Source organism: Pan paniscus, chromosome 2 (genome assembly GCF_029289425.2).
Source record: "Pan paniscus chromosome 2, NHGRI_mPanPan1-v2.0_pri, whole genome shotgun sequence".
Lineage (NCBI taxonomy): Eukaryota > Metazoa > Chordata > Mammalia > Primates > Hominidae > Pan > Pan paniscus.
In genome coordinates, this window is record NC_085926.1 from 94557760 (window position 1) to 94701938 (window position 144179).

The 144179-nt window shown below is 36.7% G+C and overlaps 3 pseudogenes; 2 read left to right on the plus strand and 1 right to left on the minus strand.

Moving 5' to 3' along the window:
• Window positions 1–15382: 15382 nt before the first annotated feature.
• Window positions 15383–51901, minus strand: LOC129397514 (syncytin-1-like; annotated as a pseudogene).
• A 49187-nt stretch (window positions 51902–101088) lies between these two features.
• LOC100994651 (protein RCC2-like) lies at window positions 101089–102351 on the plus strand (annotated as a pseudogene).
• A 22408-nt stretch (window positions 102352–124759) lies between these two features.
• LOC100994978 (protein CDV3 homolog) lies at window positions 124760–125584 on the plus strand (annotated as a pseudogene).
• Window positions 125585–144179: the final 18595 nt, after the last annotated feature.

Below are 144179 nucleotides of genomic sequence, written 5' to 3' on the forward strand. Positions count from 1 at the left end.
CATTTTATTGGCTGCTTTAGGGTTTATTGCATTTATCTTTTACTTACTATGGTCTATATCAATGTACTATTACACTATTTTACATATAGTATGAAAACCTTATAAAATTTAATTTCCACTTTTCCCTATCAGTCTTTATGATGTTGATATCATGCATTATGCATGTTATAAGCCCCATAATACATTTTTATTGCTGTTGATTATCTTTTAAAATACTTAAGTAATTTGAAAAATTCTTATATATTCTCCCACGTAGTTACCATAGGCAGTGCACTTCAATTGTTTTTATACAGCCATATTTCCATCTGAGATTATTTTCCTTCTGCCTGAGGGATTTTCTCAACATTTATTATAGGGCAATCTATTGGTGATGAATTTTTTCAGTTTTTGTGGTCTTTATTTCACCTTTGTTTTTGAAAAATATTTTTGCTGTACAGAATATGTGGCTGTTAGTTTTTTTCTTTCAGCATTTTAAATAAGTATCTTCTGACTTGCATTTTTATGAGAAATCACTGCCATTTTTATTCTCTTTGTATAACATGCCTCTTTAGCTACTTTTAAGTTTTTGGGTTTTTTTAATCATGGGTTTTAAGCAATTTGATTAAGATGTGTCTTGTGTAGTTTGATTCCATTTTCTTGTGCTTGACTTCATTAGTTTCTTAGCTCAATGGATTTATGGTTCTCACCAATTTGGAAATATTTAAGTATTATTTATTTAAACATTTTTTCTATTCACTCCTATCACTCTCTTCTCTCCCAATTATGCAAATATTAGGTCAGTCAAAGCTCACTAAAGGTCTTCATTTTAAATAATTCTGCTTTTCTCTACGTATTTAATCTCGGATAGTTTCTGTTACTATGTCTTCAACTCTACTAATCTTTTATGGTATGGTATCATATCTGTCATTAATTCTATCCAGTGTATTTTTATCTCACGCATTGATTTTTCATCTCTAGAGGATGGAGTTTTGTTTCAGTCTTCCCTAGATCTACTTAACTTTGTGAATATATGGAATACAATTATGTTAAGTTTAAATGTCCTTGTCTGCTACTTCTAATATCTTCAGTTCTGCATTGGTTTCAACTGATTTAGGGCTGATTATGTGTTGTATTTTACTGCTGCTTTGTATTTCTGGTAATTTTCATTGGATACAATACAGAGAATCTTACCTTGTTGTCTATAGCATATTTTTGTATTCCTTTAAATATCCTTGAGATTTTTTCTGTATTGTAGATAAGTTATTTGAAATCATTTTTATCTATTTGAGTCTTGCTTTTAAGATTTGTTAATCAGGACCCAAACAGGATGTACGTGAGTGCTAGTTATTCTCCACTACTGAAGCCAGATTATTCTAAATGATATAGGAGTTAAAAGGAAATTCTTTAGGCAGTTAGTGAGGGTAAGAGAGTCCTCAATAAAGCTTCCCTTTTAGCAAAAAGCAGCCTCCAAATTATTTCTTTTCTAACAAAGACCAGCTTGTAAAATCGAGCTACAGACATAAATAAGCAAGCTGGAAGCTTGCATAGGTAAATGCTAGCAGCTGTGCCACTAGGAAAAGGCTAGCTGGGGGCCAGGTGTGTTCAACAAGGAGGGAATCCCTCTTCTCTTTTTATTGTTGCTATGTGTGCATTAAAAAAGCAGGCAACATGGCGCCAGCCAGATAGAGATGCCATCTGCATAATAAAAGATTAGGGTGGGATGGCCAGCCTCTTCCTGCACTATGTAAGTAACACACCTGGCCAAACCAATCTTCTGAGCCGTATGTAAATCACATACCACTTCCTCAAGCTTATCTGTAAAAACTCTTCCACTTCACCAGGGACCAGAAGACCCACTCAGGAGCCCCTCTCTCTCTGCGGGAAAGAGAATTTTCTCATTTCTCTCACCTGTTAAACCTTTGCTCTTAAACTCATTCCTTGTGTGTCTGCGTCCTTGATTTCCTTGGCCTGAAGCAACAATCCTCGAGTATTACCCCAGATAAATGATGCCGCTTCATAAACACTTGACTAAATTCCCTGTAACTTATGAGGTTTCAATATTGGTAGTATTTCTTGCTGAAATATTAGGGACAATTCATAGGCGAATCTATCTAGGCCTGTATTTTATTCTTGCATTAGTTTATTCATAGTTTTAATTATGGATTTAATCAAATGGATTTAATTATTAATTTATTTAAAACATACAGGACTATTCAGATTTTCTAGGTTTCTTACATATAAATTTTAGCCAGTTCTGATTTCACAATAAAAAATTCCATAACATACAAGGAAGCATAAGCCACTATAAGCGGAAGATACCAGAAAAAAATAAAAAGCAGAAATAGGTTTGTGTTAACATCAAAGACTGAATAGTCAAAGGAGACTACACTAATCATAGATTTTACCCAGTACCTAACTTTACAAAAAACTCAGTACAGGTAAGAACCAGGTACAGTCAGAACTCCTTTTTGAAGGAACATTAAACTGTTAGTTGCAGCTTCCAAAAGTGTACTCTTCCTCCTGCATTAGATTGTATTTTGATATTAGATTAACAGGCAGTTTTGAATAATGTATCTGAAAAATTATCTCAAATGAAGCCATTTTGGTTTGGAGGCTCCTTTGTTATACTCTTTGTCTGATGTACAATTAATAATTTGACTATTCATAACCCCCAAATCCATACATCTTTATTTTATTTATAATAAAAAATACAGATTGCATATATACTGCTAATATAATCTATTAGATAGGAACTCCCCGTATATTTCAGCTAATAAATATTATTAAATTGCTTTTAAAATTTTCTGGTCAAAATCATGGGCAATTTGTAAGATCGTTTGGTCAATGCCATTCATTCCCCTATGTACACCCAAGTAGGGAAGGACTAAATTTGGTCTGCTATGAATGCTTTCCTTCTAAAACAAATACAGATTTTAGATTTGGAATATAAAATATAACCACACAGGAAAAAACTTAACAACAATGTCTCAAATTAAATATATGTTGTACAATTTAATATATACTTCACAATCCTGACAATTTCACTCCATAAATGAAACTACCTTTGCAAAATTATAACTGAGACAATGAAAGAGATCTGACCTAACCAACTCCATCTTGCTTCTAACCTCCAAGCTGTCCTTGTTTATTCCTGGGCATAGATCAAATGAACTTTGGAAGGAATTTAGTTTATAGTCTAAAACAAAAATGATAACAGCCCTTTCCCAAAACAAACCCCCTTCTTCCCTGGGGACTAGACTTCCTTTGTAGAACTAACAAATTAGCCGAAAGATGAGAACATATGATTTAGGAGTCATGCAGCTCAAGGCTACAAGATTCTGACCCTCCCCAAATTGCTCTTGGGGAAAACATCATTATTGTAAAACCTAAGATGAGTGTTAGAGATATGTTGCAGACCCTGCACTTAATGGATCAGCTGGCACCACCCAGATCAATAAACTGGCTCATCTGATTTGATAAACTAACTCATCTCATCTGGATTGCCAGCCATTATTCCAGAAGTCGCAAGATGTGCAACTTCCCCAATTTCTCCTGCAAATAGGATCACCATTGTAGAACCTAAGATTGGCCTTTTGAGATGTCTTTTCAGGCTTTTGCCTTTCTGAAGACCAGATGGCCCCACCTAGACCAGTGACTCCCCTGTGGTCCCCACCCGGGAACTGACTCAGCGCAAGAGAACAGATTGATTTCCCTATGATTTCATCTCCAATCCAACCAATCAGCACTCTGACTCACTGGCACCACACCCACCAAATTATCTTTAGAAACTTTGTCCCCAAATTCTCAGGGAGACTGATTTGAGTAATAGTAAAACTCCAGTCTCCCACACAGCCAGCTTTGCATGAATTACTCTTTCTCTATTGCAATTCTGCTGTCTTGTAAATTGGCTCTGTCTAGGCAGCAGGCAAGATGAACTTGTTGAGTGGTTACATAAACAAGAGAACCCATAAATGCATACAAGAAGATATGTGCAAGAGTATTAGAGCAGCACTGTTCATAAATAGCAAAAGAATATATGAATACACAAATAAAAAAAATGAAAGGACAAAGAAGCTTAAAGTTACAGTTTATCAAGAGGAGTTAAACACATTTTAGCATATGTATGCTACTTAATACTATATAATAGTGAAAGCCAACGAACTAGAACTATACATAAAAACAAATAAACCTCACAAGTATAATATTGTGCTAACAGCAAATAGAAGAAAAATGCATCAGTATATTCTATTCATATAAAATATATTTAATTTTGCATAATGATTAAGAAATCCATACCTATATAGAAAACTATTGAAACCATCTTTGCAAAAATCCTAACAGTGAGAAGATTATGACAGTGTAAGGGAGATCCAACCAACTCCATCTTGCCTTTAACCTCCAAACTACTTTTCATCATTCCTGGATGCAGGTCAAGCTAATTTTAAGAGGAATTTATTGTAAAACTAATGAAAGACCACAAGTTTAGGAGGATGAGAGGAACCAGAATACATAGTTAAATGATTGCCAGCCATTATTCTAGAAGTCACAAGATTTGTAACTTCCCCAGTTACTCCTGTAGATAACATCACTATTGTAGAACTTAAGATTGGCCTTTTGAACGCCACTACACTCCAGCCTGGGGGACAGAGCGAGACTCCGTCTAAGAAAAATATATATATATATTGGCCTTTTGAGATGTCTTTTCTGACTTTTGCATGCATTTCTGAAAACCAGATGACCCCACCTAGACCAGTGACTCCTCAGTGGTCTCCACCCAGAAGCCGACTAAGCACAGGAGGACCATTTTGCACATCCCTATGACAGCATCCCCAACCAATCAGCAGCTCCCATACCTTAATCCCCTGCCCGCCAAACTGTCTTTGAAAAATCCTAGCCTCCACATTTTTCAGGAGGCTGATTTAAGTCATAAGAAAACTCCAGATCTCCCCTTTAGCCAGTTCTGTGTGTATTAAGCTCTTTCTCTATTATAATTTCCCTGTCTTAATAAATCAGTTCTATCTGTGCAGTGAGCAAGTATAACCTATTGGGCAGTTACACTACGAAGAAGTGAATATGAATTATAAACAGCAAATCTATGATCTTAGCTATCTCTGGGTGAGAGAGAAGCAAATGTGTTCAGGAATGGATACAGAAGCACTAAACTGTGATTGAAAATTGTATTATTAAGAAAAAAGATGGACATATTCTTCTATAATATAAACAATCCACACTTAAATTTAAAATGCAAATATTATAATATTGTATATAAACTGAAAAAGTAATAACTGCTCTATTGGAAGGCATAACCATCAAAAAGCAAACATTGTGATGCATCCCACTAAATTATTATGAGTTGTATGGAAAACAAAAGTCCTGTAATTATTTAATTAAAGAATAAAATAATTTATAATCCAGTCAGAACAGAGGAATTGTGTGGTAGTAGTTATTAAGAAATTATTTTAGAGGCTGGGCATGGTGGCTCAAGCCTGTAATCCCAACACTTTGGGAGACTGAGGCGGGCAGATCACGAGGTCAGGAGATCGAGACCATCCTGGCTAACACGGTGAAACCCCGTGTTTACTAAAAATACAAAAAATTGGCCAGGCATGGTGGCAGGCGTGCTGGCGGGCACCTGTAGTCCCAGTTATTCAGGAGGCTGAGGCAGGAGAATGGTGAGAACCCAGGAGGCGCAGCTTTCAGTGAGCTAAGATTGCGCCACTGCACTCCAGCCTGGGCGACAGAGTGAGACCCCTTCTCAAAAAAAAGAAAAAAAAAAGAAATTATTTTAGATAGAGAGGAAAAGAGGTCCTTGAAAGGTTTTTTTCGCAGCTCCAAAAATATTTCTTGTCTAGCATGAAAGCCCTGGCTCTTAGACCCAGACTGGCAACCTGTGATATGCAAATGCTGACCATTAGAAACTGGGTCCACCCAACATGGCGATTCCCACCCTTGTCCTCTTGGCCTTGCCCCAGCATGTGCCTGACAACATGGCCACGCCCACATATCCCCAAGTGTGTGTAGAACATTATGGCGCCCTGCATTTGCATATTAAAGGACTGTGGGAGGGCCAGTTTTTTCACGGCCAACGTGAATGACATGCCAGGTCAAACCAATCCCCTGAACCATGGAACTTGAAATCAGACACCGCCTCTTCCAGCCATCACGTAAAACTGGCTGGTATCCTCCAAATGCAGAGTCTCCTCTTTCCTCTTTGGAGCCCCCTCCCTCTGTGTCTGTACCGGGAGCTTCTTCCTTTTGTCTTTTTCCTTCTTTCTTGCCTGTTAAACTCTCCGCTCCTTAAAACCACTCCCCGCATGTCCGTGTTGTTTTATCTAATTCAACATGAGACAAGAGCTCTGGTGTTCCTCCACTCATCGGAGGCATATTATTTGTAAATTCACAAAAGTAAATAAAGAATATATGATAAATACTTTTATTAAGTACAGATTATTACAATTACAAAAATGAGGGATTTTTCATCTAACTTGATAGACTAAAGAAATCAAAAGGGAAGCAAATGCCTGTGTTAGACAATTGCTTGCACATTGCTGGTCAAATAGCCTAAAGACTAGAAAGAAAAACAAAAATAGACTGCATATAGCAAAAATAATTCACTTACTTGTAGCTATAGATTTCATTAATTTCTTACTAAGGCTTGTTTTTAATTTGATTGCAGCCTTAGTACCTTGGCACAGTATAATATTGACAAAACAAAAATTAGACATTGTTCTCCATCTACTTTGAATCACCAATCATTCTTAACTATTTTTTAATGTAGAAATTTCCAATTAAAACAATATATTCAAATAGTATGTTTATATTTCTGAACTCATTGATTAGAACTGACAACTGAAGTCAAAATACTGGTACCTAGAGTGGGCACACCAAATAATGAAGTAAGCTTTGATAGTTAAAGCAGCATTTCCCAGACTGTAATGGATGCCTCTCCAATTGCTAATTGCTATGCATATCTTTAAAAATGTTTTCTGGTCACATGCATTTTGGAATCTTGGTTTAAACAATTTAGATAGGCTTAAGGTCCATAGGAACTCTCAAAGCCTTTTACATACTCATGTGCCTTATTAAGCATTGGGTGGAGGGCACATTGACAAGATTATGTTTATTTCCCAAACTTATTTGATAATGGAGACTTTACTTTCATTAACATCTGAATTATGTCTCAACTATGTTTTCATTAACATCTGAATTATGTCTCAACAAAGCTTACTTCTAATTGGGTATGAACATGCATAAACATGCCTAATATTTTAAAAGTTTAAGAAATTATGAAGTAATTGACCTTCATAGCCATTAAGGCATTTCGGCTTTCATTCGATTTAACATTTCAGCTTTCATTCAATCTAATATTTTAAAAGAAAGGGAATACTTATATCATTCAACCAACCTAACATTACTATTTATCTGACTTTTGCTTAACTAAAACTTATAAAGAAATGTGAGAAGGTAAAGAACTTTCTAAAAACTAGAACAACCAAGAAAGGGAGCTCTCTGTTCCTGAGCATTTTTCTAACAGTATTCTTACATTAAGTAACCCCTAGGTACATCCAATGTCTTGTTTGCCATAGGTAACAAGGGATCATAGAGAATTTGATATCCACTTCCTTAATAGGTGTCTAAGTTAGGAAATGATTGGAAGCAATACAACTAGATGATCATCGAATCTTTTCTTAACATGAATGTTTCTGCCAAAATCTACCTCAGTATTTGCACTACATAGTAATGATATGAATCTGACGTGGCTACAGGCTTTGGGATGCTTTTGTATTAGAATTCTAGACATAGATGTTTTACTGTTAGATAAATAAATGTCAAATATGGCTAAATCATTCATTCTGAAATAGCTTAAGAAATGCTTAGACCTTCATACTGTATTCATATTATATTCAGTGTTTTATATGATCTTTGAGAAATACCCTTACATTTCTGGAAAGACAATGGAATTTAAGAAATATACTATACAGACTTTAGGAGCAAATATTTTAATCTATTCTACGTCTGGAAGTATTAATGACTTAAAGGATTAAGTGTGTTACCCTTAAAGATAGTCTCATGGAACTGAAAGCTGCACTTGCTTCCACCACTAAACCAAGGAAAGTTTTTACTGTGGTAATGGTACACTGCAGCTCAATCTTTGCTGAAGTGTTTGCCATAGCTCTTTATTCCCAAATCTACTTAGCTCACTAACCCCACTCTAAAAGAAACAGACATATAGAAATAATATAGGCTTCTTTTGAATCTTATTTAACCTTGTTAACCTTGTTAAACCTTATTTAATCTTGTTAACCACATCATACTCACCCCATTTTGCTTTATTATATTAAAGCTTCAGTAGTATTCCTATCAAAATTTCTATTACATTTCTATTAATTAAACTTTTTACAATTTTTCTTCCAATACAAATAGATTACTTCTGAAGAGTATTACTCTACACAGTGGACTATCCAGAGAGCCCGAGGCATGGTGTTTAAGCAGGGATTTTGAAAGCAAACAGCCTAACTTCTCTACTTACCCACCTCACTGAATTATTGTGAGACTTCAACCCAGTAAAATGCTTAAAATAATGGCATATTGTAAATACTCAATAAATGTTGTTGTTTCATTACTAACAAAGAGGATTAGTTAGGGCTAACTATATCAGACAGTTCACAGTTCTCCAATGATTCACCTTAATTTAATAATATTGTTACTTGATGCCAAAACTCCAGATGGTAACAAAATACTAATTTTACTTTCATGTTATTTTCTAGTAATTTCCATATGCATATATTTAATCCATTCAATGCATGTCTTCTTTCAATATAATGCACATTTTATAAGAGCAGAGACTTTTGATCATTGTTATATCTCCAATATTTCTGACCATTTCTGCATTTATTAAATTGTTGATAAACATTTTATTAAATAACAAATAATAATTTTCTTCAGGACATTTGCCTGTAAAATGGGTGGAAAGGCCAAGAAGAAATTAAGGGAATTCTTGAATATTTAAAAGGAAATGGGCATTCCTAATTTTTCCTTACAAAATTGTATTACAAAATAATAATATTCCAATCACAACCTGATGGCCAGACAGGTAGAGAGATCTAAATATTTTCTAAAATTTAACCAAGATTAATATTGGAAAGTAGAGGTATGTGTCACATTTTTTTGTCTTCTGGTGTAGTGATACTTTTATAGTTTCTACAAGGGGCAAATATTACCTTTACAATAAGAAAAAATGTGCTCTAATAAATTAAAAGACAAAAAAGCATGATTTAACTCTCTAATACAATCTAAAAATTTTTAAATGAAATAATGGATACCATAAAAATGTGTTACTATATTTTTTGTTTGTCAAACATCTGAAATTGAGATGAATTGAGATAATATCTGGTACCTAGGATACTAAGACATTCAATTAGTCCACAATTACAGGTGGAAAAGTCTATGCCCAAACGGCAATGTATCATAGTCTAGCAAAGGGTATTTTCTCCCCAAAGTCATTGATATTATTTCTAGAATATTTGTGGAACAACTTTTGCCAAGGCAGAACATGACTGATTATAACCTACACTTTCTACCCAGGTCCACATTCATTACTTCACAAATGACAAAGTTTTATGAGAGAAAGGAAAAGCAATGTGAGGGAAATGAAAGCAAATGTGCCACAAAGAATATTTCTCTAAAACTTAGTGCGTAAGTGGCCAAATGTGCACAATCACTTCTTTCTACATCAAGAGAATCCTGTGAACTGACACAAACCATGATTATCTAAACCCTTCTTGTATGCAAAGATAAAAGAATCCGAAAATGGGTTTAACTCAAAGAGAGGGATACCAAGGCACTGATCCTAAAATATGCTGCCATTAACCCACCTACATCATGTCTTCCCTTTCTTAAAAAAAGGGAAAATCGGAAATTAGAAGAGACCCAACTCTCCAATCCATTGTCTTTTCTATTTCCCTTAAAGCACTGTAATAATTCCATGTATTTTTGTTTGCTTGTGTATTAACTCTTCTCTCACTAAAATATAAGCACTATGAAGGCAGAATATGAATTAGAATACAGTTCTACTGGATAATTACGTATTGAATAAACTCCTCAAATTAATTAACAATATGAACGTGTGTTTGTAAGTATATGGAATTCCTTATATATACACTTTTACATGTGAGTGTGTGTGTATGTGTGTATAAAAGATGACCCCCATAATTATGATAATGGACTGCATGAGCATTCTGTTTGCATTCTCCTGTACTGATACTGAAGCTGTACTCCCACTAGAACTCTGTAAACTAAAGACTCTACTACTAAACTCAAAATGTCACAGCCATGTGCTGGTTTATATTACTTCATGTAATAGTCCTGGTCATATTATCGCAGGGTGAAGACGAATGTGTATCTTGTATGTGTTCAATGTAAACCTCTCTTTTCTTTCTCTCCATCTCCTCCTGCTTTTGACTTAATCAAAAACAGGAAGGTACCATAAATCTGTGAAGGTTTTTTTCTTCAATCAATCTAGACTCTTTTACTGTAGTGCCTATTATATTGTAATAAAGTAGACTTTTATGCCTTATTTTAAAATGTTGTTAAAATAGTAATTCCCTTATTTTAGATTTCATTCAAATGAATATAATAAACAAAATATTCCCTTTCTTACATTATGCTTACTGTTATAATCTTCTTAACCTTGATTTAAAAAACCATTTCAAGAACTATATATAAACAGTATTGCAATGAATATCATTGTTTATATTATATTTGTTCCACAATAATAAAGGAAAACCTGTTTTAAGAGAGCTTACATAAAAGCAGTAGGAAAACTTCAATGCATTATAAATCATAAGCATAAAAACATCAACTTACACAGTGTCATACATGATCTGCTGCATGACGAAATCTAGTCCAGGAAAGCACTGTGTGGACCAATATACCTCACACCAATAATTATCTCTGGGCATCTAAGTAACTTGGCTATATCAGCTATACAATGAAAATACATCAAGCTGAATGCTTTCTCAGATAAAACAATGATATATTTTAGTATTTAGAAATGTTAACTAATTATAGTTACTTGAATTTCAAAGCTTTAAAAAGTATAATTTCAAATGACTTACTAAGCACTTTAAATTCAATTTATGTCAGTTATTTTTCTACCATTTTGCCAAGACTACTTCTTCAAATGTCTTAAGTTAAAAACTCTAATACTAGACTATTTATAGGCATAGTAAGATTTTTCAGAGATAGCATGTAAAAATCTATACAATTGAATTAGTGATTTAATAATAAAAATAAGAAAAAATGAACTTTTTGAAGAGATGTTTGTTTAAATATTCTAATTGGATTAATAAGCATAGTATGATTATATACAGGCATTTATATAGTAATTTAATACAAATGAAAATTATTTATATTATTATTTAATAGTTCAATGTGTTGACTTTAAAATTCAGGTCAATCTATGTTTTTGATTATCCATTTTCATTCAAAATAGAAAAAATAAATGAGTTTGGCATTTTGGTATGTTTACTAATAGAAAACAATAACGGCAATACGATCAATGAATGATTCAGTTAAATGTAGGATTTGTTATAATTTTTTGAAGATATTAGACACATCAGATTTAAATTCAATCTAAAAGTGTATATAAATCTTAGATGACTTATTATATAGGCATTTTATAATTGCTTTTGAGCAACCTATAACCAAAGGTGTTTGCAGACTAGGCCTTAGATTTACACAGTCCCAGCTGCATTTTCATTCTTTAATAATATTAGTAGAACAAAATATTATTTAGAGTAATATTAAACAGTAATGCCAAACTAAATGCCTTAGCAGAATATAGACTTTTATTTTTTGCAAAAACAAGTAGCATTGAATTCTGGTTTTAGCTCCAACATGTAAAGATATTGGTAGTCATCATTCCCTTCTTACATCAAGTAAAAGGCTGAACAAACAAAATCAGCCACTTAAATTGGACTCATCAGGGAACTGAGGTCACAGTGTAAACCCCAACCCAACACCTTTAGAGATAGACAAATACAGTGAATTACAGCTTATAAGCAACGGCTTATAAGAACCAGAAGCCATCAGAACCATAAATTGGTAGAAACACTTAAACAGTAACTTTGACAAATTGCTAGAGGTATGTGGAAACTTACGTGAGAATGAGAATCCCCTGGGGTTCACATCCTTAGGGAGCCCTCACATTTTAATAATTTTAACATCCAGTAACCCCACTGCATTCTTATAATAAAGAGGCAAAAAAACCCTTTTTTGTTGGGGCAAGGATGAGAAAATGCCCAGAGTATATCAGTCATAACAAAGGCTTTCCCAGTAAGAAGAAAAATTCACCAGAGCCTTAGCTGACATGGAGGAAAGGAAATTAGCCAACTATAGCCACTCTAGAATGTCCTGTATTGCCTAAGGGGAGGGGAAATCAAACTGTGAAACAGTTGTAAGGTCACAGACCCACTAAAATAACGAGTCTTAATCAGAGAATTCTAGACTTCTTCTCCCCCTACACCTTATCACCACAACACGGACCCAGTATAATATCAGTAGATTACAGCTGAAAGAGCCAGAAGGCTCAGACTCCAAGAGAATCTCAAAAAAATTACAAGAGAAATTAAGAAAACAAAAAAGTCACTAGAGGAAACTGAGACCTCTGATACCTAAAACTACAGGAACCGTTAAAACAGCCCAACTTCTAGCATAAAACCTGACACTAAACACCTATTTGCCACAGTTCCTATTACCTGATACATCATAACTGGCTTGCAACAAAACTGCAGAGCACGCTAAAGGCAAGAAAAAAAAATGTGAAGGGGCAAAGCAAAAATCAAAAGTAGATTTATATATGGCAAAGATATTGGCTCTATCAAATCTGACATTTAAAATAAGTATGAGTGGCCGGGCGCAGTGGCTCACGCCTGTAATCCCAGCACTTTGGGAGGCCGAGGTGGGTGGATCACGAGGTCAGGAGATCCAGACCACCCTGGCTAACACAGTGAAACCTCGTCTCTATTTAAAATACAAAAAATTAGCCGGGCGTGGTGGCGGGCAGGTGTAGTCCCAGCTGCTCTGGAGGCTGAGGCAGGAGACTGGCGTGAACCCAGGAGGTGGAGCTTGCAGTGAGCCAAGATTGCGCCACTGCACTCCAGCCTGGGCGACAGAGCCAGACTGCGTCTCAAAAAAAAAAAAAAAAAAAAGTATGATTAAATGCTAAGGACTGTAATGGAAAAATCAGACAACTTGCAAGAACAGATGAGTTACAAAGGCTGAGAAAGGAAAATACTAAGAAAGAATCAAAAGTAAAACTAGAAATAAAAAACATAGTAACAAATGAAGAGTGCTTTTGATGGGTTCACCAGAAAAGTACCACTGAGCTTGAAGATAGATGAATAGAAACTTCCCAAACTGAAATATAAAGGAAAAATATACAAGAACTGTAGAACAATTCCAAAATGTGTAACTACCAAATTATTGGAGTACCAGAAGACAGAAACAATGAAAATGAAAAAATATATATATTTGAAGTAACAGCTTTTCCACCTGTGCTCATCTTGCTCTGCTCATATCCATGGCCCAGGCAGGAGCTGGTTTAATCGACAATGTGTTCTTCCTAAACGTGTACAGAGCCTGAAGTTGTTCTGTGCCTGACTCAGGTTCAGTTCCGCTCTAGACCAAGGCTCGCTACTGAACCGTTTTACAGCCTCTGCAACGGAGTCACCTCACTCTTTGCCCTGGAAGGCCTAAAGAACAGCTTGCAAGCATCTAAGTCTACTCCCTTCTCACACTTAACAATACTCCAGAGAAATTTGGTAACATTACACTCCTTTTTCCTCCCTGCCTACCCATGGTTCAAAGCCAAAAAATTTGGTGCAGACACTCCTTCAGTTGAATTGGGGTAAGAGGTATTGGCAGGGAGACTCAAAATACCGTGTCTTCCAAGAGTCTGAAATGTGAATAGGGTAAAGGTCATCTGCCACGTTCCCCTCAAATTACTTATTACATATGTCTGAAGGCTTCATTTCTTTTCGGTGACATCTTTCTTCTCCCCACAATGTATTAGAATAAAAGGGGTAAGTTTTTCTCCTTGACTTCAGCTTCATACATAAAGTTTAATGGCAGGAAAGCGTGGAAGAGAAAGAGCAGCACAAGCTTACCTATAAAGGTGCCCAAAGTCAGTGGGTTTTTTTTAGTATTATCAATTATCATTAATGCTAATATTATTAATATTGATTATTAATATAATTAAGATTCATTTGGTTCAGATATCTATGTTTATGATTTAAATCTGAGTCTAAGGCCTAATAAATGATCTCATGCCCCTTAGTTCATCTGCTGACCTCATTCTCCCCTATTCCAAGAGTTATTACCCAGGATTACTATTGGGTTGGTGCAAAAGTAATTGTGGTTTTCGCCACTGAATGTAATGGCAAAAACCGCAATTACTTTTGCACCAACCTAATATTCATAGTAAAACACACGCACACACATACCCCACTACAATGTTACATTCTTTCAGAAATAATTGTCAGTTTTTGAATGCATGGAGTAGAGGTGGTTTTCATGTACCTAAATGCCAAAAATAATTCTCACTGATGAATCAAAGCTGCCACAGTGTAAATAATAGCACATGTCATTGTTACCGGGGCAGTGGGATAGGGGGTTGGTCCTTGCACCCAGAGCTCCCAAGATGGTGGTGGGCCACTTCCAGGATGGTGATAAGCCTCATGTTCTCTGACCTGGGGTTCTTGACCTCATGGATTCCAAGGAAGGGAATCTTTGGCCATGTGGTGAGTGTTATAGCTCTATTAGAAGCCGTGGGTCATGGAAGAGAACCGTGGAACCCAGTGACTAGTGTTCAGCTTGATTAGGATGAACCCAGGCACTTAGCCATGCAGGAACAATGGCAAGCCTTTAGCCCAATTGGGAGTGGCAATGGGTGCCTCACTGGATCAGGAGCACAGCGGACACCCTGCCGGATCCAGAGGGATGGAAGTCAGCAGCGGGCCTGCGACGGCAGCAAACAGCAGTGGTGGACAGCGATCAAAAGCTCAGCTCAAACCATAACAAACACAGACCAGAAAAGAGTGCAGTTGCAAGAGTGAAAACAGAGCTCCTATACAAACGGAGGAGACCCAAAGAGGGTAGCCATTGCCGGCTCGAATGCCTGGGTTTATATCCTGATCATTGTCCCTCCCACTGTGCTCTCAGGCGATAGATGATTGGCTATTTCTTTACCTCCTGTTTTTGCCTAATGAGCATTTTTAGTGAGCTCTCTTTACTCCCTGATTGGTCAGGTGTGAGCTAAGGAAATTCAGCTAGTCCTGTCTCTCAGTCCCCCATCTCAACAGGAAACCCCAAGTGCTGTTGGGGAGATTGGCTGATGACCACTCTAACTGCTTCCTGCTGAATTGGGGCATAGTAGGGGTTGTGCAGTTGAGATTTCCTTGGGAGGGGTGCCTTCAATGTCATTAACGTTGGAGCATGGGCTAGCAGGCCAGTCCAGGGATCTGCAGTAGATTTTAGTCATGGGCTGCATCTGGGGCTCCATTTGAGGAACTATTTGTAGCTTTACAGCTTCAATTCTGGAAGAGACAAACTTAACAAGGAGGTTAAATATACAGGATCCAAAGAGTTGTAACAATATTATAGCTGCTAGAGGTCCTAAGAAGGGGAGAATCCAGGGCATCCATTGGCTGAGGAGGCCCCAGGGTCCAGTGTTTTGAAGCTCCTCTGCTCTATGTTGTATTCAATCTTGAATTTCTTTAACTTTCTGGGCGACAATTCCAGATTGATTAACATAATAACAGCATTCTTCCCCTAAAAATAAACAGGTTCCCTCTCTTTCAGCAGTTAGCAAGTCTAAAGCTCTTTGATTTTGAAGGACTATTGCTGCTAGGGAATTAAGTTGATCTTGCAAGGTGACGAGGGAGTTGGCAACCTGTTCCATGTCACCATTTAGTTCTTGAGATAGTTTGTAGTAGGACTGAGTAGAGGTTATGATACCACCAATGCCAGAACCTAGTCCGCCTAGCACTCTTGCTCCGATAACAAAAGGAAGAATGGGTACTCTTTTGTTGTGGGGCTTAGGTATGACATAATTGTATAAATCTTGTTCAGTGTAGATGGTCATAGGGGGCACTAAGAATGAGAGGAAGCACATAGATTCTGAAGAGCCATTCAAACGATAGGCTGAGGTACCACAGACAAAAAGTACTCCTGAGGGCAGGCAGACTATTCGTGTGGGAGGAGTTACCCACCTGATGCATTGGGAGTTGGTTGTGTCTATTGCTAAATTTTACACAGGTGAGGTTTTGAGGTATGGGTTATTTCCAGATTGGAAACAAGAGGTCCTACTAAAACGGAAGTGATGTTTATTTCTGTGCTGAAGTTGTTCCATTGTTCAGGTACAGGGATTGAAATGTATGGCCTGAATTGCAGGGGGAGGCACATCCAACATTAGTAGGGTTTTGGGCCGAGACCTCATGGAGCCCAGTGAGGGTGGTATTAAATAGGCTTACCAGGCGAGTATGGATACCGAGGGTTTCATGTAGTTTTGAGAGATCTAGTCCTTTGTAGGGTCTAGGGGTGCTATGTACCCGGGTCAGTTGGGAGATTACTTCCTTTACGTGTTTTTCTCTTGCCTGATCTTGAACTCCACCCCCATCAGACATACTGGTAGGAGTGAAGTAAGTCCAACAGACAGTGGCTCCAAGTCCTCCAGGACAACAAGGATTAATCATTTTCCATGAACAATATTTAGTATTTGCATGCATGCAAAGAGTGGCAGCGTTATAGCAGTTGTGGGGCATATGGGTGTGGGCAGTGAAGGTGTGATTTCCCTTAGATAAACTCCTATATGATGGGGAATCAATATTTCCAGGAAGCTGCATTCTCCAAGAAACTTGTGGTAAGGGGAGCTACTGGTCGTACAGCAGCATGGAGTGAGTGAAGTGAGAGTGAAAGTGGGTAAGAGAATGGTAAAGAGAAAAATATGATAAGGGAGGGCTATGGGGATTTACGATTTTAGTTACTTTCCTCACGGTTGTCTGACACAAGTCTCCTTTAGCAGTAAGTATGCCATTCACGTCGTGAGATGTCCACACAGTCAGATCTCTTCCCTGTAATATTTTAACTGCTTCAGATACTAAGACTGCTACTGCCACCACTACCCATAAACAATGAGGCCAACCCTTTGCCGCTACATCAATTTCCTTACTCAGGTATGCCATGGGTTGCAAGCTCGTCCCTTGGACCTGTGTAAGGACTCTTAGAGCTATTCCTGTTCTTTTCTGTGACATATAAAGAAAACTCTTGCCCTGTTGGCAAGTTTAACACTGGGGCTTAGGTTAGGGCCTTCTTTAGGGCCCGGAAATCTGCTTCTGCTTCAGATGTCCATCTTACTAAGTGGGTATTGGCTTTCTGAGTTTCCTTAATTAGTGTATATAATAGGCTGGCTATTTCACTGTACCTAGGAATCCATATTCATCAGAAACTTGTTATGCCAAGGAACCCTCTTAGTTGCTTTAGGGTTTAGGGTTGAGGATAAGCCAGTATAGGCTGGATACATTCCTCAATGAGGTCCCTAGTGCCTTTGGATAATTTTAGCCCTAAGTATTTAACCTGCTGTGAGCAGAGCTCAGCCTTTGGTTTAGAAACCTTGTAGCCATGGGTAGCGAGGAAATTCAAGAGTGCTTGGGTGGCTTGAGGCACAAGGTTTCTGAATGGGTGGCTAAAAGTAAATCATCCACATACTGAAGGACAAGAGTATCCAGGTATGAGAACTGGCTCAAGTCTTGGGCTAATGCCTGGCCAAATAGATGGGGGCTATCCCTGAACCCTTGGGGTAAAATAGTCCAGGTGATTTGAGATGTTTCAACTCACCTGGGTTCCAAGGATCTTCAAAGGCAAACAAGAATTGATAGTCAGGGTGTACAGGGATGCAGAAAAAGCATCCTTAAGGTCCAGGACTGTAAACCACTCTGCTTCCTCTGGTATTTGGAAAAGCAGGCTATAAGGGTTAGGTAGAGCTGGGTATAGAGGGACAATGGCCTCATTGATAATCCTGAGATCTTGCACCAATCTCCACTGTCTGTTGGGTTTCTGTACTCCTAATATTGGAGTATTGCAGGGGCTATTGCATGGTTTTACTAGGCCTTGGGCTTTTAGGTCCTTAACAATATTTTGGAGTCCTTGTTGGGCCTCAGGGCTAAGGGAGTACTGCCTTTGGTAGGGAAAGAAGGTGGAATCCTTTAGTTTAACTTGAACAGGGCAAGCATTCTTTGCTCATCCATATTGTCCTTCTGTTGCCCAGACTTCAGGATTAATTCCTTCCTCAAGCAGGGGACAACAAACGGGTGTTCCTTCTCCTGTGTTCACGTGTATAATGGCCCCTGCTTTTACTAGAATGTCTCTCCCTAACAAGGGAGTGGGGCTTTCAGGCATAATTAGAAAAGCATGTGAAAAGAGTAAAGTTCCCCAGTCACAACTTAGTGGCTGGGAGAAGTATCTAGTGACTGGCTGTCCTAGGACCCCTCAGATAGTGACAGATCTGGAGGACAGTTGTCCAGGACAGGAGAGTAAGACTGAGAAGGCTGCACCAGTGTCCCGGAGACAATTAACCTCCTGGCCCTCAATGGTCAAGCATACATGAGGATCTGTGAGGGTGTTGGCATGGGCTGGTGCTTGCCCCAGGCACCCTCAGTCCTGCTGCTGGATCATCTGATTAGTGGCTTCTGACTCAGAGGACCTTCATCCTCTAGGGAAGTGGGTCTTCCAGTGATTCCCTTGACATAAGGGGCATGGATGAGGGGGCAACTTATTTCTACTTGGACAATCTTTTTTAAAGTGTCCTTGTAGACCACACTGGAAGCAAGCCCTATTAGGCGTTCAACTTGCCCAGCTTTTCCCTTTTCCAGAGCCTCCGAAGTCTGCTTCCCTGAGGGCCATGATTAAAGTGGTGGCTTTTTTTTAAATCCTGTTTGTCTCATTCCACCTGCTCCTCTTGAGCTCTATTATAAAAAACCAAGGTTGCCAAATTCAATAGGGTTTCTAAGTTTTGCTCCAGGCCTAAGGCGGACTTTTGAAGTTTTTTTCTAATGTCTGCAGCTGACTGAGTGATAAACTTATCCTTTAAGATTAGTTGGCCTTCAGTAGAGTCAGGTGACAGGGAGGTATGTTTCCTCAATGCCTCCCTTAGTCTCTCCAGAAAGGCAGTAAGATTTTCTTCCTTTCCCTGTGTTATGCTGGACATCATTGAATAATTCATAGGCTTCTTCCTAGTTTTCCTTAGTCCTTCTAGCATGCAAGTTAGCAAATGTCTGCAGCACCTATCTCCATGTTCTGATTCTGTGTCCCAGTGAGGGTCTACACTGGGAACTGCCTGCTGGCCTTTGAGGAATCATTCTTTCCTCTGTTGTCATCCTATCGTTGACCTGACTGAGATACCAGAGATCACCAAACTCTTGGGCTGCGGTTATGGCGGCACTTCTTATTTGGTGTTAGTGTCTGATTTACCAGTAACATTATATCTCTCCATGTCAGATCAAAGGATTATCCTAACCCTTGTAAAATATCAATATAGCCATCAGGTTTATCTGAGAATTTACCTAGGTCTATTTTAATTTGCTTTAAGTCTGAGAGAGAAAAAGGTGCATGCACTCTGGCTGGGCCAAATTCTCCTCCTCCCACTGCTTGGAGGGGGCATAATCGGGGAAAATTGGCATTCTTTGTTTCACTGTTTATGCCTTTGTCTATCTCCTTTTGGACCGTTTGGGTTGAAAGGGGGGGTCCTTATTAGTGGGGGAAGGATTGGGGAGACACCAGGGTAGGGAGGTATACTCTGAGGGCTTCCTGTAGGGCACAAATCACACCTTTTACATAATTCAGAGTTGTCTCTTAATGAAAAGAAAGTTTGTACATATGGCACTTCACTCCATTTGCCTTCTTTTACAAAAGAGGTCTAGCTGTAAGATGGTGTTATAATTTATACTTCCCTCAGGAGTCCAGGTTTCTCCCCCTCGAAGAGAATATCATGGCCAGGCGGTACTGCAGAAGTATATGAGTCATTTTTTTCTTAGCGTCTGAGGGTCAAATTGGTCCCAATTCTCCAGAATACATCTTAGGGGCACTTTTGCCTTGGGGGGAATATTTCTCATCTGAAAAAAGAACATAGGGATGCCAGCACCCCCAGTCATTTTCCGATGAGCATTAGTCATACAGCGTCCTCTATGGCCCTAATGCTTATTCCTTTCCAGGGTGTGTAAACACCCATGGACCTCTGCTTATCAGATTAGTTATGCTCACCAATGTAGCAGTCCTGCACCTCTTTTCCCACCTTTCTTTACCACAAAGAAAGGGGTCTGGGCTGCTGGATTCTAGTGGTCCTTTACCAGCATGCCCAATATTGCCTTTGTGCTCAGGGGTGAGTCCTAGAGCTGGGCTGGGTTCCTGAGTATTTCATAACAACCCCAGCTGCCCCATCAAGATGCATTCCCATAAACAACAGTTCTTATGCAAATTCATTTCAGAGAGGCTGTAGGTAACCTTTTGAGTCAGGATTGAGATAGTCTTTTTTGATTCTGTAGGTATTTTAGGCTTGGCTGAGTGCAAACAGCTCGCTCCTTTGAGGAGACCAATTAGGCAATTTTTCTAACTTTGCTTCCGCAAGAGTCTCCCTATCAATTACTGAATACCCATTGTGGTTTTTTCCTCAATCACCTAGGAGGAACATCTATCTCCTGTCCTGAAGGGAGTTCCTCCTAGGTCTGGTTGGGGCTTTGTATGGTAATTAAGATTTAAGTTCCCTGTAAGGAAATCTGCTGGGTTAAGAGAATTATCAGTGGTTAGCGTTAAATTACCTTTTTCTAACAGAATAGTCCCATACTTTAAGATTTTTGAGTCTGTAAGCTACCTTTTTGCTTTTTTGACTTAGAATAATTCTGAACTGTTGAGGTGTGCTCACAATGAGGTTTCCTCTAAAAGTTACTTTTCTACTTTCTTCTTTTACCAAAGCAGTTGCTGCTACAGATTGAATGCATTTGGGACATCCGTGGGTTACTGGGTTAAGGATTTTTGATAGGAAGGCTACAGGTTGTCAGTGGTCTCGGTGTTTTCAGGCTACGCCCTTGTTTACACTGACAACAAGGTAGTATTGGAGTGTTATAGGGTCATGCAGAAGATCTTCTATTATCAATTATCAATTACAGGTTTTAAATTTACCCTGGCTTTTAAAGGAATAGGGCACACTCTTTTGTTTTGTTTTGTTTTTTTTCTATTTCTTTCTCTTTCTTTTTCTCCTTGACTCCCTCTTTGTCTCTCTCTCTCTCCTCCATCTCTCTCTCTCTCCCCTCCATCTCTCTCTCTCCCCTCCATCTCTCTCTCTCCCCTCCATCTCTCTCTCTCCTCCATCTCTCTCTCTCTCCTCCATCTCTCTGTCCTCCATCTCTCTGTCCTCCATCTCTCTCCTCCATCTCTCTCTCTCTCCTCCATTCTCTCTCTCCTCCATCTCTCTCTCTCTCCTCTGTCTCTCTCCTCCATCTCTCTCTCTCTCTGTCTCCTCCATCTCTCTCTCTCTTCTACCTCTCTCTGTCACCTCCATCTCTCTCTCTCTCCTCCATCTCTCTCTCTCTCCTCCATCTCTCTCTCTCTCCTCCATCTCTCTCTCTCCTCCATCTCTCTCTCTCCTCCATCTCTCTCTCCTCCATCTCTCTTCCGTCTCTCTCCCATCTCTCTCTCTCTCCTCCATCTCTCTCTCCTCCATCTCTCTATCTCTCTCTTCCATCTCTCTCTCTCCTCTGTCTCTCTGTCTCTGTCCTCCATCTCTCTCCTCCCTCTCTCTTTCTCTCCTCTGTCTCTCTCTCTCTCTCCTCTTTCTCTTAGCCATTACAAACTTGGGGCCCTGGCAAGGTGGTGGGGAATGGGTCCCACATAACTGCCCATGTCGAGAGCTGTATACCTAAATCAGGAGGGACACCAGGGATAAGACTCTCTGGGTTTATAGCCTAGATGCCTAAGGATTCAGCATAGAGCTTCCTTAGATCCCCTTGGAGATACAACTTGCTGGAGGAAATGAAAGTCTGAACCATTAGTACCTAGGAGGCAGGGATCACAGAAGTAGATTCAGAAGTAAGGAGAATTTTGGGGCTACACTTTCAAGAAAGTCGTGATCGGACCCAGGAGGTATGGGTCAGAAGGAAAGGTAGGGGTGCACGCATGGGCGACTGTTGAGTAGAGACTTCTGGCTGCTCCATGATCTCAACCGGCTAATGCCGGGAGTTCAGGACAACAGCTTTCTGCCTCTAGTCAGCCCTCAGCTTCCCCAAGAAAATTGAAAGTGGAAGCTGGCTTCAGGCAGACCAACATCCCCAACCCAGAAGGGTTGGGGGTTGTTAGAAAGCCCTTCCACAGATAGCCACACACCTGAGTCTTAAGTCTGGCAGCCATGCTAATTGTTTATAATGGGCCAACAGGTGCCCAGTATTTTCCTCCAATTCCAAGGAAGGTTAGGACAGAATAGCAAGCAAAAGTGGTCCAACATTACTCACTGCTTTGGAGGTCGCTTCATGGTTGCCAAAATGTTACCAGCAGCGGGGGGGCGGGGGGGGGCGTCCTTGCTCCCAGAGGTCCCAAGATGGTGGCGGGCTGCTTCCAAGATGGCTGCAAGCCTAGTGTTCTCTGACCTGGGGTTTTTGGCTTCATGGATTCCAAGGAATGGAATCTTGGCCATGCAGTGAGTGTTATAGCTCTATTAGAAGCTGTGGGTCACAGAAGAGAACCGAGGAACCCAGTGACTAGTGTTCAGCTCGATTAGGACAAACCTGGGCACTTAGCCATGCAGGAACAATGGCAAGCCTTTAGCCCTATAGGGAGTGGCAATGGGCGCCTCACTGGATCAGGAGCACAGCGGACACCCTGCCAGATCCGGAGGGATGGAAGTCAGCAGCGGGTCTGCAATGGTGGCAAACAGCAGTGGTAGACAGCAATTGAAAGCTCAGCTCAAACCATTACAAGCACAGACCAGAAGAGAGCGCAGTTGCAAGGTTTAATAGAGTGAAAACAGAGCTCCCACACAAAGGGAGGGGACCCAAAGAGGGTAGCCGTTGCTGGCTCGAATGTCTGGTTTTATATCCCGATCATTGTCCCACTGTGTTCTCAGGCAATAGATGATTGGCTATTTCTTTACCTCCTGTTTTTGCCTAATTAGCATTTTAGTGAGCTCTCTTTACTCCCTGATTGGTCAGGTGTGAGCTAAGTTGCAAGCCCCGTGTTTAAAGGTGGATGCGGTCACCTTCCCAGCTAGGCTTTGGGATTCTTAGTCGGCCTAGGAAATCCAGCTAGTCCCGTCTCTCATCATGGTTAAAGCAATCAGTAGAGGAAATATCAAAATTTGCAAAAACTATTTTTTCTCAAAAATTGCCAATTAGCTGGTAATGAACTCCACTCCTGGTTATATCATTAACAGAAATTAAAAGAACGTTATTTTCTTTACTTCATTCATTTCCTCCTACCATTGAGAGGCTCCAGAATATATTTCATGACTGAAATTATGGGAAATAACAGTTAAAGTAGCTTATGTTATCTATTTGTCCCAGTGAATTCCACAAACTTGCCATTTCATTCTCCTTCATAAGGAATGGCTTTAGTCAAGAGGAGTTTTCAAAATGTGGCCTTTCAGAAGTGATTCAGTGGGTGTCATAGGACATTTTGAGCCTCCTCAATCTGAAAACAGCCCTCTCTTTTCCTTTTCAACCCAAACCAGTATAATTTTACCTGTTTTTAAATGTGATCTTCTCCCTAGAAAGAGAAAAAAAGTTTGAAAGCTTCTGGTATAGAAGAGTAGGTCCTGGAAAAAGCCAGGAGTGCTGGCATTTAGTAACAGTTTTGTCATTACATTCAGAGGAATTTCTCAGCAAGTCCTACTGGGTGTTTCAGATCATGCTGGATAACATACTCTCAAAAGTCACTAGCAGACATCACTTTTAGTATTTTCAGTATTCTGCTGAAATCCATTTCTTATTAACCTCATTAGAATAATGTAGTTATAGCATCTACTTGTAACTGAATTAAAATTCTGCTTTGAATAAATCAGAAGACACTACAATGGAAAGGACAAGACATATCCCCAATTGATATTTATGTATTCTCAAGTGTCTAATAGTGTTTTTAATGGAGTTTAGTTAAAGATTTAATACATTTTCATCTAGTGAGGGAAACAATACACACATATAATCCTAATATGTAAATGTTTTAACATCAAACTGAAACTCAGAGAGAGTTGTAAATTAATGCAGCATAAACTAATAGCAGGTTATCTGTTTTTCCCTCTTTTTCCAATTAAAAAATAAACCTTTTCCTTTTTACCTTATATGAAAAAAAAATATGTCCTAGTCATTGTTCTTAAACAAATGCTCATAAGCTCTGTTGGTATTAACATCCAATTTTTAGTCTTGAGAGCTAACTTTGGTAGTTTTTTGCTCATTTAACACGTATTTTGCATCTTCAAATTGCCAGACCTGGGTGTAAGATTCTGAGGTCCAAAGGTAAATAAATTAAACCTTCCTACATTTGTAAGGTTAAAAGTTTGATAGAGGAAGCAGAAATCTACAAAACTAATTACTGTGAACACTAAGTGTACATAGTGTGGTTGTGAAGAGTAAGTAAGGGAACAAATGCAGTAGCACAGTGCCTTGCCACAGGAATCACTAGGCACCAGATCTTTTTAAAAGCACCTATTGCTTTATTCCTAACAATTCCCCATTCACCATTCATGCTGTGGTAAATATTGTCCTAGGGAAAACTTGGTGTAGTTGACCAAGCAAAGACATCACATTATTGGACTGCAAAGTAAACTAATAAAATCACAACCTGATATCAGACAGACAGGTTTGGAAGAATGCTTACTGTACCAGTGTATCTCACCTGAGAGAATGTTTCTTACATCAAGATTGAGGAGGCAAAGAATTTAGAGGGCAAGGAAAGTGTCAGTGGTCAATCAAAGTCTTTAGAAACCTGAGATTAAAGGGAATGAGTGCCTGCTTCACCTCTGGACGTTTGGGAAGCAGCAGTTTCACTGTGGTCCCAGTGTTATTATCACAGGAAGCAGTAAAGCAAAGTGCCTCCTGGAAAAGCTGTTTGAAAAGCTGAGGACAGGAGGAGGAGGGGTTGTCCCACTGAATACCCTGGGGGCACAGAGTAGTTTAAGAGAACAATCAAACTTCCCCAGTTTTTGGAGGAAAGTATAGGAAGTAAGTTAAAAGGAAGAAAGTGCTTATAGCATAGAGGCATCTCACAATTATGGCAAGGGAAACAACCAAGTCCATCTGGGCCGTATACCCAGAGGCTGGTAGTGAACAGAAGTATCTCAATGCATGCTAACTGGAGTTGTATGAATGGCTAATAATTAAACTTCTTGCCAGCATAATGCCATAAAGCTATCTTAGACCAACAGACCTTAAAAACCTATCTGGGTGTAGGAACTAAAGGAAAATACACTAAGGTGACAAAATATAAATCTGAAATGACCAGGTTTACCCAGAATTGACTAAAATTAGGTAGTTTCCCTAAAAACACTAAGTCACTATTTTACATGCCTGATATTTTTGGCCTGTGATTTTGAATCTAGGACACCAAGTTATAGTTATTATTCTTCTTATTAATTAATTGTCATGTCAGAAGTCCAATAAAGCTTGTTTTTAAAGCAGAAGCAGAAATTTTTACAAGGAAGCTATTTAGATACAACAACATGGCTATTAAGAAAGCAATCTAACATCATATTTAGCACTGTGATTAAGTAACAAAGCACTGATTGGTCCCTGCAATAATATACAGGCATAGGTTGTGTCAGGATTAAAAAATTATATTTTCAATCATGTTATAGCAAAGGTAAGATGACTTACACCAAACTATAGCAACAGCTTCTTATAACATAAAATTAATTAACTTGAAAAGATCTGTGATTAGAGTTGATACATTTAAATTATTTTGTTTCCCTTTATGTAAATCTTGCAACTGGAAAAATATTTTTAATTAAAAAAAACCTAAGAAAATACATAAACTGCTAAAATAAGTAAGCCCCATATTTAATTATCTCATTTGCCTTTGGCAATTATGCTAACTATAAGTACAGGTTGAGTATTTCTTATATAAAATATTTGAGATCAGATTCTAGATTTTGGATTTTTTTCAGATTTTGAAATATTTGCATATATAGTCCATAATGTGATATCTTGGGGATGAAATCCAAGTCCAAAAACAAAACCCTTTTATTTATCATATATACTTTAGATAAAATACATCACCTGAAGGTAATTTTATACAATATTTCAAATAATTTTGTTCCTGAAACAAACTTTTGACTGCATTTTGACTGTGACAGTCACATAAGGTCAGGTATGAATTTTTCCACTTGTGATGTCATATCAATGTTCAAAAAGTTTCAGACTTGAAGAGGCTGAATTTCAGATTTTCTGATTTAGAGATGCTCACCTGTACTACATTCAAATTCTATGTTAATGATTTGTGAGTTACACAAATTTATCATCAGTTAAAAATTTGGAAGCAGAAGTGTATGATAAGGAATGTATAATACCTGCAATACATTTCAAGGGTTGACTCTGCTCAGACTTGAACTCAATCTACTAAATATTAATGAAAAATAGTATGTTGCTTCAATGACTGAATAACTAGTAACACATCAAATTACATCACAAAAATTATGTACTAGTTGCCGCATAGCAATTAGACAATGGGAAAAACTAATTTATTTCCAATTATTAATTTTTTCTAATAATAAATTATACTTAACAATGTATGTCTGTAACCAGCTGACGGTTTGTTAACTTTCTCCAAAAATTTTTGTGGGTACATAGTGGGAGTATATATTTATGGGGTACCTGAGATGTTGTGATATAGGTATACAATGTGAAATAAGCACATCATGGAGAATGGGGTATCCATCCACTCAGGCATTTATATTTTGAGTTATAAACAATCCAATTTATCTTTAAGTTATTTTAAAATGTACAATTAAGTTATGATTGACTATAGTCACCCTATTGTGCTATCAAATAGCAGATCTTATTCATTCTTTCTAACTACCAATATGTTTGTGTACCCATTAGCCATCCCCACCACCACTGTAGGCCTCCCCACCTACTGTCCTTCCCAGGCTCTGGTAACCATAACTTCTACTCTCCATGTTCATGAGTACAGTTCTTTTGATTTTTAGATCTCACCAATAAGTGAGAACAGATGTTTGTCTTTCTGTGCCTGGCTTATTTCACTTAACATAATGATCTCCAGTTCCATCCATGTTGTTGCAAATAACAGAGTCTTACTCATTTTATTGCTAAATAGTAGTCCATTGTGTATATGTATCACATTTTCTTTATCCGTTCATCTGTTGATGGACACTGAGGTTGCTTCCAAATCTTAGTTGTTGAAAACAGTGCTGCAACAAACATGAGTGCAGATATCTCTTCAATATACTGATTTCCTTTCTTTAGGGTATATACCCAGCAGTGAGATTGCTAAATCACATAGTAGCTCGATTTTTAGTTTTCTGAGGAACCTCCAAACTCTTCTCCATATTGGTTTTACTAATTTATGTTCCCAAAAACAGTGAACACATCCACATCCTCACCAGCATTTTTATTGCCTGCCTTTTGGATACAAGCCATTTTCACTGGGATGAGATGATATTTCATTATAGTTTTGATTTGGATTTCTCTGGCGATCAATGATGTTGAACACCTTTTTATATGCCCGTTTGTAATTTGTATGTCTTCTCTTAAAAACTATTAAAATATTTTGCCTATTTTTTGATGGGATTATTAGATTTTTTTCCTAGGGAGTTATTTCAGTTCCTCATATACTCTGGTTACTAATCCCTTGTCAGATGGGTAGTTAGGAAATATTTTGTCCCATTCTATGGGTTGTCTCTTCAATTTGTTGATTGTATTATTTGCTGTGCAGAAGTATTATGACTTGATGTGATCCCGTTTGTCCATTTTGCTTTGGTTGCCTATGTTTTTGGTACATTTTTTAAGAAATTTTTGCCCAGACCAATATCCTGTAGATTTTCCCAAAAGTTTTTCTGTAGTAGTTTCATAGTTTGATGTCCTTAATCCATTTTGATTTGATTTTTGTATATGATGAGACATGGGGTCTAATTTCATGATTCTGCACATGGATATCCATTTTTTCCAGCACCACTTATTGAAGAGACCGTCCTTCACCCAGTGTATGTTATTGACATCATTGTAGAAAATGAGTTCACTATAGGTGTATGGATTTGCTTCTAGGTTCTCTAGCCTGTTCTATTGGTTTATGTGTTTGTTTAGATTCCAGTACCATACTGTTTTGGTTACTATAGCTCTGTAGTATAATTTGAAGTCACATAATGTGATTCCTCCAGTTTCTTGTTGTTGTTGTTGTTGTTGTTGTTGTTGTTGTTGTTGTTGTTGTTCCTTTTGCTTAGGATAGCTTTGGCTATTCTGAATCTTTTGTAATTCCACATAAATTTAAAGATTTTTTTCTATTTATAAAAAGAATATCATTGATATTTTAAAAAGGATTACATTGAATCTGTAAATTGCTTTGGGTAGTATGAGCATTTTCCTAATATTGATTCTTTCAATCCATGAACATGGAATATTTTTCCATTTTTTTACTATCCTCAATTTCTTTCATCAATGTTTTATAATTTTCATTATAGAGATCTTTCAATTTCTTTGATTAAGTTAATTCCTAGGTATTTAATTTTATGTATGGTTATTGTAAATGGGATTACCTTTTTATTTCTTGTTCAGATTGTTCATTGATGGCATATGGAAATGCTACTGATTTTTGTGTGTTGATTTTGTATCCTACAACTTTACTGAATTTATTTATTAGCTCTAATAATTTTCTTGTGGGGTCTTTCTTTCCAAACATAAGATCATATCTACAAACAAGGATAATTTGACTTCTTCCATTCCAATTTGGATATTCTGTATATCTTTCTTTTGTCTAATTGTTCTAGCTAGGACTTCCAGTACTATGTTGAATAACAGTGGTGAGAGGGGGCATCTTTGTTGTGTTCCAGATCTTAGAGGAAAGGCTTTCAGTTTTTCCCCATTCAGTATTATACTAGTTGTGGGTCTGTTGCATAAGGGTTTTATTATGTTGAGGTATATTCCTTCTATCTCCAATTTTTTTAGGGTTTTTATCATGAAGGAAAGTCAAATTACATCAAATGCTTTTTCAGCATCAATTGAAATTATCATATGATTTCTATTCTTCATTTTGTTGATATTATGTATCACATTTATTTACATATGTTGAGCCATCCTTGCATCCCAGGGATAAATACCATTTGGTCATGATGAATGATCTTCCTAATGTATTGTTGTATTTGGTTTGATAATATTTTGTTGAGGATTTTTGCATCAACATTCATCAGAGATATTGGCCTGTAGATTTTTGTTTTGCTATGTTTTGAGACAGAGTCTTGCTCTGTTGTCCAGGCTGAAGTGTAGCAGTGAGAGCTCTGCTCATTGCAACCCCAGCCTCCTGGGTTCAAGTGACTCTCCTGCCTCAGTCTCCCAAGTAGGTGGGATTACAGGCACCTACCACCAAACCTGGCTAATATTTTTTGTATTTTTAGTAGAGATGAGTTTTTGCTGTGTTGGCCAGGCTGCTCTCGAAAGCCTGGCTTCAAGTGATCCCCCCATCTCAACCTTCTAAAGTGCTGGGATTACAGGCATGAGCCACTGCACCCAACCTGGCCTGTAGTTTTCTTTCATTGATGTGTCTTTGTCTGGTTTTGGTGCCCAGCGTGGCCTGTAGTTTTCTTCTGTTGCTATGTCTTTGTCTGGTTTTGGTATCAGGGTAATACTATCCTTGTAGAATAGGTTGGAAGTATTCCTGCCTCGATTTTTCAGAATAGTTTGAGGAGGATTGGTGTTAATTCCTCTTTAAATATTTGGTAGAATTCATCAGTGAATACGTCAGGTATGACTTTGATCTTATTACTTGTTCATGGTCTGTTCAGGATTACATTTCTTTGTGGTTCAATCTTGGTAGGTTGTATGTATCCAGGAATTTGTCCATTTCTTCTAGATTTTCTAATTTATTGGATATAGTAGCTTATAATAGCCACAAATTATCCTTTTAATTTCTGCAGTATCAGTTGTCATGCCTTCTTTTTTCTGATTTCATTTTTTCTGATTTATTTTTATTTGGATCTTCTCTCTTTTTTGTTAGTGTGGCTAAAGTTTTGTCAATTTTGTTTAACTTTTCAAAAAACCAAATATTTGTTTCATTGATCTTTTGTATTTTTTCATTCAAATTTAATTTATTTCTGCTCTGATCTTTATTATTTCTTTGTTCTACTAATTTTGAGTTTGACTTGCTCTTGCTTTTCTAGTTCCCTAAGATGTGTCATTAGATTGTTCATTTAAAGGTTTTCCTCTTTTTTGATATAGACATTTATAGCTATAAACTTCCCTTAGTACTGCTTTGCCATATCCCATAGGTTTTAATGTTTTGTTTTCCATTATTATTTATTTCAATAAATTTTTCAATTTCCTTCTTAATTTCTTCATTGACCCACTGGTCATTCTGGAGCATATTGTTTTATTTCCATGTATTAGTATAGCTCCCAAAATTCCTCATGATATTAACTAGTTTTATTCCATTGTGGTTGGAGAAGATACTTGATATTATTTCAAGTTTTTAATAAATGTTTTAAAACTTGTTTTGTGAACTAACATATGGTCTATCCTTGAGAATTCTCCATGTGCTAAAGAAAAGAGTGTGTATTCTGTAGCTCTTGGATGAAAAGTTCTGTAAATAAATGTTAGACCCAGTCAGTCTATAGTGCAGATTAAGTCTGATGTTTTTTGTTGATTTTCTGTCTGGGATATCTGTCCAATACTGTATGTGGAATTTGAAATCTAGAGCTATTACTGTATTGGGTCTTATCTCTCTCTTTAGCTCTAATTATATTTGATTTATATATCTGGGTGTTCTAGTGTTGGGTGCATATATATTTAAAATTGTTAAATTATCTTGCTAAATCAACCCTTTTATCATTCTATAGTGACCTTCTTTGTCTCTTATAGCTTTTGCTTTGAAATCTATTTTGTCTGATGTAAGTATAGTGACTCCTGCTCTTTTTTGGTTTCCACCGGCTTGAAATACCTTTTTCCATCCCTTTATTTTCAGTCTATATATGTTTTTATAGGTGAAATGTTTCTTGTATGCAACAGGTCAGTGGTTTTCTTCATCTATTCATCAAGTCTGTGTCTTTTGACTGAAGAGTTAGTCCATTAACGTTTAATATTAGTATTGATAAGTAAGGATTTATTCCTGCCATTTTGTTACTTGTTTTCTGGTTGTTTTGTGGTCTTCTCTTCCTTTTGTCTTTCCTTCCTGTCTTCTTCTAGTGAAGGTGATTTTCTCTGGTGCTATGATCTAGTTTCTTGCTTTTTATTTTTTGTGTCTCCATGATTTTGGTTTGAGGCTACCATAAGGCTTGCAAATATTACCTTATAACTCATTAATTTAACCTGGTTACAGCTTAACACTGTTTGCATAAACAAACAAACCATAAACAAGCAAAAACAAAGCAAATAAAAATTTTATACCTTAACTTCATCCCCCTGCTTTTAATCTTTTTGTTCTTTTATTTAATTTTATTGTAGTTACTATGTCTTGAAAAGTTGTTGAAGTTATTATTTTTGAATGGTTTATTGTTTAGTCTTTCTATTTAGGATAAGAGTAGTTTACACACCACATTTAGAGTGTTCTAATATTCTGTGCTTTTCAGTGTACTTACTATTGACAGTGCATTTTGTACCTTCAGGTGATTACATATGGCTCATGAACATCCTTTGCTTTCTGATTGAAGCACTCCCTTTAGCATTTCTTGTAGGATACGTCTGGTGTTGAAAAAACCCCTCAGCTTTTGTTAGTCTGGGAGTGTCTTTATTTTTTCTTCACGTTTGAAGGATATTTTCACCAGATATATTATTTTAGGGTAAAAGATATTTTTCTTTCAGCACTTTAAATATGTCATGCCACTCTCTCCTGGCAGGTAAGGTTTCTGATGATACATCTGCTGCCAGATGTATTAGAGCTCCATTGAATATTATTTTTATCTTGTCTCATAGTACTTTTAGGACCCTTTCTTTATCCTTGACCCTTGGTAATTTAATTATTAAATTCCTTGAGGTTAGTCTTCTTTGTTTAAATCTTCTATAACCTTGTACTTGGATATCCATATCTTTCTTTCGGTTTGGGAAGTCCTCTAATATTATCCCTTTGAATAAACTTTCTAGCCCATGTCTTTCTCTACCCTCTTGAAGGCCAATAACTCTTAGATTTCCCCTTTTAAACTATTTTCTAGATCCTGTTGGCATGCTTACTTTTTTTAATTCTTTCTTTTGTTTTCTTTGACTGCGTATTTTTGAATAGCCTGTCTTCAAGCTCACTAATTCTTTCTTCTACTTCATCAACGCTGTTATTAAAAGACTCTGATGCATTGTTTGGTATGCCAATTGTATTTTTCAGCTCCAGAATTTCTTTTTGAGTTTTTAAAATTATTTCAATCTCTTTGATAAGTTTATCTGACAGAATTCTGAATTTCTTTTCTGTATTATCTTGAATTTCTTTGAGTTTCCTCAACACAGTTGTTTTAAATTATCCATCTGAAAGACGACAAATCTCTGATTTTCCCAAATTGGTCTCTAGTGTCTTATTTAGTTCACTGATGAGGTCATATTTTCCTGGATGGTGTTGATGCTAGTATATGTTCTTTGCTGTCTGGGCATTGAAGTTTTCGCCTTTCACAGTCTGAGCTTATTTGTACTCATTCTTGGGAATGCTTTTCCAGTATTTGAAAGGAATTGGGTGTTGTGATCTAATCTGTGTCTGTTCTAGAGGACACCCCAAGCCCAATCATGCTGTGGTTTTTGCACCTTTGTAGAGGTATTGCCTTTATGGTCTTGGACAAAGTCCAGGAGAATTCTCTGGATTACCATGCAGAGACTCTTATTCTCTTCCCTTACTTTCTCCCAAGCAAAGTCTCTCTCTCTCTCTCTCTTTGTTCTGAGCCACCTAAAGCTGGGATGGAGTGACACAAGTCCATTTGTGGGCACCACCAGTATAACTGAGCTGAGTCAGACCTAAAGGTAGCACAGCACTAGTTCTCACCCGAGGTCCGAAGTAACCATTACCTGGTTACTGCCTATGTTTTCTCAGGGCCCTGGGGCTCTACAATCAACCAGTGGCAAAGCCTGCCAGGGCTGTGTCATTGCCTTCAGGGCAGTGAGGTGCCCCAGGCTCCAGGTGGGTCCAGAAATTCTGTCTGGGAGTTAGTGACTAGGGCCAAAAATCTTAGGAGTCTATCTGGTGTTCTATCGTGCTGCATCTGAGCTGGCACTCAAACCACAAGAAACAGTCCTTCACACCCTTCCCTCCTTTTTCCAAAGGCAGAGGAGCCTTACTCCATAGCCACTGCCAGTACAGGTCATGAGGAGTACTACCAGACTACTGTCAATATTTCCTTGAGGCCTGAAGACCCAACGGCTCTTAAGTCAGCTTGTAGTGAATGCTGCCTGGCTTGGGACCCACTCTTCAGGGCAGTAAACTCCCCTCTGGCCCAGAGCAGCTCCAGAAATGCTAACCAAAAGTCAAGTCCTGGAATCAGGGACCCTAGGAGCCTGCTTGGTGTTCAATCCTTCTGTGGCCGTGCTGGTACCTAAGGTGCAAGACAAAGTCTCCTTTACCTTACCCTGGGCTTTTCTCAAGCAGAAGGAGTTTTGCCCCATGACCACCATAGCTGGTAATGTGCTGAGCCTCAGAGGCTCACCCAAGGCACTCAGCATAGTATTTGCATATAGCTGCTAGCTATTCATACCCACAAGACTCTTCAGTTAGTAGGTGATGAATGCTGCCAGGACTGAGTCCTTTTCTTTAAGGCAGTGGATTCCCTTCTGGCCCAGGGTGTGTCTAGGAATGTCATCTGGGGGCTAGGGCCTGGAATGGGGGCATCACAACTTTTGCCACTGCCCTATTCTGCTGTGGCTGAGCGGGGATCCAAGATGCAAGAAAGAGTCCACCCCACTCTTCCTTCTCCACTCTTCAAGTGGAAGGAAGGGGTCTTTTTTGGAGCTGTGAGCTGTACAGCCCTAGGTTAGGGGAGAGGTGATGCTAGCACTCTCTTAGCTGCCCTGGTTGGTGTCTCAGTATGTCACCTGCCCCTACAGTCCACTGTCTTTCAGCCTAGTTCAGCACTGGGACTCATTTAAGAGTTAGAGTCCTTATGACCTAGACTGCCTTTAAAGTTCCTTCAGGGACACAGAGCACTGTAGCCCACAGTGAGGAGATTTGCAGCAAGTTCAGATCACTGGGATTGGAAATTCCCCTCTGTCTGGGGCTGGTTTAAATTCTCCCTCCATGGACAGGCATCAGCTGAGTTTGATCCAGTGTTCCTTTCTGGTCTAACAGGATACATTGAATTCATTTCCTCACAATTGCTATGTTCTCAGTGTCCAGAGACACTTTCTGCACCATGTGGCCACTGCCAGGGGTGGAAAAGGGATGGTGTCAGTGATTCAAGCCTGTTTTTTATATCTCTTCAGAGCCGTTTTGAGCAATACAAAGATAAATCAGGTACTATTAGGCCTCACCTGGTTTTTGGTTCTTATAAAGGGATGTGTGTGTGTGTGTGTGTGTGTGTGTGTGTTCTGTGTAGATAGTTGTAAATTGGTGTTCTTGTGGCAGAGACGTGGGGGACTATTGGTGGAGTATTCTATTCTGTCATCTTGCTCTGCCTCTCCTCCCAGCTGCCAAGTGGCCCTGATTTATGACTCAGTAGAGAGTCTGCCTCATGTATAATGGAGATATAAGGTCTCTACAAACCTTCTCTGATATTTCCCCATGCCTCACAATTATTGGTCACCTGATGTGTGACTGAATTTGCTATTCACTTCTTCTTTCCATATCAACATCTCATCACAATTTACTAACATTGCTCAGAGGCTACATCTCTCAGGACACAAATAAATATATTATGTAGTCAGCTTTTCACTTGAGATTTTAGCCTATCCATGAATTTAAAACATAGTGTTGGACTTTCTTTCTGTATTTCATGTGATTACCCACTGCACATTATTTTTTCCTCCTCTTGGTATTGTTTCTACATTGCCTTGATGTACTGGACTACTTCACAAATAGAAACAGTTTTATTTTTATAACTCATAAAACATAAGTATTTATTTGTAATCATATTTGTGTGTGTACTGTTTTGAGTTGTTTTGAAATACAAATAAATTTTTAAAATACCTTAAACAATAAAAGGTATATACTGATTTTTCTAACTAAAAAGACTTGGTAAAGGTCAGGTTTCACACAAAGTTTGATCTGAGGTCCACCTTCAATTCTCTCTGATGATGTTGACTTTGTGTTCTTCCCATATTAACATTTTCTTCATCTGGGGTTCCTGAAACAATCTGGATTTAAATGTTTTCTCATCTGCTACCAGGAAAAGAATGTACCTCTACCCATAGCCTTTGAACAAGACTCCTAAATTTTTTTCTAATAGACCACATAGATTAAACAACTATTCTGAATTTAGCAATGAGATAAAGTGGGTTGCAATTAACTTAATTGATATAGACCAATAAGGATCCAATCCTGAAATTGACAGTGGTATTAACTCTACTCAGATCATAGAACTAATGTATTAGGATAGAATGGATGTCACTGAGAGAGCTATACTCAACTCTGTCTAGTCGACATCTTACAGACCTCATAAACATATGAAAGTTTGTGAAGTTACTAAGGTATGCAGAATCCACTGGAAGATATATTAGCCCTTAGAAGTACCTGAGCTATTATAAAACCAAGCTATTTCTCCCAAAAAGGAGACAATTCAAAATTTTAAACATCTATATCTATATTCTTATGTCTAAAGTGCTCAGAAATACTCAGTTTTCTTTGTCAAACTTCTTCCTGAGCCTCTTTATGGCCTAGTGGTATTTGGTTAAATGTACATTCATCTTCTTACAATTTTTACACTATTCCATGTTAATAATCATGTCAGTAATAGCTCACATTGGGGAAATAGGAAGGAATGAACAGAATACATAAAGCCCATTGACCACAGCACACATTAATGGACAGAAATGCAGAGACTCTTTGCCCTGGTGGCATAGTGAATTATTTGGACAGTCAATCTGGAAACTTCCACCTTTGCTGTCTGGAAGAATAGCCCTTGTTCACTGTCTTCCACGGCCATCCGTAGCTGGCATAGACATAGGCAAGATGTCTTTCTGGAACAGGATCAATTTTGTAATTCTATTGAGAGAGTTCTGGAGTCCAAGGGACTGAATTATCATCCAGTTTCTATCATTTTTACTTGAAGATATGTTAGCAATGTAGTCTTCTATGTTAGACAAAGTTATTTTTCCCATTTATTTACTGCATTCTTCCTCTAAGCCCTGTGTCATTGTATTTTGCATTTCCTCCTACAAGAGGTAACATATTTGGTATTGTTGTATGACTTGCTTGGCCAATGGCATGACAGTAGACAGGATTTGGCAGAGGATTGAAATGTGCACATGTATTTGAGCTTGTGTTCAGTGCATGTGCCACTATCATGAAAGGATCATGCCCCAGAAAGTCCATTGGTCACCGAAGAATGATTAAGTTGGAAACCCACGGCCTAGGGCCAACCAAGCTGAGCTTAACTTTCACATTTATATCCTAACCAAACCGCAGAGATGTAAGTGAGAAATAAAAGCCTCTTATTGCATGCTACTGAGCTTTGCAGTGTTTTTTTTACAACGCATTATTAGGAATACAGATGTCAGTGACAACATTAATATCCAGAAGTGGGATATTTTCACAGCAAAAATTTAAAATGTGTAGCATTGAGTGTAAGGTTAGTAGGGGACAAAGTAACTGTTATAAAAGACCAAAAATTTAGATTAAACCTTATTAAAGGATATTGAAAAAAGCAGAGACATGTCTTATGTAATGGTCAAACATTTGTTAAAAGTATCACCTATAATAAACTGGGAAATATGAAATACAGCTAATGATCTTGTTGAATGCATCAGCTGGCTCCTACTAGCTGCATTTGAGAAAGAATAATTTTTTAATAATTTTCTTAAAAAGAACAAACTCAGAGGAAAACAGAAAATTTTTTTTGAAAACAAAAATTGGAAGATAATATAGAAAGCTCAGAAAAATCTAGAACTTGGTTGGAAAATAAAAGTGCTCTCCAACTTCAATAAAAGATCAATTTAATACAAGTACTGGGGGCCAAACAAGTCAAGGTCATGTCCAATAAATGCAATTGGAAGCATAGATCAAATCAAAAGTGGTGTGGCCATCACCTCTAAAAGAATCAAGGTGATGCTTCTTGGATCTTGTTCTCCCAGAAGCAGATTATGAGTCAAGCATTTAGGTATAAGTGATTTATGAAGGAAGTACTTCTGGGAGGGAACAGCAAGGGAATGTAGGAAGTAGGATAAGAAAATAGACAAAATTGAGCACAGTGCAATTTTAAGCCTGAGAATCAGCCTGAAGCCATGGGGAACTTTTTGTGTATAAATCAGCATTTCAAAGTTTGTCTCTTCAGGCAAGAAATTGGGTGGATTTTTGTGTACCACATAAATTTGGAGCAGTCTGTGACACCACATTATTTTAGATAAAGCCGATTGACATATTTACTTCAAGATTTGGTAGCATTAGGTATCAATTCTGTATCATTATGCCCTAACCAAATTCAAAGCTCATATGATATATAGTTTCTAAATATCCTAGTAGCAAATTTCCGCATTTTGACAATCTCTCTTACACTCATTTTAACCTGTGTTGAAAATTTTAAGGAAAGTACAATCATTTGGATAGGTGTAGAAGATTGTACCCTACCCCAAGTTATAACTTTGGCCACTTCTATGCCTCCATGCTTTTACTTCAATTTATCTGTTTGGGGCAGAGACTTAAGCTGGTCCAACTCTATACTCAACTCCGGAGTTCCAGGCTTGCAGCCATTGGTGATTGCAGTCCTCAGAGAATACTCTCTTAGCGATGTTACAAAATACTGCTTTTTGTGTGAAGCTAAATATATCTCTTCATTTAGCACTTCACTGAAGTCTGAATACAGTTGCTTTGAACCCTAATATTCTGATTCTGAGAGTCCTGCTCAATATAGAATTATATGATTTATAAAACACACCGATCATGTTTTTCACATCCTACTAATAACCACTGTTATATATATGCATAACCCCATCAAAGGTAGTATTCAAAATAGCTTTTAAACATGTTTGGTCTTTTATTTGTGCAACATCAAGATTTTTTAAGCCACACGGAAATTTTTGAATAACAATTCAAACAATAAATGCCAGTGACAAGTAGTAGAATTGTAGGAGTGTTAGTGCTGAATGGTGTGATTGTGGATTTATTTTGAACAGAATGTAGACAGGGTATGCTACCTTTAGCATACCTTTATTAAACCATTAAACCATTAAACCATACCCTTTAATGGTTAGGTATGAAAGAAAAGGAGCCAAGGATGTATATAAGTGTTTTTCTCCCTTTGCCAACTGGAAGAAGGGAGTTTCCATATACTGAGATTAGAAAGATTAAAGGAGGAACAGGTTTGGTGGAGAAAATAAGTAGTTTGGTTCTGGACATGTTCTGTTTGAGAAATTTGGCACACTTAGTAAAATACAAGTAAAGATGATGAGCACATAGCTGGATCTGAAGAGAGAGGTCCTAGTGAAAACAAAACTTTTGAGATTATATGCTTTTAGATGATACTTAACATTATGGAGCTAAATATGATAATATTTGCAATTATTTTGGAGTTTAAGCCTTATCCTCCTGGGTGAATATTTATACTTGTAATCCTGAAGCATTCTGAGATTTCACCCCAGTTATGGGTCAAATGACCATAAAAGGTGGTTGTTTTTAAGAAAAATATGCATTCTGCTTTCTAAGATACTGCCTGAGTTGAAGTTACTATAAAGTCTTCAACAAGGGAGGGTTAATATCCTCAAAGCATTGCTATAAACAGTATCTGGTGAATTTATAAAGTATCTCTCAAATAAAATAAAATCAGTACCTGTGAAACAGCAGGTCTACCAAAATTGATAGCTGTGAGATCTCTTTAATACAAAATATCATTCATAAACTGAGCTTCAAGAAATCATTGATTTTACCTTAAAATGTTTTTATGTCCTGTTTATAAATTCTAAGCTCAGCAACTGTTTTTTTGAGTAGACAAAATATTAATAATTTATGTTGTTACATTATCACAACTTCTGTATTTTAATGATTTGACATTTTACATTCTGAAAAGTGTAATCCTATGATTTTTAAAACTTGATTCAAATACCTCACATTTTACTATATTTTCATATAGTGAAGAGTAAAAATCAACCTTAAAATTATATTATTAAAACTCAAAATCATGATTCTAACCAGATTAGGTACTTAGCATATCAATAATATTAAAGTCAATTTATGATAACAATATATCCCTGGTAACAAACATCTGAACCAGAATTCTCTGTGGATTCCATAGGCTATTGCTTGTGAAACTCTGAAATAGTATTCAGATGAAAAATGGTTGAAAATTAAGGGATAGGTGATTTCTTTTTTGCAGCAGTTCTCAATGTCTTCAACATGGTAATGTTCTTTTTGAACCTGACATTTTTTTGCTATTTATTTGCATGTGATTTTTAGCACACACTTCAGGGGAAAAAAACCTCTAGATATATACTGTTGCTTACATGTATTGTGTAAGCATATTACTAAAGGAAAATTGCAATAACCAATGAACAAGAGGAAGTTAATGTATCAAAATATTTACCTATAGACCATACTAATACTCAACTATAAATAATTACAAAATCAAAGTATAGAGAGATTAGATAGCTAGAGATATACAGATATAGATGATATTGATATAGACACATAGATATGCTGATTTTTAAAACAATTTTGAACAGATGATACATTGATAATACCATGGAGTTCATGTTAATGAAAGATAAACATATATTAATAAAACTTGTAATATAACATGTATTCTGTAAATTTATATTTTGAAAATAATGCATAACTTGATCTATAGTATGAATGAAACTCTATATAAATTGGGTTGTGAACATTAAAACATAATTTTGGGAAAATGTTTTGAAATACAGCAATGATCCTTATGATATCCCTAACATATGATTAAACATACTCTTTATCATAGAAATAAATTATATTAAGCATATATCAATATACTTAAGTGCATTTTTAATAAACAGATCTAAGCTTAAATTTCATATACATTATGGAACTATCAGTTTCCTTAGTCAAATATAAATAATAGTATCTAACTTATAGGTTTTTTTTTAGGAGTAAAGGGCTAATGACAGAAAGTTCAGAATTTTACACAAAGTTTTACATAAATTTAATATTATTAGGACTGGTATTTGCATTTCTAAAAAATGTTAGGGCTGTATATATATAGTTTTTGACAATCTGCCCAAATCTCTAAAATTAGATTCAAAAAACAGTTTATAATGAATACATAAAAACAGAAGTAGCTAACATCATTTATAGTTTTATGTCATATCCAAAGGGGTTTGTACATGTTAACCCATTTAATTATTATGTAATGTATGTATTATTGTCACCCTATTTATCCATGAGAAAACTAAGGCACAGAGATACTGTCAAATTTCAAGCAGCTAGTAAATGGCAGTCCTGGGAATTGAACCAGAAGAAATTAGGCTCCAAGATATCTGATCTTTATTTCCTTTTTTGTTTCAAGTTTTGTGGCTACATACTAGGTGTATATGTTTATTGGGTATAGGAGATATTTTGATACAGGCATGCAATGTGTAATAATCCCAACATGGAAAATTGAGTATCAATTCCTGCAAGCATTTATTCTTTGTGTTACAAGCAATACAATTATACTCTTTATTTTTAATGTACGATTAAACTATTATTGACTGTAGTCCCCCTATTATGCTATCAAATACCAGGTCTTATTCATTCTTTCTAACTATGTTTTTGTATCCATTAACCATTCCCACCTTCCCCCCATACTCCACACTACTCTTCTCAGCCTCTGGTAACCATACTTCTATTGTCTATCTCCATGAGTTCAATTGTTTTGATATTTAGATCTCACAAATAAGGAAGAACATGTAATATTTGTTTGTCTTTCTGTGCCTGGCTTATTCAATTTAACATAAAGATATGCAGTTCTATTTATGTTGTTGCAGATGACAGAATCGTATTTGTTTTAGGGCTGAATAGTACTCCATAGTGTATACGTACCACATTTTCTTTATCCATTTACCTGTTGATGGACACTTAGATTGCTTCCAAATCTTGGATATTGCAGTGCTGCAACAAAGACGGGAGTGCAGATATCTCCTAGATATACCGATTTCCATTCTTTTGGGTATGTACACAGCCATGTGATTGCTGGATCATATGATAGCTCTATTTTCAGTGTGCTGAGGAACCTTCAAACTGTTCTCCATAGTACTTGTACGAATTTACATTCCCATCAACAGTGTAGGAGTGTTCTCTTTTCTCCACTTCCTCGCCAGCATTTGTTATTGCCTAACTTTTGAATAAAAGCCATTTTAAATGGGATAAGATGACATCTCACTGTAGTTTTGATTTGCATTTCTCTGGTGATCGGTAATGTTAAGCACTTTTTTATATGTCTGTTTGCAATTTGTATATCTTCTTTTGAGAAATGTCTATTTAAATTTTTGCCCTCTTTAAATTGGATTATTATTATTTTTTTCCTATGGAGTTGTTTGTTTGAACTTCTTATATATTCTGGTTATTAATCTCTTGTCAGAGGGATAGTTTGCAAATATTTTCTCCCATCCTGTGGGTTGTCTCTTCACTTTGTTAACTGTTTTGTTTTCTGAGCAGAAGCTTTATAACTTAATTTGATCCCATTTGTCTATTTCTGCTCTGGTTACCTGTGCTTGTGGGGTATTATTCAAGAAATTTTTTGCCCAGACCAATGCCCTAGAGAATTTCCTACTTTTTTTGCAGTAATTTTATAGTTTGAGTTCTTAAATTTAAGTCTTAAATTAATTTTGATTTGATTTTTGTATATGATAAAGAGAGTGATCAAATTTCATTCTTCTGTATATGGAAATCCAGTTTTCTCAGCACCATTTATTGAAGGGACGGTCCTTTCCTCAATGTATTTTCTTGGCATCTTTGATGAGAATGAGTTCACTGTAGGTGTTCAGATTTGTTTCTGGGTTCTGTATTCCGTTCCAATGGTCTATGTGTCCTTTTTAATGCCAGTACAATGCTGTTTTGGTGATTATATCTCTATAGTACAATTTAAAGTCAGGTAATGTGATTCCTTTAGTTTTGTTCATTTCTTTCAGGATGTCTTTGGTTATTCTGGGTCTTTTGTAATTCCATAGAAATTTTAAAATTATTTCTTTTGTTTCTACAAAATATGTCATTAATATTTTGATAAGGATTGCATTGAATCTGTAGATTGCTTTCAATACTGTGGGCATTTTAACAATATTGATTCTTCCAATCAATCAACATGAAATATCTTTCCTTTTTTTTGGTGTCCTCTTCAACTTCTTTCATCAGTCTTTCATAGTTTTCATTGCAGAGGTCTTTTACTTCTTTGGTTAATTCCTAGGAAATTAATTTTATCTGTGGCTATTGTAAATGCGATTACTTTCTTGATTTCATTTTCAGATTGGTTGTTCTTGACATAGAGAAATGTTACTGATTTTTGTATATTGATTTTGTATCCTACAACTTTAGAGAATTTGTTTATTAGTTCTAATAGTTTTTTGGTGGAGTCTTTAGGTTTTTTCAAATAAAAGATCATATCACCTACAGGCAAGGATAATTTAACTTCTTCTTTTCCATTTTGGATGTCGTTTGTTTTCTTCTCTTGTATGATTGCTCTAGCTAAGGCTACTAGTACTATGTTGAATAACAGCAGTGAAAGGGAGGGATCCTAGTCATATTCCAGATCTTAGAGGAAAGGCCTTCAGTTTTTCCCCATTCAATGTTATATTATCTGTGGCTCTGTCATATGTGGCTTTTATTATGTTTAAATATATTCCTTCTATACCCAGTTTTTTGAGAGTTTCTATCATGAAGTGATATTGAACTTCACCATATGCTTTTTCTGAATCACTTGAAACGATCATATGGTTTTTGTCCATCATTATGTTGATATGATATATCATATTGTTTGATTTGCATATGTTGTACCATCCTTGCATCACTGGGTTAAATCCCATTTGGATATAATAAATAATCTTTTTAATGTATTGTTAAATTCAGTTGGCTACTGTTTTATTGAGGATCTTTGCATCAGTATTCATCAGAGATATGGGCCTGGAGTTCTCTCTCTTTTTTTTTTTTTTTTTTTTTTTTTGGTATGTCTTCATCTGGTTTTGGTGTTAGGGTAATACTGGCATTAATAGAATGAGTTTGGAGGTATTCCCTCATCTCTATTTTTTCAAAACGTGAGTAGGATTGGTATTGTTTTTCTTAAATGTTTAGTAGAATTCAGCAGTGAAGCCATTGGGTTCAGGGCTTTTCATTACCGGGAGACTTTTTATTACTGTTTCAATCTCATTACTTGTTATTGGTCTGTTCAGATTTTGGATTTCATCATTATTCAAACTTGATAGGTTGTTTGTGTCTAGGAATTTGCTCATTTCTTTTAGATTTTCCAATTTATTGGCATATATTTGTTCATAGCAGACACTAATGATCCTTTTAACTTCTGTGGTATTATTTGTCTCTTTTAATATCTGATTTTATTTATTTTGGTCTTCCATCTTTTTTTCTCTGTTAGTCTGGCTAAAAGGTTTGTCAATTTTGTTTATCATTTCAAAAAACAAAACGTTTTGTTTCATTGATCTTTTGTATTTTTTTATTTCAATTTTGTTTATTTCTTCTCTGATCTTTATTTCTTTTCTTCTACTAATTTTGGATACAGTTTGCTCTTGCTTTTCTAATTCTTTAAGATGCATTGTTAGGTTGTTTATGTGAAGTTTTTCTTCTTTTTCGAAGTAGGCAGTTACAGCTGTAAGTTTCCCTCTGAATACTTCTTTTGTTGTATCTCATAGGTTTTGGTATGTTGTGTTTCCATTGTCATTTTTTTCAAAACATTTTTCAGTATCCTTCTTAATTTCTTCATTGACTCACTGGTCATTTAGGAGCATATTGTTTAATTTCTATATATTTCTGTAGTTCTGAAAATCCCTCTTTTATTAATTTCTAGTTTTATTGTGGTGTATTCAGAGAAGACACTTCATATTATTTCAATTTTTTTCAATATTTTAGGACTTGTTTTGTGACCAAACATATGGTCTATGCTTGAGAATGATTCATGCACTGAGGAAGAAAATGTGTATTCTGCAGCCATTGGATGAAATGTTCTGTAAATAGTTAATTGGTCCATTTGTTCTATAGTGTAGATTAAGTCCAATGTTTCTTTGTTTATTTTCTGTCTGGGAGGTCTGTCCAATGCTGAAAGTGGGGTGTTGAAATCTGCAGCTATTATTTTATTGGGGTTCCCCTCTCTCTAGCTCTAATAATATTTGCTTATATATCTGATTGCTCCAGTGTTGAATGTATATAGATTTACAATTGTTATGTCCTTTATATGGTCTGGCTGTGTCCTCACCCAAATCTCACCTTAAATTGTAATCCAAATTGTAATCTCCACGTGTTGGGGGAGGGACCTCATGGGAGGTAATTAGATCATGGAGGCAGTTCCCCCAAGATGTGTCCCATGTTAGTGAGTTATCACAAGATATGATGGTTTTATAAGGGGCTTCCGCCTTTTGCTTGGCACTTTTCCTTCCTGCCACCATGTGAAGAAGGCCATGTTTGCTTTCCCTTCCACCATGATTGTAAGTTTCCTAAGGCCTCACCAGCCATGCTGAACTATGAGTCAATTAAACACCCCTTTCCTTTATAAATCACCCAGTCTTGGGTATGTCTTTATTAGCAGTGCAAGAGCAGACTAACACAATCCTCTTGCTAAATTGACCCTTTTATTATTAGATAATGACCTTATTTTTCTTTTATTAGAGTTTTTGCCTTGAAATCGATTTTGTCTAATATAAGTGTAGCAACTCTTGCTCTTTTTGGTTTCCATTGGCATGGAATATCTTTTTTCATGTCTTTATTTTCAGTCTATACATATATTACAGGTGATGTGTGATGTGTGCTTCTATTTTTTTTTTTTTGGAGGCAGATTCTCATTCTGTAGCCCAGGCTGGAGTACAGTGATGTGATCTCCGCTCACTGCAAGCTCTGCCTCCTGGGTTCACGCCATTCTCCTGCCTCAGCCTCCAGAGTAGCTGGTATTACAGGCGCCTGCCACCATGCCCAGCTATTTTTTTTGTATTTTTAGTAGAAATGGGGTTTCACCATGTTAGCCAGGATGGTCTCGATCTCCTGACCTCGTGATCCACCCACCTGGGCCTTCCAAAGTGCTGGGATTACAGATGTGAGCCACTGTGCCCAGATGTGTGTTTCTTGTACACAACAAATCGTTGGGTTTTGTTTTGATCCATTCAGACACTATGTCTTGGAGAGTTTTATGGATAAGTAGGGACTTACTCCGGTCACTTTCTTATTTGTTTTCTGGTTGTTTTTCAGTCTTTTTTCCCTTCTTTCCTTATTTCCTGTCTTTCTTTTAGTGATGGTGATTTTCATGGTGGTACGCTTTAATGTCTTGCATCTTATTTTTTGTGTATTCATTGTATCTTTCTTGATTTGAGGTTATCATGAGACTTTCCAATACCATCTTATAACCCATTATTTTAAACAGATGACAACTTAAAACTGATTGCATAACATCACAATTATAGTACTACAGTATTCTGTGTTTTTCTGTGTACTTACTATTATCAGTGAGTTTTGCACCTTCAGATGATTGCTTTTTGCTCATTAACATCCTTCTCATTCAAATTGAAGAACTCCTTTTAGCATTTCTTGTTGGACAGATCTGGTATGGATGAAATCTTTCAGCTTTCATTTGTCTGGGAAAGTCTTTATTTCTCCTTCATACTTAAAAGATGTTTTCAGTGGATATGCTACTCAAGGGTAATTTTATTCCAGCCCTTTACACATGTCATGCCACTCTCTTCTGGTGTGTAAAGTTCCCACTGAAAAATCTGATGCCAGACATATTGGAGCTCCATTATATGCTATTTGCTTTTTTTCTCTTGCTTCTTTTAGGATTCTTTCTTTATCCTTGACCTTTGGTAGTTTAGTTATTACATGTCTTGAGGTAGTCTTCTTTGGGTTAATAACTGCTTGGTGCTCTATCACCTCCTTGTACTTGAATGTGGATATCTTTCTCTACATTTGGGAAGTTCTCTGATTTTATCCATTCGAATAAAGTTTTTACCCCTCTCTCTTTCTCTACCTCCTCTGGAAGGCCAATAGCTCTTAGAATTTCCCCTTTGAGTCTATATTCTAGATCTTCTAGGTATGCTTCATTGTTTTTAATTCTTGTTTCTTTTGACTCCTCTGCTTGTGTGTTTTCAAGCTGTCTTCAAGCTCAATAATTCTTTCTTCTGCTTGATACGTTCTGCTATTAAGAGCCCCTTAAGCATTCTGCAGCATGTCAATTGCATCTCTCAATTCTACAATTTTTTAGTTATTTCATTCTCTTTGTTAAATTTATCTGGTAGATAAATTTATCTGAATTCTTTCTCTGTTATCTTGAATTTCTTTGAGTTAACACAACATAACTGTTTTGAATTATTTGTTTCTCCAGGATTAGTCCCTGGTGTTGTATATAGTTCATTTGGTTAGATTAGGTTTTCTTGGAGGATGTTGATGCTTATAGATGTTTGTCAGTATCTGAGCATTGAAGACTTAGGTATTTATTGTAGTCTTTACAGTTTGGGCTTGTTTGTGCCTGTCCTTCTTGGGAAGGCTTTCCAGGTGTTCAAAGGGACTTGGGCCCCAACCTTAATAATGCAGTGATTTTTGCAGACTCATTGGTGGTCTTGGATAAGATCCAGAAGAATTCTCTATATTACCAGGCAGAGACTTTTGTTCTTTTCCCTTTCTTTCTCCCAAATGTAGAGTGTCTCTCTCTATTCTGACATGCCTCAAAGTGGGAGGGTGTGGTGATGCAAGCACCCCTTGGGCCACCACCAATGAGATTGCACTGGGCCAGACTTGAAGCTTGCACAGCACTGAGACTTGGCCAAGGCCCTTTCTCTCATGGTAATGAGTTCCCTCAGGCCCTGGACATATCCAGAGATGCTGTCTAGGATCCACAGCTTGAAATAAAAAAATAAAATAAATAAAAAAATAGCAATTTACCTGATGTTCTGTTCTACTGAGGCTAACTAAGATGGCACTTGAGCCACAATACGAAGTCCCTACCAATCTTCCCTCCTCTTTCCATAGGCAGAGAAGCTTTTCCCTGTAGCCACTACCACCAATGGTCCATGGGGTATTCTGTCAAACTGATACAGGAGTAGGGCAGGGAAGTACTGGGTAGAGAAAGGTGTGGTCTCTTGCTAGGGCTCCACTCCTATAGATCTAGATGAGGACAGGCACTCCTGCCTTTGCACCCAAATGTTGCATTTTCCAAGACCACCTGGCCCACCAGAACATCATCTTGGGCCTACAAAAACCCAAGACCCTAGTGGGCAGACACACAGTTGGCCAGATGTTGAGAGGACCACATCAGCGGAAGAAGACACAAGCGGCTGAACAGCGAGAGGACATCAAGGGAGCACGCTGGTAGAAAAGCACACTGACAGACGTTGGCACACCAGCAGTTCATCAACCCGCAGGATGAGGCAGAATTTGGCCAGGGCACTCAGAGGAGAGCTGGGGCCACCGAGCTGCCCAACGCCAGCAGAAAACCCTATCCCTTCTGACTCCCCATCTGCTGAGAGCTACTGCCACTCAATAAAACTTTGCACTCATTCTCCAAGCCCACGTGTGATCTGATCCTTCTGGTACAACAAGGCAAGAACCTGAGATACAGAAAGCCCTTTGTCCTTGTGACAAGGTAGAGGGTCTAATTGAGCTGGTTAACACAAGCTGCCTATAGACAGCAAACTAAGAAAGCACCCTGTAACACATGTCCACTGGGGCTTCAGGAGCCCCATATATATATCATATATATGATATATATCATAAATATATGATATTTCATTCACCCCTAGACACTGCTGTGGAGTTGGAGCCCCACAGCCTGCCTGTCTTTATGCTCCCCTAGAGGTTTAAGCATCAGGGCACTGAAGATGCAAGTCACATCCCCATAGCATGCCCTGCGAGGGGGACAAGGGAACTTAACCCATTTCAACTGGGGGCTCATCAGGGATCCTGGAAGGTGAATGTGAACAAATGTGAAACTGTCGGGTCTGTCTTTCTTCTGAAACCCTGCCACCTCTTTCTCTTTCCTGCGGGTAAGAGGTTCTGTTTCCCTTCAAAAGCTCTGTCTTAACCTGCCAGTAAAAACCCCCAGACTGTCTCTTTTTTCTCTCACACACAGTTCAAAATGGCTCTTACCTCTTCCTTCACAATGTTAAGCGTTTTGCTACAGGCTGCGGCAATGTTACTAAGTAAAATGAGCATTAGGCTCAGCTGCCAAAGGTGCAAATCAGACCAACTGTTCCTAGAGATGCCCCTTCCAGCCCGGGCACCTGGGTGTGTCTGAGCAGGCAAAGGCCAAGCCCAACAGCCATAAGTGGGGGCAGCAGAAAGTTGCAGTTGTAGCTACGACTCCACAGGGCCAAAGGATGGGCACTTCTTGCCTGTGCACCAATGAACGTTTTCATTCCCAGGCTGAGGAATTCAGTCTGGTCTGAACTGGGGAAAAGATATAAGGATTAGAAAGGCCCAGTTGCACTAAGCAACGGATTCTTCCTCCAGAATCTTCCCCTTTTCCCCTTAAACTGTTTTTCTCTTTTTTCCTTTTCCAAGTGAGAGGGCTCCCCCTGCCCACTCTGTTTCTGATAAGGAAGTTAACAGAGGAGTGGCCCCTGCTGGCTGATAACTGCAAATTCCACAGGGCACATTTGAAACACTCTAAACAGATACAAACAGCCTCTAAAAGGCCTTTTGAGTCCCAAACTTGATTCCAAGCTTCAGACAGAGGCCTTAAAAGGAAAAACCAAGTATGAGGGATCCAAAGCCAGGCAACAGGCCCAATGTAAATAAGCAAGACCAATTCCTGCTGACTAAACCTCCCACCTCACGGAAAGAGGCCATGCTGCAAGGCATAAACTGGCCAAGAGAACTCAAAGTTTGCCAACAATAGGGAGAAATGGAGATGTAGCTGAGGGCGGTTAATTACTATTCTCCAGGTTTTCCTTGCTGCATGGGTACATACCGCACCAGTACCCATGGCCAGCACCTGCCAAGGTCACCAGGGCTCAGGGATAAGAGGTGGAGAGTGAAAGGAGGATGCCTGCTTTCTCTCTACATCACACCCTGAGTTTTCATTGAAAGAAGGAAGGGAATGAGGGACACCTCTACTCCCTGTCTTTCAGAATAGGCAAACAGTTATCTTTACCCCCTCAGCGTATACTCTTTTGGAGCACATCCTGAATCATTGGGACTACTTTGACCCTCAGAATCTGGAGGAAAAATGCCTCATAGCCCTCTGCGCAAAGGTTTGGCCAAATTATGATTTGCATGAGGGACTGAGTTAGCCCCAGGAAGGAAACATTCATTTTGATACCATCCGGCAGTTGGAACTTTTCTGTAGATGAGAGGACAGATGGTCTGAGGCCCCATATGTGCAGTCTTTCTATACCTTGCAAGGCAATCCAGACATTTGCCGACAATGTAGGATTGATCCAGCCCTTCTGTTTGCCATCTCAGGGAAGGCTACAAGGGGCAAGCCCAAGGAATTAAAGATATGAGTCCCAGAGACACCCTCAGCAGAGAAGATAGCTCCCTCCAGCCCTGATCCTCTGGGTCAACACTGACCTCTCTGTCCAGCTTCAGCCTCTTACTTCCCCCTCCTAGAAATCCTCACTCCAAATAAGCCCCAGTCTCGCTCTTCCCCCTCCAACAGATGCCTAGTGAATTTGGGCCCAGTAAGGTCCAGGTCCCCTTCTCCCTACAGGACTTAAAACAAATTAAGGGGGACCTTGGCAAGTTCTCAGATGAGCCTGATAGATATATAGACTTTCCAGAATTTCTCCCAAATATTTGAACTCTCCTTGAGAGACATTATGTTACTTTTGAATCAGACCCTGACAGACAATGAGAAACAGTCTGCTCTGCAAGCAGCACAGAGATTTGGGGTTGAGGATTGTATCACATATAGCATCAGGGATGGGGACAAATATTATCCAACCAGAAGAGAAGCAGTACCAATGGATGGCCCTAAATGGGATCCCAGTGATGAAGTGGAAGACTGGAAAAGGAGACACTTTTAGTTGTGCATAATGGAGGGCTTACATAGGACTAAGACCAAGCCAAGCCTCTCAATTATACTAAGTTGTTCATCATGGACCAGGGATTTGATGAAAATCCCACTGCCTTCCTTGAAAGGCTGAGAGGACTTGGTAAAGCACAACTCTCTATCTTCTGATTCAGTCGAGGGATCACTAATCCTAAAGGATGAATTTATTACTCAGTCTTCTGCTGATATCAGGAGGAAGTTGCAGAAATGGGCCCTGGGACAAGAAAGTACATTAGAGGACTTCTTGAAAGTGGCTACCTCGGACTTTTATAATAGAGACAGGGAGGACTGGGAAAGAGAGAGGAAATACAGGTATTCCCAGTAGGCTATTAACTGTTAAAGATATGGCAAGAACAGTTATCTCTCTTCTACAGTTTATCCGCTCCCATACAAAGTTTAATTTCTTTCACCAGGGTGAAACAGCTTGGGGTACAATGTTGTCATTAGTATATTTCACTTCTTATCTCTGTAATCTTTGGCACTAATTTTTTTTGTTGTTGTTGTTGTTTTGTTTCGATATGGAGTCTGGCTCTGTCACCGGGGCTGGAGTGCAGTGGCGCGATCTCGGCTCACTGCAAGCTCCGCCTCCTGGGTTCACACCATTCTCCTGCCTCAGACTCTGAGTAGCTGGGACTACAGACGCCCGCCACCATGCCTGGCTAATTTTTTGTATTTTTAGAGACGGAGTTTCGCCGTGTTAGCCGGGATGGTCTTGATCTCCTGACCTCATGATCCCCCTGCCTCGGCCTCCCAAAGTGCTGGGATTACAGGCGTGAGCCACCGCGCCCGGCCTTTTTTTTTTTTTTTTTTTTTTTTTTTTTGTATAATACACGTTTAACTCATGCAATCTTAACCTTATAAAACTTTTTTTCTCTCACGGCCTAGAAGCCACCAAACTCCAAATGGCCAGGCCACCAGAGCTTCAGAGATGGTACCCCTTTGCTAAGAACATTTAGACGGACCTCTGAGAGGAGTCTGACTGCTGTTTTCCCCAAAACAACGACCCTTCTCAGCAGGAAGCAGCTAAGACCAGTCATCGTTCATATTCTAATGGCAGTTAGATATACCTCTTCAGAGTGGGGAATGATAGGGGAGGGCTCAGGAAATTGCTGGGTAGAGAAAGGGATAGTCCCTTGCGAGGGCTTCACCTCCATGGACCTATAAAACCCCGAGATCCTAGTGGGCAAACACACAGGCGCCCAGACATGGAGAGGAGCACATCAGTGGAAGAAGACACAAGTGGCTAGAGGCGAGGACGTAGAGGGAGCACGCTGGTGGAAGAGCACACTTACCGCTGATGCACAGCGGCAGCCCAACAACCAGCGGTACAAGGCGGAGTTTGGCCAGGGTAGTCAGAGAAGAGCCAGAGCCACCGAGGGGCCCAACTCCAGGGGAAAACCATCTCCCTTCAGGCTCCCCCATTGTCGGGGAGCGACTTCCACTTCATAAAACTTCGCACTCATTCTCGAAGCCCATGTGTGATCCAATTCTTCCAGTACACCAAGGCAAGAACCTGGGATACATAAAGCCCTCTGTCCTTGTGACAAGATAGAGGGTCTAATTGACTTGGTTAACACAAGCTGCCTATAAACAGCAAACTAAGAGAGCACCCTGTGACACACCCCCACTGGGGCTTCAGGGGCTGTCAACATTCACCCCTAGACACTGCAGTGGGGTCACTGCCCCACAGCCTGCCCGTCTGTGTATGCTCAGCAACAGGGCACTGAAAAAGCGAGGCACACCCCCATCACATGCCCTGCGAGGCAGACAAGGGAAACTTTCCTGTTCCAAAACCACCTCTGATGTTTGCTTAAAGCCCAAGGCTCTTCCATCTGCTTTTGGTGAATCCTGCCAGGCCTTGTACAAACCCTTCAGTCCAGTGGGCTCCCCTCTGGCCCAGGGCAGCTTCCATAAATGCTGTTCAAGGGCCTAGACCTGGACTTGGGGATCCCAAGAGCCTACCTGTTGCTCTACCCACTGTGGCTGAGATTGTTCCTGATTTTTGGTTCTTGCAACAGTGTTTTTCTGTGTGCAGATAGATGTTAAAATTTGGTGCTCCAGCCATGGGGACGAATGGTATCAGCTTCTATTCTGCCATCTTGCCCCAACTGTGCTCTTTACTTCTATCACATGTTGCCCATCTAACTATAGCTCAATAACATATAGATTCAATAGATTATTTAAAAATAGATGAAAAAGAGAGTCAGCTGAAATAGATGACAGAAAGACAGACACAGAAAGAGGTGCTTGTTCAAAAATATGTGTGTGTGAAACTAGTCTAGTATAAAGCGATAATAACCTTAAACAAAGATTTTATCAACAGAAGGGGAAATTGGTAAATAAGGAAGGAGTAGAGGGTGAGGACATAGTCAGAGGAAAGATTTATAATTAGTTCTCAGAATTTCACAGTGGGGCAGATTTCATGGCTTTTAGACTCTACCTGCCACATGGCTCTTTAATGGAGCATAACACTGGGTTGTCACAAGATATTAATAAATATTTGAATGATGTAATTCCTTCTCTTAGCTCCACTTCCATTAATTCATTTATTCATTAATTTAATATTCAATGCCTATTAAGCCAGGTGCTGCTGTATGTGCTTGAAACATAGTGAAGACCTAGGCAGACAAATTGATTCTCCAAAATATTCTATTGTTCGTGGAATGATTGGAAAAACTCTGTCCGTCTGCACTTGAACTCATGGCAGACATCAAATAAAAAACTTAAACATATTCATCCAGATAAAAAAGACACACTTCTGATCACATTTCTGAATCTGAGTTAAGTAGTGAGTAAGAAACTGAGGGGTAGTACTAGAAATCATGGAAGTGTACTGAAAGCTCAAAAGAGACTGAGCTCTTACTCATACTCCCTTTGTAAATAAGGGATTATACCATAAAAGATTGTCATATTTCTCTGATGACTATTGACAAAGGGCCTATTCCCATAAAGTGGTATGAGACCAGCAAAGAGGAAATAAATGAAAGCCATCCTACAACAAACTCATTTATAATGCCCAGATATTTCTGGGGAAGGTTTTAGATACACACACACACACACACACACACACACACACACGCACACACACAAACACGACTCGTCCCATATTAAAGAGATAGTATACATCTTCTGTTAAAAGACTATTCAACTGCATATTATTCTCCAAAAGATTTGCTATATATTCTGAAGAAAATATTTTAAACCTGCAAAGAGTTTATAACAGAGCAAGAGTATAATCTTTATATGGATAAAGTTTGAACTGTTTCCCTGATTGATGCAGACACAAATCGAAAAGAGGTAAGAACAGTGGATCGGCATAAAACTCTTTGGGTTTTCACTTTAATGACAGAAAAAAAAAACTAGATGTGGTCACAATCCTGCACTGAGACTACTAACTGGGGAAAAAGAAATGAGTAGTTATAATGCCCATTTCACATCTGGCACAAGAGTAAAAACAACTTATACCCAGTGTAATTGACACTAAGCAGGCAGAAACTATACAGTGAAGCTTCTGATCTTGGAGTAGTGTGATATGAGTTTAGCCAAAATCAAAACACCAATGTTGATGGCAGCACCATGACAGATAGTGTCCAGACCACAACTATAATCATCTCTAATATAAATCTCTAAGGCTAGTGCTGTGGAATCATCTGCTAAGTATTTATTAAAATATTCTGGTAAGGGACACTTCAGTGACATTTTTATAGCACTCATGTAGCTAAAAAATAAAGCCGGTAATGTTTACCTAGTGCAATTTATAAATACATTTTTTATTATCCCAGAAGTTGAGAAGCCTGGCATCTAGTAAGCACAATTTGAGAAACACCATTTTTCTAAGGAATACTTTTAATCATTGAAAATGCATACAATTTCATAAATTTGGACTGCTTATCTAAATCATCTGAACATTTTGCAAGGGAGTATCAGTTTCCTTGAGCATAAAATATTCTTCACAATGCTTCTTCACCTTCTCTTACTATAGTAACTAGAGAAGTTTTATTTTATAAGAACACTCACTTTATCTGTACCATCTCCATAAAACTATCTTGAATTGATTCCTGTCTGAGTTTATAACATGTTTTGCATTCCATGTATTTTACAGAGATTTAACAATCATAACCGCCATTCATATTTTGCCCTCAATAGAACTTGCATAAACAGAATTAAAAGTTTTGCAATCTTGTTAGGTCTCAGAATCTAGATGACAGATGTTGATTTTAAAGTGAGCTTGGCTAATCTCAAAAGTAGAAATGCCTTAAACAAGATAAGTGGGTTTAGCTGCTATCACTATTGAAATATGACCAAATATCTAACAATGATTTTAAAAACAATTTTAAAATCTGGAATAAATGATTCATTCTTATTTACGCACAACATACTTATCATTCATCTATGCATTCAAGTTTTCATGCATACATTCAATTAAAACATTTATTGAGTAAAGTACTAGGTATTTCACTATGCCCTGGGTTTAAAAAAAAAAGAAAGAGGTGAATGATAGACAGCAATTGTTCTTCTGAACTTGATGTGGAAGACAAATAAACACAACACTTGGGTTAAAATCCTGTGGTGTATCATTTCATACTAACCTGGAATCACTGGAGCAAGAACAACTTGTGTTCAAATCCTGACCTAGCCATTTCTTAATTATGTAGTTAAGTTACTTGAACATCTAAACTCTAGCTCTCTCTTCCAATAAATGAGCATCCTCTTGGCCAGGCTTGGTGGCTGACACCTGTAATCCCAATGTTTCAGGAGGCTGAGGTGGGTGGATCATCTGAAGTCAGGAGTTCGAGACCAGGCTGACCAACATGGTGAAACTCCGCCTCTACTAAAAATACAAAATTAGCAGGATGTGGTGGCGCATGTCTGTAATCCCAGATACTCATGGGGCTGAGGCAGGAGAATTGCTTGGACCATTGCACTCCACCCTGGGCAACAGAGCAAAAACTCTTTCTCAAAAAAAAAAAAAAATTAGCATCCTTTGCTTTTAAATAGCTATGATATCATTTAACATATAGGGTTTGAGGATTAGATGAAATATGTATAGATTACAAAGACACTAGTCTAATACTTTTATGTTTTTAATAATTCGTACAAAATAAGAATACAGAAATACAGTGGCCAATTCCAATATAATGATTACTCTGATCCTCCATACTGCCATTAATTTGGAATAAAATATACAGATTTACTGCTACTTTATAGTTTTAAATTTCCATACTACATAAAGGTAAAAGATTGGTAAGCATTTAAACTAAAATTAAAGTAGGAGCTAACCAAAAAAGTAATATATTTGATATGTGAACCATTAGACAATATGAAATAGGAAGCCCTTTTCTTATCTGAGATAGCACAAAGTATTTTTGACTAATGTTGCTCATTACTGCATATGGCTTTGGAATCTTTTCACATCACATCCCTTTTAATTTATTCTAATCTTATAATAATGCTCAAACATAGCAGGTCCCATAATTGAAAGAAAAATTAAATATGAACCCACAAAATATTTTTCCATCCTTTTATTATAAGAATAATATTAAAAATAGTCCCACTTGTACGACAGATATTTCATTTCTTTTTTAAAAGATTGTCAACATAAGAGGATTATATTTGAGTTTATTTCTATTTCTTCACATGTTCATTTTACACATGCTAATTTATCACCTAAGATTTAAAATATGTTAAATCCGATGTCATGAAACTTATTCTGAAAGTTGAAAATATCTCTTATTTCAAACTATTTTTCAATGAAATTTCAACATCTACTTTTTAAAATCATGTAAGATATATAAAATAGAAGACTCCTATAAGGGAAGTGAGATAGGAACAAAGAGATCAAGTACAGCACAGTCATCTTTCTGAGAAGAAATATAGCAGAATGTAAAGGTACATGGATACTTGTCTAGAAAGCCCTTCTGTCTCAGGAGATGGTATCTGAGAGCACATTAGAGGAGCATCACCACTGTTAAAGGAAACACACATAGTGCAAAGAGGGCTAAGATTTCCTACACATCACAAAACATTGAATTTGGTCTTAATGTGTTCATTCTGATTTAGTTGTAAGTCACCAAAACCAAGTAATTAGTGGGAGATGACAATGGAAACTCACCAATCCAAGGAAATAATGCACAAACCCAGCTTCAACACCTTTCTTTTTTAGATACTCTGTTCAAAATTTCTAATTTCCAGGGAAGAATCTGCAGGAGGTTGTAGCAGGAGTTATCTACTGGGTCATTTTGTTATAAATCAGGGGCTGGGTCACATTAACACATGTATCTGCAAGAGGAACTATGAATGTTTATCAAGGGAAGAAAAAGCAAACCCCAATAAGTTATCCTAAATGGCAGTGAAAATTGTGGTGGCCAATTAACTGACCAATTTTTCCATATTCAGACCAAAAGCAAGAATTTAAAAAGATAGTGTTTACAGAAAAAGAATATCCTTTCTATTGACCTCAGATCTGATGAATTCCAAGAAGGTATGCCTATGAGGTTCTACCTAAGTGCTGAAGGAAAGTTATAGTCAAATATTTGGTACATATATTAGGATACTGGTTAAGCTGCTTTAAACAGAGGTGATACACTAATTGTTTAAACTAAATAGAAGTTTATTTCTTTCTTATGTTAAAGCCTAGCAATAAGTGGCCCAGGCATAGTAGAGTGGTACTGTCATGCTTGAACACATAATTTCCTTTTTGGGGTCCAAGCAAACTATGCCTTTTAATATCACCTGCCAGACAGGGAGAAGAAAGAAAGGAATTAAGAAGCACATGTTCATTCCTTTTAAAGAAAAGACCTAATGATGGCTCAAAGCACTTCTGTTGCTTTCTAGTGATAATAACTTAATCAAATATCCATATCCAGATGCATGGGAGATTGAGAAATGAAGTGTTTAGTTTAAGCAACCATGTGGCCAATTACAAGTGTTATTATGGAAAAAAAGAAGACTGAATATTGATGGACTACAAGCAATCTGTCACAAAGCTTTTCAGAAGGTGAGAAATGAGGTCAGCAAAATAAAGAATGGGAAATTTAACAGGGACATAGAAAAACCAGAAGTATGAATACCGCTAATTCTCAAATAATCAAAAAGGCATAAAATTTTTCAAAAACAGAGCAAGAAATCAAATGCTTGTTGTAGTCCAAAGTCCTAAAGTGAATTTAAAATGTTCTCAACTTTCTTTTGACTCTGAAAAATAGTAGAAGAAGTACAATTTTGACCTGGCTGTCATAATCATGGCAAAAGCAATTCAAAATTTGAATTCAAAAGTTGCAAATATAGATCCAGTTTTCTAAAATTACTTTTCTCAAATTTTGATTTTAAATGAGAATATTTCCTAAAGCTTATTTCATACTAAGCTTCAATCATAAAGCTTATGATTATAGGGTTTAATTTATTTTTAAAGTATGAGATAATTATGCATTTAAACTTTATTTGTTTTTTAAGTGAATGCCTCATTTATTTTCTTTTTTTATTTTATTATTATTATACGTTAAGTTTTAGGGTACATGTGCACAATGTGCAGGTTAGTTACATATGTATACATGTGCCATGCTGGTGTGCTGCACCCATTAACTCGTCATTTAGCATTAGGTATATCTCCTAAAGCTATCCCTCCCCCGTCCCCCCCACTCCACAACAGTCCCCTGAGTATGATGTTCCCCTTCCTGTGTCCATGTGTTCTCATTGTTCAATTCTCACCTATGAGTGAGAATATGCGGTGTTTGGTTTTTTTGTTCTTGCGATAGTTTACTGAGAATGATGATTTCCAATTTCATCCGTGTCCCTACAAAAGACACGAACTCATCATTTTTTATGGCTGCATAGTATCCCATGGTGTATATGTGCCACATTTTCTTAATTCAGTCTATCCTTGTTGGACATTGGGTTGGTTCCAAGTCTTTGCTATTGTGAGTAGTGCCACAATAAACATACGTGTGCATGTGTCTTTATAGCAGCATGATTTATAGTCCTTTGGGTATATACACAGTAATGGGATCACTGGGTCAAATGGTATTTCTAGTTCTAGAGCCCTGAGGAATCGCCACACTGACTTCCACAATGGTTGAACTAGTTTACAGTCCCACCAACAGTGTAGAAGTGTTCCTATTTCTCCACATCCTCTCCAGCACCTGTTGTTTCCTGACTTTTTAATGATTGCCATTCTAACTGGTGTGAGATGGTATCTCACTGTGGTTTTGATTTGCATTTCTCTGATGGCCAGTGATGGTGAACATTTTTTCATGTGTTTTTTGGCTGCATAAATGTCTTCTTTTGAGAAGTGTCTGTTCACGTCCTTCACCCACTTTTTGATGGGGTTGTTTGTTTTTTTCTTGTAAATTTGTTTGAGTTCATTGTAGATTCTGGATATTAGCCCTTTGTCAGATAAGTAGGTTGCGAAAATTTTCTCCCATTTTGTAAGTTGCCTGTTCACTCTGATGGTAGTTTCTTTTGTTGTGCAGAAGCTCTTTAGTTTGATTAGATCCCATTTGTCAATTTTGGCTTTTGTTGCCATCGCTTTTGGTGTTTTAGACATGAAGTCCTTGCCCATGCCTATGTCCTGAATGGTATTGCCTAGGTTTTCCTCTAGGGTTTTTATGGTTTTAGGTCTAACATTTAAGTCATTAATCCATCTTGAATTAATTTTTATATAAGGTGTAAGGAAGGGATCCAGTTTCAGCTTTCTACATATGGCTATCCAGTTTTCCCAACAGCATTTATTAAATAGGGAATCCTTTCCCTATTGCTTGTTTTTCTCAGGTTTGTCAAAGATCAGATATTTGTAGATATGCGGCGTTATTTCTGAGGGCTCTGTTCTGTTCCATTGATCTATATCTCTGTTTTGGTACCAGTGCCATGCTGTTTTGGTTACTGTAGGCTTGTAGCATTTATTTTCAATTCAGTAAACTTAATTTAAATTAATTAAAGTGAACTTAAAAATGAAAAGTTCAACTATTTTAAGTTTTTTTGGAAGTAACATGATGCATTTTTAGAAATAAATATTAAATACAATGTTCACTTGCTTACATTTTAAGACTATACTTTTAGTTTATATATAATATATATTTTGTAATATGCATTATATATGTATTATGTATATGTATATATATAGAGAGGGACCTTATACATTTATTGCATCTCAAGTTCACCATCCATTGTTTGATTGTGTTTTCAAATGAGCAAGTGAAAGAATTAGTATAAGTTGATTAGAGAATGTATTTCTGTTTTACTCAAATAATCTAGTAATCTAGGGCATGGTAAAAAGAAACCTGAAGCCTGTATACAAATATGTCCCAGATATTTAACAAAATATAATATGTCCCAGATATTTAACAAAATATACTTATATTGAAAATTTAAATTCAGTTTTCTTTTATAACTGTAAACCCATAAATACCTTAAAGTTTCACCATGGCTCCCGACAAAGATGTGTGGAAACTTCACTGAAGGGCTCCCATTACTGTTTACAAGCTGTGTAAGATGGGGCCCAAAGGCCAGAGACAATTACATAGCAAGAAACCAATTCCGCTTCTGCAGAGAGGTTGCTCTAGTTGACTACAGAATTATTACCAAATTCTAGGTTTTTGTGTTTTTCTATCTTAGGAATCAAGCTTAGAATTAGGGAGAATGAAAAGCATTGCCTAGTGCTGATAAACAGGAGGTTTCATTGCTGATCTCAGTCTCTTTCCTCTGTAGAAAAAGGGGGAACTCAGGATTTCAATGTGAATGAAGTTTGAGACTTAGTCCTTGCTTCATTGACTATCCAAACAAATCTAAAAAATACTAAACAGAATCCAAATGTGTGCTGTTGAAGAAGATTTGCTCTGCTTTTTTTTTTCTGTTTGGTGGTTGCTTCGGTATGCCTGTCAGAATCATATTTATAGAAAGAGAGAGAGAAAGAGCAACTAAAGAAATGGTCTAGAGAACAGTGGTATCAGTAAAAGTGGTAGAACAGGATGATTTTCAGAGGGCAGCAAAAATTGTTATCTTTTGTATTCATCCCTTAATTATATTTTGCCACTAAAGCTTGTGTTACAGAACACATGGAAAAATATTACCAATTGCATACATTTGTTGCCCTTGTTTATGAAAGCTCATCAGTGTTTTCAAACTGTGCATAAGTAAAAGCAAATTATTCAACCAAAATGTGTCGGGAAACAGCGAGGATAAAAAGAACATAATTATGTTTTGTTTAATGTATTCTACAAGGTAAAGCCTAGTAATTTGTTTCACTACTTGTAATACATAGGGGTATTAATAATAGGTTTTCTTCAAGATATTTATCTGCCAATCTCCAACTCATTAACATCAGCTATTAATATTTGATTTGAAAGCAAAAGCCTTAATTTGTAATATAATGTAAACTTGACATTAGCCAATATTTATAGATTTTAAAAGTACAGGCAGTCATCACTGTAAACAGTAATGCAGTATTGTAAAAATGACTGTGTAAGTAAACAGTGCCAAGTGATCTTACTAAAACGTGGTAAACATTATAAATGAGACATGGCCCATGAAAATATTTATCAAAATATTAAAAACTCTCTTACTCTTATCTACAGATATATAAAGAAATGGAAAAAAAGTAAATATTTATTTTATACTCTAATTTAAAACATTAGAAACTTTAAGAATAAAAGTAGGTTTTTTCATAAAACATGTAAAGAATAGTGTAAACAGGGTTTGCCTTCTCATGGTATAACTGACAATATGGAGTATTTCTCTATGTTTTGGAAAATTGTTATACTCCTAAGTTTTGATCAGCTTCCAACATTTTATCCTTTTCACTTTCAATGTCAGGAAATCTCTCCAAAGTTCCTTTAAAGTGAAGGTTTTTTGCCAGCCTCAATTCTTCTGAGATATTTTCATCCTTTCACCGCAACCACCGTATTAATTTAGGTCAATACATTTGCCTTGACTCAGCTCCTCCAGAGTCCCTTAAGCTATTTCTTCTAGAACTCAATTTACATAAGATTCTAATTCTATATCCAGCATGATCGCTTTTTGTTTCTTTGCTGCATTTTCATCTTTATTGGTCAATTCCCTCTTTTGACTATCTATCTTTGTAAAATAGCTCCTGAATTTATCAGGGGAGAGAAGGAGGCAATACAACGGCAGCATTGCTTTTTGAGTGTGAAGTGAATAACAAATGCATAGTGGCCAGTCACCAACAGATCTTGAAAGAAGTGACAAGATTCATCACTGATCATAATGTGTGTCTGTTTTTTACATAGTGATGTATGGACTGAAGAAGTAGCAAGTTTGTACATTATGCAATTTCTCAGTGTAAATATAAGGGGGTATTGAAATTTGAACTGTGGTTGTAGAGGGCTAGGGTAAGTTAAATAAATCATGGTAAATAAAATCTGTTCATATCAGAACCATGCAAAGAAAGGACTGTCTTGTATGTTGTAACAAGAATTAGGCTAAATGTTAAATTTAGTTGGCAGTAAATGTTTTCTTCATTGACCAATCAGGTACCTCAGCATGGTTAACAAGGAAGGGTAACCTACTGAAGATTTAGTTTCTGCCATAGGCTTCATAAGAACCCCCAAACACATACCAGCATCCAAGCAAATATAGATGATAAATAAAAGTAGCATGCTTCATGTAAACTGAGCTTCAAGACCAGTGTCCCACTTGTCCCAACCAGGTTGATACACATAAGCCTATTTTATACAAAAATTCTGAATTCCCCACTACTTTTTAAATCCTATATTATATTAGATTTTGCCATCAGCAAGAGAGCCCAACACAGAAAAAAATAACTTTATAGAGACCAGCATTCAATTGGAAATTTGAGTTCATTAAACTCTTAATAAATATTAGCTAAACAGTGCTTCTACCTTCCCCCTACAAAACAGTTAAACTATGACTCTACCACTTCATGTCCATTAATATTGCAATATCCATAATTACTAAGCATGACAAATGTCTATTCCATCATACCGTCTTGCACTTTTAGTCCTATAGAAATCACACTCATTCCTCCTACACAAAAGTCTTTCTTACCTAATACCTTTCCTCTCTGTCATATGGGTTCTCTATTTTAAAATTCTAATGATTTTCTCAAATTTTATGTGAGAATTATGTTCACATTATATGCAACCACACTTCATGTGCATTTCATTTCTCAATTCATTTTCCTTCCAAGGAGAAAAATATAAATGACTTGAGAGAACTTAAAATGTTCACATTAAAACAATACATTAAAAGAATCATTCACCATGATCAAGTGGGATTTGTCTCTGGGATGCAAGGATAGTTCAAAATATGCAAATCAGTAAGCATGATACACTACATTAACAAAATGAACATAATTCAACATTGCTTCCTGATGAGAATTCTCAACAGATTAAGTATAGAGGGAATGTTTCTCAACACAATAAAGGGTATATATGACAACCTGTAGCCAGCATCAGCTTCAAAGATGAAAAGTTGAAAGATTTTCCTCTAATATCAGGGACAAAACAAGAATGTCCACTCTTACAGCTTCTTTTTAACATAGTGCCAGAAGTCCTGGCCAGAGTAATTAGGCAAGAAAAAGAAATAAAATACATTTTAATAGGAAAGGAAGAAGTTAAATTGTCTCCATTTGGTGACAACATGAGCTTATATGCAGAAAACCTAAAGACTCTACCAAAAAAACTGTTGGAACTGATAAATGAATTCGGTGAAGTCCTAGGGTATAAAATCAATGCACAAAATAAGTGGTGTTTCTATATTCTAATAAATTATTCAAAAGGGAAATTAAGAAATCAATCCCACTTTCAATAGCAACAACAAAAAAATGACAATGCCAAAGTATAAATTTAACCAAGAAGCTAAAAGAGTCTGGGCGCAGTGGCTCATGCCTGTAATCCCAGCACTGTGTGAGGCCGAGGCGGGCGGATCATGAGGTCAGGAGATGGAGACCATCCTGGCTAACACAGTGAAACCCCGTCTCTACTAAAAAAAAAAAAAAAAAAAAAATTAGCCGGGCATGGTGGCAGGCACCTGTAGTCCCAGCTACTCGGGAGGCTGAGGTAGGAGAATGGCGTGAACCTGGGAGGTGGAGCTTGCAGTGAGCAGACATCACACCCCTGCACTCCAGCCTGGGTGACAGAGCGAGACTCCGTCTCAAAAAAAAAAAAAAAAAAAAAAAAGTGTAACAGAGTTGCATACTGAAAACTATGAAATTCTGATGAAAGAAAATGAAGCAACAAATAATTAATATAATAAAAAAGTCCATACTATCCAAAATGATCTACAAATTCAATGCAATCCCTATCAAAATTCCAATGTTTTTTTCATAAAAATAAAAAAAATCCTTAAATTAGTATGAAATTACAAAAGACTCCAAATAGTCAAAACATCTTGTGGAAAAAGAAAAAAAGTAGAGGCATCACACTACCTGATTTCAAAACATATTCAAAAGTGATTATAATAAAAACAGTATGTTATTGGCATAAACAGACACATTAGCCAATAGAACAGGACAGATAACCCAAAAACAAGCCCGCACATTTATAGTCAATTGAGTTTTGACAAGGGTAAGAGCACACAATGAGAAAAGGACAGTCTTTCAATAAATCCTGTTGGGAAAACTGGCTATCCACATGCAGAAGACATAAATTGGATCCTTATCTCACACCATATACAAAATAAAATCAAAATGGTTTAAAGACTTATACATAAAACCTGAAACCATAAAACCACTGAAACAAAATATACGGAAAAGTGCCAGAATATGGGTCTGAGAAAAAAATTTTGGATATGACCCCAAAAGCACAGGCAACAAAAGCAAAAACAGACTAATGGAATGACATTAAACTGAAACGCTTCTGCACAGCAAAAGAAGCAATTAACAAAGTGAAAAGACAACACACAGAATGGGAGAAAATGTTTGCATATCATATATTTGATAAGGGTTAATATCTAAGTTATATAAGACATTCAAACAACTCAATATCAAGGAAACAAGCTGATTTAAAAACAGGCAAAGAACTTGAGCAGACATTTCTCAAAAGAAAACATACAAATGACTAATAGGTATATAAAAAGAAAGCTCAGCATCAGTAATCATTAGAGAAATGCAAATTAAAACCATAATAAGGTATTATCTTACACCTGTTAGAATGGCTATTTTCGAAAAAAGATGAAAGACTCATGTTGGCAAGGATGCAGAGAAAATGGAACACTTGTACGTTGTTAATGAGAATGTAAATTGGTATAGTCATTATGGAAAACAATATTCAGATGCTCAAAAAACTATAAATAGAACAACCATATGATTCAGTAATCCCACTTCTGGGTATATATCCATAGGAATTGAAATCAATATATCCAAGTGATACCTACACTCCCATATTTATGACAGCGTTATTCACAATATTCAAGCTATGGAATCAACCTAAGTGTCCATCAAAGGATAAAGAGATAAAGAAAATTTAATAAAAATACACAATGGAATACTGTTCAGTCTTAAAAAAGAAAGATATCCTGTCATTTGTTACAAAATAGATGAACCTGGAGGACATGATGCAGGTGAAAGAATCCAAGCACAGAAAAAGAAATACCATATGATCTCACTTTTATGTGGAATCTAAAACATTTGAACTCATAAAAGTAGCAAGTAAAATGATGGCTTGCAGAAGAGAGAGGAAATGGGAAATTGTTGATCAAAGGGTACAAGTTTCAGATAGACAAGAGGAATAACTTTTGAGATATATTGTACTGAAGGGTGACTATATTCAAACAACAGTGTACTATGTACTTCAAAATAAGAGAATAAGAGAGTGAATTTTAAATGTCTCCCCATAAAATAATGATAGGTAAGCAAGGGGGTGGATATGTTAATTAGCTTGATTTAATCATTCTACATTGTATTCACATTTCGAAATATCACATTGTATCCCATTAATATATAAAATTGTTGTCAATTTAAAGTAATATTAATAAAAGTACTTGAATAAAGCAATTCTTCAAACAAAGAAAACACTATCCAAATGAATTCAGTGTTATATGTGTCTGATTGCACATTAAAAGCATGCGTAAAAGCCACCTAGAATATATATATATGTATAATTGAATGTATATGCTGAATTTACAAAGGATAAGAGAATGTTCTTAAGAAGAAATAAAACTTTTAATGGGAGAAAAACAAGATATCCCCAAAACCATGGATATCTTCAGTGTCTCTTTTTTCTTAAAAACAAGATACCAAAATTTTTTAATGATGCTCTATGAGAAAAGAAAGCCCTAAAATACTTAATCTCAGTAGTTGGAATCTAATGCTAAATTCTTTTATCTGACATTACCAGAGTTCAAAGATTTTTGTAAATGTCAGCAATCAAATCTACAAAAGATATCTCTGAGGATAGGATTATGAAGCAAACACATTCTGAAGTCAACAGTTAACATCAAATTTTATCTTTCTATACAGTGGGAAAACATCAAGGAGATTAGAACCGAGAAAAAAAAAACACTAAAAGTGTACCTAATTTTATTGCACTTCCCTTTATTGTCCTTTGCAGATATTGTGATTTTTACAAATGGAGGATTTGTGGCAACCCTGCATTGAGCAAGTATATCAGTGCCCTTTTTCCAACAGCATGTCCTCACTCATGTCTGTGTGTCACTTTGTGGTAATTCTCACAATATTTCAAAACATTTTCGTTATGATCACCATATATATTATGGTGATATGTGATATGTGATCACTGATGTTACTATTGTAATTGTTTTGGGGCACAATGTACTGTGCCTATATGAGACAGTAAACTTAATCTATAAATGTTGAATGTGTTCCGACTGCTGCAATAACAGGCCATTCCGCTGTTTCTCCCTCTCCTCAGGCCTTCTTATTCCCAGAGATACATTATTGAAATCAGGCCAATTACAACCTCACAGTGGCCAATAAGTGTTCAAGTAAATGGAAGAGTCACTCATCTCTCATTTAAAGCCCAAAGCTAGAAATGTTTAACCTTACTGAGGCAGGCATTTCAAAAGCCGAGACAGGTTGAAAGTTAAGTCTTTCATGCCAAATAGTTAGCCAAGATGTGCATGCGAAGGAAAAGCTATTGAAGAAAATTAAAAGTGATACTCCAGTGAACACACAGTGATAAAAATGCAAACCAGCCTTATTGCTTACGTGAACTGAATTGGAGTGGTCTGGATAGAAGGCCAAATCAGCCACAACATCCCCATAAGCCAAAGCCTAATCCTGGATGAGGACCTAAGATGAGAGAGGTGAGGAAGATGCAGAAGAAATGTCTGAAGCTAGCAGAGGCTGCTTCATGAGGTTTAAGGAGAGAGGTGGTCTCTATAACATAAAAGTGCAAGATGAAGCAGCAAGTGCTGATGAAAAAGCTGAAGCAAGTTGTACAGAGGATCAAGATAAGATCATTGATGATGGTGGCTACACTAAACAACAGTATACACAAAACACAGCCTTATATTGGAAGAAGCTGCCATGTGAGACTTTCACAGCTCGATATAAAAATCATTGCCTGGCTTCAAGGCATCAAACTACAGACTGACTCTCTTGTTAGGGTCAAATGCAGTTAGTGACATTAAGTTGAAACCAATGCTCATTTACCATTCCAAAAATTTTAGGGTTTTCAGGTATTGTGTTAAATCCACTGTGCCTATGCTCCAGTTGCAAAACAAAGCATGGATGACAGCACATGTTTTAGTATGGTTTATTGAATATTTTAAGCCCACTGTTGAGAACTTCTCCTCAGAATATCACTGCTCACTGACAATACATCTGGTCACCCAGGAGCTCTGATGAAGATATGCAAGGAGATTAATGTTTTCATGGCTGCTAATGCAGTATTCATTTTACAGCTCAGAGTTAAAGGAGTATTTTTAACTTTCAAGTCTTATTATTTAAGAAATACTTATGATAAGGCTATAGCTGCCATGGATAGAGATTCCTCCAATGGATCTGGGCAAAATAAATTGAAAATCTTCTGTAAAAGATTTACCATTCTAGATAACATTAAGAACATTTGTGATTTTTGAAAGGCGGTCAAAATATCAACATTAACAGGAGTTTGAAAGAAGTTGATTCCAACTCTCGACCTTTGAGACTTTGAGGTGTTCAAGACTTCAGTGGAGGAAGTTGTGGAAATATCAAAATTAGAATTAGAAGTGGAGCCTGAAGATATGACTGAAGACTGCTGCTATCTCAGGATAAACCTTTAATGGATGAGGAATTGCTTCTTATGGATGGGCAAAGAAAGTGGTTTCTTGAGATGGAAAATACCCATGGTGCAGATACAGTGAACATCATTGAAATCATAAATAGGATTTAGAATATAACATGAACTTAGTTCAAAAAGCAGTGGCAGAGTTTGAAAGGATTGACTTCAATTTTGAAAGGACTTCAACTCTGCATAAAATGCTATCCAATGCATCACATGCTACAGAGAAATATTTTGTGAAAGGACTAGTTAATCAATGTGGCAAACTGTACTGTTGTTACCAGGTGTTTCCTTTACTAAAGGAGTTTAAACTATTGTGTGAGCTTTGTTTTAAGGTTTATGAGAGTTTCATCTGTGCTGAGATGGTCTTGTCTCCAGGAAAACCCCAGACCAAGTTGCATCATACTGCTAAGTGACACATAGTGTCAGCCCTGCAAGATACTTGTGTGAGCCTTATGGCTATCATTAATCCTATAGCCATGTATGCCTCTTATAATATACTTACAGATATGAAGTTGGGAGAGAAGCAACTAGGTAATAAAAGACAGGAATCAGGAAGTGAATCAGAGCATCGCTTTCAAGGTAAGATCAGAGTGAGAGATTATATCTCAGTTCACAATCAGATGGAAACAGGCAAAGTTTAGAACAACGTGATTCAACTGGAGTGAATAACTTTCAGTTCAAGTGCTAAACCATACAATCCTAGGACAAGAAAGCAAAGCATCTTGACCAAAGCTTAGGTACTGAGCAATTAGACCAAGCTACAATGTTAGAAGTCCTAGAGTTTGTATATTTCCATGGCAAGACTCTTCTGAAGGCTTAGGCTTTATACCATTTGGCTTACTCTCTCTTAAGTTAAAAACATATTATAAAATATGGCATATAAAAATAAAAGTATGCTATGGTTACTAACTACTTTGATAACACTTTGACCTAGAGAGGCGCAATATTTGATGTTCAAGGACAATGTTTCTATAGTTTGGAGATTCTGAAGTGGACATTTGGATCTAAAAATTTTCTAAATTCTTGAGCATTAGGAATTTAACAAGGCCTAAATAGTTTATTCTATTGGCCATAGTGAGTTTACACTTCATATAAGTGATACAGATGTTTGTCTTACCTTCACTCCTCTATTAAAAGACAATTATTGATGACCTACAACGTGACAAGAGCTTTATCTTCTATTTATTAGGAATGCAAGTGTGAGTAAGAAAGAGTTCCTGGCTTTAAGAGGTTAGATTCTATGAAATCTTCAGAGATGGAGAAAGGTAGGAGCAGAAGATTCTGCCGTCAATTTTTTAGTGTACTGAGATACAGGGTTAAGCATTTAATTGTCTTTCTATCATTGGTCAATGTGCCTAACCTTGTACCAGCAGATGTGTTTTGCAAATTATGTCAATCAGCATGTAAGAATACTAGGGATGGGGCTAATAGAAGATAATGGTCAAAATATTATAGATCAGACAAAATGTAGGTAGATATCTATCTTCACCATGGCAGTAAATGGTAATGATATTGTGTAGTATCTGGGGTGATATATACCTTTGTATTTGTGTTTATTTTCTTTTTTATTTTGTACTTATTTATTATATATATTTGTGTACTTATATGTATAAATGTTTTTATATTTGTGTGTATTATCTTTATATTTTTATAATGTGTTTTATTCATCTAATTTATATTTCTTATAATCAATTTGTGTAGTGGGTATAAGTTTTTCAATGTCATATAGAGCACAGGAATGGTCTCTATTTTTTTTTTAATTATACTTTAAGTTCTAGGGTACATGTGCACAACGTGCAGGTTTGTTACATATGTATACATGTGCCATGTTGGTATGCTGCACCCATTAACTCGTCATTTACATTAGGTATATCTCCTAATGCTAGTTTTATCTTTTGCTGTCTATATTCCTATTGATAGAACAGTGCCTGCAACATAATAGGTGCGTAATAACTATTTGTTGACTCTTGTGTCATATGAAGGCAGAAGTAGGGCTCTGTTATCAGATTAGTCTTAACCTCCCTGACTACAATGGACTGAGTATTTATGTCCCTTCAAAATTCATATGTTGATATCTTAACCCCCAAGGCAATGGTATCCAGAGATGCAAACTTTGGAGGTATTCTTTTTCAAATTATGACAGAAATCTTTATTAAAATGTGTCTCTTGGTAATATGTTTAGCATTCAATATACACACATACATATGTACACTCTTTGTCACACGTCATGGATTGCCACCATCAGTTTAATCAATAAATTAAAACTAAAAAGAGGGAGGGGAGGGGAGGGGAGTGGGACTAACGGCAAACTTTTCATGTTTTATCTGGTAATAAATTGTGGATTTCTCAGAATTTCCCTGGGGAAAACTTGTGGCTAGAGAATCTTTGAAATAAAATACATAAATCCCTACCCCTTGCAAAAAAAAAAAAAAAGGATTCCAAAAGATGCAATTACAACAAGTGTGCTTCCCAGAACAGGAACATTCATTCCATTTCATACTCTGACTTCTGCACCTTCTGCACCTTCACCTAGCTGAGGGGAGAGAGACTCATATGGGCACTTGGGCTCAGTGCATCCTGGGATCTGCCGTATTAATGGGATTTGTGCCATTATAAAAGAGATCCCAGAGAACTTGTTTTCCCCTTCCATGTGAAGACACAGGGAGACAGTGCCATCTGTGAGGAAGCAGTCTCTCAACAAACTGAATCTACAAGCCTTTTGACCTTGGACTTCCCAGCTTCTAGAAGGTTGAGAAATAAATTTTCTGGTTTATAAGCTACCCACTTCAAGGTATTTTGTTATACTAGCCTGAATGTACTGAAACACTGGCAATGCTGTGTTCATTGAAATGGATCATTGAAGTATCAAATCAAAATTAATGTCTGTGATATAACACCACTTATTTTGTTAGCCCATGGAAAATTACGTCTCTAGCAGCCTGTGGGCTAAAAGCATGAAAGCAAATACACCATTTTAGGTTAAGGTTAAAATCTCACCATGTCATTATTGCCTGGTAATGAAGGTTACCTGTTAAAGTGTTTTCTGCAAGGAGGGGCATGGGCATACAATTGACATGCATGAAATAACATTAAAACACACAGTCAAAAATTAATCAAGCATATTCAAATCTTCTGATTAAATCAAAGATAATGTCAATGTTTTGTTATTATGCCTTTTACATGCCACTAATACCTGCTAATCTGATTTTGTGAAAGACAAAGCAGGCTTTGTTATTAGCACCTTTGTTAGAAAACAGTATTTAGCTCAAATTTTAAAACCTTACCTTGTTTTAATTTATGCACAGTTATTGTCTGTTTATTGTGATAGTGTTCTTTAATGCAAAATTTTCAAAATAATATATCTTAAAATTTTGATTTAATCAAAGCTGAACAGTCATAGGAAATGCCTGGACGTGTACAAAACTGTAAAAGTGGTATGAAAGAGAATAAAATTTGAGAAATTCCATTGAAAATCCAAGGAGACAAAGTTGTTCATTATTTGTCATGATACATAATGCAGATATCAAACCTAGAGCTTGGCAAGACTCCCTTAGGATCAAGGGCTTATTCATAATGGTATATGAAGACCACAAAAAGAGATTATCCTAGAAGAAATTTCTGTCCTCTTCCTCATCTTCACAGCTCCATACTGCTTATCCAAATAACAAATTCATTGTCTTCACCTTTTTTTTTTTAAGATTTTCTAATCCTGATTGGCAGTCCAGTTTCACCTACCTGTCACCTTTTTGCTTTCGGTTGTCACACTGGTTTTTAATCCTCTTTCAGTACTGACCCTGGGACCAGTAGACTCTAATTTGCTACTGAACTTTAGCTTTACTGTAATTTGTCTATGTCTTCGTTTTCCTTGGATTAATTTTCTCACAAGACTAATACAGGTCTGGTTTTTCCAGACATACCTCATTCTCCCCAGATGAGGCTCCTGACTCTACATCTGTGAAGTTGCAACCCAGAGGGACAATTCTAATTGTTGTATTCTAATATAATTCTACTCAAAAATGAATTTACCCTGACAGTAATAGAGTATTATTGAAAAAGGAATTGTTCAAAGCCATGTACCTAATTATATTCCATAATTTCATATTCCTTTTCTATAAGAGAGCTCACAAAATTATATAACTTTGGGCCCCATAGTATGAGGTCAAAGCCAGCTTCAACTATAACAGTAATCAAGTCATAGCAAGAAAATAACGAAATGTTTGTAAATAAATCGTAGGTACAATTATAGCTTGAGCACTGAGGATTTAAACCATCTGCTCTTTCAAATAGTTATTTTCTAAATAAAATAATTTTATTTCATTGCCTTCATTAACATAACTTTACTATTCTGAAAACCTCTTGCCCAAGCAAACAAACTTGTAATTTATTTTAAAAACTTCATGAAAGACGTAGATGCATCACCTCTTCAGTATAAAGCATCAACAGTTTACATCCTAAGAGTCTTTGATCCCCTAGCCCCAAAGCCTTGCTTTGTTGTTTCTAACAGTCCCCAAGTGCTCCATCATGATTATTACCCAATTCCAACTGATCTTCCTCACTTCCAACAATGAAATACCCACATTATATCAAACTGCCACTTCTCAGTAAAAACAAATCCTGCCCATCCCCTAGGAGACATTTCCAAAGTTCTGTTGTGGTGGTCTTCTCTCTTACTGTGATAAATAATAAACTCAAATCTGTCTTATGGACAGATTATGTTAGTGATATATTGGGAGCCAGAATTCAACACTTTACAAGACCTTTTATGTATTCATATAACTTCAAGGAATTATTTTAGCAGAAAAATAATCTATAGCCATGCCCAGTGGTTAAGAGGATATAACTTGCTAGTATATGAACAGATGAGACCAACCAGCTGATATCCATGGTTTACTTCATTAATTTTTTCACCTTCTTTTGAAAGATAAAAATCAGAATTTTAATGTTTCAACACTGAGTCTGAATCTTCCACAATTTTTCATTTCTTCTGAATATATGAAGACTTTTAAAAAGTAGTGCTTCGTTGTTTATTATGGGGAAAAAATAGAACAGAGCAAATTTTTGGAACTGATTAAATGTGATTTAATGTAAGAGTCTCTTTGCTTCCTTCAAATTTCAATAGTAGGAATATTAAACCACTAAGTTTTAATTTCAGAGATAAGAAAAACAGAGACTCAAGTAAAGAATGCCCTGGTCCCCATTTTCAATGTATTCAATCCAGTTCATAAATATTTGGAGCACTTCTCCTTGTTTCCCTATCAAATGCAATGCTGGAACAAGAAGCAAGAGGAACAGCGACTCAAGCCTGCATTAAAAGGAAAGAAGACAGTATGATGATACTAAAAAAATAATTATTGACTATTTTTAAATATGTACCCATCTTCATTGCCACAGAGGCAAAGCAGACTGCCTCTACACCTTTTCATCCCTGCAGCCACAATATCCTGCTTTTTCTTTCTCAAGTCTTGTTAGTTCTGATATTCATTCAAAATGATTACATTCATGAAACAAAGTGTGTGATAATAAACTGAGGAGATAAAAAAGAGGATGAATGAAAATCAAGAACTCACAGAACAGGGACCCTGCATTCCTCTGTAATAGCCAGTGATCGTAGTAAGTTTGTTAAGAACACATATCTGTGGAATTTGCTTTCAAGATTAGATGTAATGTATTGCCTGAGAGGTAGAAAGACAAAGATAATGGGTAAGGATTAATTTGTTGGGGGAAAAATGAGGGATATGAAGGTCTTCAGGTCAGGTCAAGAAACCTATCCTCAATCTTTTATCAGCAGCTGTTTTTGACGTAACCATTTAATTTTGACCCTTCCTAAAAAGAGAAATATAATCTTTGTTTAAAGAAACTGTTGCTATCAAAATTCCAAAATAAAACAAAACCAAAAATAAAACAGATTTATATTGCCAAATAAGGAAAAAGTATAGAGAAAAATGATTTTTCTAGATTATTTTCAAAGGAAGTGAGAAGGTATTCAATCTCATATTAGTATTCTGATATTAAACAGTTAAAAATAATTACCGTGAAACACCAACTGAAAGTGGCATAAATAGAAACCTTATAGTCTGCTAATACATTAATATTTTCATAATTCTAAAACCTAAACTCTTTATCTATTTATGCTATCTTAGTTGTCTGATTAAGATTGTAAATTCTAAGAAGTCAAGATCTTTGATTTTAAGTCCCTTAAATTTTCAGTCTGTTCAAAGCATATTATAATTTCGAAAACCTGTGACAGTTGTGTGAGTTAACAAATTCATTCTCAGTTAAAGATATCCATGCCCAAATTTGCACTTAGAGAAAGTTGTGTCCCACAAATACAGTGTCTTTACCTCCATATGTGCTTCATGTTGAGTTAGACATTTAAAGTTCCAAATTTACTTCTTTACCTCATTTTATTGCCAAAATTAAGAGACATTTATTAGTATGATTGCCAGTCCAACATAAGGAAAAAACGTTTTTTAGAGCAAGTGGATTTCTTGGAGTGATCTATAAGTCATATTCCAAATGCTTTAAACTCTTTCCCCACATACACAGAGCATCATTGCATGGCATTGTCATCCTGCTATTTACCCTACTAAGGAAAAAAACCCCTGGTTTACGGTGACAAAATAGACACCTGTTAGCTATCCCAACAAAAGGTGAAATCATGAAACAATTGTTTTCTAAGAGTGTTTTTCCTCATAGTGTTTATCTCCAAGAACTCTGTCTACTATCAACCTCTTCCTTCTTCTGGAAGATTGGCCAACAGATGATTTCATCACTGCTCCACTCTTGGCTTGTTAACAAGTAGAGGATAAAATATAACTCATTTGGAAAATCATCTGGGTGGTAGACTTTCTATTTGCAAAGAAATTGTTGGTGCTACCAGTGTCTGAGACTATAGATTTGGGTTTCAACTTACAATTAGAGAGTGATTTATCTCCTGATTCTACTATAGAGGCCAGATTTCAGACCACAGAAAGCCGTGCAACGGTGCTGAAAAAGGAAGAACTCCATAGGACTGGTCTGCAGAGGCCAAAAAAAAACCATGGTATATTTATTGACATGTAAAGTTATTTTTGCTGAAGCAAGATCTTTTCCATTAAAAAAATAACAATTCTCTCTTTTTTAAGTGACAAGTTTAGAATCCATATTTTGATTTTAGGAAATCCATGAAAGGGGAAAAAATGTCCCTATGTCCTGGAGCAGAGGCAAGGAGTCAAATAAAAAATAACACTCTAGGGAAAACATAAATGTTTTCATTTACATAAATCAATATCATTCTATCAGTGTCTCATTTGGAAAGGATCAACTGTAGGAGGACTCTTGCTAAATGTCAGTGGAGTCACTTAGGATGAAATTTTTAACCTGGATTTTCTGCCAAACCTCCACACTATGCATACAAGGAACAAATCCTGACACACCAATTTGTCCAGCCGCAACACAAATGGAACAGTGTGCACACTGGAAAGGGGCTAAAGTTATTAGTCTACCACTGATATATACAAGACCCTGGAATGACTTCAACACTGCCCCTCCGACCACCGCCTCTTGTTAAAAGTAGTTGAATGTTCCCCAGAGGGACATGGCTTGGTGAGCAGTGGGGATAGATGTCAGCCTTTGCTAGTTCCCTCAGCAAGGTTCCTTTGTGCTATGAACAAATTGCACAACCATATGTGATAGCCTTGGGCTCCACCAACAGCTTGTACACCACCTGTGCTGATGGAAGTATTGCCGTATGTGTTTGATCTCAGCCCACTGTATCACAGGATTGTGCAAAATTTATGCTTATTAATTAGCTGAAGAATAAATGGCTTATATTTCTATATAGACAAACTTTAAATATCATGGTAACTTGTTACTTTTGTAATTCTCTCTATAAACAATTTTATTAATGTAAATCTAGATGTAAATCATCACTGTAATACCTATCTCTTATTAAGAAATATATATAGGCTAATAATTTAATAGTGACTTATAAGATTTAAATATCCACAAGAGTATTATTAGTTATTAAGTCAAAACTAATAGTACTTATAAAAATAGAAAATATAATTAAGTGGTAAACCATTATGCTTACTTATAAAGGTATGCCTTATAAGTAAGCATATAATATAATTTTATAAGTGAGCATACCTGGTTATACCTTATAAAGGTATGCTTTATAAGTAACCATACCTTTATAAGTATAACCAGGTATGCTCACTTATAAAATTATATTATTATTATAAATTATCACTGCTTTTTGTTTCAATATCCAGATAAGTAATCAGACCTCATGAACATAACCAGCTGTTGTGTACCACAACACAAATGGTATTTAGTGTAAAGAAGACACTTCTAGACATACATAAAATGGTGGCATTCAGAACGCAACATAAATAATCTTGAATTATTTAGGTTGTACAATCCTCTTTTATATGTATCCTCAGATACACTGGAAATCAAGGGAACCTCTGTTATTTGCATGCCATCTCAGCCCAGGCTTTGAAAAGATTTGATGGTGCTAAAATTCTTCTAGCCAAGTATTCCATCTTCCCACTCTGTCACAGCCAAAGCATGATGAGGCCATTTCGATAAACCTCCCTGGAATTTTCATACTGGAGAAATAATGCAAAGGCAACAGATATGGCTAAAGAATGACTCAATGTGGTGGTCATGGCAGGAGTCTGGCTGTAGTGTAGTGGAGAGTTCAGCAGTATTGGCTGACCAGCTAAGCATCCTAAACACAGGTTTCCTTGGCTGGTTGTAAAGACTAGATTCTTAGATCCTGGTGGTTTTCAGAGCCTAATTCTTTTGCCTTTCCATTGATTACTTGAACTACTTGATATCCCTTCAATAAATTTATTTTTGTTTAATTGAGACAGAATTGGTTTCTATTGTTCTCAACTAAGAACTCTGAATGAAACAAGCACATTGAAGGAATGATCGTTATATTAGCAAGAGATTTTTATTTACTGGGACATATTTGCAATGTGGCTCTAATAACTATATAGCTTTATAACAATGTCTTGAATAGCCATAATAAAATTTTAGAGGGGGGAAATATGCTAATGGTCAATTTTTGCTGAAATGATGAAAGATTTCTCCAAGGGATGCTTCTGCCTCTTCAATCCTAAAAGCTTAATTGCATTTCTATTTTGAATTCACTATATGACAACTACACAGAAGTATGGCATGTTTAAGGTATACCATGCCCCCATGTATTATTTTGCATAATTTTATTCAAAAAGTTGTTATTCATTTTATGTCTGTAACTTAACCAGGTTCAATTGGTTAAGTTACATGGACAAATGACAAATGGTGCATTTTTTCCAACCATATAACAAATAACATTATTTACCAGTAATTTATAACATCTGGCTTAAGTAAAATAATAATGCACTATTTGTATAGGTTAAATGTGAATTCAAATCAATATAAATAATTATCATGAAGAGTGCTTTACCTTGAGTGATGTCCAAAATTCTACACTATATTAAAACGCTTACTAGATCAAAGGTCCACATTATCTATGTGAGTAATGTTAACGCTGAACGTTATGTGGAAGAAAGTAAAACATCAATCCAAACCTTGCAGAGCATGCAGATTGCCTGGCAACCTAACTCCTAGAAAAAAAATACCTGTGGGTCATTAGAAGGAGAGGAGAGCACAGACTGGCTAAAAAAATATGGTATTTTGTTGGAATTGCTTCATCCTAGAATACAGATATGTCTGTAAAATATGGCCACAATGACTTTTTAATGATTTTATATTGACCCATTAGGAGGGTAAAGATATTTAATTATAATCATGTAGATGTAGTCATGATATAGCTACTGTATTTTAAAGAAATATGATATGACACAACCCACAGTGAGAAGTAATTTACACATTTTTTAAAAAGCTGAACACTTTGAGTTAAATATCCCAAATCTACAACAACAACACTGGAATTTTATAAAACATACTACCATCCCCCTTTTAAAAATTATTTCAATATAATTTAATAAAGTAAAGGCACTATTGCTCAAAAATAGTAATAATGACAATAGATTCATACATGCATGGAGAGACAAAATATACAAACTGCTGCCATAGGGTGGGCACGGTGCTAAGTATTTTACAGGCATTTAATTCTGAAAATAATCACACGTGAATTAGAGCTATTTCCTTCCTTTCTTGAAAAAAGGAAACTGAGACGTAGAAATAATAAGTAACTTGCCCTGGCAAGATAGCACAGCTGTTAAGGGAGCAATACTCAATATCATTTACCCTGCTTCCTCCACTTCTCAAGTTCTGTATCTCAGGTGATGCCATTGTTACCATATCTTTTAGTTATTACTAGTACATAATTCTTATTATCATTATTATTAATAGCCACCATCAATGGTTCATTGCTCATATTTTGATCTAGAGCAACTAGCCTTCCACATAGATGTGAATAAAATTATGTTCTAGCCTACTTAATAGGCTGAGCCACATATTCTAAGCATTTATTGTAGAGCCTTGCTTCTTTTTTTTTCCTCCCCTAGGAACAAGGCAGAGCAGTAGTTTCAAATTCTAGCTATCAGGAACATAACACTATATAATGGCTGTTAATTCAAAGTATATACTACATGTTGAAAACTTGCACTCTAAATTCATAGGAAGCCAAGCCCAAACTGGCACCAGGGTGACACCTTTAAAAGTGCCATTTCAACTTTTTTATCAGGCTGGCAGTTTCTGGGTGATGATGTGGTACACTATAAGGCTACTGGAGCCCACTTTTATGTGCCTTTCATCATATAATGGGTTTCCTGTTTTGAAGTGATGTTGTACAAGATCCCATTACGTAAATAAGACATTCTGTGAACTCTCAGATAGTGGTCCAGGCTGAGGCAGTAGGCAGAAAAGGGAAACTCTTACCAGAAATATGTATCAATTACAGCAAGGGTGAAATGCTGTCCTTTAGGGTAAAGGGGATGTAAAGTATTCAACTTTGCCAATCTATGGTTTATTGGTCTTTCCAGGGTTTGTATCATATTCAGGAATCAGCTTCTGTCTTTGCTACTGTCAGTTTAAACATCTGTCATTGGCAATAGCTAAACCATGCTTGGTGAGAAGGATGTCACATAATTATATCCATCTATATCCTCTACATCTGCCACCATGATGTGGGTCATTTTGCAAGCATCAGGTGGCCAAGGACAGAGACTGGCTGATGTACACTGGACAAATTACCCTATTCATCAGACAGTTTGGTTTATTTCCTTCACTGAATGTGCTCTACAGGATGTTGACTGGAGACACAAATACTTAAACTCTTCCTGTTCTCTCCCATAGGTTCAATCATATGCTTCTTCTTAAGACCTTCTTTCTTTGATCTTCCCATCATAATCATTCCAGGCTCCTGACCAACCAATAAATCAATCACCACTGCCCAATAATCTGAAAATGCTTATCTACAAACAATTCTCTGTTCTTGCACAATTGATGGCCAAGTAAACTGCTCAAAGGTCTGTATACCTTGCACAATTGATGGCCAAGTATACTGCTCAAAATTCTTTTCTCTCACTACCATATCTCATAACTAATTCTGATTGAAGTGTAGTGCAGCAGAAATCCATGTTTATCTTTCAATAGCAGATAGCATTGACACACCTAGGAATCAACTTGATTTTGTTTGTTTTCACCTATATCATGTCATAGGGAAAGTCTTATAATGCCTGTGGTAGACACTGAGAAAAATGGATTCATGCAATAAATTTGTGTGATATTGGGTGCAGGCCATCGGTTACTGTATGTTCTTTTAAACCCTGTACTTACTGATGTCCCAACTTAATGTACCATTGCAGAAAATGTATTGCTGTTGTGCCACAAAACCATATGACTTGGTGGAGCTGACAATATTTCTGAATGCACATCTCTGATAACATGCCACTTCATATCCCACATTCAGGCATCCAATCTCTACTAGGCAATATAATGAAACAAAAGCTGATTTGTTAATTTGTTATTTGTGAATAATTCTCTGCTACAGATGGTACTGTCTTGCTCCACAACCCAAAGTATCTGCATTGCTATTCTCCTATTGGAGCTTGCTAGAGATTTCATGTGGCATCTTTACCTACATTATATTTGGCAGGTCTTCTGACTCAGGCGCTGCTTAAACCTACCACAGATTTCTTTCATGTTCTGGGCCCCACTGAAAAACTGCTAACTTTCTAAAATAATAAAAGAAGCAAAGTAGTATTTTCAATTATGGCATATGCTATGCCCCCATGCACACAGATATATAGAAGTAAAAGATACCTTTTTTTTCTTTCAGTAGAATACCAAAGATACCTTTTTTTTTAAGTAGTAGAAGGTATGTGATGCCATAATTTCTTTACTTTGGAGAATGTGGTATAAATTGTTTAGCAAATACTTATTTCCTCTCTTCAACTTCCAGTGGATGTGTAGACCCCAGCACCCCTTCCTCTACCCCAGTGATAATGGGCTTATCCATATGACTTGCTTTGGTCAATGGAATATAGGTGGAGATTACAGTGTGCCATTTCAAAGACTTAAATGGCATAGGTTATTTCTGCTCACCTCACTGGGAACCTCCAAACTCTGAAAAGAAAAGAAAATACCCAGATACTACTTTTTCCTTCAGCTTTGGACACACCAAGTAAGACAAAAAGAGTAAAATAAGGCCAGTAGTCAAACCCAGCCAAATAATAGCAAGAAGTAGAACTTCCCCAGCTAGGACAAATAGAATATTCTCTCATGTCCAGATAATTGAACTATAAAACTTTTCTAATATGTCAAGCCCTGGAATCTGCTTAGGGATTACACCTCTACTCTGGCCTGCCTGTAACATATCAGGACACCTGAAGTATTTGCCATTTCCTGCTCTATAGGTCCGATTAAAGTGCTGTCGCCAATATGGTATACCTGCATGATGCTCTCTGGAGAGTCAAGATAATCATATTTATCTTAATTAAGATGCTGTCCTTTTAGAGTGTAAGGGATATAAAGTATTCAACTTTACATAAAGTAAATAATCTATTCTACCTGTTTGCCTGTTATGCTGAGAAATAAGGGCAGAGCGTAGTCTTAGAGGGTATGTGTTGACTGTGCATTGCTATCTTTCTAAAGTAAATATAAATGCTTTGGGTCTTCCTTGACTGAAATCAAAAGGAACGCATTATGCAGATCAACAGAGCAAACCAAGTACCAGTGTTTGTGTTGGTCTGCTCTAATAAAGATACTACATTCACACAGAAGCTGTGACTGGGCTGCACGTGGTTCAGTTTCTGATAGTCCATTAGCAGCAGCCACAGTCTTTCTGGTTTTTACAAGAGTCATAACAATGAATTGGAATTTTTAAAGACTCTACATTTTTAAATAATAGAGGGAAGCATCTGAATTTTTCAAATATTTGAGTGTGTCATATATTTTTCTGCTTCTACTTGGGTTGGAGTGTTGTTTATTATTTACTAACCTGTCCAGTGGTGATAGTTTCATATGCTCCCTCTCAGACTTTTCTTCTATAATGGCTCAAACTCCATACGGCAGGCAGCCAAAATGAATATCTTTCCAGCCAATAATTATATTCATCCTGATTTTGTACTCATGAACTAGGAAAATGACCACAATATAAACCTATGGGCCTACTAAACCCACCATAAGATGAATGGAGGCCATGTTGCCATTTACTTTTGTATGAACTCACTTTTAACAAGGGGCTATGATGGCATTTTGTGTTCTCTGGTGTCAACATCAGCTAACAGCCAGTATCCAAAGGCTGTGAAATGATACTGGTATTTCTCTTTCCCCTATTGTGTAGTTTTTGGAAATATATTTGGTCCATTTAGCAAAACATTGGATGAATAGTTATTGAATGTGTTTGTATTGCATGTCAGGCTTCTCCCACAATGGTCACGGTTTCCCTTTCAATTAGTGGTTTTTGTGTCTGTCAATTGAATTAGGTCTGAAAACTGAGAAGGGCTTATTATCCACTGTGATATCTGACATCAGCTTTCTGCTTGCATGCTCTTGATTATTTTGGGTTATATAAGTCAAGCAATATAATTCTTGGCAGCTCATCTGTTTTGTCCTTAGGAACATTGTAGTCTATTAGTTATTGTCATAGGTCTATTAGCTACTGTCAAAGTCTTTCTGACCTTATGGTCTATTATACAGTTATGTTCACCTTGCCACTGAATTAAATGCTGCCATCTACCCTCTGCTATTTTGGAAACTTATAATCCACAATGACAATGGAGAGACTAATTTCATAACAGCATTCCCTATCATTGGAATTGGCCCACAGAAGAAATCACTGACCTACACAATGATGCAAGTGTTTCCCCTTTGATTAGCACATTCTTTATCATTTCAGCCAGAGGAGTGTTCTCTGGGTAGACTCAGGAAACAAACTGAATCAACTGGCTTATTCTTTGGTCATATATAATCAATCAATTCTAACAAATCTACCTTTCTGACTTTTTGAGCTCTTCTTTGATATTGTTCCAAAACAGTTCTGGCAAGTCTACCTCTTTTACCATAGGCCTTCATTTTTTCACTTCAAATTTTCAATTGCCTCACTTCAATAGCTTATAAACACTTTCTTTAACAGAGTTATAAGAGAGTACTCAAATTTGCAAAATATCTTTCTTATCCAGTCATATATTCACTCCTCCCTGGTCAAGCATCCATAAGCCATATTCCCAAACATGGTATGTTAGTTATTGCCGTTGTGTGTTAGCCAGAGGCAACAGCTCTTTCAATGAACAATCACTTTCTTTCTGCAGCAAGGATAGGCATTTCCTCTTTAGGCCTTACAAAGATTTAATCTGCTTATTGTACTGAAAGCAGTGAAGACAGTTTGAAGGAAATTATGAGGAGTGCAAGCATCATCACATAAGGCATCAATTTCTTGTGAAGATTTTGATTGATATTTAATCAATGAGCAGCATATTTTCTGTAACAAGCAAAGATTTGTGATCCCACACCTTAGGCAGCATTAAACTTCCATTCATTCCTCTCATACATATCCCAAGTTATATTGGTCTCAGAGGAATTAGACACACATGGAACAGACATGAGGCCAACTGACAGCTTGGAGCTGAGCTAGTCAAGCCTAGATAATAACAGTTGAAACCAACTCACAGAGTCCTGTGTGTAAAATTAAATGTTTATTATTCAAATCCTCTGAGTTTTTGAATAGCTAGTCATGCAGGAATATTGTTAGAAGAGCTGACTGCTACAGAATAGTATTCATTTTAGAAAATGAACCATAAAATTAGCATATATAATTTCATAATTTTTTCCCGAGAGTCTTGTGATATTCTTTTCTAATATTTGTCAAACTAATGCATCTGTACATCCTGAACACAATATGTGTATTCATTGTTTGCAAGTATTAGTAACATCAAAATTAATTTTAGCTCAACTACCATATATTTCAAAGGAATGAGAGTTCAGTAATTCTTTTTCCTAACTTTCTTTAGATTATGATCAAATAACAAAGCAAATAACCAAACAGTTAACAAGCATACAAATAGATGGCTAGCTAAACATATAAACTACCTTGAAAAGAACTTCGGTTTTCTACAGACTTGCTTTTAGATGTTTGATCTACAACTGTCCAGTTTTGTTCATTTTGGCAGGCAGTGTAACTCTCTAAGACATATCAACTTCCGAAGATCTCGTGTGAAGATATAATTAAATAATATATGTGAATTTGCCTATCATATTACATAGTGCAGGTTCTGAAAGACAGCAGATATTCAATCAATGTTACTATTCTGTTATTTTATCTCCCTTAGTCCCTAATCACTATGTTTAAAGACACATAACACTGGAAATTGATATTTGTATCATAATTACCTCTATAAACTGTGTTCTTATGAGAAGAGAGAACAAACCTAGTTGTTTTGATACCTGTAGCTTAATTTTTGTTACACTTGTCCAGATTTATTTTAGGCATGGTTATGCTGGATTGTTTTATATGTTTGAATAATTTGGGAAATAAAGATCCTTAAAATACAAGAACACCATCCTTGTATTTAAATGCCAACACGACAGCATTGTAGAAATTCATATATGGGTGTTTATTTTGAAGTTCTGCATTTTTTCTGGCACTTTAAATTGTGAAATATTCATTCATTTTTAATGTTTTAAAATACATTTTGAGTAAATGATGAATACAAAATTGAAGTGGAAATTCTAGCTAGGGGTCTAGAAGTGCACTAAAAAAGTGGTTATCCATTAATTTCACTTTTTTTTAGTGTTGAAAAATAAAATTTTAAATACAAGCAAGATACTGGGATGGACAATTGTTAGTTCTTCCCTGATATCAGCTTCTCTCCTGTCCCATCCTTGATATTCAAATTTCCTGTTGACAAATTCACTCTTCTTCAGTTCTCACCCAGAAAGTTTGAATGAGATCGTCTCCACCCTCAGCTCTAGAGACTGGTGGGAAGGAAGGGCTTAAGCCTATTAGCAGATCACAGTACAGCTGCAACAAAGGACATCCTTAGTGTTGCTTCCAGGAGAGAAAAATTTCCTTCCTCTTCTGAGAAAGCCATTGGAATAGACATTCATTTCATAGGAAACAGCATGGGGCCTGGAGTATCACTTTTTGATCCCAGGAAAAACCTGCCTGAAAATGGAACTGAGAGACAACAGAGTCAAGAACTGAACAGAGAACATCTGAGGCCCAGTCATACTTCTTCAGTTTGAATTTAAAAGCTTTACCTAAAGTCAGACGTCTTCCTAGATTTTTAAGTAACGTGAATCAATAAATCTGAGTCTTGTTTCCTATACCTTGACATATAAAGCATACTAACTGATTTTTAAAATACAGGTAAGAAGCTACTTAGATATTTCTCACATAATTAAGCTTTTAGTAGTTATCTTTAGAGACTTAACGTAGCACATAAGATCTTAGTCTCTGGAATCTGGGTGGAAATTCTGCTTTTGCTGTTTAGTGGTTGACCTTGGGTAAATAAAGTAATATGTGTGTGCCTCGGCTTTCCCATGTGTATGATCAGGGTAATGGTACCTACCTCACAGGGTATAGTTAAATGGGATAGTATGTGTAAAGTATTAATAGGGTCCAGCATATAGCATACTCAATAAATTTTACCCATTATGATTTTTATTGTTTTTGATTAATCAGAAATAAAATTTTGACATCAGGTTTATATTAGAAACTTTTATTTGTACCTCTATACTTCAGGAGCATAAGATATTTCTTTTATTCATTCAATTAAAAAATGCTAAAATAGGTGTAAATTCAAATATTCCGAAATTTCAACTACAATAAACAAAATTTAATAAACCACTAAAGAAATGTAATACAGTAAAGTTTTCCTTAGCTTGACTGCCATATCATCAATAATACAATGATATATTAATAAAAATTAGAAGAAGTGGTGTACTTCACATAACAGTCTCAATATAAGGAAAAAAATGAACTCTCAAAAAGTTATTAGTTATTCTGTACTTGCATTGACTTACATGTTAGGGCAGGATGGGGTATATTGTAGCTTGAAACAATCTCAAAATCTCATTAGTTAAAACAAGCAAAAATTAAATTCTTGAATTTTCAACAAGTTTTTACTAGTCCAGACAACTCTCTAGATCAGTTGCACTCTATGACTCCAAGACTTCGTTTGTTTTTATTTAATAGCTGCAGCATTCCAACATGAGACTGGCACACTAATTAGAGTGAGGAAAGAGAAAAATTGGAGAAGTGTCACTTCTGCTTTTATTCCTTTTCCCATAATTAGGCATATGATCCTGTCTAATAGCAAGGTACTGAGGAAATATAGGCTCCCAACGTGCCAGGGAAAGGAAGGCTAATGGGCTGGTTTCAAGCACTAGTAACACTGTGTTAGGCCATTCTTGTACTGTTATAAAGAAATACCTGAGGCTGGGTAATTTATAAAGAAAAGAGGTTTAAGCGGCTAGTGGTTCTGCAGGCTCTACCAGCATAGCTCCAGCATCTGCTTCTGGGGAGGGCTTCAGGAATCTTACAATCATGGGAGAAGGCAAGGGGATGTGCCATGTGCTTCATGTGGCAAGAGTGAGAGCAAAAGAGAGAGGGGCGGTGCCACACACGTTTAAACAATCAGATCTCATGAAAACTCACTTCCTATCACAAGAACAGCACTAAGGCATTCATGAGGGATCAGCCCTCATAACCCAAACACCTCCCACTAGGTCCCACCTCCTACATTGGGGATTACATTTCAACATGAGATTTGGAGGGGACAGGCATCCAAACTATATAAAGCAGCTATCATAATTTTAAAAATGCAAAGGCAATTGTTTGTAATTTCAAATGAAAATGCAACATTGTACATTAAAATAAAAAGCTTATAGTTTAAAAATTATATATCAAACGTGATTAAAATAAATATGAATAAATAATACTTTCTCTGAAAATATCATAATTTGCCATGAAGGAGGTCTGAGCTTAGTTATCTAGATTATAATCTCTATTATTTAGAAATTTGCTAATATTTCTTTTCCCTTCAAAGCTTTCTGATTACATTTTTAAAATTGCTTTATAGTCTCTCAATTCTCCTATTTCCTGCACAAACAGGTTTTCTTCATGAGTGAACTCCCATTCACAATTGCTTCAAAGAGAATAAAATGCTTAGGAATCCAACTTACAAGGGATGTGAAGGACCTCTTCAAGGAGAACTACAAACCACTGCTCGATGAAATAAAAGAGGATACAAACAAATGGAAGAAGATTCTATGCTCACGGGTAAGAAGAATCAATATCATGAAAATGGCCATACTGCCTAAGGTAATTTACAGATTCAATGCCAACCCCATCAAGCTACCAATGACTTTCTTCACAGAATTGGAAAAAACTACTTTTAAAGTTCATATGGAACCAAAAAAGAGCCCGCATCGCCAAGTCAATCCTAAGCCAAAAGAACAAAGCTGGAGGCATCACGCTACCTGACTTCAAACTATACTACAAGGCTACAGTAACCAAAACAGCATGGTACTGGTACAAAAACAGACATATAGACCAATGGAACAGAACAGAGCCCTCAGAAATAAGGCTGCATATCTACAGCTATCTGATCTTTGACAAATCTGACAAAAACAAGCAATGGAGAAAGGATTCCCTATTTAATAAATTGTGCTGGGAAAACTGGCTAGCCATATGTAGAAAGCTGAAACTGGATCCCTTCCTTACACCTTATACAAAAATTAATTCAAGATGGATTAAAGACTTAAATGTTAGACCTAAAACCATAAAAACCCTAGAAGAAAACCTAGGCAATACCATTCAGGACATAGGCATGGGCAAGGACTTCATGTCTAAAACACCAAAAGCAATGGCAACAAAAGCCAAAATTGACAAATGGGATCTAATTTAACTAGAGAGCTTCTGCACAGCAAAAGAAACTACCATCAGAGTGAACAGGCAACCTACGGAATGGGAGAAAATTTTTGCAACCTACTCATCTGACAGAGGGCTAATATCCAGAATCTACAATGAACTCAAACAAATTTACAAGAAAAAAACAAACAACCCCATCAACAAGTGGGCAAAGGATATGAACAGACACTTCTCAAAAGAAGACATTTATGCAGCCAAAAAACACATGAAAAAATGCTCATCATCACTGGCCATCAGAGAAATGCAAATCAAAACCACAATGAGATACCATCTCACACCAGTTAGAATGGCGATCATTAAAAAGTCAGGAAACGACAGGTGCTGGAGAGGATGTGGAGAAATAGCAACACTTTTACACTGTTGGTGGGACTGTCAACTAGTTCAACCATTGTGGAAGTCAGTGTGGTGATTCCTCAGGGATCTAGAACTAGAAATACCATTTGACCCAGCCATCCCATTACTGGGTATATACCCAAAGGATTATAAATCATGCTGCTACAAAGACACATGCACACGTATGTTTATTGCGGCACTATTCATAATAGCAAAGACTTGGAACCAACCTAAATGTCCAACAAGCATAGACTGGATTAAGAAAATGTGGCACATATACACCATGGAATACTATGCAGCCATAAAAAATGATGAGTTCATATCCTTTGTAGGGACATGGATGAAGCTGGAAACCATCATTCTCAGCAAAGTATCGCAAGGACAAAAAACCAAACACCACATGTTCTCACTCATAGGTGGGAATTGAACAATGAGAACACATGGACACAGGAAGGGGAACATCACACACCGGGGACTGTTGTGGGGTGGGGGGAAGGGGGAGGGGTAGCATTAGCAGATGTACCTAATGCTAAATGACGAGTTAATGGGTGCAGCACACCAACATGGCACATGTATACATATGTAACAAACCTGCACGTTGTGCACATGTACCCTAAAACTTAAAGTATAATAATAATAAAATTAAAAAAAACCTCTAAGCTTATAATATGTGATAAAATTTTATCTTTTATTAGAAAATCTCTGGGAAGTGATCAACACCACAAATTAAATCAGTTAAGTCCAAGATATGGTAAGGATGCTTGGTATATATTATAACTGAGATACAGGAATAAGCAGTACTTGAAAAGGCCAGGAGAAAAAGTCCTTGGCATCTCCTTGGCATCTAAGTCCTTAGGGGATAATTAGTAACTCTTCTATCTGTTGATCTCAAATGTGCACTTAGCAACAACCATGATTGAGGAAGTATTTCTTCTGAGCACAGTTCCAACTTTAATTGTTCTGCAGCAGTAGATAAGAAGGCCAAAGACTCAAGAATTTCCAAAACATTGAAATGGAATTTCAATGTTACATTCATTGTTTATTGCGAATATCTTTTAAAAGTTTTCCGAGTCCCAAAGTGATCTGGGGACAGAGTTACCAAAAAATTCCTTTAACCTCAGTTGTAGGCAACACATTTAACATTTACTTTTCCATTTACATGTTTAACAATAATGCTACGCATGTTATTTTATAATAGTTACATAATTAATGCCACTTTAAGAAATAAAAATTACACTAGAATAATATCATTGATTTTCAAGACCCAAAGAAAAAACTATTTTTGTATCACATGCTTCTGAAACAGACAATTATGACATAATTGTTTCTTTTTAATTTCTTATTTAGAAAACAGAATTAGTATATAGTCTAAATTTATTTCTAATCAAAGACAGGACAGGATCAATGTGTGACTGATGAAACAAGCCCACTTCATCAATTGACCATGTAACTCTGCAACTTGATTAATTACTTTGGGTTAAGAACTAAAATAAAAATAAGTACATAAACTCTATATATTTACTTTAACTTTGGAATGAGAGAAAAGTATTAGATACAGTGAATATGTGTGTGTGTGTGTGTATGTGTAGTTGAGTTAGTGTTTATATGTGTATATTTGATACACACATCTGTGTGTGTATATATACACATACACATATACTTGTGTATATTGTTTAAATATTATGTATATACATGTGTATATATATATATATATATGTATTCTCTATGCTTATATTGAAAAGAATAGAGTACTTCAATTTTCCCAAAAAGGTAGAGGTTTGAGTTTAACATAAATGAGCTATCTTCCCTCTCAATTTCCTCTGTAACATAAAATAACAGCCAGGGCCAAGAAAGCTAATAAAACAGGAAGGTTTTTAATAAAAAAAAAAATGATTACAAGTGACAGAAAACTGAACATTTTAAAAGTCTGTAATGAAAATACCAGTGTTGGCAAATATGTGGAAGAAATAGAACTCTCATGTATTGCTGATAAGAGTGGATTATTATAAATGTTATGGAAAATTGTCAGCATACTCTAAAGCTGAAAATATGCCTACCCTTTGACCTGGTAGTTACATGCTCAGGTATACACCAACAGCAATGCATGCATATGTTCACTAAAAAAAAGCTTATCAGCAGAAAAATGGATAAATTGTGTTATATTTACAAACAGAATCCATTATATCAATAAGAAAAAACAAGCTGTAACCACAGGACAACATTAATGGATTGCAAAAACAAGATGTTGAACTAAAGAATTCAGAACAAAAAGGTCATATATTCCATTCATATATAATGTAAAAATGGCAAAACTAATGTATACTGTTAGACAACAGGATAGTGGTTTCCCTTGAATGTCACCGATTGACTGGAAGGGAGCATGAAAGGAGCTTCTGAGGTGATGGTAATGTTCTCTTTCTTGATCTACAGTTGAGTTATGCAAGTTTATTCAGATTATAAAAATTCACTATTTGTGATATTTCAAAAATTACTTTTTAAACTTCTTAGCAAAGAGATACATTTATTTTTTCACATAATTGAAAAATTCAGATTACGTACAAGGCTGGAGACAACCTGCTTCTCAGGAACACAAACTCTGCCTGTGTTTCCGCTCTTTTCTCCTCTGTGCTGATTTACAAAGCTATGTGTAGTGCAAAGAGTACTTCCAGGCATTGTAGATCTTTCCTTTCAAATATAAATTCAAAAGAGACTAAATTTCTCCTTCTATAAATGTCTTCTTCCTCAACAGACTATATTCAGCTTGGTAATCATTATTTGAGTCCATCAATAGAGTCACCTAGAAGAGAATGTGCAGAGGACTATGGATTCAGTCAAACACCCTCACATGAAAGTTGGTGTGGGGGCATTTTCTTCCAGACCACATAAACTCAAAAGTGGAAAGAAGATTTTCTATTTTTTTTAAAAGAGAGAGACAGCAAACAAGCAAAAGAACATGGGTTCTTACGAGAAATAGGGTGAATGCTATCTATCACAGGTCAAGATATCTCTCAAGCAATCTAGAATAGGTTTGATTTGACCTTTAGGGCCTGCACTTTTCTTATATGATTAAACTAATGGAGAATTTTGAGTGTCACAAGGGAAAGTTTCCAACTGACTTGCTATCATGAGTGAGATGCTTAAAAATCCTGGAGAGACATTAATGTTATCTGCCATGCTGGGCTGAGTTACTCCCAGTTCCTGTAGTGTCTAATGTGTCCTAGCAGGAATTATTATTGCTTGTATATTATTGTGTTCGAAAGCAAGAGCAATCAAAGAAAACCAGAAGATGCAAAAAACAGAGAAGAAAACAAAGAAGAGCAATTTCACAAGAAGTAGAACTTATGGAAATGCCAGATGAGATAAATAAAGAAATATGATCTGTCAAGTATATCAGGTATAAAACAATTTGTGGAACAAAAACAAGAAAAAAACTTTTCAACTTAAGTGTTTCCATAAACTAAAAATAATAGTTATGATTAAAAGTTGACCAGGAAGATCGATTGAAAGAATTCCAAAACATGTAGAAACAGCATAAATGACGGCAATCGCTAGTGAAGAGATGAGCTATTGAAAGCTGAGACAGGAGAATTTTAATGTGTATAAAAGGAAATCCTGAAATAAAATTAAAAAGTGATAGAGAGAGGTAATATTTAGACAAATAAAGAAAATTTCTTTTGTTTGAAGAAAGATGTATGCCTGAAGATTGAAAAGGTTCCCTGAGTCCCAGAGAGGATTAATAAAAAAGGTCATTTATTTAGACATATCCTTGTGAACACTTTGAATTCCAACAGTAAATAGAAAGTCTTATAAGCTTCTATAAGGAAGTAATTTTCAAAGGAAAGTAAATCTGGCTCATATCTGTCTTCTTTATAATATTAAACTTAGCCAGTTAATGAAATATTATCTACTGAGACAAAAGGAGAGAGATCCAAGTTACTATTCACCCATCAGAGTAAAGGAATGACATTTTCAGAAATACATGGATTCAGAAACTCTATCAGCAATGTGTTCTGAGGAGAATAATCATGAAAATACAATAACCAAACAACAATTAAATCAGAACTGAGACATCGTAAAAGATTAAAATCATACTGGAGAAATGGTGGTAATGTCTCTGCAATTTATGTAATTGACTCTAAATGGATAATGCTATTATGATTGGGAAATTGTAACAGTGCTTTAAAATAAAGTTTCTTTAAAAATTAGACAAACTCAGGAAAAGCTTAAAAATAGGTTACAATGAAATCCAGGGCCTTGAAACTATGAGGAATGGAAAAGGAGTAAAAGCATTTAGCTTTCACATCTAGGATAAGTAATATTAAATTTTACAAAAGCTATTTTAATTTCATAGAAAAGTAATTACACATGACAAAACATTTCAACAACATATATAGCCCCAAAATGGTTCAATGTGTAAGACATCAATATTAAGTTAAATATTTCATTTGTCTTGATAACACCACGTATTTAGAAAATTACTATCCATAATATCCATGATATATTATTATGTGGGGAAAGTAGTTTACAGAATTATATTAGGGAAGTAACTAGTTTACTTCATTTTGTTTTTTAATATCAAATAGCAATACTATGCTTAATAATAGAAATATTGGGTTTTCATTACATTCATTACATTTAATTTCACTGTAATTTCATTAGATTGAATCCAAACCATGGACAAGAGATCTAGGGATAAAATACAGACATCAAAGAACAACACGTAAGATGCTACTGTATTAGTTTTCTATTGCTACAGTGACAAAGCACTATAAAGTTATTGTTTTAAAACAATAGAAATGTTTTCTTTTACATTACTGGAGATCAGAAGTCTAAAATCAAAGTTACATTCCTTCTGGAGTCTTCAGGCTATTTTCTGCTTCTAGAGGCCCCTTGCATCCTTTGGCTCATAGCCCCTTCCTCCATTTTGAAAGTGTATCACTCCAACCTCTGGTTCTGAGTAATACAACATCATACTTTAATCCTCCTGTCTCACTTTAATAACCCTTGTGATTACATTGGGACCACCCATATAATCCAGAATAATCTCCACATCTCAAGGTCCTTAACTAAATCACAACTGCAAAGTACTTTTTGCTACAGAAGTTAATATATTGAAAGGATCCAAACATAAGGATGCAAACATCTTTGGAGGGCTAGTGGCTATTTACTACGGTTATTAACCACCACATTGCATCAATACTATAATGTCCATTGGCTGAAAAATCTTAATAAATCTACTAACATTTTCCTACTAAACCGTAAATATGAATACTTTGTACTCAAGATACAGATGAGTCAAGATATAGAGTTAGGGCAATGTTTTCAGCTCTAAAACAACAACAAAAGAGCTATCTAGTAGCAATTTTAAAAAACTAATATATTTATACAATTTCAAAAAATGAAGAGGAAAAGAAACTAGTTCAGAATATTTTCTGATTATTGTATGTAATAAAAGAAAAAGATAATAAACTATGACACATGTAAATTAAGTATAAAATCTCCACTCTTAAATTATGAATAACACTGAAAGCCACCTTAATCATATGAATTACATGCCTAAGTATAATTTGATTGAATATATTATAAATCATACAACTTTAAATGTGCCTAAGACTTTTCATTTTGGGGAAATGAAAAGATTCATTTTTACTTAACACATCAATTAAAATTTGTAATTGCCATTATATGTTAGAATTCCATTAATGGCTAAGCAAATATTTTAATCATAAAATTTAAAATCATAATTAAACTGTGATAAAATATAAAGTTAACTATAGAAGGTTTGAATAAAACAAAAAAATTATCTCATCAAGCACTTTGCTTTTGATTATCCTGCTATTGATCTCTCCTATCAGTAAGTACAGTACCTAGAATTTCAGAGTTTTGTTATTGGAAAGAGATTGGCAGTTGTTCAAGTAAATGGGTTCCCTTTACAAATCAGCAGAATAAAGTAGAATAATTCAGTGATTTATAGAAGGTCATAACACTAATTAATGTTAAATAATATCTCTAAATATATAGTCTTATAAAGCAGACTTTTTCTGAACACATTGTGAAAACTCATTTTAACACATTAGTGCTATTTTGTGTCTAAGGGGTTTGAGTAGAGAATTATTTTACTCTGTTATTTTTTTCAAGAGGTTTTACTCTTACATAATAGTTGACTTATATCCTAAAAAATGCTAACATGGCAAGCTTAGTTCACTATCTTTCAGTTCAAAAAAAGTCTATTTACATGCTAAGAAATATTAAATTTTACAAGTTATTTTAATTTCATAGAAAATTAAGTATAGATGACAAAACATTTAAACAACATATATATCCCAAAATTGGTTCAATGTGTAATATCAATGTTAAGTAAAATATTGCATTTGTCTTGATAACATCATGTATTTAGAAAATGATTATTCATGAGTAAATGTATATTCCATATAAAATGTCTATAGCATTTATTAATTCTTTATGCTTAATGAAATGTCTTATTTCCTAGATTAAAATGTTGTTTCATTGACTTGTTTTAGATTTCACTATGGCAGAATAAAAATGTAAACATTTCAATAACAAATGCTTTTGAAGGAATGCTATAACCCATTGGAAGATAATTGCTGTAAGTAATTAAATATCCTCATAACGGGTACCTTCAGCATTATATTTATAATATTTTTGGAATGTCAAAATATATATATATTTAATAAATATAGCTGAAAGTTAAATTTGGTGGTCAATTTTAAATTAAATAATATAAAGTTGATTGTGAAACTTTTGTGCAAACCTTAAAGCATCTGGACCATTAAAAAATTTAATCTTTCAAAATGACATCTCCCAAAAGTGATGAATATTGGAGTTTGTTTTAACTTCATGTTATTTTATTGGCTACATTGGTATGGTCAGAAATGTCCAAATATTTGAATTGGTTTTACCTTTGTGTTATTTTATTGGCTACATTGTTTAGTATAGTCAGTATATCCTGAGACATCATTAAAGAGATTCTTTATTAGAAATAAATGTATATGCTAAAGCCTAAATAAGCATATCACTTTTTATAATACAGTATACTTTGAAAAATTTTAGAAATAAATTTAAACAATTAATTACATAATGCCTTACTACTGAGTATTACATTTGGAGTTAGATACATGCTGAGACTCCATCTATAGAATATAAGGACCAAACAACAAAACTGATCTGAGAGAAGAAGAGGAAGAATAAGGAAGAGGAAAGAGGAGTGTTATGGACTCAATGTTTGTGTTACCCAAAATTTGTGTGTTGAAGCCCTAATCTCTAATGTGATTGTATTTGGAGGTGGGGCCTCTGGGTGGGTAATTAGCCCTAAATGAAGTTATGAGGGTGGAGCCTCCATGATAAGACTAGTGTTGTTATGAGAAGAAGAAGAAACCAGTGCTCTCTCTCCCTCTATGCCATATGAAGACACAGAGATAAGGCAGCCGTCTACAAGCCAGGTAAGAGACTCCAGCAGACACTGAATCTGCCAATGTCTTGATCTTAGGATTCCTGACATCTAGAACTGTGAGAAATAAATATTTGTTATTTTAGCCACCCAGTCTACAGCATTTTGCTATAGCGGCCCAAGAAGACTAAAACACAAAGGGAAAGGGGAGGGGCAAAAGAGGAGGAAGAAGAGGAGGAAAAGAAAGAAAATCTTGGTAAAATTTACTGTTAGATTGCAGGTTGAGATAACCTGATTAACTGACATTTTTGCTTTTCAACTGATGATATCAGTATTGTGTCAAGAAAGCCAAAATAAGTTTCCATCAAATCATCTGTACATAAAATACTGCTGTTTAATGGATAATAATAATGTTTATATAATATAAAGTACACTATTTGTTCATTTATAATTCAGTACATTATGTACTTATATATCTTATTCTACGGATATAATGCACAATAAGATGAATGAACAATGATGTAGCCACATATCTCTGTCAATGACAGAATGCATACACTGAAATGTATTTGTCAAAAGTCTGCCCCTGAGGTAAATGCACATGTAACTGTAATTCTTATAAACATCCTTATGATCTGAGAAGTGACTCTATGCTGTCTTGCCTTAGGGAGCCCTCACAGATTCCTACTGTTAATCAATGATTCCTGATTACTGTGATCCCCAAAACTGCAACTTCCTTTACCTCTAAAAGAGGGTTAATAATAGTCACTGTTTCACAGGAGTTTTAAGGATTAAATACGTCTTGCATATAAGGCACTTAGCATGATGTCTAACACCAAGTAAACACTTTCTATATGACAGAAATTTATTATTTATCTATCTATTTCCATATTTAATGTCTAAAATGGATTTAGCTGTACATTTTCTAAGGTATTAGATATTTGAAATCTCATTAGCCAGTGTAATGAAGCGAAAAACATAACCAATGAAAACAATGGATAAGCATATTTTAAACCTATAGCTAGATGTTTGATGGATAGAGTTGTACTTTGTTTAATACACTGTTATGTTTCTTGTGAATCTTAGAGATGCTCTATCAAACATAGAAATAGTATCAGGAACTCAGCATTCATTGATGAATTATAACTCCTCTAAAAACTTATAGTCAAATGTTTATTTTGCTTTATTATCCTAATTCAGCCTTTTAAGTGAACAATTTTTAATTTCCCTAGAGTAAAATTTTATAATGAACTCTGTAAGACAGGAGAGTATATACAGAAAATTAATTTACACTTAGCTTGTTAACAGTTCAAGTATTAAAGAGGGATTCATATATTTGAATTTATTTTCTAAGGGAATCTCTTTAAATTCAAGTATATTTCCATAAATCTGTTATGTTAGTCCTCTCATAAGAATGTCTTCCAGAACTATAATGTCTGCATAATTTTAATCACTGGCATTGACTTTCTTCTAGTAAGGCAATGGTAAAATGATTCTCTACTAATTTTCTCAGATTCTGGACAATTCAATACAATGAAATTGTAACTTATCTTGTAGAACTCTAAATCCTAAAAGACTAAACCCAATTTCCAAAAGTTTTTAACTTAATATCACAGTAAATATTGGAGGAAAAATTGTATTATTGAAGTTTCAAAACTGGTCAATTCGTTTTTCATATTTTCAAATTTTAGAACAGTTTTAGATTAAAAAAAAATTGTAACAGCTTTCCCTATTATAAACAACTTATATTAGTGTAGTACATTTATTACAATTAAGAAACCAATATTGTTACATTATTATTAAAGTCTATGCATTATTCAGGTATTCTTAGTTTTTACCTATTGTCTTTTTTCTATCCCAGGATCCCATCCAGGATGCCTTCACTACATTTCGTTGTCTTTTCTCTTCAGGTTCCTTTTGGCTGTAACAGTTCATATTTAATATTTTTGACTGATTTTCCAGTAGTTTTATTTTTTTAAATTTATTCCTTAAATTAGTCTTTCCTTTGGAATATTAAAGTTTATAGTAGTAGACATACATTAGTATTCTTAGGAGGACTGGTGGACTCGGATCTATATTGATCTTGTCTTTGAAGATCAAACCTATTAAATCTCAAATTTGTTTTGTACTAGAGCATTCTTCACACAAACACTTGTGTCACTGAGAATTAATTGATCTTCTTACTATTAAATGCAAGTTAGCTCAGCTATTGTGCATGCAAATAATTTTTTCTTATAACTTTTGCTGTCTCTGGCAAAGAAATAAATAGAATTTATTTCTAAATTATCCATAAGTATAGATATAACATCTTCTTACAATGCACTGGTACTTGTATTCGAATCTTAATATGACTAAACATATAATAACATCCTATTGAATCTGTTGCAGTTCTTAGTGGTGAAAACTGAGGAATGAAAACATTTTTTTTAAAGGCCAGTCAAGAATATACCCTTTCATTGAATTTGTTCTGCAGAGCAGATATCAGAAAGAGGGCTTAAATTTAAGTGAGTGGCATAAAAATTCACTATGAAAACATTTTTGCAAACATGTGTATCAATAGAAAACCACAAATCTGTTAAAAATCATTTTATATGGAACTTTCTAATAAAATATGAGGGTATATAATAAAAAAACTCTCTAATGGCTGAAAGAATAGAGGAAGTACTCAAAACTGCCTAAATTATTCCCTTAATTAAGATAGTACACTGAAAATTTTAGCCTAAAGTTTGATAGAAAAATAAAATCAGAAATTACTGTGAAACAGCATCACACTCAAGAAGGTCCAGCATCCAGAGGAAAAAAAAATCTATTAGGATCATTCCAAATATAATGACAATAAAATAAAACTGTTGAAAAGATAGAGACACTTGAACAAAAATTTAACAGTAATTCTTAAGAAGATTCAAGTACAAAACACACACAGACAGAAATTCAAACTTCCTTTTGAAAAAGAAAGTTTGAATTGTTGATATCTCTCTAAACTTCTATAACAAATATCTCTATGTTATTTTAAATACTGATGGCAGTGATGGCTCCAGATGGCCTGCCGCTGCCATCACAGCAGCTGCAGCAGGGAGGCCAGGGCTGCACGCTCCATGGAACCAGTGGGAGCTGGGGACAAGCAGAAGCCCCACCTCTTCCAATCTGAGGTGGAAGCGGCTCCCCAGGTGATGGGTGCTGCTGCAGACCCAAACCCTGGCTACATACCCAGGCCTCGCACTCCACAGAGCAGGCAGGACCCCCATCCCTCTGGGCAGAGCTACAGCCACCCAAGTTGTGGCTGCAGATTCAAACCTCCCTGTGCTACTGGGGGACCAAGAGCAGGCAGAACCCTGCCCTCATTGGCCCAGCTGCAGCTGCCCAAACCATGGCTGCAGACTTGAGCCTCCTGCTCCACAGAGCAGACAGGAGCCAGGACTGCCTCCCTCACCCTGCCTTTGCAGGCTCAGAAGTGCTTGCTCAAGTGCATACTCTAATCTGGGAGCAAAGTCTGGTGAACCTTGGCACCATAAAGGCAGCAGGAAGCAGATTCCTGGGCAGAAGGGGGAGAGTCCCTGGTGAGGCCCCACTTTCAGGCCAAGGAGGGCCTGAAGGCTGGGGGCAGACTGCCAGTCCCACAACCAGAGTGGGAACTTGTGGTGCCTTTGCCACCAGCCCATTGCCTCCCATGGACCAATTGGCATGCACTTCCTCCCATCTGAGGCCCATAAAAGCCCCAGGCTCAGCCAGAGCTCAGCAGATGACAGGAGGACCAGCTGCAGAGAGGAGCTACCCTCCCTGCTGAGAGCTTCAGAGACCTGCAGAGATGTCAGGACTACCAGCTACAGAGAAAAGCAACCCACTCCAGGGCCTCCTCCCTGCTAGAAGCTGGGAAGACATTGGAATGATCAGCAGCAGAGAGGAGCCACCCTCTCCAGGCCTCCTCTCTGCTGAAAGCTGCAGACATCAGGATGACCTGCCTACAGAGAAGAGCTAACTACAGTGGGTCTCCTCCTAGCACTCCTAACACTCAATAAATCTCCTCTTCATTTTGCTCACCCTCCACTTGTCTGCATACCTCATTCTTCCTGGATGCAGGACAAGAACTTGGGCAGAGGTGCCACTGGCCACAGAGGTTTGTGGCCAGAAAAGCGACACCCCAAAGATTCTGTGATAATATCACTTTTTTTTTTTTTTTTTTTTAAAGACAGAGTCTCACTCTGTCATCCAGGAGGCTGGAGTGCAATGGCAGAATCTCGGCTCACTGCAACCTCTGCGTCCTAGGTTCAAGTGATTCTCCTGCCTCAGCTTCCCAAGTAGCTGAGATTACAGGTGCCCACCACCATGCCCAGCTAATTTTTGTATTTTTAATAGAGACGGGGTTTCACTATGTTGGCCAGGCTGGTCTCAAACTCCTGAGCTCAGTTGATCCGCCCACCTCAGCCTCCCAAAGTGCTGGGATTACATGCATGAGAACAATACTTTCACTTTAACAAGCCCATATTACTTTAATCCCAAACTAGTATGACTCCAATTCCAAAACTAGATTATAATGGTATAAAAATAAAACTACTAATCTCATCTGTTAGTCAAAAAATATCAAGTAAAATATCAGTAAACTGAATATAGTAATTTATGAAAATAATATCATTCTAAAACTCTCACAGACAATTGTCATAGCAGTAGCAGCCAACACCTTTGGCACACTTGTCTTCTATCCTGGTAACTTCGCACAGTCAATAGCTCAAATCTCCATTTGGAAAGCAGAGCTTACCTACCGGCCTCCCTGGCTTCCACCTATAGGAATCTTTGATTCATAAGAGAAGCCGTAAGCATACAAATTTCACTTTGTTGTGGGAGAAGGAGAAAGAGACTTCAAGTTATAAAACCTGAAGTGGCTAAACTCCTGAAAGAAAGTCCCTTTGTTCAGCGTCATCAGAATATTGTTTATTTTCTTCCATATCTGTGCCCAGCTTCATTGGACCCACACCTGAAAGCAGAATGTTGATGAAATTTGTGCATTTTTCAATCTGAAAGGCTCTGAACTCTACTGGAGACTTACTGAATTGCTAATACACTACAATAAATTTATTTTCTTTCTTCTTAAACTTTTCAGAAGTGGATCTGCTATTTGCAAGGAAGAATTGTGACTGAGATGAGCTGTTTAAAATAGTAATTCAAATCTCTTTAAATGGTAGGCAATTTATCAATAGATTTATTTCATCAACAAATTAAGAGAAAACACATATGATTACATTGACAATGCCAAAATGACAGTTGATTATGCTGAAAATATGTGTAGTAAACACCTAAACAAGATAGCAGTAGACTTTTTCACCAAAAGGTTAATGACAATCTTGTTCAAACTCTATATATATTATATAAATGTAAACCACTATTTAGCTATAAAACCAGCAGTACATCTGGATATATATGTAAAGACATAGAGAGTAGAAATTTTCATACTGACAGAAATTGCAAAGTGAATGTCCTTCAGTAAGAGAATGGTTAAATAAACAATGACATATCTCAAAAATGCAACATTATTAAGCCATTTAAAAGAATGATTATTCCAAATGATTTGAAGTAATTCCATCAGGTGTTATTGAGTGAAAATAGAAAGATACAGGTTAAAGTGTGAAATATTATCTTCATGTTTTAAAAAAATCAAAACACGACCAAAACATTCCACATATATATATACCGTATAAACACATACAAACATGTAGAGAGTTACATAACTCAAAAGAAGAAAAGGAAGGAACAAACCTCCATTCTTTAGCATGGATTAGAGCTTGGTCATGGGATGGGGAGAAGTTAAGGAGGGAAGGACAGGGGTTTTTATTGGAGTATGTGGAAGATGTTAGGGGTGGTAAAAAAAAATTTTAAGGGGAAAAAAAGAAATAGAGATACAGAAAATACAAAAATAAAAGAAAGATGACATCAAAACATAAAGCAGCATGTATATAATTCCCTTCATGTAATTTGCAAGCATTGAACATAAAAGATATAGTTTCTTCATAGCATAAGTATATGTAGGTAAATATTGTGAGAAGTTTCCTAAGTGATGACAATGTGCTTTTGGGATGGAACATGATAGAGCATGATCAGATCATTGCTGTTTGTTTTTACTCTTATTTTCATTGTTAGCCTTTAGTGTTATTTGACATTTTAAATTACATGTATTCTTTTGAGAAAATTAATACAAAATAGTTTAGATTTCTCCCTCCAGCCATGACCATATCCAGGAAGAAGGCAGGGGCTGCCATCTGTCAGGAGCCTCCCTAGGGCAACGGCTCTGCCTTGCTGGGCCCAGGAAATGAAGCAGGCACCTCCAGCAAGAGGCACAAGCGGCGGAAGCACTGCAACAGCAGCAGCGGCAAGGACAGCAGCAACGACCTTGAGGACGGTCTGGAGCTCCACTGGGCCCTCAGTGGGGACGGGATCAGGCATGCAGCAGCAGGCAAGGGCGGGCAGTGTGGCTGTGGTCATCACTCAGCCTAAGTACACCAAGGAACACATCAAACTTGAAGGGTCGAAGTACAATGGGCAACTTTTGATTTGAAGGGCAGTCAACTGGGACTTGACTGGTTGAAAGGAAGTACCTAAACAGCAAAAGCTGCTTACGGCAATCTCGGTCAGAATTTGTGAGGGGCCTCAGATATGTGGGTACCTGGTAGCGCCCAGGTGTGGGCAGTGGTTTCTGGTTAGTGTGCTGCTCACAGCCTCCTCATCACCATAGAAGAGAAGCTGTGGAGCTGCTGTGGACAAGAGAAGGGGCATCTGGGACATGACAACACCAAGAGAGTGGAAGCTCCCAGACTCATCAAAGGTCTTAGCCATGAAGTGATCCTGCCGGCAGCATGTGGGCAGAACCACACACTGACCTTGACAGAAACCAGCTCCTTGTTCACATTTGGGGAGAACAAGATGGCATAGCTGGGCCGTGGTAACCAGACAGATGCTGTCCACACCTTGGCACAGACAAGGTATAAAGGCCAGCCCATTACCAAAATGACCTGTGGAGTTGAATTCAGCGTGATAATGGACTGCAAAGGAAACCCCTTTTCCTTTGGGTGCCCTGAATATGGTCAGCTGGGACACAATTGGATGGGAAGTTCATCATCCCGATGCAGCCATTAGAATATTACTGAAAACTGGTGCTCCTGCAATTGGCTGTCTTCATCCAGAAAACAGAAGATGGACAGATTCTGCCTGTACCAAATGGTTGAATGAGACACAGCCTGTGGCACTAACTACACGCTGGTTTTGGATTCCCAGAAGCAAGTCTTCTCAGGGCTTCATTGGCTATGGCTGGCTGGGCCATGTGGAGCAGAAAGTTGAGACTGTTCCCCCTCGCCAGGTGAAGCTGTTTGACTTCCCTGGGCGTGGGGTGCCCCCAGATCTATGCTGGTTATGATGGTTACGCGTGCTCTTTGCTGACAGTGAAGTGGGTGGTCTGTTTATCTGAGGGGCCACCAACACCTCCTGTGAGTCTACCATGTACCCCAAAGCAGGGCAGAACCTCTGTGGCTGGAGAATCTGGAGTCTGGCTTGTGAGAAGAGCAACATCATTGCATAAGAGCATCACCAGCTGGGGCCCCGTTGCCAACATTCAGGCAACTGGCCTGCAGGGACCAGAAACCAAACTCTTTATAGTTCCCTGTCCAGCCAGAGCCTTGTCACAGCAGTTGCCAGTTAGAGATTTGCCAGCTGTCAAGTGCATTCTCTGGTCCTTACAAGAAGGATCAGCACTTTATGCATCAGTCTTTATTGCCTTTAGGCTTCAGTCTCTCTTTCCCGCAACCCAGACACTGACTAGTACTGGCCGTCCTGTTTCTGAGACTGGGAGTAGTGCTCTTCACTCAGCTCTCTTTGGTCTCCTTTGCTTGGCTCTGGTACCAAATAGTTGGGATTACTGAAGAGTCCCTTTCCTCGCTTGTCAGCACTGATGCTGTGACCACTACCTGTATCCCAGTCAAGTGCCCTGTGCTGGAGCTTGGCACAGTGTATGCTGTGCAGCATTAGTTACAAGGTGCCCTTCCCGGAACCCTCCACTCACTTGAGCTTAAGAGAGGAAACACCTCTGGCTGGAGGGTCCTTGTTTCCAGAGAATTTGGGTTGCTTTGGTTGCTTTAAGGTAATTAATTCAGTGGTGCTTTTGGGGGAGATGAGAATAGAACTTAAGTGTGAGACTTGGGTGGATGGGCAAGTTAAATATTGGTCTTTTCAAGTTATTTATTGCTTTTTTGTTACCACTTGTCATTGTCTTCATGTTAAAATACCAAAAATGACTTGGCTGTTGCTTTTTTCTCTATTTTCCACCCAGTCCCTCCTTATGGTGACTTCTTCCCTTGAAGGGGACTTAGCAGTATCTGTCTGGGCTAGTCCCAAGGCCTTGTGGCAGGAAACCAGCCTGCATCTCTCTAAGACTTAATCTGACTATGTACTCATCTCTACTGTCCTATGTTCAATCAGGAGTCATGGGAGAAGCTTCTGCAACTTCAGAGCTTTGCTAAACTAACCTAATTTGTCCAAATCACCACAAAACCACCATCTCCGACTCAAGCTTCCATGTGAAGGCCTAATTGACTTCCCCGAACATATCTCTTTCCCAGAACGTGGCTCAGGGATCTGTGTTTCTTGTGCCCTGGAGGTCTCCTTTGTTGTGTAGTCACCAAGAAGGTTGAGGAGGCAGCACCAAGCACCCTGCCTTTGCAGGAGATGCCCTGGGCGGGGCTGGGCTGAGAGCTTCCAGTGGACTCATGGAAAGCTGGCAGCTAGCCTTTTCTATAACCCTTGCCAAGGACTGGAGCAGGAAAAGGATCTTTCAAGTGAAGACTGGCTCGCCCCTGCCCCATTCCTTTTGGCTGATATTTCAAAATAACTTCCTGATGTCTTAAATCCTTTAGAACAAGGAGTTGGGGTAGGGGGAGGGGTGGCATGCACTCTTAAAGAAAGGTATACAGTGGCTCTGCTGGGAATATGGCATGGTGCTGACCCCACGAGCATTTGACTGATCTTCTAGTCAGGAAAGAGAATTTGAAAGAGGCTTAGAGTGAAGGGGAATTGAAGACAGGGTTGTGATTTGGTCTAAGGTGCCGGGTTTAATGCTGTAATTTGCATATATATTTTTTTTTCTTGGAGTAAACTTTTGAATAAACGTTGTTTAAAAAAACAAAAATAGTTTAAAAGGAAAATCAAATACTCTTCATGTGGGCCCTATGTCGTATTTTAATGTCCTTTCTCTTTTTGTGTGTCTGTGACTACACAAAAACACAAACTGAAAAAGAAATTAACAAAAAAATTAAGTTCATGATAGTAAGATTATTTGTTTTTCCCTTTTTAATTACATTGAAAAGTAAAATACTTACACACATATTTTCGTAGAAAACATGTAATAAGCCCAGCTCTTTTCTCACTCCAAAATATTTTCCCAACAACAAACAAAACTACACTTTTTACATCACTTCTGTTTATTCTGAACAATTTATACCTTACCACTCAGCTGTCTCACATGCCATGCCATTTCCTCCTTCAAGTTTTCTTAGCTCTTCCAAATACATAATAAATTGATTTTCTTAAAAATCTAAACTCTCATATAAAGTTACTTACACCTATGCTTAGAATTCAAAATATTGTTTTGTACAGCAGTTTGGTCTTTATTTCCTTGCCTAACACTTTCTCTTTGTCCCTGTGGTTTCATTGATCTCTGGACTGAAACTTTCCATCAGCGATCTCCCTCAGGGGGAGTGCTGGCAGATAAGGAAAGAAAAGAAAGCAAAGTAAGGTATTTATCCTCCTAGTTTCTGCCCTGTGAGGTCATCTCAGGCTGGCTGTCTTCTCTGACCTGAGGTCACCGCTGCTGTCCAGACAGTCCCCTCCATAAGCCTCTACCAAAACTTACTGTAGTTGCTTCCTTTATTCCTCATTGTAATCTTGAGCTACTCACTCTGAGATTCCCCTATGTTAGCCCACTACTTTCTAATAAGCAGCTTTGTGAATTAAACATTAGTTTATCCTAATTTGAGTGTGCCATCTCCTTCTTGTATCCCAAGTGATATGCTTATGTAGGAAATTGTAATTTTTATAATAACACAGACCATATCTTGTGCCTCTCCTCATCTTTGTATCTAGAGCAGAGTCCCTTCAATGTAGTAGATGCTTAATAAATATGTAAACAATTGCATTGGATAACAACTTGAGATCAAAGTATTACTGGGAATGCCATGCATTAAATGTAATTTTAAGAGAGCTACTGATTTAGTCTTCATTTAAGCAACTGTGCAAACATGTGAAGAGTTTATTTTGACAATGCAATGCCACAAAACTGACAAAATAAGGCAAAGCTACCTGACACTTTAAAGATTTCCTTTCGTAACAATACAAACACAAACTATTGAAATATTGTTTCTTAATACATTATCTTTTCCAGCTTTTTAGAGGTATAATTAACAAATAATTATATAAATTTAAGGTGTAAAATGTGATGTTTTGAAATGTATATACATTATGAAATGATTACCACCAGAAAGCCAATTAACACATCCTTCACCTCACATTGTTAACTCCATGTGTGTATGATGAGAATACTTGACATCTATTATCTTTGTAAATTCCAAGTACACATTATTAACTAAAGGCACCATGCTATATATTAGGTCTCCAGAACTTATTTTATGACCAAAAGTTTGTTCCCTTTGAATAACATCTTCCCATTCCACCACCCCCACCTCCAACCCAAAACCCCCAGCCCCTTATATTCACCCTTCTACTCTCTGTTTCTATTAAGATGACTTTTTTAGACTCCACATATAAGTGAGATCAGGCGGTATTTGTCTTTCTGTGTCTGGCTTTTTTCACTTAGCATAACATCTTCCAGCTTCATTCATATAATCCCAAATGGTAGGATTTTCTTCTTTTTGAAGGCTGCAGAATATTCCATTGTGTGTATATACCATTTTTTCTTTATCCACTTATCCACTGATGAACACTTAGATTGATTCCACACCTTGGCCACTGTGAATAATGCTGTAATGAACATGGGAGTGAAATCATCTCTTAACATACTGATTTCATATCCTTTTGATATGTACCCCATAGTGGGATTGCTTAGATCATATATATGGTGTTTCTATTTTTAGTTTTTTGAAGGACCTCCATGATACTTTCCATAATAGCTGTATTAATTTACATTCCCACCAACATGTATAAGCGTTCCCTTTTCTCCTCATCCTCACCAACACTTATTTTTCATTGCACTGATAATAGCCATCCTTACATATGTAAGCTGATATCTCATTGTGATTTTAATTTGTACTTCAATGATAATTAGTGATGTTGAGTAGCTTTTCATATGCCTACTGGTCCTCTGTATGTTTTCATTAGAAAAAATTCTTTTGGAGTCATTTGCACATTATTTAATTCGGTTTTTTAGGTATTTGCTGTTGAGTTGTATGCGTTTCCTACATATTTTGATGAACCTTTATGAGATAAATTATTTGAAAATATTTCATCCCATTCCATAGACTGCCTTTTCATTTTCTTAAGTTGTTTCTTTTATTGGGCAGAAAATTTTTAGTTTGATATAGTCTCATTGGTTTTAGTTTTGTTGCTTGTGCTTTTGGTGTCATGTCCAAAAAATCATTATTTTAAATGGCTTAAATTAAGTGAAAAATATTTTACTCAATAATACAGAAAATATTATTTATTCTGAAATAAAGTATTTAAAAGTGAAATGAATTAATGCAGAAAATAGTTTCATTTTTCATAACATGTTGAAATCTTAAATATAGAAATCACTATCTGGCATTTCCACTTTACTAAATTTTCCTCTACATTTTCAATTGATGCTTCTGAAAGGCACTTTTGATAATACAAGTCCCTCTAGTGGCATCTGATATGAACATTGTAATACATATAAAAAGTGTTTTTTTTAGTGTTTAGAAAACACGTTAAGACAGTTACAAATTTATTAAATTTAGAAATGATAGTACCATCAGTCATTAATTTGTTGTAATATTTATTCACTATGATATGTAACATATATTTATTGTCTTAAATTAATTTTAAAATTGATAAATAAGAATATTGCATTTTCTTACTTAAAAGGGATAGTTCGATAGAGGGAAATGTACTTATTGAGCACCTAGTCTGTGCTATGTGCTATATCTATTAACTCATTAAATTTGATCAACAACCAGGTTATAGAGCAGATTTTGTCACTTCCACTTTAAAGAAAATAAAACTCAGAAAACAATAAAACTCTATAAGTCATCTAATTAGTAACAGAGCAAAGAGCTCATGTGCAGATTTGTCTAAGCCATTTTTTACTCCACATTTCACTTAAAATATAACTGTTTAAAAATGAAAAGAAAGACTGGCATATAACCAGAAAAATTTGACAGCTAATTCTAAACCGACAAGTAGAAGGGCAATACTAAGCTGTAAGAAGGTGAATCGTTCAAAAAGAGGTTTTTAAATCTCAGGAATTTTGATGTACCTAAATTAGCTCTCTCTCACTCTCTCACACATTGTTCTTCTTAACCAAACTATATCTTACTGAAAGGTAAATGGATAAGTATTTTGTTTCATTTTAAATGAAATTTTGAATTTGATCAGCTAGTTTACTGTACTTATATTATTCACACTCTGATTTCAGTTGAAATGATATAAGTGATACCTCATGGTAAGCAATATCACTCCATGTCCAGATGCAAATACAATATACAAAATTTGTTTAATAGGACATTTCTTATCATAATCTTGATTTTTAGTTTAAGAAGCCAACAAAAAGAAGTATCGTCGCATGGGAGATGTGAAATACCAATTTTGAAAATTTTCCCCCAATTTTCCTAAAAAGAAGTACAAAATATCAAATTGTTTACAATTCTGCTTTATTTATATTTTATTTAAGGTGTAACCTCTGAATTATTATTTATTATTCACATTACTAGGTCTGAGCAATATTTTAGTATCATGTCCTTTTAAAAGTAGATTTATCCTGGCTAACGTGGTGAAACCCCGTCTCTACTAAAAATACAAAAAAATTAGCCGGGCATGGTGGCAGGCGCCTGTAGTCCCAGCTACTCCGGAGGCTGAGGCAGGAGAATGGCATGAACCTGGGAGGCGGAGCTTGCAGTGAGCCAAGATCGCGCCACTGCACTCCAGCCTGGGCGACAGAGCGAGACTCTGTCTCAAAAAAAAAAGGGGGGGTAGATTTAATATTTGCTCATTAACAATGTGCCCCAAAACTGACAGTCCTTGAAGCAATGAAAAAATAATATATTCATAGTATTGCTTATTTTTAACATTTTCATAGTATCGCTTATTTTAAAACTATCCTTGTGATGCCAGATCTTTCTCTGTGCTGGGAGGTAAAATCTCTGTAAAGCAAAAATAAAATTCTAAACCCTCAGTTCACTAAATGGACCCTCTTATCAGCCAAGGGAGCCCAACTAAACCTGAGAAAGCACTTCTGACCATGAGGTGAAGGAGGTATCAGACATGCTCATAAACTCTCCTCCCTTTGGGAGTTCGGGCGCATAACTAACCAGCATTAACTTTAAAACAGAGATCCTACGACTGGTAGAACAGACTCTTTGTAGCAATAAGATACTAAATTCCAACCTGGCTATAGTATAGCATCACATGACAGACAGCAAGGCCCTTAAGGAATTCAAAATATTTTACCACAAAATATGTTTCTTTGACATATTTTAAAATGATTCTGCAAAGTTGACTCTTGTGGGGGAAATTTACATTCTACAGAATCCCTTTCCTTTCCAGGTCTCTTTCTGATCCTGAAAAGATTGGCTGAGAGTCTAGCACATTTTAAAGTCTTAACAGGAAACATTTGCTATCTATTGCCCCTGGGGGTGACCATCTATGAGACTTCATCAAAATAATAAGAACTTTGGTCTCCACAACCCCTTATCTTAACCTAGACACTCCTTTCTATTGATTCCAGGTCTTTAGGTAATAACTTAACTTTTTCATCCAATTGCCAACCACAAAAGCTTTGAATCCACTTAAGACCTCTAAGCCTCTATTTGGAGTTGTCCTGCCTTTCTGGACCAAACCAATGTATACTTCACATGTACTGATTGATGTTTTATGTCTCACTAAAACATATAAAAGCAAGCTATAATCCAACCACGTTGGGCACATATTCTCAGAACCTCCTGAGGCTGTGCCACAGGTTATGATTCATAACCCTGGCAAAACACAATTCTAAACTGATTGAGCCTTGTCTCAGACACTTTTTGGTTTACATCACAAATAAGATCTGGAGTTAGCTGCCGCTCACAGAAACATTCTCAGTCGATGGGAATAGGTCTGGGGTACATTGTCCCTGGATGTGGCAGATGTTTAAAGCTGACCATTTTCCTTTTATTTATACGACTACTACATATGAAGTGTGCTTGATCTGGTATACATCTTCGCTGGCTGTTTGCAAACAATCCCTTTGGACTTTGAGCTGATAACTCCAACTTGTTTCAGCAGTCATTTCTCAGACCATCCAGGTGGTCATTTTAAATAAAATCTAAGACAAAATCTGGTTGTTTTTGTCTCCTTAGCCCATATTTGATCTATGGAAAATACTCATAGTTAGCCACTAAGAGTACAGAAATTTTTCAATCTCATCCTGGATTGTAATGACTCTGGATGCTTCAGTAAACCTCCCAGCCTAAAGACACAAGGGTATTGTTTCCAACAAGATCATCAAATTTCCCCATTTTTGAAGCCAATTCTAATTTGCTTGAAAGAGAGAGAAAGGATACATTCAACAGAATGCAATAATGAAAACCCTTACTATTTTCTCCTTTTATTCCCCAAACTGCATGTGTTAAAAGCCCTTACTTATATTTGCTGGTAATGGCTAGGGACTGTAGAAACCGAATAAGTAAAAACTATCTCTCTCTAACCTCAGCCCAAGCTAGGGGAAAAAAAGAACATTAGATAAACTTCAAAGATTTTGAATATCATTCGGAGCTTATCATTCACACATATATCTTCTTAGAAACATTTGTTCAAATGTTTTTTCACATTTTATTATTGTATTGTCTTCTTATTACTGAGTTCTTCATATATTATGAATGCAGTTCCTTTGACATATACATGATTTCAAATATGATTGCAAATATTTTATCTCACTTTTTGATTTGCCTTGACATTTCTTGAGGATGGATTTCAAAGAACAGTGGGTTCTTTGAAGCCTTTTTTTTTTTACCATTAGGCTTCCTTTATTTATATTGTTTTCTTCTTCCTTTTCTTTATTCTCTTATTCTCCCTTTCATTTGATTTTTTTCATTGAGGGAACTTTTCCCCTGGGAAGATACAATTTATGATTGATATGGTTTGACTGTATCCCAACCCAAATCTCATCTTGAATTGTAGTTCCCATAATTTCCATGTGTCATGGGAGAGGATCCTTTGGGAGGTAATTGAATCATGTAGGCAGATACCTCTAGGCTGGTCTCGTGATAGTGAGTGAGTTCTCATGAGATCTGATGGTTTCATAAAGGGCTTTTCCCCCTTTTCTCAGCACTTCTCTTTCTTGATGCCATGTGAAGAAGGATGTGTTTTCTTCCCCTCCCACCATGATTGTAAGTTTACTGAGGCCTCCCCAGACATGCTAAACTGTGAGTCAATTAAACCTCTCTCCTTTAAAAATTACCCAGTCTCAGAAACGTCTTTATTAGCAGCATGAGAATGGACTGATACAGTAAATTGGTACCAAGGGAAAGAGGAACTACTATAAGGATACCTGAAAATGTGAAAGTGACTTTGGAACTGAGTAACAGGCAGAGGTTGGAACAGTTTGCAGGGTTTGAAAGAGAGGAAAATGTGGGAAAGTTTGGAACTTCCTAGAGACTTGTTGAATGGCTTTGACCAAAATGCTGATAGTGACCTGGACAATAAAGTCCAGGCTGAGGTGGTCTCAGATGGAGAAGAGGAACTTCTTGGGAACTGGAGCAAAGGTGACTCTTGCTATGCTTTAGCAAAGAGACTGGCATTTTGCCCCGCCTTAGAGATCTGTGGAACTTTGACCTCAAGAGGGATAATTTAGAGTATCAGATGGAAGAAGTTTCTAAGTAATAAATCATTCAAGAGGTGACAGAGCATAAAATGTTTGGCAAATTTGCGGCGTGACAATGCAGTAGAAAAGAAAAACACATTTTCTGGCTGTAGAAATTTGCATAAGTAATGAGGAGCCAAATGTTAATCACCAAGACAATGGGGAAAATGTCTCTAGGACATGTCAGAGAACTTCATGGCAGCCCTTCCTATCACAGGCCAGGAAAAATGGTTTCTCGGACCATGCCCCAGGCCCTCCTGTTCTGTGCAACCTTGAGACCTAGTGACCTGAGTCCCAATTGTTTTAGCTCTAGCCATAGCTAAAAGTGGCCAAGGTACAGCTCAGGCCATTGCCTCAGAGGGTGCAAGCCCCAAGCCTTGGCATCTTCCATGTGGTGTTGAGCCTGTGGATACACAGAAGTCAAGAATTGAGGTTGGAAAAACTCCACCTACATTTCAGAGGAGTATGGAAATGCCTGAATATCCAGGCAGAAGTTTGCTATGGGGTTGAGCCCTCATGGAGAGCTGCTGCTAGAGGAGTGCAGAAGGGAAATGTGGGGTTGGAACCCCCACGCAGACTCCCCACTAGGGCACTACTAGTGTAGCTGTGAGAAGAGGGCCACCATCCTCCAGACCCCAGAATGGTAGATCCACTGACAGCTTGCAGCACGAGCCTTGAAAAGCTGCAGACACTCAACGTGAGCCAATGAAAGCAGTGGGAGGGGAGCTGTACCTCTGTAGAGGTTCTGCTGTACCCTGCAGAGCCACAGGACTGGAGCTGCCCAAGGCCATGGGAGCCTACCTCTTGTATCAGCATTACTTGGATGTGAGACATGGTGTCAAAGGAGATCATTTTAGAACTTTAAGTTTTAATGACTGCCCTACTGGATTTCAGACTAGCATGGGGCCTGTAACCCCTTTGTTTTGGCCAATTTCTCCCATTTGGAATAGTTGTATTTACCCAATGTCTGTACCCCCATTGTATCTAGAAAGTAACTAACTTGCTGTTGATTTTACAGGCTCATAGACGGAAGGGACTTGCCTTGCCTCAGGTGAGACTTTGGACTTAAGACTTTTGGGTTAATGCTGGAATGAGCTAAGACTTTGAGGGACTATTGGAAAGGCATGATTGTGTTTTCAAATGTGACGACGTGAGGTTTGAGAGGGCCCAGGGTTAGAATGATACAGTTTGGCTGTGTCCCCACAAATCTCATCTGGAATTGTAGTTCCCATAATCCCCATGTGTCATGGGAGGGACCCAGTGGGAGGTAAGTGAATCATGGGATGTTTACCCCCATGCTGTTCTTACGATAGTGAATCTGTTATCATGAGATCTGATGGTTTTATAAGAAGCTTTCTCCCCTTTGCTCAGCACTTCTCCTTACAGCCACCATGTGAAGAAGGACGTGTTTGCTTCCCCTTCTTCCATGATTGTAAGTTTCCCGAGGCTTCCCCAGCCATGCAGAACTGTGAGTCAATTAAACTTATTTCCTTCATAAATTACCCAGTCACGGATGTGTCTTTATTAGCAGTGTGAGAACAAACTAATACAATGATCAATATCAACTTGTTTCTAATTTTCATTTCAAATTTATTTCAGGGACATCACTTCATAAGTGAGTTTTGTAATGATATCCAACTTATCAGTTTTTTTCTCCTTTATACTATTGCTTGTTGTGCCCACAATAAAAATATTTAACTTTTAAAATCATTATGGTGTCCCCAGACGTCTAATCTTTGTGATATCTAGTTTTATAGATTTAGATTTTATTTTTACAATTATAATCTTTTGAGTTAATTTTTATATATAAAGGACAAGGTTTATTTATTTTCATATAAGTATTCTCCCATTGTTCAGCACTATTATTTTTGAAAAGAACAAAGCTATCTTTTCTCATTAATTTACCTTGATACCTTTAACAAAATTCAATTGACCATGTGGTTATGAGTCTATTTCTGTTCTCTATATTTTGCTCCATTGATCTTTGTCTATATATATATGTCAATATTCCACTCTTTTGATTTATAGTATGTCTTAAAAATCACTCTTTAAGAAGTGAGCCACTGCCTCTGTCCAAAGCTCCAGAGCAGCGGCATGTATGTTACGATGTGGGAAATTATCCCGAAGCCCAGTAGGATGAGGATATAGACTTCGGGGTGACCGAAGAATCAAAATAGGTGTTGGTACAGGATAGGGTCTCCCCCTCCAGCTGGATCAAAGAAGGTGGTATTAAGGTTGCGGTCTGAGAAAGGCTAACCATAATAATGGGAGCTTAAATGTCTCCCCAAGGGAACTGACTTTATTTGGAACAAACTGTGGGGGAAATTCAAGCCTAATGGCACTGTAGAAATCAAAGAATATTGTGGTAGTAACCAATAAAGAAGAGGCTACTAGCTCCATGAGAGCAACAAGCTATACTGTAGGCCAGCTACGTTGTAAGAAAGAATCAGAGATTTCTCCCGATGTCAAAACAAACCCCAAAATTTTGTGTTCAGAACTACCCCCAATAAAGTGTCCCATATTTAATTGGATCACACTTCAGAAAATTATATGCACCAGGACATTGTTGAAAATGATAAATCAATCAAAACCAATTAATTCACCTAACAGTGAATACCAACTGAGGCAGACAGCTTAACAGAGAGATCAGAGAAAGGAACAAAGAGAGCACTGCTAAAACCACTGTCATCTCAGTGTGACTTGCTACATACTCAAGGATGGGACTCTATGATAAGTAATATCAGAAATTTCACACTGAACAAAAAAAGACTTCAATGAATATTGCAGCCAAGTTACTAAAAAAAAAGCCATGAAGTAGGGGAATCAGTAACTGGAGCTGCTAAAATATATTATCTAAAATGTTCATGTTTTAGCAAATTTGTTATGAAATAAGAAAAGACATAGACAAGCATGTGGCTCATATACAGGAAAAACACAGGCAAAACAAACTGCCTGAGAAAGGAAGAAAGATAAAGTTAGGTGACAAAATTTCAAAGCAGCTAATAAAATTAAGTTAAAAAATTAAAGAAAACCATGCTTACAGAATAAAGGATATGATGACACTGTCTCATTAAATAGAGAATAAACATATGAAACAGACATTTTAAAAAGGAGTCAAATTAAAATTCCACCATTGAAAAGTAAAAGAATTTAAGTAAAATTTACTAGAAAGGTCAACAATAGATTTGAATTCTAAGAAAAGAATCACCGATGTGCAAATAGATTCGTTACCAGAGACAGCAGGTGTCCCAGTTCCTGTCTTAACTTGGAAGAAAGATTTCAACCAACAGACAGAACAAAGATAGCTTTATTGAAAGGAAATATAGTGTAAAGTGCTTATAATAAAAATAGGTATGCCTCAAGGGAGGATCAGGCTGATCCTATAGGAAAACTGCCCCAAGGGTGTCTGCACAAGGAGTTTTATCGTGTTCTTCAAATTCCTGACTCATCTCAAGTCTCTGCCTTATTTCTTTGTCTAGTTTTTCCAGTTCCTGTCTTAAGTCCCTACCTTTGCCCCCACCTAGGCTTGTGGGACCCTCCTTTACTGTTGGTTAATGCACATGCAAGGGCCAGTGATCAAGATGAATTCTACCTGATGGTGACCCTGCTCATTATCGCCACCCCAGGAAGGTTGTATAGTGGTTAAATGTATACCTATTGCAATTGCAGATCTCTTTAGAATTTCCTTCTCTGACTTAATCTGTACTTATGGTGCCAGGTTTTTCTTAGGAATGTCCCTTTTGTCCTTCTTATCAGCAAAAGCATGTAGCTGGCAATATTCTGACATCTTAACTACAGAGTGAATGAGGTGTTTTGGGTCATTTCTTTCTGCATAGGTACCTCCTCTCCTTCCTACCCACATTTGACTAAGTCCCCACCCACTCCAGCATTAGAGATGCTAGTAATATGCAAATTTTGGGTGGTCCCTTGGGCATGAGCCTTCCCAGACTTTTCCTTTCTCAGGGACATTTTTCTCCTGCTCGTGTCTGGCTATCTGCCTACTTGAACAGATTGACAGAGATTAAGAAAAGGAAAAAAAAAAAGAATGAAGAAAAATGAACAGAACCATAGAGATATGTAGAAAACCATTAACTGTGCCAACACACCCCTAATGAAAGCATCAGAGGAGAAAAGAGAGAAAAGTGAGTAGAAAAGAGCTGAAAAAAAATTCAAAGACATAATGCCCAATACTTCCTAAATTTTATGAAAATCATTAATGTATATATCCAGGAAAAACAATGAACTCCAAGTAGAATCAACACCCAAAACTACAAATAGAGCCACATCCAGAAACATTGTAGTAAAAATGTTGGAAGACAAAGAGTAAAACCTTGAAAGTGGCAAGAGAAAAACAGTTCAATACAGACAAGAGAATCACAATAAGATCAACAGTTGACTTCTTATCACAAATAATGGCAGCCAGAGGCAGTAGGATGACATGAAAATGCTAGTTGACTGTTTTTAGTCAACTAAAATTCTTACATAGAGCAAAAGTATTTTTCAAAAAATGGAGGTAAAATAAGACATTTAGATCAATAAAAGATTAGACTTTATTACTAGAAAACATTCTTTTCAAGAAATATTAAAGGAAATTCTTCACAAAGTGAGTGATGCCAGACAGAATTTGAATCCACACACCAAATAACAAAGAACACCTCTAAAAGTAATTATGTAATTATATAGGTGATATTAATGCATATTTCTTCTCCTTTCTTCACTCTATTGATTTAAAGTGCAATTATATAAATCATTATGAGCATTTTGGGGCCTATAACACATAGAAATGTGATAAATTTGACAGTAATAACACAAAGGAGGCAGGTGAAAGTAAAGCTATAACAGGGTGAGGAAATGATATCAGATTATAATTTGAATGCACAGGAACAAATGAAGAGACCCAGAATAAGACTACTAAATTAACAAATTCTATAAATAAATATTTTTTATCCTATTATCCTCAGCTATTTTTTAAAATGGTACAATGTAATAGTTATAGCAATGTATTATGGATTTTTAACATACATGGGTATAATATTTATAAAATAATAGCATATTTATAAAATAATAGCATAAAACGTATAAAAGGAAGAAGTATATATGACAATAATGATTCTGTATCTAATTGAATTAAGTTATAAATCTAGTAGATTCTAGTAAGTTAATACATATATTGTAAGCCCTACAGTAACAACTAAAGAAAACTTTAAAACATTTCAAAAAATTATTAAGGAAATACAAATGTTACACCAGAATACATTCAATTCATGCCAAAGAAGGCAGTAAAAGAACAACAGAGAAACAAAAAAAGACATAAGATATACAGAAATCATTAAGTAAAATAAATGTTTGATGTAAAGGCAACAATATCAATAACTTTAAATATGAAGGAATTAAATGATCCAATAAAATTCAGAGATTGTCAAACTGGATTATAAAAAGAAAGTTCCAACTAATGCTGTCTACAAGAGAGACATTTTAGATTTAAAGCTACAAATAGTTGTAAGTAAAAAGTTGGGAAAGATGTATCATGCAAACAATAATCACAACAAAGCCAAAATGGCTATACTAATATCAGACAAAATAGACTTTAAGTCAAAAAGTGTCACTAGAAATAAAAAAAAAAATGACATCTCACAATGTCAACAGTATCAATCTATCAGGAATCCATAACAATGATAAACATATATGTACCTAATAACAGAGCCCCAAAATACACGAAGCAAGAATCAAAAACTGACAGTAATGTAGGAGGATATAGATGATCCAACAATGACTGTTGGAGACTCCAGTGCCCCACTTTAAATAATGAACAGTAAAACTGCATCTGGTCAAGAAGAAAATAGAATATTTGAAAAACTCTATAAGCTAACTAGACCTAACAGACATCTAATAACAACCAAAGCTGACTACATATTATTCTCAAGTAAAAAGAACATTTTCCAGGCTAGACAATATTCTAGGCCATAAAATATGCCTCAATAAGTGTAAAAGAATTGAAGGCACATAAAATATGCTGTCTAACCACAATGTGGCTAAGTAAAAAAAAAATCAATAACAGACAAATATTTGAGAAATTTTAAATATCTCAAAATTAAACACACTCAAAATAACCAATGTGTCCAAGATGAATTCAAAAGGGTCTTTAGAAAAAGCACTGAGATGATGGCTGGGCATGGTGGCTCACGCCTGTAATCCCAGCACTTTGGGAGGCCGAGGTGGGCAGATGACCTGAGGTCAGGAGCTTGAGACCAGCCTGGCAAACATGGCAAAACCCCATCTTTACTAAAAATACAAAAATTAGCCGGGCATGGTGGCAGAGGCCAGTAATCCCAGCTACTCAGGAGGCTGAGGCAGGAGAATCGCTTGAACCTGGGAGGCAGAGGTTGCAGTGAGCCAAGATCATGCCACTGCACTCCAGCCTGGGTGACAGAGTGAGACTCTGTCTCAAAAAAAATAAAAAGAAAAAGAAAAAAAAAAGAAAAAAGAAAATGCACTGAGATGAATAAAAATCTATACAACACATCAAAATTTATGAAACATGGATAACACGGTGCTTAGAGAGGAAAATTACAGCTGAAACACTTCTATTAAATAAGAACAACAAAAAATTTTCCATTAAACGCACTGAAAAAATAAGAGCAAACTAAATCTGAAACAATAAGGTAGAAGGAAATTATAAAAATTAGAGCAGATATTGATGAAATCGAGAATAGAAAACTGCATATAAAAAGTATAAAAACAAAAGTTCGTTATTTTCAAAGATCAACATACTTAACAAATCTTTATCTAGATTGGGCAAGAAAAAAGAAATAATATTGAAATTTTTAAGGCAGGGATGGACATTGGGATCAAGCTTATAGAAATGCAATACATGATAAGGAAATAATATAAACTACTGTATGCCAACAAATTAATTATCATAGATGAAATGAGCAAGTTACTAGAAAGACACAAACTACATAAACTGACACAAAAAGAAATAAACAATCTGAATAGGCTATAATAAAAGAAGGGTTAAAATAAGTAGCTTAATAGGCTATAACAAAAGAAGAGACGAAATAAATGACTTTAAAACTTCCCAGGAAGAGAAGCCCCAGTACAGATGACTTTGCTGGTGAACTCTACCAAACATTTAAAGAAGAATTAATAACATTTCTGAAATGAAATCATCAAGATTTTGGAATAGAAGATTCTCTGGCATCATTTTCCCCACAAAAACACAACTAGAAATGATTCAACGACAAGAATACTACTCTGAATTCAGATGAACCCAGGAGAGTAATGGAGAAATCTTCTGGGCTCAGAATCAAGAGAAGCAATGACCCTTAAGAGAAACTGTACTTTCAGGCTGTGTTACTTCCTCCCTCAAGTTGGCATATGCCATTAACAGAATTTCGCTAGATCTATTGTTTCTGAGGTGAAACGAGAGAATTGGAGGTGGAGGTTTATCTTCCTACTAGTATGAGAATTTTCACAGGAATACCACACTAGTTGCATCCCATGAGAATCATTGGAAGCGATAGAAGGGCTGAACTACCTGAAGTATATTGGGGACGCGGTGACTGGCATGTGGATCTTGGCAGCTGCTCTGCACTTCAATCAGCAGGGACACCATGTGGAAGAGACCACAGGAAAGCTCAAATCCCTGGCCAAATTTTCCACAAAACCCAAGGGTTTGTATGGCGTGTTCCTTTGGTCTGTAGAAAACTAAATAGTTGGGATAAAGTTCAAGTGCCCACTTAAGTCTTCCTCAGACCAGAAAACAATGGAAGGGCAGTGGTTTAGTTTTAATATGGCATTTATTTTCCAGTGTTCATTATAAGTCTTTCGGATGCTGGGGAAAAAAATGGCAGGGCAGTGATGTAGCTCCAGAGCAGTGTTGAAGTTCCAAAATTCACTGTAAGTGATGGGGGAAACAATGGCAAGGCAGATGGGGAAACAATGACAAGACAATTAGCTCTAGTGCAGGGTTTTACCTCCAGAACTCATTCTAAGTGTCCCCCACTTCACCCCCTGAATGAGCTATGACAACAGGCTAGCATTTAAGTTGCAACACTAAGTAATAAAGTTCTAGGATGACCAAAAAATGCCTAGAAAACCTAAAAGATGTAGCTGTTTTCTCAAATGTAGTGGCATAAATGTAAAAACACAAGGATTGTGAAAACTCTGGAAAATATGACACCACCAATAGAAATTGATAAAACTCCAGCAATAGGCCCAGAAGAGTTGAAGACCCATACAATTTCTGACAGAGTTCAGAGTAATTCTCTTTTAAAAATTCAGAGAAACACAAGAAAATACAAATAAAAATCTAAAAATGTGGAGAACAACCCAGGAACAAAATGACAAATTTGATAAAATCTGAATTTTTTAAAGACATAAATTGCATTAATAAACAATGCAATTACCAAACTGAACAAAACTCAATAGAAAACTTTGACAGAAGACATAATCGAACAGAGAAAAGAAATAGCCAGCTTGAAAACAGAACAAATGAAATTAACCAATCAGAGGATCAAAAAGAAAAAAGAATTAAAAAGGATGAAAAAGATCTGTAAGAATTATGGAACACCATCAAGCAAACTAACCTCAGCATAATAGAGATCCCCAAAGGAGACAAGAGAGTAAAAGACCTAGAGAGCATATTTTTAAAAATTATGTTGGATAATTTCTAAAAACTGGAGAAAGATAACAGCATCCAGATACAGGAAGCTCAGAGATCACCAATCAAATTCAACTCAAAGAGGGATTTTCTAAAGCGTATCATAATTCAATTAGCAAAAATCAAAGACAAAAAAGAATACTGAAAGCAGAGAAAGAAACGTATCACATTCAAAAGAGCCTCAAGATGGCTTTCAGTAGATTTCTCAGCAGAAACATTGCACGTTAGGATGCTATGTTCAAAATGCTGAAGAAAAAAAAAGCTGTCTACCAAAAATATTGTATCTAGCACAGTTTTCTTTCAAACAGGAGAGACGAAGACTTATTCAAATTTTTTTTTTAATGAGGGAAAACATTGTGAACCCAGAAAATCTGAGACAAGTCTCAGTTAATTTAGAAAGTTTGTTTTACCAAGGTTGAGGACATGCCTGTGACACAGCCACAGGAAGTCCTGATGACATGTGCCCAAGGTGGTCAGGGCACAACTTGGTTTTGTATATTTTAGGGAGACATGCGACATTAATCAATATATGGAAGAAGTACATTGGTTGGGTCTGGAAAGGTAGCACAACTTGAATCAAAGGCAGGAAGACTCGAAGTGGGAGGGAGCTTCCAGGTCACAGATTGGTGAGATACAAACAGTTGCATTCTTTTGAGTTTCAGGTTAGTCTTTCCAAGGAGGCAATCAGATATGCATCTATCCCAGTGAGCAGAGGGATACATTTGAAAAGAATGGAAGGCAGGTTTGCCTTAAGCAGTTTCCAACTTGAGTTTTTCTCAGTGATTTTGGGCCCCAAGATATTTTCCTTTCACAACATCAACATCAAACCTGTATTATAAAAAATGCCAAAGGTAATTCTTCAACCCCCTCACAAAAAAAGAAGGCTAACATGTAACAACAAGGACAAAATCTAGAGAAATTAAATTTAAAGGTAAAAGAAAGAAAATAGACAAATTTAGAATACTTTAATAATGTAAATAGGGTAAGTAAACCACTTACATCTTAAATATTAAGAGTAAAATACAAAACTATTGAAACAAAAATAATTACAAAAATTGAATAAGAAGAGATAGGCAAAATAAAAAGATACAAATGAAAACATCAAAAAGTCAAAGTGGGGAGATGGTGTCAATGTATATAGTTTGTATTTTTAATTTTTTTCTTTACAATTAAATTTGAGTTATTATCTGTTTAACTTGATAAAACAATGAGATGATAATGTAAACCTCATGATACGCACAAAGCAAAAACCTAAAACAGATACGCTAAAAATAAATAGTGGAAAATCAAATCATACCAGAAGAGAAAAGTACTTAACCGCAAAGGGAAACAGTAAGACAGAAAGAAAGGATCTGCAAAATAACCAAAAAACATGTAACAAATAGCAGTAGTAAACATTCACCTATTAATAATAATCTTGAATGTAAATATATTAAATTTTCTCATTTAATGACATGGAGTGGCTGAATTGATTAAAAAAGACTTAGCTATATGCAGTCAACAAGAAGCCCACTTCACCTATAAAGATATGCACAGACTAAAACAGAAGAGATTAAAAAAGATTTATCATGCAAATAGAAATTTTAAAAACAACAAGAGTAGCTACACTTATATCAGATAAAATGGACTTTAATAAGGAATGGTAATTAGAACAAAGAGGCCATTATATAATGAAAAAGGAAACAATGGTGTAAGAGGGTATAACAATTGTAAATAAATTAGCATCTAACACTGGGGCATCCAAATATATAAAATAAATACTGATAGACCTAAGGAGATAGACTGGCTGCAATATAATAATATTAGAGGACTTCAACACCCCACTTTCAGCAATGAACAGATCACCTAGGCAGAAAATCAACAAATTTTGGAGTTAAACTGCACTCTAGACCAAATGAACAGAACCGAAATTTATAGAATATTTCATCCAACAGCTCCAGAATACACATTTTTCTCATCAGCACATGGAATATTCTCCAAAACAAGCCATATGTTATGTTACAAAACAAGTCAACAATTTTTTAAAAGACTAAATCATGTCAAGTATCTTTTCTGACCACAATGGAATAGAACTAGAAATCAATAATAAAATGAACATTGGAAACTGTACAAATTTATGGAAATTATGCAACATGTTCCTGAACAGTAAATGGATCAATGAAGAAATTACACGGGGAATTTAAAAATACCTTGAGACAAATGAAAAGGAAATGGCAATATACCAAACCTATGGGATACAGCAAAAACAGTTCTAAGAGGGAAATTTATAGCAATAAATGCCTACATAAAAAGTAGAAAGACTTCAAATGAACAACCTATCCATACACCTCAAGGAACTAGAAAAACAAGAACAAACTAAGCCTAAATTGGCATAAGGAAAGAAGTAATAAAAATAAGAGCAGGACTACATGAAATTGAAACTTAAATAATAACACAAAATAACAAACCAAAGAGTTAGTTTTTTGAAAAGATAACAAAATGACAATTCTTGATCTCAACATAAAAAAGGAGAGAGAAGAACCAACTAAATAAAATTGAAGACAAGAAAGGAGACATTAAAAATGAAATACAAATGATCATTAGAAACTAATGTGCAGAACTATACCCCAACAAATTGGAAAACCTAGAAGATAAATTTCTGGACACAAAATTTAACCATAAAGAAACAGAAAATATAAACAAATCATAAACGAGTATAAGACTGAAATAGGGGTCTGGTGTGGTGGCTTATGCCTGTAATCCTGACACTTGGGAGGCCAAGGCAAGAAGATGGCTTCAGGTCAACAGTTCAAGACCAGCATGGGCAATATAGCAAAGCCCTGTCTCTACAAAAAATAAAAGATTAGCTGTGCATGGTGGCACCTGCCTGTAATCCCAGCAACTCCAAAGGCTGAGGAAGACTTTGTAATCCCAGGAATTCAAGGCTGCAGTGAACTATGATTATGCCACTGTACTCCAGCATGGGCAATAGAGCAAGATCCTGTCTAAAAAAATGAAAATAAAAATAATAATGATGATGAAAGACTGAAACAGGAATAAAAGGCCTCCAATCAAAGCAAATCCTAGGACCTGACGGCTTTACTGCTGGATGATACTAAAAACTTATAGAAGAGATATTATCAATTCTACTCAAACTCTTCCAAAAATTGAAGAGGAGATAATACTTCCAAACTCATTCTACAAGACCAGCATGACTGCGATATCAAAAGCAGACAAGTAAACAACATCAACAACAAAATAACACTACAGGTCCTAATAGCCTGATGAACATAGGTGCAAAAAAATTATCAGCAAAATACTAGCAAATTAAATTCACCAATACATTTTTAAAAAATCATTCACCATGAACAAGTGGGATTCATCCCAGGGATGCAATGATAGTTGAATATATGCATACCAATAAACATACATTTCATTAACAGAACTGATATGGTTTGGCTGTGTCCCCACCTGTATTAGTCCATTTTCATAAAGACATACTGCCAGCTGGGCAATTTACAAAAGAAAGAGGTTTAATTGGACTTACAGTTCCACGTGGCTGGGGAAGCCTCACAATCATGGTGGAAGGCAAGGAGGAGCAAGTCACATCTTACACAGATGGCAGCAGGCAAAGAGATAGAGCTTGTGCAGAGGAACTCCTATTTTTTTTCATACATTTACTTTTTATTGAATTTATTAATGTTACAGAGTTCTTGCACTGCCAAACCATGCCTGAGAATTCAAACAAATGGTACAATGGACAGCCTCATCCACCTATCATACAGGATATTAAAACTCAATTCATGTACATTTTGATATTTTCACAATCTTTTAAAAAGTTATACCAAGAGTTGAAGTTGCTGCAAGTTAAATCTGCTGCAAGTCTTCAGATTTCGAGTATAGTATTGCCTTTACATAAGACCTCCACTTATTCATCTCTGTTCATTCTTCAGTAACATAACTGCCAACAAAATTTTGCTGGGAAAAAAATGCATACTTTTCATGGAAAATACGCAGTTCAACAATGAAGAGACTATTTTTTAAGGTTTTTGGCTCCCAAATAAAGTCTTCAGTTAACCAAGAATCCCATTTCTGATTTAATCATTCAACCTCCCCTTGGCTGGCTCAGCTACTCACCCAAACACATTAGAAAGCAGGCATTGTGCCGGCCACCTCAAATATCAACATTATTGCCCAGAAGTGGGCGTCAGGTCCCGTCAGGAGATACTGTAACCCTCCTTGGAGTCCAATTCCTGCACAGACACTTTCATCAAGACTAAACTCCTATCCGAAAATGCTCCCACATCAAAATAGTTTTACTCACCCACTTGCTTCACTCTTGCCAGTAGCAAGTCTGCAACTCATGCATTTGGCAAAGGGATTTATTATAGAGAAACGCGGACTCTACATCAAGTGGTCACGTTACCACTTTCAGATATTTCTATTGAACCAAAGATACAAAACTAGGAAACTGCCAGACTATCTCACTAGGTGGACACTCTTTTGTAATCCTGCGTAGCTTCTTCAACTCCCTTTAAAGGACCAAAAACTACTATTAATAGGTATTTTAAACTGTAATCATTAAAAACAGAAGTGCTACATCACCTTTCGCCCTGACTCTCTAAGTGAACATAAAGACACACCAAAAGGTTGAAAACAAAGCTAGCTGGGACAATCACTGCATCTATAGAACAGCCAACACCTTGAAAATTTGGGCAGAAGTATATGAGGAATTCTTAAACATCATGCACAATCCATGACACTTAAATGGGTTTTAGCTGAGGTTCTGTTCATGTTGCTCTGAATTTGTAAGGATAGATCAGTGAACCCCTTAGCCTCACCAGAAAGCATATTCTTCCGGCTGCAGTTTACTATACAATTTAGACCTAATTAGATGAGGCATTAGCAGCACCTGATGTAGAACCTCCAGCATCCACTGTCCTTTACATCAAAGGCTTTTTGGTTCCACCTTCAGGATTGGCATACTCAAGAGACATTTCACAATCCTATCGCATACTTCAAGTTACTTAACCAGGCAACATACTCTGTCAAAGAACTTCTTTCAAGTTAAAGTAAAAAAGGCCTTAATGTAGAACAAAAATCGCTAGCCAGAACGCGGGGGGGGGGGGGCCCGCCCCGCCGCGCACGCCGCCGCGGAGACCCCGCGCGGCTGAGGCGTCGCCAGAGCCGGCCTCGACCCCGAGCTGGGAGCCCCGCGGGCCGCGCCCGCCGCCGGCTCCACCCATCCGGGTCCGGGAGGCCGAGGCCATGGCCGCGACAGAGGAGCGGAGCCTGCACAACTTCTTTGCCAATCGGGACAAGAAGAAGAAGGAGCAGAGCAACCGGGCGGCGAGTTCCGCGGGCGCAGCAGGCAGCGCGGCGGGAGCAGTGGACCTCCGCATTCTAGAGGGCGGCGGGGCGGGCGCAGGGACCTGGCTGGGCGAAGGCAGGACCGCGAGCGCGGAGGCTGCGGGCCCAGGGGCCACCACCAAGGCTGTGAAGAATGGAAAGGCTTGGAGTAAAAAGAGGTTGATTACAGAGGCCTGGGGGTTCAGGCAATGCAAATAAGTGAAAAGGAAGAAGATATTGAAGAGACAAGATCCAGGTGATAACTGGGAAGAAGGCGGAGGTGGTGGTGATACAGAAAAATCTTCAGGTCCCTGGAATAAAACAGCTTTGGTACAAGCACCTCTTGCTCCAGTAATTGTTACAGTAACCCCAGAACTGGCAATGACTAGTGGTGTGTGTGTGTGTAGGCCTCCTGGGGCCAGGTTAACCACAACAAGGAAAACACCACAAGGACCACCAGAAATCTACAGCAATACACAGTTCCCATCCCTGCAGTCAACTGCCAAGCACATAGAAAGCCGGAAGGATAAAGAAATGGAGAAGAGCTTTCAAGTAATAAGACACAAAAATAGAGGTAGGGATGAAGTTTCAAAAAACCAGGCCCTTAAACTTCAGCTAGACAACCAGTATGCTGTGCTTGAAAATCAGAAAAGGAGTCACTCACAATACAGTGAAGGAATGGGCTTTGCTAACCCTTCTGAGATAACTAGACTACAGCTAACCACCATGAACAGCCATTCATGATCTGATCTCTGCTGGATCTACGTACACTGATGCAGATCAATCGATTTCATGACCAGCCCTATTTCACCGTGGAAGTTAAAGTGTCATGACTGCTTTATGCATATTTGATTTAGGGGAATTTTCATTGTTATATAAATGTGTGAACTAGTTTCAACAGTGTTCCTTCGTATTTGCTCTGCAAATACAAAACCAAACCTGTAGCCAGTGATCATTTCAAAATCATTTTATGTGCAGATACTGAGCCTTCGTAAGGGTTGACTACCTCAGATTTGCTGCACTCATTGTGGACTTCATGTGGATCACAACTTCTTGATAAGAAAGTTACAGTTATTAAGTGTCGATGTGAACCTTGAAACCAGCTCTTCTGGATTCTTATCAGAGATCCTGCATAAAAAGTCAGCCATCTGGGCTCTGATCCACTGTAAAAGATGAAGACTTAAGTGCCCTTAATTAACCTGTCCTGTCCCCTACCCTTATGGAATACTGTCTGTAGTAGGCTGTGGCTATATTAGACTTCCTGGAACACACCGCTGAAAAGAACTGATGTGTTCAGATCATCTGTGTAGGGCTGTGATTTGTAATTTAAACTTTTAGTTGTATTCTGAGGTAACCACAAAATAAATTCAACCATAAACTGGGGTCCACCAAGTGGGGGAAGGGGTGAGGGAGTAATCTTGTTTTTGTTGTTGTTGTTGTTGTTAACTTTTTATTTGAATAGTGCTTTTTTGTTGTTTTTGGAACTCCTCTTTTTAAATAATCAGATCTCATGAGACTCAGTCACCATCATGAGAACAGCATGGGAAATACTTGCCCCCATATGATTCAGTTACCTCCCACTGGGTCCCTCCCACAACATGTGGGAATTTAACATGAGATTTGGGTGGGGACACAGCCAAACCGTATCACTACCGAAATCTCATCTTGAATTGTAACTCCCACAATTCCCATGGGTCATGGGGGGAACCTGGTGGGAGGTGATTGAATCATGGGGGTGGGTCTTTCCTGTACTGTTCTCATGGTAGTGAGTAAGTCTCATGAGATCTGATGGTTTTTAAAACAGGAGTTTCCCTGCACAAGTTCTCTTCTTTGGTCTGCCACCATGTAAGAGGTGCCTTTCACATTCTGCCATGATTGTGAGACCTCCCCAGCCACGTGGAACTGTAAGTCCGTTAAATCTCTTTATTCTGTAAATTGCCAAGTTGCAGGTACGTCTTTATCAGCAGCATGAAAATGGACTAATACAGTAAATTGGTACCAGCTGAATGGGATGCTACTGTAAATACCAAAAAATGTGGAAGTGATTTTGGAAGTAGGTAACAGTCAGGGGTTGGAACAGTTTGGAGGCCTCAAAGAAGACAGGAAAATATGGGAAAGTTTGGAACTTCCTAGAGACTTATTGAATAGCTTTGCCCAAAATACTGATAGTGATATGGACAATAAAGTCCAGGCTGAGATGGTGTCAGATGGAAATGAGAAATTTGTTGGGAACTGGAGCAAAGGTGACTCTTGATATGTTTTAGCACAGAGACTGGCAGCATTTTGCCCCTGCACTAGACATTTGTGGAACTTTGAACTTCACAGAGATGATTGAAGGTATCTATCTGGCATAAGAAATTTCTAAGCAGCAGTACTCAAGAGGGGACATGGGTGCTGTTAAAGGCATTCAGTTTTATAAGGGAAGCAGAGCATAACAGTTCAGAACACTTGCAGCCTGAGAATGTGATAGAAAAGAAAATCCCATTTTTGAGGAGAAATTCAAGCCAGCTGCAGAAATTTGCATAACTAATGAGGAACTGAATGTTAATCCCCAAAACAATAGGGAAAATGTCTCCAGGGCATGTCAGAGGTCTTCATGGCAGCCCCTCCTATCCCAGGCCTGGAGGCATAGGGGAAAAAGTGGCTGGGCCCATATCTCCATGCTCTGTGCAGCCTAGGAACTTGGTGCCTGTTTCCCAGCCACTCCACCCATGGCTGAAAGGGGCCAACATAGAGCTTGGGCTGTGACTTCAGAGCCTTGGCAGCTTCCACATGGTGTTGAGCCTGTGTGTGCACAGACATCAAGAATTGAGGTTTGGAAACCTCCACCTAGATTTCGGAGGATGTATGGAAACACCTGGATGTCCAGCCAGAAGTTTGCTGCAGGTTGGGGGAGCTCTCATTGGAGAACCTCTGCTAGGACAGTGCAGAAGGGAAATGTGAGATTGGAGCCCCCCAACAGAGTCCCTACTGGGGCGCCCCCTAGTGGAGCTGTGAGAAGAGAGCCACTGTCCTCCAAACCCCAGAATTGTAGATCCACTGACAGCTTGCAGGGCACGCCTGGAAAAGTCGCAGACACTCAATGACAGCCCTTGAAAGCAGCCGGCTGCAAAGTCACAGAGCAGAGCGGCTCAAGACCATGGGAACCCACCTCTTGCATCAACGTGACCTAAATGTGAGACATGGAGTCAAAGAAGATCATTTTGAAGCTTTAAGATTAGACTGCCCCACTGGATTTCAGACTTGCATGGGGCCTGTAGCCCATTCGTTTTGGCCAATTTCTCTCATTTGGAATGGTTGTTATTTACCCAATGCCTGTACCCACATTGTATCGTGGAAGTAACTAATTTGCTTTTGATTTTACAGGCTCATAGGTGGAAGGGACTTACTTTGTCTGAGATGAGACTTTGGACTGTGGACTTTTGACTTAAGGCTGAAATGAGTTAAGACTTTGGGGGACTGTTGGGAAGGCATGATTGGTTTTGAAATTTGAGGACATGACATTTGGAAGGGGCTATGGGCAAAAAGATTGGTTTGGCTGTGTCACCACCCAAATCTCATTTTTAATTTTAACTCCTGCAATTCCCATGTGTCTTGGGAAGAACCTGGTTAGAGGTGATTGAATCATGGGGGCAGGTCTTTCCTGTGCTGTTCTAGTGACGGTGAATAAGTCTCACGAAATCTGATGGTTTAAAACACAGAGATTTCCCTGAAAAATATCTCTTCTCTTGTCTGCCACCATATGAGATGCACCTTTCACCTTCCATCGTGATTGCAAAGCCTCCCCAGCCACATCGAACTGCAGGTCCATTAAATCTCTTTCTTCTGTAAATTGCCCAGTCTCAGGTGTATCTTTATCAGCAGCATGAAAACGGACTAATACAAGAACGAAGAACAAAAGCCATATGATCGGCTGGATGCAGTGGCTTATGCCTGTAATCCCAGCACTTTGGGAGGCCGAGGTGGGCAGATCATAAGTTCAGGAGTTTGAGACCAGCCTGCCCAACGTGGCAAAATCCCGCCTCTACTGATAATACAAAAATTAGCTGGGCATGGTGGCACGCACCTGTAATCCCAGCTACTCGGGAGGCTGAGGCAAGAGAGTTGCTTGAACCTGGGAGGCGGAGGTTGCAGTGAGCCGAGATCACGCCACTGCACTCTGGCATGGGCAAGACTCTGTCTCAGAAACAAAACAAAACAAAACAACATTATTTTAAGAGATGCTGAAAAAGCATTTGATAAAAGTTAACATTGCCTTATGAGAAAAACCCTCAGCAAACTGAGCATAGAAGAAACATACCTCAACATCATAAAGACCATATAAGACAAACACATAGCAAGCGTTGTACTGAACAGGGAGAATTCCAAAGGTTTTCCTCTAAGATCTGAAATAAGACAAGGATGCCCCACTTCCACCACTTTTATTCAACATAACACTTAAAGTCCTGGCCAGAGCAATTAAGCAAGAGAAAGAAATAAAAGGCATCCAAATTAGAAAGGAAGAAGTCAGATTAGCCTCAATCACAGATATCATGATCTTTTGCTAAGAAAAACCTAGACTAACAAAAAAACTGTTAGAATTGATAAATGAATTCAGTATGCTGTAAAATACAAATATAACGTATAAATATCAGTAGTATTTCTACACATGAACAGTGAATAATCTGAAAAAGAAGTCAAGATAAAAGTATTTTGTGACAAAGCTGTAGTAACAAAGATGACATGATACTGGTAAAAACAAAACAAAACAAAAACAGATATACCAATGCCAGACATAAATCCACACATTTATAACCAACCCAACTCATTTCAACAAAGGTACAAATAACATACATTGGGAAAAGGACTGTCTCTTCCATAAAGAAAGCCTGGATATCTATACGCAGAATAGATATCCCTATCCATTTTATATAGTGGGAGATAGGAGATACCCCTATCTCCCACTATATAAAAAAATCAAATCAAAATTGATTAATGATTTAAATATAAGACCTGAACCTATGAAAGTCCTAGAAGAAAACACTGAGGAAATGCTTGACGACATTGGCCTGGGCAAATATATTTTGAATGATACCTCAAAAGCACAGACAATAAAAGCAAAACTAGAAAAACTGGATTATATCGAGCTAAAACGCTTCTGTAAAGCAAAAGACATGATCAACAAAGTGAGGAGATGACCTGCAAAATGAACGAAAATATTTCAAAGTATTCATCCAACAAAGAATCAATAACCAGAATATGCAAGAAATTCAAACAACTCAGTAGCAAAACAAACAAACAAACAAAATTCACAAATGGGCAAAAGCCTTGAATAGGTATTTCTCAAAACAAGGCAATAGAGTTTTCCATGAAGACATAATATAGTTGAACTCAAAATTCTTGATGATACATATAATTTCACCTTTAGAATTCAATAATGGTAGTTCTTTAGTACTATTTTAAAGAAAGTGATGAGCTGGAGGAATTTTCTTTGTGATCATATTTTTTCATTTGCAATAAATGTCCCTCGCTTACAAAATTTAAAATGCTATATTAGGAGCTTATAATAAAAAAAAATATATTTCACTGTTTCCTATCCTTGTCTTTTATCAGACATTTTAAACTGTTTCTCTTCTTGGTTCTTCTATTGTTTATTTCCACATCTCTGAAACATATGCTTATAATGCTATTTTTTATCATGAACTTATGCTTTTATCTATTTTCTCCTTGATCTGAAAGATGGTGGTATATCTTCTTTCATTTAAACTATGCATTTCTTACCCTCTTCTCCCACTCATGTTTCATTTTCCATATTTTAAACATAATTAGATTAATATTTTATTTCCTTCGATGCATAATTCTCTATGATATACTTAAATAATATAATAAGATTATTTGTAATTCCATCAACTAGAAAATATATCTTGATCCTTGACATTTTCTTTCACATTTTATCTCTGCCTTTTCAACCTTACATTCTCTCTTATCTGTAAAGTTATTTTACATTTTCAAGTATGACAAAATTTACATTCTACTTCAGTCACAATTAAGACTTCTATATTTGTATATAGTGTGTACATATATATATATATGTTCTTTTTTTTTTTTTTTTGAGATGGAGTCTCACTCTGTTGCCAAGGCTGGAGTGCGGTGGTGCAATCTCGGCTCACTGCAACCTCTGTCTCCTGGGCTCAAGTGATTCTCCTGCCTCAGCCTCCCAAGCAGCTGGGATTACAGGTGTGCACCACTGTGCCCAGCTAATTTTTGTATTTTCAGTAGACATGGGCTTCCGGCATGTTGGCCAGGCTAGTCTCAAACTCCTGACCTCAGGTGATCCGCCCACTTTGGCCTCCCAAAGTGCTGGGATTACAGGCGTGAGCCACCATGTATGGCTGTATATAGTACAATTTTAAAAGTGCAAAATAAAAAAAAACTGTATTTTCATGACATAAATGTAACCAATGTTAAATAAATTCTTCTCATGCAATGCAAACTCAATTTTTTCTTTCATCATCATATAATTTTTTTACATATATACATTTTTATTTTTATATTACAGTTTTATTGAAATAAAACACGTCATACAATGTATCCACTTATATTATGCAATTCAGTAGTTTTCCATATATACTCAGAGCTCTACAACCATTACCACAATCAATTTTAAAACATTTTTATTAAAATTTTTTTATTGATATAAAATACCTGTACATATTTTGGGAGTACATGTGACATTTTGATGTATGTATATAATGTATAATGATCAAACCAGCATAACTGGGATATCCATTGCTTCAAACATTGATCTTTTCTTAGTGTTGGGAACATTAAAATTCTTCTAGCTATTTTGAAATATACAATAAATTACTGTTAACCATAATTTTCCTACTTTACCATTGGAATACTACAACTTACCCATTTTAACTATATTTTTGTACCCATTTACCAACTTCTTTTCAGCCCCTCTCCTCCCTTTCCTTCCCAGCCCCTGGTAATTCTACTGTCTACCTCCGTAAGTTCCACATTTCTAGCTTCCACACATTAGTGAGAATATGTGACATTTGTCTTTCTGTACCTGTCTTATTTCATTTAACATAATGATTTCCTGTTCCTTCCACATTGCTGGAAATGACAATATTTCATTCTTTTATGAAGGAATTATATTTTATTGTGTATCTATACCACATTTTAAAATCACTCATTCATTAATGGATACTTAGGTTGATTTTATGTATTGACTACAGTGAATAGTGCTGCAATAAACATGTAGATATACTAATGCTAATTTCTTTTATTTTGGATATATACCCAGGAGTGGGATTGCTGGATCATATGGTAGTTCTGTTTTTAGTTTATTTTTTTCCATAATGGCTTTACTACTTTACATTTCCACCAATTGATTTGGGATACAAGCATTCCCCTTTCTCTACATCCATGCCAACATTTGTTATTTTCAGTCTTTTGGATAATAACCATTTTAACTGTAATGAGATGATATCTCAGTGTGTTTTTCATTTGCATTTCCTTGAGGATTAATGATGTTGAACGTCTTTTATATGCCTGTTGGCCTTCTTGTTCAGCAACATACATGTATTCTCAATAAGGAAGGTCTTAGGAACCGCACAACCCAAGTTCTTTTCTTATGAAAAGTTAAGTTTACTAAGATCTACTTTATATGAATGTTCGCCATAAGATTATTGGTGAATAAAAATTAAGAACTTATACAAATGTTCTTCAAAAGGCAAAAGGTTAATTAAATGAGTTTATATCCGTGTCTTAGAATAATGTGAAATCATTAAAGATGCTATTTCCCAGTATCTCCTGACCTAAATATGTGCCCGTGTTATATTAAGAGAAAAAATACCGGCCATAAAATATACATTCTGAATTTTGAAATAAAATACAGGCAAGGCCAGACACGGTGGCTCAGGCCTGTAATCTCAGCACTTAGGGAGACCAAGGCAGGCGGAGCACTTGAGCCCAGGAATTCAAGACCAGCCCAGGCAACATGGTAAATAAAACCCCATCTCTACAAAAAAGCAAAAAGTAACCATGTGTGGTTGTTTATGCCTGTAGTTCTACTAATCGGGAGATTGATGTGGGAGGAACACCTGCGCTTGAAAAGTCAATGTGCAGATAGTTGTGATCACATCATTACTCTCCAGCCCTCCAGTTTGGGAGACAGAGTGAGACCTTATCTTTAATAAGAAAATAAATAATGCATATATATATATATATATATATATATAGAGAGAGAGAGAGAGAGAGAGAGATACACACATATTTATTTATGAGAATATAATATATGAAACATTTATACTGAAAAAGCAACCCAGGGAGAGCCCATTGAGTCTCCGAAACAACCAGGTAACAGTGTATTTACTTTTATAGAAAGAAAATATGTTAGAATACTTGTATAAACTGTTGATTCCCTTGTTTAATTCTTTGTTGACTATATGTATACCAACTCCACCCCTCATACATTACCCTATCTCTACTTACTTCTTTGGAAATTAATATGACATAAAAATAAAAATTAGCCTGATTTTGGTTTTGTGTCTCAAACCTCATGGAGAAAATGTCCTCAGATCCTAGAGATTTATACCCATATATAATAAATAGTAGGAGTATAAAATGTTATTATATCTATTATTTTTCTTACTTTTCCAGAAAAAATAGTCTCTTAGAATGTGGCAAAAATAACATGGGGAAAATGATAAGCTTCTAAAAGCAAATAGGGTACTGAAAAGGGCCCAGTTTTGTGGATAGCTCCCAAGGCTTAGTAATAGGGTTAAAGGATGGGAAGCATCAAGTCTCTCAGATGGTTTGAGTTGCAAGGGCAAAGGAAACCTGAATGCAGGGCCACTGCTACCACATGTCAACTTCCTGTGAATTAGAAAACTGCTTTCTCTAGGAATATGAAGGCAGCTATCTTAGGGTAAACACAATGCTTTTCTACAAAGTAAAAGGAACATCTTCCCCTGTGCCAGAAAGGCTTGGCAAGCAGACTGCTCAGGGTGAATTTCAGTGAATTTCATCCACTCTCTTAACTGAGCACTTTTGGATAATGCAAAAGCTACACAAAGCTATGTAGCTATCTCACCTGTAGTCTGACTGGAGACCAAGCCGAATTGAAAGGACCCAGCAGATGCAACAGATACATTTTCTTAGACATTCATAAAGTTTTTCATGTCCCAGAGTGGACTTGGAGTAGCCGAATGAGTTCCATGCAACTAGGAGTAATAGGGACATAGCTTAGAGAGTCATCATACCTTTATAAAGAATAAAGGATGGATTGGTTGTGATGCGAATGAATAGACAATTGAACACAAGATGAAATATGTCGCTGCTGAAGCTAGTGTTAACAGACAACATTGAGACCAGATCTCTCTGATCACAACACTGAGATTAAATATCCCTAACATCACCTCCACCATCACCAAAAATAACAAAATCTTATTACAAGCAGAGCCATAACCCTGGAGAAGAGTGAGGACATTGTTGAAATTAAAAAGAAGATAATATTTCTGACAAAATAGAAACCTGAAATCAAAATTGAGTTTAAAAAATATTATATGTCCTGCACCTAAGTTTGTGGAGTGAAAGATATATATTTGCTGACTTTGAATAGCAAATATCATTGTCACCTTTAATAATAACCATGCCCTGACGAGAATTCTATAATCTCCTGGAAATCACTCTGCTTATTGTACATTTCTACCTCATAACAAAGGAATACCTGAAGTACGAAATATAGTTAAGCACAGTATTTAAGACTATATGGTATAGCTTTGTAAGGATAAACAGCATAGCACTGGTATTAACCTGGACAAATTTTGAAAAAAAAATACTGAGTGACGTAATAGATTTTAACTTTAGTCCAAAGCATTTTGAAATTTATTGACAATTCAACCTTCAAGACTTCACAATTTGCAGGACCATTCTGTTCAACTTTTGCTTGATTACCCAACGATGAATGTTTACTTTTCTCTATGAAAATTAAAGAACTAACATTGACAGTAGTCACTTTCCTAACTCAGTGAGGTTTATTTTAATACCTTCTCCCTCATGCATCCCAATGCCTCCTAATGCAGTCTGTTGTTAATCCTCCCCTCATCTGATCCTAATGTCACCATTCATGAATCATCATCGTTTTCTTCATCTCTGAGGCATCCAATCTTGTGGTACAGAATTTTTCAAGTGTATTATAAAGGCTCCATTCTTTTTTTACCTCTATTAGAAGAACAACTAATCTCAATCATTATCTTTATAAGTTAAGCTTGCCCTACCCCAGCAATATTAATAAGAAATCACTGTTAGACCACACAACCTAAAGAATCAAGAGAAACTATTGTATTTTATGATTCTGAGGGGTTTATTTTTTACTAAACTTATCAAAGTCAAGCTCCTTTCCTAGAACTCAGAACAATGGTAAACCCAGAGTAAAAAAATCACCCAAGCTTCTAAAATTCCCTTAATGCTTTCACAAGCTCTGTCTATATAACTAATTCTTTATAATATTAACTTTTCTATGTGTTAATATATTAGAGTTACTATATTAGAGCTAATATATAGAGAGTTAATATATTATTTATATCCCACTTTTAGAAATCAGGGCCAAATATAAAGGTAATTATACTAATTTTAGTTGTTATTAAAAGTCAAATTCTAAAATATTTGGCTTAAATAATGAAGACATGTATTTCTGAAGCATTAAGAAACTTGCTGAAAAATCTTCCTGGTTATATATTCTATACGATTATCTATAAGAGAGTTGTTTATTCCACTAATGAGCACAGAAAGTCAGCAGATGTCTAGAACCAATTTGGCAGCTGCTAAACTTTATATCCATAATCCAAGAAGCCATTAGTTGAAAATAATTTTTAGAAACTCAAATGTCAGAATTCTGCCAATGCTTCATCCATAGGAAACCTAGAATTGGAAGATCATATTGCCGTACAATGTTTCTCCCTAAAAATCAGCTTAAAATATTGGTTAAGCACTACCTGAAATATTCACATAGAATCATCAGTATCATAGTTAAACATATTTAAATTTTGCCAACATTCTTAAACTTAATATATCAAATTTTAAATGTGTGTATCAGCTCTTTTAGAGACTGGAGCTGTGAGAGGCAGAGAATAAATATTGCAGATTACAGCTTTGTAGGCCTTACCATAATCAGGTTTTCTATGGAATCCACAGTTTATCAAGCTATGGCCAATTGATGCCATCGACCCTGAATTTTCTGCTTCTGATCCAAACTTAACCTGTAATTTGTTTTACTGCTTTGGAAGACTTTTTTGTTGTTTTAATACATAATATTTTACATATTTATGGGTTATGTGGGAGTATTTACAAGCATAGAATGTGTGATGATCAAGTTAGGGTATTTGTAGTATCCCTCACTATGAGTATTTATTATTTAAGTATGTTGGTTACATTTTAAGTCCTCTCTTTTACCTGCTTTGAAATATACAATATATTGTTACTAACTATAGCCACTCTAGTCTGCCATCAATTTTTAGAAATTATTTCTTCTCTCTAACTGTATGTTGCACTCATTAAACAAGCTCTCTTCATCCCCCTCTTATCCACACCACCTTTCCAGCCTCTGGTATCTATCATTCTATTCTCCATCTCCACGAGATCAAGTACTTTATCTCCTACTAAAAGTGATAACATGCAGTATTTTATTTTTCTTGCCTTTTTGTGCCTGGCTTATTTAACTTAATATAATGACGTCCAGTTCCATCCACGTTGCTGCAAATGACATAATTTTATTCTTTTTTATGGCCAAATAGTATTCCATGGTGTATATATTCTACATTTTCTTTATTCATTCTTGCATTGATGGACATAATGGTTGATTTCATCATTGCCATTGTGAATAGTGCTGCTAATGATAAGCCAATAATAAACATGGTAGTGCATTTATCCTTTGATATACTGATTTATTTTCCTTTGGGTAAATTCCAGTAGTGGGATTGCTGGATTGTATGATAATTCTATTTTACATTTTTGGGGAAATCTCCATAGTGTTTTACATAATGGTTGGACCAGTTTATATTCCCACCCATAGTATACAAGAGAGACATTTTTTCCACATCCTCATCAGTGTCTGTTATTTTTGTCTTTTTAGTAATAGCCATTCTAACTGCAGTAAGATTATATTTCATCATGATTTTGATTTGTTTCTCTGATGATTAGTAATATTGAGCATTTTTTCATATATCTGTTGACCATTTATACAACTTTTTTGGAGAAATGTCTGTTTATATCCTTTGCCTACTTTTAAATGAGATTATTTGCTTTTTTACTGTTAAGTTTCACGTATTTTTTTATATTAGTACATTGTTGGAAGAATGGTATGCAAATGTTTTCTCCCATTTGACTGATTGTCTTCTCACTCTGTTGATTATTTCCTTTGCTAAGCAGAAGCTTTTTAGCTTAATGCAGGCCTTATATGTAGGTCTTATTCATGAAATCTTTGTCCAAACCAATACCCTGGATTGTTTTATTGTTTTTCCTATGTTTTCTTCTAGTAGTTTTATACTTACAGGTCTTATGTTTAAGTCTTTATCTTAGGTTGATGTTTATAAATGGTGAGAGATAGGGGTCAAATTTCATTCTTCTGCATGTGGAAATCTAATTTTTCCAGCACTATTTATTTAAAACTGTGTCATTTCCGCAGTGCATTTTTTTTTGGTGTCTTTGCAAAAATCAATTTGGTATAAATACATGAATTTATTTCTATTTTTTTTCCATTTGTCTATATATCTATTTTTATGTTAATATCATGCTGTTGGCCGGGCACAATGGCTCACGCCTGTAATCCCAGCACTTTGGGAGGCAAAGCAGGTGGATCACGAGGTCAGGAGTTCGAGACCAGGCTGGCCAATGTGGTAAAACCTCATCTCTACTAAAAGTACAATAATTAGCCGGGAGTGGTGGCAGGCAACTGTAATTCCAGCTACTTAGGAGGCTGAGATAGGAGATTCACTTGAACCCGGGAGACGGAGGTTGCAGTGAGCTGAGATTGTGCCATTGCATTCCAGCCTGGGTGACAAGAGCGAGAATCTGTCTCAAAAAAAAAAAAATCTATCTATCTATCTATCTATATCTATATCTATAGATATCTATCTAGATATCTATCTATATCTATATCTATAGATATCTATCTAGATATCTATAGAGATAGATAGTTATAGATAGATAGATATAGATAGATAGATATACCATGCTGTTTTGGTTGCTATAGCCATTTAAAATATTTTGGAGTCAGATAGTGTGGTATTTCCAGTTTAGTTTTATTTGCTAGAAATTGCTTTGGCTATTTGGGCTCATTTTGGTTCCATTTACATTTGGGGATTGATTTTTCTAATTCCATGAAAAATGACATGGTATTTTGATAGGGGTTGCATTGAATCTGAAAATTGGTTTGAGCAGTATGGTCATTTTAACAATACTAATTCTTTTGATTCATGTGCATGAGATGTCTTTCCCACGCTCATGGATCAAAAAAATGAATGTCAAAATGGGATGTCTTTCCGTTTGTTTCAGTCCTCTTCAATTTCTTCCATTAGTATTTGTAGTTTTCTTTGCAGAAATATTTTATGTCCATGGTTAAATTTATTCCTAGGCATTTTTTTTTGGTGGCTATTGTAAATGTGATTACCTTCTTGATTTCTTTCTCAACCAGTTCATTGTTGGTGTATAAAAATGCTACTGAATTTATCAGATCTAACTTTTTTTTTTTGGTGGAGTCCTTAGGTGAGTCTAAAAGAATATTATATAATCAGCAAAGAGTGACCATTTGACTTCCTGTTTTCCAATTTGGATGCCTTTTATTTCTTTCTCTTGCCTGACTGCTCTGGCTAGGACTCCTAGTACTATGATATATCATGTTTATTGATTTACATATGTTGAACGGTACTTGTATCCCTGGGATTAATCCCACTTAATCATGCTGTATGTTTTTTAAATATGCTGTTGGATTTGGTTTGCTATTATTTTGTTGAGAATTTTTGTGAATTTTTTTGTCTAGGTTTATCAGAGATATTGATATGCAGTTTTCTTTTTGTGTTGTATCTTTGTCTGGTTTTGATATTAGTCTAATGCTGGGCTCACAGAATGTCTGAGGAAACTCTCTCCTCTATTTTTTTTAGAATAATTTGAGGAAAACTGATGTTAGTTATTCTTTGAAAGTTTGGTAGTATTTGGCAGTAAAGTCATCCAGTCCTCTTTTCTCTGTCAGGAATTTTTTTTTTAATTTCTTTGATCTCATTATTTGTTCTTGGTCTTTTCAGGCTTTCTATTTCTTCCTGATTCAATCTAGGTAGTTGTATAGAAATAGATAAATGTTCAGAAATTTATCTGTTTCTTCTAGGTTTTCCAATTAGTTGATGCGTAGTTACTCACAATAGTCTTTAGTGATCTTTTTTTAATTCTGTGGTACCAGTTATAATGTCAAACCTAGAAGTTGATGCATAGTTTAGTTACTCACAATAGTCTTTAGTGATCTTTTTTTAATTCTGTGGTACCAGTTATAATGTCTTATTTCTTGTCTTTGATTTTATTTATTTGGTTCTTTTCTATTTTTTTCTTAGTCTAGCTCAAAGATTGTCAGTTTTGTTTGTTTTCTCAAAAACACAACTTTTTATCTTTTTGATCTCTTGTATTTTTTCAGTCTCAATTTCATTTAGTTCTACACTGATCTTTAGCATTTACTTCCTTCTGTTAATTTTTGGTTTGGTTTTTTCTTGCTATTCTAGTCCCTTAATGTATTGTTAGATTTTGTCCATCATGTTTTTTTTTTTTTTTTTTTAGACACCGTGTCACCCAGGCTGGAGTGCAGTGATACGATCTTGGCTCACTGCAACCTCTGCCTCCTGGGTTCAAGCGATTCTTGTGCCTCCGCCACCCTAGTAGCTGGGATTACAGGCACACAGCACCATGCCTGGCTAATTTTTGTAATTTTAGTAGAGACAGGGTTTCGCCATGTTGGCCAGGCTGGTCTCAAACTCCTGGCCTCATGTGATCTGCCCACCCTGGCTGGCCTCCCAAAGTGCTGGGATTTACAGGCATGAGCCACTGCTCCCAGGGGTATGTTATGTTTTGATTTTCATTTGTTTCAAGAACTTTTGTGATTTCCTTCTTAATATCTTCCTTGACCCAAAGGTCACTTAGAAGCATGTTTAATTTTCATGTATTTCTACAGTTTCTAAAGTGTCTCTTATTATTTATTTCTAGTTTTATTTCACCATGGCCCAAGAAGATATTTGATATAATTTTGATTTTTTTAAATTTTTTGAGATTTATGTGTTCTGACATATAGTCTATCCTGGAGAATGTTCCATGTGCCAATGAAAAAATTGTGTATTCTGTAGCTATTGGATGAAATGTTATATAAATGCCTGTTAGGTCCATTTGATCTAAATATATAAATCCAATGTTTCTTTTTTAATTTTCGGTCTCAATGATATATCTAATGCTGAGATTGGAGTGTTGAAGTCCTCAGCTATTATTGTATGGAAGCCTATTTCTCCCTTTAAATCTAATAACATTTTCTTTATATATCTGAGTACTCTGGTGTTGGATGCATATATGTTTAGGATTGTTAAATCCTCTTGTTGAATTGATCCCTTTATCATCACATAATGAGCTTGTCTTTTTTTTTTACTGTTTTTGATAGAAGTTATATATTTTTTTCTGATATAAATATAGCTGCTTCTGCTCCCTTTGGGGTTTTGTTTTTTGTTTGTTTGTATTTTTGGACTATCTTGTTCCATTCCTCTACTTTCAGTCTATGTGTGTCTTTACAGGTGAGATGAGATTCTTATAGGCATTCTATAGTTGGTCCATTTTTCTCATACATTATTCAGTCAGCATATATCTTTCAAGTGCAAAATTTAACCCATTTACATTAACGGTTACTATTGATATGTGAAGATTTATTCCTGTCATTTTATTAAATTATTTTTTATTGGTTTGCATGTCCTTTGTTCCTTCATTTCTCTCTTATTGTTTATCATTGTTGTTTGGTAGTTTTCCGTCATGGTAACACTTGCATCTTTACACTTTCTTGCTTGTGTGTTTTCTCTAGCAGTGGTTTTTATATTTTCCTTTGTTTTCATGGTACTAAATATCATTCTTTCACTTTCAGGTATGGCACTCCCTTAAGTATGGCTCATCAGAATGATGACTTCCCTTGGCTATTGCTTGTCTAGGAAAGACTTTATTTGTCTTTCATTTATGAATGATAATTTTGCTGGATATAGTACCCTTGGTTAATAGGGTTTTGTTTATATTTTATCGCTTCGAATGTGTCATTCCATTCTCTCCTGGCCTGTAAGGTTTCTGCTGAAAAGTCTGTTGTTAGTGTGATGAGGGATCCTTTATAGGTGACTAGATGCTTTTCTCTTGATGTTTTACATATTTTCTTTTTGTGTCTAACTTTTGGCAGTTTAAGTATAATGTACTATAGGGAGCCCTTTTTGTATTGAATCTGTTTGGGGATCACTGAGGCTCTTGTATATGGATTTCTAAATCTCTTACTAGACATGGAAAGTTTTAACTTATCATTTTGTTCAATAGGTTTTCCAAATCTTTCATTTTCTCTTTGCCTCCTGGGATACTGAAAATTTGAATGTTTGGTCACTTTATGGTATCCAATATGTCATGTAGACTTTGGTCATTTTTTTTCATTTTTCTCTATTTTTATCTGACTAAGTTATTTCAAAAGAACTGTCTTCAAGTACGGAGATTCTTCTGCTTGATCCAGTCTATTGTTGAAGCTTTCAAATGTGTTTTGCATTTCATTTAAATTATTAATTTCCTGAAGTGTGTTTGGTTCTTTGTTGTGATAGCTGTTTGGCAAATTTCTCATTCATATGCTGAATTGTTTTTCTGATTTCTTTGTATTGTTGTTCAGTATTCTCTTGTATTTTGCTGAGTTTATTTAAAATTAGCATTTTGAATTCTTTTTCTGGGATTTTACAAATTTGTTTTTGATTGAGATCTGTTGCTAGAGAATTAATGCATTCCTTTGTAGGTGTCATATATTTTCTTGCTTTTTGATGTTTCCCTTATACTTATGTTGATATCTGCACATCTGCTGTAATAGTCACTTCTATTTTTTTTGAATTTGCTTTCATAAGAAAGGATTTTCTCCTGAAGATGTATCTATGTTATTGGTTGGGTAGGGCATTTTGGCTTTGAAACTGAGTGCATGTAGGGGTGCAATGTCTGTGTGATTTCTTTGGCTATAAACAGTGTCCGTGGTGTCTGTGATTTCCTAGGTGGCTTAGGGTTTGGTTATTAATGGATGCTGTGGTGAAGTGTTCCTGGGTACTAGGATGCTGGATGAGTCAGTTTTAAGGCTCCAGTGATGGTGGAAGTGGGTTGAGAGTGTGGCTATTCTTGGGCTCCAGCATGGTATACACTTGCACTAGTGTTAGCAGGTCCAGGCAGGCTGATTCTTGGGCCTCTACATAGCTTGCTTGAATGCCAGTAGTGGCAAAGTTGGGCTTAGCAAGTAGATAGGTTCTCCATCCCCTGTACAGCCAACATGGTATAGGCAATGGCAATAGCATTAGCAGGACAACCCTCTGTGTCCTGAGAAGTGTGTGCTGATATTGGTAGTGGCTGTGATGGACTGGATGGGCCAGTTTCCAGACTCACAGGTGGCATGTGCAAGTAGGTGCCAGTCATGGTGGTGGTGGCAGGGTGGGTAGGCCCAACCTCAGGCCTCTGGGAGAAGTGCTCAGGTGCCAACAGTGGTAGACTGCACTGGCCAATCCCCAGTTCACCAAACTGTATGCTCTGGCACAACAGCAGTGAGGGACAAAGCTGGGATGGTAGGCTTGTCCTCAGGCCCCCCTAAGATAGGCAGGTGCCAGCCACGGTAGGCAGGGGCCAAGCAATCAATCCACAGGCCTGCAGTGGAATGTTTGGGTAAGGGCTGTAGTAGCCTTGCTACAACCCTGCCATGGGGGAGGGTAGGCCTATCATCAGTGGTGGCTGCATAGGCCAGCAGGTGGGGAACGCTTGCCATACTTGTGCCTCAGCACAGCAAGGGTAGCCTGTGCCTTGCTAAGACTCATGTCTTAGTCCTGGCACAGCTGGACCCCATGACAGTGAGCATCTGTTTGGGGCTGGGCTCTAAAATGGTGCCTTGCTGTAGCTGCTTAGGTCTTAGGGAATGTGTTGGACCACACACAAGCTCTTTCCTTCGAGCAGTGCCATCACACGGTTTCCTAGTAACTCCCTATGTTAGTTTCAGGGCCCCTGAGGGTTGATGGGCTCTCCTATGGCTAGGATTTCAGGAGTCTATAGAGGGAATGAGGACTGCTGGGGATCTCTCCCTTACCCTTTGTCTGCACTTGGGAGTGGCTCCCAGCTCCCATCCAAAAAGGCTGCCTCACTTCCCTGTCCTTCCTTGCCTCAGAAGTTCCCTGTCACTTTTCTCTTAAATTCCAGTGTTCTCTCTTGGATGATATGTTCAAGATGCACTTATCTATTAATTACTTTTGTTCTTCTTAGTGGTGGAGGTAAAGAACAGATGCGTCTAGTCAGCCATGTTGAAGCCCATCCCTTTGAATAATTCTTGGGAAAGGTTTAAACAAGTTTCTGAGAAAAAAATCTTGCTTCAAGAATCCTTTTGATCCAACCTGATAAAGAATAAGACAAGCCTCCACTTGAGAGATAACATATGTCAGAATTGTAAATTGCCATGGAAGATGTTACCTCTACCATCTAATTTTAAATCATAGCGATAGTCAACAATGTAAAACATGGGACTACAGTTACTACTGTCAATTATAATATTGAATCTACTGAAAACTGAAAACTGGTACTTGTCATAAACTCAAATGAGATATTTATTATTGGGAAAATGCTCTTTAAGGGTCTTTTATTTTCTTCTTTTTTTTTGCATTTTGTTAGAATTTTTGTACATATACTTAAGGCAACACAAAGCTGCTTACCTGACTGTATTAGAGTTATACAGCCATATCTTTTCTAAATTACAAAGTAACTAAATGTCTTTGTTATCATTTAAGTAACTATATCAGAAATATCCATTTGAAGATGTATTCTCTACTTTTTTTTTTTTAACCTTGATCTCACTCTGTCATCCAGGCTTTGAGTGCAGTGATGTGATCACAACTGCTAGCTACAGCCTCGATCTCCTGGACTAACGTGATCCTTCGACCTCCGCCTCCTGTATAACTAAGACTACAGGCACATGTCATTATGCCTGGCTAATTTTTCAACTGCTTATAGAGACAGGGTCTCGCTATGTTGACCAGGCTTGTCTATAACTTCTGGTCTCAAGCCATCCTCCCACCTTGGCCTCCCA